The 144,179-nt window shown below is 38.2% G+C and overlaps 1 protein-coding gene and 1 pseudogene across 1 annotated transcript; both read right to left on the bottom strand.

Moving 5' to 3' along the window:
- Positions 1-55,709: 55,709 nt before the first annotated feature.
- Positions 55,710-60,844, bottom strand: LOC124501874 (secreted frizzled-related protein 3-like; annotated as a pseudogene).
- A 1,226-nt stretch (positions 60,845-62,070) lies between these two features.
- Positions 62,071-137,336, bottom strand: BMAL2 (basic helix-loop-helix ARNT like 2). Its single transcript, XM_047066891.1, has 15 exons — positions 137,191-137,336; positions 119,526-119,567; positions 115,492-115,649; positions 109,153-109,232; positions 106,843-106,935; positions 104,540-104,654; positions 103,600-103,743; positions 79,275-79,515; positions 78,730-78,836; positions 78,429-78,579; positions 77,441-77,499; positions 76,575-76,683; positions 65,982-66,069; positions 63,844-63,952; positions 62,071-62,500 (listed from the first exon to the last, which is right to left on the bottom strand). Exons 1-15 carry the CDS (start codon positions 137,334-137,336, stop codon positions 62,364-62,366), a joined length of 1,779 nt encoding a protein of 592 aa, XP_046922847.1. The 3' UTR covers positions 62,071-62,363.
- Between the last annotated feature and the right edge of the window lie 6,843 nt (positions 137,337-144,179).

Below are 144,179 nucleotides of genomic sequence, written 5' to 3'. Positions count from 1 at the left end.
TTCTTCTATGACTTCAGTGCCAAATGTACATTTCCCTTGGTACCTCATCTTCTCCCATCATTCTTGAGGAACTCAGCACCCATTGGAAGGACCTAATGTGCTGACTTCAGGGATCCGAAGCCCCCAACTCTTAAAACTTTCCTCTGCAACCACCAAAATTATTCAGCAGCATGGAGATACAAATTTTTATAGGCATGAACTTTAGAATTAGCTATTTGGTTTGTGGCAGAATTTATTTCTTTGTCTGAAAAAATGTTTTGGATAATACCTGCCTAATTGGTTTGTCAAGAAGATTAAGGCAATCATTTGAGGAGGGAGTTTAGGGTATTGTGGATGGCTGTTAGTCCTCTGGCCAGAATGTAGGCTCCATGAAGATGGGGATGTTTGTGTGCTTTGTGGACAACTGTACCCCAGCACTAGGAGTGGCTGGCCTTAGGCACTCAAAAAATGTTTGTCAAAGCAATGGAGTAAATGTATATATGGTAGCCATGTTTTCTATGTCAATATTTTAGGTCTCGTCATCACCCTGAGTATTTCCTCAGCTAAAAGCTCAAGGTACATGTCCCAACTTTCTCCTAGACTTTCCTATGCTCTCTACCTAATTAGAAACCCAGACTCCAGGAGTGCCTGGATGGTTCAGTCAGGTCAGCATCCAACTTCAGCTCAGGTCATGATCTCATGTTTTATGGGTTCAAGCCCCTTGTCGAGCTCTGTGCTGACAGCTCAGAGTCTGGAACCTGCTTTACATTCTGTGTCTCCCTCTCTCTCTGCCCCTCCCCCGCTCATGCTCTGTCTCTCTCTGTCTCTCAAAAAATGAATAAACATTAAAAAAAATTGTTTTTAAAAAGAAGAAACCCAGACTCCTCCATCTTGTGTCTTCCCTTAGTACCCGCTGGGCCAATCTTCAGCCTTGGGTTCTTGCCCCATTTCATGACTATGTTCATACCTGTGGTTGTTCCAAGTAACCCTATGCTTCTTTAAGAAAGAAATCACAAGAAAAAAAAAAAAGAGGGAGAAAATCACAAGATTCTTATAAGTGGTTCCTTCACAATTTAATAACAACAACAATAACATCTAATACTTAATGAGTGCTTACTAATGTGCCAGGCAACTCTTCTAAGCGTTTTACATAACCTAATTTAATTCTTACCACCTTTCAAAAAGGGAGGGATCTGGGATTCAAACCCAAACCTGGTTAGTCTGACTCCAGAGACCATGCCCTTCAGGACCACTGTATATGACTCTTTTTCACGTTGGGTTCTCACAGTTACTCAGCAAAACTTTATACATTTCTTGTTGCCTCCCCAAAATATGAGGCTAACAGCTGTTTTCTGTCTTGCTCAGTTCCTTTCCCTCTCTGCCCTGTTCCCAAAATGCAGTCAGCTCCCTCTGTGAGCAGTGACCCAGCCTCCGGCACTGTCGCACTTGAAGGAAGCCACCTGATGGGAGTTCTCTTCACTGCCAGACAGCTCCTTTGTGTAGCCTCCTCTCCAGAATATCCGTATGTTTTCTGCATCCTTTTCCACTCCCTTTCTACCTCAGAGGAAGTGCTTTTCTACTCTTCTTCCTCAGGCTGCCTTGACTCCCACCCTTGTTCCTTCTTGGGGATGGTAGCCATTAATGATCAATTCTCTAGCAATTTTTCAAACTCTTTTTGAGTTCCACCTCTGGCATTCCCCTAAGGAGCTCGCAATTTCTCTGAGGAAACAGACATAAATCTGAGGCAGCAAGCTCTGCCTTGTGCACTATTGCTTTGCCTCCGTGTGAAAACCTTGTCATGTTTCCGCTCTTGTAGGAAAAAAGCCTTTCACTCTGTGTGTTTGAACTACCATCTTAACTCTCTTCTTTTAACAAAAATTTCTTAGAATTTCAATTACTATAGTTGCCATTTCTATTGTTCGTAACATATTCAGGTCCTAAGTGTTTTCAATATGGCTTCTTGATTACAAGGGTTTTTCTTATTTATTTTTCATATTTTTAGAGGCTTTAATCATCTAATTTCGTTGGTGGAGTGGGAATAATACACTTTGTTTCTCACGCTTATTTGATCCCAGAGGTTTTTCTATATTCAAAGCACTGTGTTTTATGCGCCACACTTTGGGAAATCCTTTTTAAAGATTTTGGGTAATGTAAGTGAACTTGCAGGCACACATGAAGATCTTGTAAGCATTAGCAACCACAGTCATAGGGCATCCCTACTGTTGCATCGTGGGTATCATGAGTGGGCAGCTTTCTGGAACTACTTCTCATCCAGTGTCATAATCTCTAGATGCTCAGAAAGACTGCTCCTGAGGCCTGAATCTGGGTCTAGCCCCCCAGCATCTGTCCCACCTGGTCCCTGTTTATCCTCCCTGCCCCTCACCAGGCCACCTCCAGCCCAGCAAGTCTTGAGATGTGACACTTACATCAAGAAGGGCATTGGATCCCTGTGAAAAACCTATGTCTTGAATGTATTGGCAAATGGCTTCATTGAGGACCCAGAGGTTTCAGGAATTAAACTTATAAAGGAGTAAATATGTGTTTATTTATGTTCTCAAAGGAATCAGAACCTTTTAATGAGCACCTTTCCATGGAAGGTTTTGCATACTTTATTAATTCACTCTCTAATGTTGTTATGAAGCCAGGAGTTAGGTCAAATAATCTCCTTTGAATGTGCTCCTTTTTAACCTTTGCCGGGACAGAGAGATATCTGTAAGTCACTCAGTGTCTCTGAGCTTCCCTTTTCTCATGAACAAAATAGGGGAATGTCTACCTCGCAGGCTCATTGTGAGTAGGAAGCAGAATAATTGTGTAAAGCATTCAGTACAGCCCCTGGAAAACAGTAGGCACTAAAAAAGAGAAGTGACAGCTTGGGGGAATAAAATATGCCAAACCTCAGGTGGTGAATATCTTGACCACCAAAATAAGGAGAACATTATTCATTCTACATCTGGGAAGCCCCTGGCTTCCAGCCCTTTAATAAAATGATTGTCACTGTTTTCAAGAAAGAAACAGTTGAAAGAAAGAGAGAAAAGGACAGAGAGAGACGGGAAGGAAGATTGTACTCTGTCCCATGATAGGAAGGAAAGGTCTTAGAAGCCAAAACTCTCTTATTAGACCCTAAACAAGGGTGCAGCTAAAGGAAGCGATAGAGAACACATATAATGAGAAAGATTAGGGAAAGTAGTGCCTACAGCTTCCCAGATATTTAGGAATAAAACATCAGTGTCAAGTCCCCTTATGTGGTGGTAACAGTATCCTCATCTCTATTATCAACTATTTATCAGCTGCTTACTGAATCTAGGGCCCTATGCTAAATAAGGCAAGGGATGAAAGGATGTTCAAGACAGTCTTTACCTTCAGCTTAGAAAAAGATAAGTAACAGTAACAGTCAGTCTATGATGCATGGCAGGACTCGAGTGACATTTATAGGATTGCTGCAGCATTGCAGAGCAAAGGGATTATTGGAAGGATGCCTACCTAGGGGCATTTCTAATACTTTTAAAGAGGACTACATAATAAGTGTGACTGAATCAAATGTTGTCCAGATAAATGAAGAAGAGGGAAGAAAATCTGCTGTGGAGTTGGGACCCGTCTTAAATGCCAATGTAAGGAGTTCGAGCTTGGAATTTGATGAGGAGATAGTTTATGCAAACGTCATTTAATTGATGTTTTAACCAATTAAATGGAAGAGAAGGCAATGAGGAAAGACCCATGCATGTCAATACATATTTATAGCCATAATTGGTATTTTATCTTTTCATAGAGAAATAATTTGCAGGATGTTCACCCACAGGTTAAAAGGGGCTATTTTGGAGTGGCAGGAATTTTTGTGATTTTCTGTACAGCGCAGATTTCAGAAAGGAGGAAAGAAAGGAAGGACGGCAGACAAGCCTGCCGGCAATGGGGACTTAGTAAGGATTCCCGTCAAAGGACATGACATGACTCAAGTCATGCTGTAGGAACACAGCAATTTCGGGCAGCTTATTAGAAAGGAATACATGGTTTCTAAGCAGGCTGTTAGAAAATGAATCAGTGGTTTCTAAGCACTGGTGTGGGTTTTCTGAGACAAGCCCTGTGAGACTCATTTCATTTCCTTTTGCATGACAGAAATACAATTAATCTTTTCTGCACACAAAATCTCCTTTCACTTCATTCCATTGACATAGAAGGAGAAAAATGAAATCATTTTCAAAGCCCAAGAAAGTAAGCCCTAAGAAGGAAATTTAATTTTTCTGCCAATGGAAAAAAAAAATACCATAGGATGCAGATTTTCTCATCGTCTCCCTGTACCTGAAACATCAGTCATCTTATCTCCTCCAAGATAACATGATAACAAGATAACATGAAAAGATTACATTTTGATTTTAACCAAGCGTTCTAGTCAAAAAGTTTTCACTTATTATATCGTATGCAGATTTGGGCTTTACCGATAATCATAGGGAATTTCCACAGAAATCAGGAAGGCATTTGGGAAGAAACGTTGTGCATTGAAAGAGTTACAGATGCGTCTGGCACTGGCATGCCTTTGACTGCAAAGACTCGAGCCCATATATTTAAATCTCAGTCATTTGAAGCTCTGACTTCAGGACCTGGATGTGCAGAGTTTCTTAGAACACTCTTAGGAGGCTGACTTCCATGGCTCTACTCCCCAGGTGGCTACTCAGTGTAGTACTACTCAGTGGTTCTGACACTGAAAACTCACAAAACAGTCTTGGAACGTGGAGAGTTTTAATCTATGATTATGACTGGCTACATAATTTATGGGACCCGATATAAAGTGAAAAAATGGGACCCCTTATTAAAAATTAATAAGAATTTCAAAACAGTGACAGCAGGGTATGATATCAAGTGTGGGGGGCTTATATGATGCACAGACCTCAGGCCCTTGAGTCTGGTTTGTAATTAGACCAGCATTGATTTTAGGTATCATACATGTTGGAATTTTACTTAAAGGTTTGGGGAGGAAAGGATTCTTCTGCTAGGAGAAAAAAAGAAAACAAAATACAAAAGTAAAACAACCAAGTTCAATCTCTTTATTTCATATTTTAAAGGATATTGTTAAAAATCATACAATAGGAAAGGTTTATCATTATAAGAATTAAAACATGATAAAAACACACAGACTAAAAAATGAGAAAACATTTTACCCACCTTATAATACTACTTTGTTCCTCAGAAACCCCAATATTTCCATGTGTGTTCTTCCCAGATACTGACATACTCATATACAGTTTCATTATACATATATACGTTTATACATTGTTATATATTCAAATGCTTTTTATATACTATTACTGTGCTCATACTGCATATTATGTCCCACACGTGCTTTTCTTTTTCATTATGTCTCAGGACCTTCTAAGTCAGTCTTGTACATCTTCCTCATTCTTTTTAATCATTGTGTAATATTTCACACCATCAATTTCCATAAAGTATTTTAACCATCCATTCTCCCTATTGTTCAAGGGAACATTAAAAAAAATTATATGCCAACAAATTGGACAAACTAGAAGAAATGGATAAATTCCTAGAAACATAAAACCTTCCAAAATTGAATCGGGAAGAAATAGAACATTTGAACAGACATATTATTAGCAGTGAAATTGAATCGGAATCAGAAAACTCCCAGGAAACAAAAGTCCAAGACCAGATGGCTCCACAGGTGAATTCTACCAAACATTTAATGAAGAGATAATACTAATTTTTCTCAAACTATTCCAAACATAGAAAAGGCAGGAAAACTTCCAAACTCAGTCTATGAGGCCAGCATTATCCTGACAACAAAAACAGATAAAAACATTGCAAAAAGAGAGAGAGAGAGAGAGAGAGAGAGAACTATAGGTCAATTTCTCTGATGAACATAAATGCAAAAGTTCTCAACAAAATGTTAGAGAACTGAATTCAGCAATATGTTTTTTTTTAATTTTTTTCAATGTTTATTTTTGAGAGACAGAAGACAGAGCACGAGAGGGGGAGGGGCAGAGAGAGAGGGAGATACAGAATCTGAAGCAGGCTCCAGGCTCCCAGCTGTCAGCACAGAGCCGGATGCGATGTGGGGCTCCAGTTCACAAAGGGTGAGATCATGACCTGAGCCTAACTCGGACACTTAACCGACTGAGCCACCCAGGTGCCCCAACAATATGTATTTAAAAATCATTCATCATGATCAAGTGGAATTCATTCCAGGAATCCAAATGTAGTTCAACATTTGCAAATCAATCAATGTGCTATATCAACAAGAGAAAGGATTAAAAAAAAATGGGGCACATGCGTGGCTCAGTCATTAAGCTTCCAACTCTTGGTTTTGACTCAGGTCATGATCTCACAATTCCTGAGATTGAGCCCCACATCGGGCTGCATGCTGACAGCACAGAGCTTGCTTGGGATTCTCTCTCTGCCCCTCCCCTGCTCTCTCTCTCTCGCTCAAAATAAATAAATAAACTTAAAAAAAAAACCTGAAAAGCAAAAAAAAACCCATACAATCATTTCAATAGATGCAGAAAAACCATTCAACAAAGTACAACATCCATTCGTGATAAAAACTCTAACAAAGTAGGTTAGAGGGACCATACCTCAACATAATAAAGGCCTTCTATGAAAACTCCACAGCTAACATCATACTCAATGATGAAAAACTGAGAGCTTTTCCCCTAAGATCAGGAACAATAAGAAATGTCCACTCTCACCACTTTTATTCAACATAGCACTGGAATTCTAGCCACAGCAATCAGACAAGAAGAAGGAATAAAAGGCATCCAAATCAGTAAAGAAGAGGTAAAACTTTTACTATTTGTAGATGACGTGATACTATACATAGAAAACTCTAAAGACTCCACCAAAAAACTACTAGAACCGAAAAATAAGTTCAGTAAAGTCACAGGATACAAAATTAATGTACAGAAATCTATTGTATTTCTTTACAGTAATAATGAAGTAGCAGGAAGAGAAATTAAGGAAATAGCCCCATTTGCAATTGCACCAAAAATAATAAAATACTTAGGAATAAATTTGACCTAGGAGGTAAAAGACCTGTATTCTGAAAATTATAAAACATTGATGAATGAAACTGAAGGTGGCAGAAACAAATGGAAAAATATTCCATGATCATGAATTGGGAGAACAAATACGGTTAGGATGTCCATATTACCCAAAGCAATCTACACATCTAATGCAATCTCTATTAAAATAACAACTAGAACAAGTAATACTAAAATTTGTATGAAACCACAAAAGACCTCAAGTACCCAAAGCAATCTTGGGAAAGAACAAAGTTGGGTTGTTGTTCATACTATGAACAACACACTACAATAAATGTCCCTGTATATGCCTCTTTTTGCACATACAAGACTATTTTTCTTGGATGCATATCTAAGAGTGGATATACTGGGTTGAAAGGAACAAAGAGGCAAAACAAAACAAAACAAAACAAAACAAAACAAAAAACCAACCCCACAAGGTTTAATGGTTAAGTTAGATTTTTTTCTTTTTAAAAAACATATTAAGCTTGGTAAAAGTGTAAACTGTGTTAACTTTTGAAAAACAACTTAGGAATATCCTAAAGGGCCTAAGAATGTATCAAATGTTTTGACTCAGTACATGTTCCATCTAGGAGTAATCAGAGATCTGTGCAAAGATATATCTGTGCAAAGATGTTCATAGCTGTTCTATTTGTAATTTTAATTAATATTCTGATATTGAGAAAATTAGCATCTATAAAACAATATAGACTCTTAAAATATTGAAAATCTTTTGCTGGGACTGGTTAAATAGATGCTACTTGAAGTCCTCCCTGCAAGAACTGCCTGCCTTCTAAGTCCTGCTCTAGAACATCCTTCCATTTAAACACTAAACTTGTTTATGCGTGGTACAGTCTGGGGTCTCCAGAACCCAGCTGTGGTCTGATGGGCTGGTCATTCTGATTGGTTGATCCATACCTGCTGGCTTTTACATGTTTTCTATGTGTTTTGAATATAATCCCTTGAGATAATGTGAGCATTCAACAGTAGGACTTGATTAAGAGAATGAGAATACTAGAAGGCCATGCAGCTTGGTGGTCTGGAAGATATGAGGGAGTCTATGCATATGTGGGGCAAAGGGCATTTGATAAATCTCTGCCCCTTCCACTCAAGTTTGCTCTGAACCTAGAAACTGCTCTAAAATACAAAGTTTATTTAAAAATATGATGGTCTGAAGATATGTGATATCATGACAAAATATTTAGAATGTATTGAGGCACTTGGGTGGCTCAGTCAGTTGAGTGTCTGACTTCAGCTCAGGTCATGATCTCATAGTTTGTGAGTTCAAGTCCCACGTCGGGCTCTGTGCTGACAGCTCAGAGCCTGGAGCCTGCTTTGGATTCTGTGTCTCTCTCTGTCTGCCCCTTCCCCACTTGTGTTCTCTCTCTCACTCTCAAAAATGAACATTAAAAAAATATTTAGAATGTATTGCCAAGTGAGGGGAAAGGTAGTTTATAAAACATTATACCCAATATAATCCCTTTGGAAACATATTTATTCATACTGATTCATATAGAAAGGCTAAAAGAAAACAATAAAAGTGTCAATGATGATTAAATTTGGATGGTGGGATCATACTTGATTTTTGTTATTTGTTTTGTTGCTTATCTGCAGTTTTCAATACTTTTTCACAATGGGCCTGACAGCTTCCGTAATTACGAAAAAAACAGTGTTGTTTAAAAAGTAAACTAAAGCTAAAATGACTTAGCTAGGAAAAGGCAATCTTTCTTCTTGATTCATGCAACACTTGCCATGCTTGCTTGGATACAGTTCCCTGGGGAAAGAGCCAAAGAGTAAGCCAAGAAGGCTTGACAGAAGTTCAGCGAAAACATCTGTAGGGAAGGAGGCTGGGGGCGGAAGGAAGGAGAGGCCAAGAAATCAGTCAGCATCCACTCTCCTCTCATTCTTTCTACCTCCTTTTGTTCAGATAGTTTATTCTGGTGAGGCCACAGGCAGTTTTGAAATTCTGCAAGGTGGGGAGCTGCCAGGGGCACCCTTGCCATTCTTTTATGTTTGAGCATACGTGACTGTTTTTCAGGGAATACATGCAAGGGGATGTTTCATTCTCTAGCTGGGCTTTAGTCCAAGATATAGATTTACAGAGCTGTGTACATAGCCACTGAAATAACACTTATATTTCCCAGCATGGGATGGGGTGGCAGCTTTTATCTCAGCAGGCTCTGTTAGAAGTGACTTTTTGCAATGATAAACCTTCAAATAATAAATGGAAGACCCAAACCATGCTGAAGAATCTTGACCACATCTGAAAGCCTGTCATGGAACACTTTCCTGTCCAGCCAGCTCCTGGAAGAGATACCCTCAGGCCAGGGATCTCCTATTGTGTCATAGATGTGCTCAGCTCCAGTCTAGTTGAAAACTTGGGGCCAATATCCTTTAACATTGGGATGGAAGCTTGAAATATTCGTGGAGACTCCAGAAAGAATGGGCGGTAGACTCTCACGTTCTGAGATTGCTGACACCAGGCAGAAATCCAGACTCATAGACTTTATCGGACATGTTTTATAACCATGGGCCTAGGAAAGAAACTTCAGTTCCTAGAGTACGTGATTCCTTATATGATATGGTATCAGAAATGTGCCTTCCCTATCTTCATTTCCTCTAATATCTACTCGGCACTCTGCAACCCTTCTATTAAAGATTCATTCTATATGATCAAGGAACAAATAGATTTTACAAAATGATTGTCATCTCTGGAACAGGTATTATATTAGCTATGACTGCCTAAATGTGACTGCATTTATTGCATCTAACTCGTGCTAGCTGACAAGTGTTCCCTGCAGAGAGTGACAGTTACCAGGTGATTCTCTGTAGAGAGGAAAAAGCTCCAGTTAAGGACTTTGCTTCAGAAAAGCAGGCCCAGTAGTGTTCCAGAAGAGAAGACCAAGAACGAAGATACTTAGGGGAGAGGTGGCCGGGGACCAAGAATATATAGTCTGTCTTCATTATTGACAATTTCTATATTTGTGAATTGACTTACTCACTAAAATTTATTTGTAAACCCCCAAATCAATACTCTTGGTGTTTTTGTGGTCATTAGTGGATTTTCACAGAACAGTGAAAACTTTGAGTCACCTGACATATTCAAAGCTGAGGATGGACAGAGTCGTACCCTGCCTTCTTGTTTTAACTCTCATGCTATAAACGAGTGTTCTTTTTGTGGACTTGAGTAGACTTTATTTTGTCATTTTTTGCATTTTTGTGCTTTTTATTGGTGATCTCATGGTTTAAAATGGCCCTCAAGTGTAGTGCTAAAGTGTGGTCTGGTGTTCCTTTGCACAAGGAGGCTGTGATGTGCTTTACAGAGAAAAAACATGGAAGTTTCACTCAAGCATGCGTTATAGTGCCTTTGGCTGGTGGTTCAATATTAATGAATGAACAAAATACATTAAATATGGTATCTTTAAATAGAAACACATAACACAAAACACATAACACATAAAACAAAGTTATGTATTGAGTGGTTGATGAAAATGTTGTGACCCGAGGCTCACAGGAACCTAACCCTATTATTCCCCTAGGAAAACCGTTCAGTAATTGCTAATTTGCAGTGTTCTCAAAGACTTTATAGAACATAACTACCACAAATAATGGGAATCAAATGTGATCTTAAATACTGGAAGAAGAAGAAAGAGCAGATGGTAAATAGCTATCTTTAGTAATAAATGACATGTATTTGTATCTTCCAATTATTCACATGAGAAGAGATTATTGAGAGCCTCAATTTGGCAATTCATAAAGCTTATAAAAATCTAGAATTCCTTGGAAAATACCAGTGTCTCACAACAGTTCTAAAATTTCTCTTTTAATTCCCCCAAGGAATCATTCAGGACAGCACTTCTTTCTCTGTGAAGATAACCTCCTTCACGGATACACCACTGGGGTACTCACTCTCTAAAGCCAGCATAACAAAAACACCAAGAAACCTCTACCTAGAAAGATTTAGCCCATTTAACCTTAATGTTTGCTTATAATTTTCATTATTTTATTTTATAAAGCAGTCTAATTTGCCTGAAAAGCCGTTTTTAAACAACTACAGAAATCATCCTTCACCAATAAACATTATTTCTGATATCTCCTCAGGAACTAAGGAATTCTCTGTTCCAGTCTTAGATAAAGATTCGGTGCTGTTCTCTCTGTGACGGCTCTGGATAAGAGCTTGAGTATGCTAATTTATAAGCATGGATAAATATGGATTCCCAAGGGGTTGGGGGTGATGTGGGGAGTATAGATTAAGGTGAATTGACAACATATCCATCAGGCAATTTCTGTTGAAGTACTAGTGCTAGACTGTGTAGTGTTAGATTCTAACAAACTTATTTAGGTAAGAAGTATCAGCTAATTGACAACATCCATTTATGACGAGTATACAAGCACTTCAGTGAAAACTGGGCTTCGGAGGAAACAGAAGTCAGGTCCAGTGGTGCTAGTCAGACAAGCCAGCCCAGTCTGCAGGAGCAGGGATGTCGGGTGGAGTGGGTCAGCCCACACTGAAGATATAGAGTACTTCTCATACTCGAGGAAGTGATAAGGCCTGAATCAGGACTAGAGAGAGGTTCATGAGCCTAAGTGACCCTCGGGACAGCACCTGCTGAGGCTGCCAGGGGGAATTGACCTCCACAGACTTCTCTGCTAAAAGGAACAGAACTGAACCTTGGATGAATACTATGTTCCTGCACGAGGTCCACAGAAATCATTCCTCACTGCCTTTGATAAGATTGCCTCAAGAGACTGTTTTAGTTGGTCTATAGGGGCTAGGAGCCAAAACTGGCAGATAAAGGGAAAGACAGAGGTGAGAGAGAGAAGTGGGCAGCAAAGCATGAAGCCAGATGTGCTGGTCTGAAAAATCCTGTAGAAGTGGCTTACCTGGAGATGTGAGATCCAGGTAGTCAGACATGTAAGCCAACTGCATCATTCCTTTCTTTTAGTTTAGGGAAAAGACTGATTTTTAAGAGCCTGTGGTTCTACTATAGGGTAATAAAGGTACTTAGCCAGAGAAATGGAGTTTACAATGTGCACAGAGGAGAGTGAGACAGATTTGTGTTGCTAGTGGATTACTTGATGGATTTATATCAGGGATTTTAATTCCCCTCCTTCCCCTGCCTTTGAGGTACCAGATGAGAACAAAGTCTGCATAAATCCTCTCTAGAGTTATGCTTAACTCGATCAAGGCACAATACATTTTAAATCAAATTTCTTCTATGCAGAAAAAGTTTCCAGAAAGGCAGAGCAGGGAGAGGAGCCTCATTATTCCCTTCTGTCATTCTTTTAATCCAGTCTTGACAAGAAGTTTCCTGTTGTATAAGTCAGGGTTCTTCAGAACAACAGAAGCCATAGGATATATATACCTTATCCTACGTAAACTGAATTACACCATTGGCTTCCTTGGGTCTCCAGCTTGTAGATTGCAGACATGGGTCTTCTCATCCTCCATAATCACATGAGCCAATTCCTCATAATAAATCTTCGGATGTGAAGATCCTAGATCTGCCATCTGCTGGAGACCCAGAAAAGCCTGTCTGAGTGCAAAAACCTGAGCACCAGAAGGAACTAATGGTGTAAATCCAAGTCCATGGGTAGAAGATGAGATGAAATGTCTAGCTCAAACAGTGATGCAGAAAAAAGGGGCAAGTTCCTCCTTCCTCCGTTTTTTGTTCTTTTCAGGTCTTCAATGGATTGGTTCATGCCCACATGCATTGGAGAGGGCAATCTATTGAGTCCATGAATCCAAATCCTAATTTTGTCCAGAAATGCTTCATAGAGACACTCAGAAATGTTTAGCTAAGGGCACCCCATAGCTAGCCAAGATGACACCTAAAACTAACCATTACGCTGTATTATTTACAATTAATTTCAATAATTTACTTTTTGCAGAGAAGCTTTTCCAGTTAAGAAAGCTTGTCAAGTTGTTTCTACCCATTAATTTTTCAAAAGTATGCAGTAGATGATGGATTACTTTGTCCCTCACACACATAAAGATAACTAAAGCATAAAAAATGTTTGTGTATCCAAATGTTGTTTATGCAAAGACCAGAGCAAAATATTTGGTTCGTATATAGTAGTTGAAAGAAACATCCTTCAGACATTTGTGGTACATGTAGTCACTCTAGCTTTTATATTCTGCTCTTGTGGAAGTGGAGGGTGATCTATAACAAAAACCATCCTCAGGTTAGCCAGTCTAGCATAACACTTCAGGAGAATGTGACTTCAGGTCAAGAAATAGTTTTCTGACCCAAATAAAACCCGTAGAATAGCCAAGATCTGGGGTGACTTTACGGCCAACATATTGTCAAATCTCCAGTCAACAGAAAGGTCCCCCTCCTTGCCTTCCCTTTCTCCTCTTTCAAACTCCCTCTGTTCTTTTAACCCTTTGATTCTGGTGTTGATAATTTCACTCCTCTGTCCTTGTTAGTTCAACTATTAGATGAAGCTTGGGAGCCAGAAGCTGAGGGGATTGGAGTCATGTGGTTGGTTGGAGAATGAGGACGGAGGATGTGAGAGTGGCCTCAGGGTGAATCATCAAAAAGGCTATAACACTTGGGGCACCTGGGTGGCTCAGTGGTTAAATGCTTGACTCTTAGTTTCAGCTCAGGTCATGATCTCACGGTTCATGGCTTCTAGCCCTACGTAGGGCTCCATGCTGATGGTGCAGAGCCTGCAGACAGAGCCTCTCTGTCTCTCCCCTGCTTGCTCTCTCTCTCTTAAAATAAATTTTAAAAAAGACTATAAGACTTTTCTCAGTGCAAATTTTAGTTAGTATATCGAAAGCAGATCATTCTGCTAAAGGTCATTTGTTTGCTGCCCCACCTCTAATCACATTATAAAAAGTTTATTTACTTTTCTTTAGGATATTGGGGGATAGAGATGGGGAGACAGGGCTAAACAATTAATCCCAGGGTCCCATAGCCTAGCTGGGATCCCTTGTGTAGGTCCTTAATGACCAGCATGTCTGGTGGCCCAAATTTGAGTTTTGTCTTCCTGACACAAAGCAGAGAAAAACATTGATTCCAGGTCAATTCTCACTTTTATTGATTTGTTTTTGCTTTTTTGCAGTGGGGGAAAAAACAGGAAGAAAAATGGCATTACATTCAAGTACAGCCAGTTTTTCCATGCCAACATTTAGGATTCTACTAAACTCAGTAAAGTCTAGCCACTTGGGAGAACTAAGGGAGAAAAGCACTCCTACATCTTGTGCAATTCTGACGCGGCAGGCATTGTTTCTGGGTTTACATCCACTATATTGTTAATCCTGACAAAACTTTGTGGGACAGTCGGTGCTACTCTCATTTAACCAGGGGCTAACAAGTTCTGAGAGGTGAGTCACTCGTCCAAATTCTATACCTAGTGAGCGGCAAAGCAGGAATTTAAGTCCTAATCTCTTTAAACTCGAAAGCTGATATATTCTCTACTTGTTTACAAAAGCATTTAATCAGCAACTATTTTTGAGCATCTCTTATGTGCCAGGTCTTGTGCTAGCGTAGAGAATACAAAGATAAATAAACATCCAGTCCTGCCCCCACAGAGTTCAAGGGCCAGTGGAAGGTGGTGCACACAGGTGCAGTGTGTTAGGCGCTAGTGGAGGCTACTGTGCAAGCGCAGAGAGAGGCACCTGCCTGAGTCATTGGGGATCAGAAACATCAGTCCAGAGGGGCGCCTGGGTGGCGCAGTCGGTTAAGCGTCCGACTTCAGCCAGGTCACGATCTCACGGTCTGTGAGTTCGAGCCCCGCGTCAGGCTCTGGGCTGATGGCTCAGAGCCTGGAGCCTGTTTCCGATTCTGTGTCTCCCTCTCTCTCTGCCCCTCCCCCGTTCATGCTCTGTCTCTGTCTGTCCCAAAAATAAAAAAAATAAAAAAAAAAAAGAAACATCAGTCCAGAGAAAATATGAGTAGAGGAGCTTAAAAAACAGGGCTTCTCAAATTTTAAGGTAAATATGAATCACTCTGGGATCTTGTTAAAATGTAGGTTCTGATTCAGTAGGTCTGGAGTGAGGCCCGTGGTTCTGCGTTTCTAACAAGTGCCCAGGAGAGGCGGATGCTGCTGGTCCATGGATGACACTTCTTAATTGCAAATCCCTAAAGAGAAAGTAAAGATTAATTAGCCAGGTGCAGAGGTGTGGTGGTGAGAACTTCCCCAGAACATGCAAAGACCCAGGGAGAAAAAGAATAAGATCAACTTAGGGAACTGTTATCAGTCCAGTAAACCTGGATTGTAGAGCATGAAATGGTGAGCTAGCATGACATGGGACTAGAGGCAACAGCAAACAAGCTAGCTGGAAGCACATTGTGCAGGCTCTGTGAGACTTGGTGAGGAGCTATGTCTAATCCTGAGGGCAAGTGAGATGCCATTCAAAGTTTTCAGCTGATGAGTTCCTTTTTCAGATTTGGGCTTTCCAAAAAGCATACTGGCTGTAGTCTGGAAAATGCATTAAACAGTGTTCTCAATCCACCCTGGTGCTTGTTAGAATCACCTGAGAGCTTTGAAAAATACCAATGCTCAGTCCCCACATCAGGTAATTAAAGAGGATCTCTAAGGCAGAGCTTTTCAAAGTGTGGTCCTTGGTATCACCTGGGACCTTGTTAGAAATGCAAATTCCCCAGCTCTGTCCCACATTTACTGAATCAGGAACTATGAGGATGGGCACAGCAGTTTGGGTTTTAACAAGCCCTCCTAGGTGACTCTGATGGATCACCTTTGAGTGGTAATGTTTGAGATCAGTTAGATTAGAGGGAGAAAAGTAGGAAAAGGGATAGAGGCTACCATTAGGAAGCAGAGAGGTGATGGTGTGGTTTTAGCTCCACATCAGATTTTATTAACCTTGTTGAGCAAAGGAGTATACCATCTTAATGGGATCCAAGTAGTGTCTCAAAGCAGGCAGGTGAGCATGCTGGTTAGCCATAGGGTAGTTTCTGGATGAAAGTTGGTAAGTGACATTGGGTCAGGGATAGGCCAATTTATAAACTAGGTAAGCTCTGCCTTGTGAGCTGAATTGGGTCCCCCTAAATTCATACGTTGGAGCCCTAAGCCTCATTGCGATGGTATTTGGAGGGAGGGCCTTTAGGAGGTAATTAGGTTCAGATGAGGTCATGAAGGTGGGGCCTTGTGATGAAATTAGCGCCCTTATAAGAAGAGTCACCAGAGGGCTTGCAAGATTTCTTTTCTCACTACATGTGAGAACTTAGGGAGAAGGCAGACTTCTATAAGTCGGAAGAGAGCTCTCACCAGAAACCAAAAATGCCAGCACCTTCATTCTGGACTTTCCAACCTCTAGGATGGTGAGTAAATAAGTTCCTATTGTTTAAACTACCTGGTCTACGGTATTTTGTTATGGAAGCCTTTGCAAGACACTTTTGGAATAGCAGGCAGTCTTATTGTGACACATGGGTCCCTGCGGAGTTACTGTTAAAATACTTATCTTGGAACTTGTGTGTGTGAACTAGTTTTTTTTTTTTAATATGTGAAATTTATTGTCAAATTGGTTTCCATACAACACCCAGTGCTCATCCCAGTGCCCTCTTCAATGCCCATCACCTACCCTCCCCTCCCTCCCTCCCACCCCCATCAACCCTCAGTTTGTTCTCAGTTTTTAAGAGTCTCTTATGCTTTGGCTCTCTCCTACTCTAACCTCTTTTTTTTTTTTTTTTCCTTCCCCTCCCCCATGGGTTTCTGTTAAGTTTCTCAGGATGCTAAGTGAAATAAGCCATACAGAGAAAGACAGATACCATATGTTTTCACTCTTATGTGGATCCTGAGGAACTAGTTTTAATTACAATAAATTGAGCCTAGATATCTTGTGTCGCAACTTACCAGTTTTGCAATTATGGCTTTTGATTTTTTTTTTTTTTTGGTATCCTAAACCAATGCATAATTGGAATTGAAAACCTATAATGACATTGCCAGATAAAATGTAGGATGCCCAGTTACATTTGAATTTCATATTAACAGGAAATAATTTTTTAGTAACAGTATGTCAAAACTAGTGTATGGATTATAATTACTCTACAAAATTATTCATTGTTTGTCTGAAATTAAAATTTTATTAGATGTCCTGTATTTTTATTTACTAAATAGGAAATTCCAAACTCTAACAAATTAATACACATCAAGGAATATTTATCAAATGAATGATGTGGTTGATTGGATGTATAGAGTAAGGGGAGTGATGAATCAGTGATGTCTGGCTTGGACACTGGGTAAATCTTGATACTCTGCAGGAAAGTAGGGACACTGGAGGGAGAGCTGGTTGGGGAGGAAGGGCAAAATGATGAATCACATTTTGGAAATGTAGAGACTAAGGTCTCTCTGGAATATATAGGTATATTTTGATTATTAGGCTGTTGAACATAAAGTTCTGGATATAAGGTTTTTTTTTTTCAACGTTTATTTATTTATTTTTTGGGGGGGACAGAGAGAGACAGAGCATGAACGGGGGAGGGGCAGAGAGAGAGGGAGACACAGAATCGGAAACATGCTCCAGGCTCTGAGCCATCAGCCCAGAGCCTGACGCGGGGCTCGAACTCACGGACCGCGAGATCGCGACCTGGCTGAAGTCGGACGCTTAACCGACTGCGCCACCCAGGCGCCCCAAGTTCTGGATATAAGGAGAAAGATCAGGATTGGGACGCCTGGGTGGCTCAGTCAGTTAAGCTGCGGACTTCGTCTCAGGTCATGATCTTGCAGTTTGTGAGTTCTAGTTCCGCATCCAGCCCTGTACTGATAGCTCAGAGCCTGGAGCCTGCTACGGATTCTCTCTCTCTCTCTCTCTCTCTCTCTCTCTCTCTCTCTCTCTGTCCCTCCCCAGCTTGCTCTCTCTTTCTCTCTCTCTCTCTCTCAAAAATAAATAAACGTTAAAAAAAAAAGAAAGATCAGGATGGAATCACGGGTTTAAGAATCATTCGCAATTAAGTGGTAGGGAAGCTCTAGGAGTGGATGAGATCCCAGAAAATAGGTAGAAGAGAAGGAGATGTTGAAAATAGGATATAGGCAGAAGTACCTGAGGTGTTGGGAGAACAGATGCAGGACCCAGGAGAAGGACTATGTTCAAGGAGAGGAGTCCCCTTCCGTTCTGACAGGAAGGAGGGTGGAAGGGATGGCTATGCATGCAGGAGAGCTAGTAGGCTTGATGGAAGGAAATGGTGTTGTGGCAAGAGCCCCGCGTGGATTCTCTTGCCTATGGAACACTTTTTCCCCCTTTTGTGACCTGTTCATTCTGGTTGTACTCATTGTATTGAGTAATGTAAAATGATGGAATAAGAGTTTAAAATAAAGTGTTTTTATGAAAACTAAGGTTTGGAAAAAAATCTTAAAATGGTGAATTGCACTTTTTTAAAAAGTTTATTTAGTTTAGAGAGAGACTGAGACAACAGAAGGGGACAGGCAGAGACAGCATCCCAAGCAGGCTCCGAGCCCATTAGCACAGAGCCCGATGCAAGACTCAAACTCATTAAGCCATAAAATCATGACCTGAGCTGAAACCAAGAGTTGGACATGCAACTGACTGAGCCACCCAGGCACCTTGCACTTTTTATTGTTAAAGTAGGTGTGGGTAATACAACTGTAAACATTTGGATTAAAAAAGCCTAGTAGGATTTTGCACTCCTATTGCTTCACCTGCAGAAATTCAAATTGGACAACACAAATGATAAATTGTTGGTGTGATTTCTGCAGAACTCCAATTAATGGACCCCCTCAAAAATGCTGTGGTCCTAACTCTGAGCACTAAGAAGTGGAGGCATACTTTTTAGGTTAAAATAAAATGTAAATTACACATGTTATCATTGCTCAACTGATTCAGTGTTTGGTTTGTTTTTGTTTTTAGTATATTCACATTTATTTTATTTATAGTTTAGTTGGTTGACAAAATTTTGTATATTTAAGGTGTATAGTGTTTTGATATATGTATACATTGTGAAGTGATTATCATAACCAGGCTAAATAATAGATCAATCATCTGCATTGTTACCGTTGTGTGTGTGTGTGTGTGTGTGTGTGTGATGAGAACTTGAGATCTACTATCTCAGCAAATTTCAAGCATACAGTACATTATGAACTATAATTACCAAATTGTACATTGGTTCTCCAGAACTTACTCTTAATGGACAGTTTATACCTTTTGAAGAACATCTCCCTTTTACCCCCACCGCTCAGCCCCTAGTAATGACCATTCTACTCTGTTATTATGGGTTTCACTTTTTAAAAAAATTTAAATCCAAGTTAGTTAACATATAGCATAATAATGATTTCAGGAATAGAATTTAGTGATTCATCATTCACATGTAACACCCAGTGCTCATCCCAATGAGCGCGCTCCTTAATGTCTACCACCCATTTAGCCCATGTCCCCCCCTAACACCCCTCCATCAACCCTCAGTGTGTTCTCTGTATTGAAAAATATTTTCTGGTTTGCCTGCCTCTCTGTTTCTATCATATTATTGCTTCCCATCCCCTATGTTCATCTGGCTTGTTTCTTAAATTTCACATGAGTGAAATCATATGATATTTGTCTTTCTCTGGCTGACTTATTTCACCTAGCATAATACACTCTAGTTCCATCCACGTTATTGCAAGTGGCAAGATTTCATTCTTTTTGATCGCTGAGTAAAATTCCATTGTATCTATATACCACATCTTCTTTATCCATTCACCAGTTGATGAACATTTGGGCTCTTTCCATAATTTGGCTATTGTTGAAAGCACTTCTATAAACATTGGGGTACATATACCCCTTCAAATCAGCATTTTTGTATCCTTTGGGTAAATACCTAGTAGTGCAGTTGCTGGGTCATAGGGTAGTTCTATTTTTAATTTTTTGAGGAAACTCCATACTGTTTTCCAGAGTGACTGCACCAGTTTGCATTCCCACCAGCAGTGCAAAAGGGTTCCCCTTTCTCCGTGTCCTTGATATCATCTATTGTTTCCTGACAGGTGTGAGATGGTATCTCATTGTGGTTTTCTGTTTCCCTAATGATGAGTGATGTTGAGCATCTTTTCATGTGTCTTTTTGCCATCTGGAGGTCTCTTTTGGAAAAGCATCTATTTATGTCTTCTGCCCATTTCTTCACTGGATTACTTGTTTTTTGGGTGTTCAGTTTAATAAGTTCTTTATAGATTTTGGATACTAACCCTTTATCTGATAGGTCATTGCAAATATCTTCTCCCATTTTGTCAGTTGCCCGTCAGTTTTGTTGATTGTTTCCTTCACTGTGCAAAATCTATTAATCTTGATGAAGTCCCAATAGTTCATTTTTGCTTGTTTCCCTTGCCTCCGGAGACCTGTCTAGTAAGATGTTGCTCCAGCCAAGGTCAAAGAGGTTGCTGCCTGTTTTCTCCTGTAGGACTTTGATGGTTTCCTGTCTCACATTGAGGCCTTTCATCCATTTTGAATTTATTTTTATGTATGGTATAAGAAAGTGGTCCAAGTTCGTTCTTCTGTATGTGACCGTCCAGTTTTCCCAACACCAATGTTGAAGAGACTTTCTTCCATTGGATATTTTTCCTGTTTTGTCGAACATTGGTTGGCCATACATTTGTGGGTCCATTTCTGGGTTCTCAATTCTGTTCCATTGATCTATGTGTCTGTTTTTGTGCAGACAATATGTCTTGATGATTACAGCTTTGTAATACAGCTTAAAGTCCAGAATTGTGATGCCTCCAGCTTTGGTTTTCTTTTTCAACATTACTTTGGCTGTTTGGGGTCTTTTATGATTCCAAACAAATTTTAGGTCTGTTCCAGTGCTGTGAAGAACTGATGGTTTTTGTTTGTTTGTTTTTTGTTTTTTGTTTTTTATAGGAATTGCATTGAATGTGTAGAGTGCTTTGGGTAGTATCAACATTTTAACAATACTTGTTTTTCCAATCCATGAGCATGAAATGTTTTTCTATTTCTTTGTGTCCTCTTCAATTTCTTGCATAAGCATTTCATGGTTTTCAGTGCACAGATCTTTTGCCTCTTGGGTTAGGTTTATTCCTACGTATCTTAAGGGTTTTTGTGCAATTGCAGATGGGATAGATTCCTTGATTTCTCCTTCTGCTACTTCATTATTGGTGTATAGAAATGCAACCAATTTCTGTACATTGATTTTATGTCCTACAACTTTGATGAATTCATGTATCAGTTCTAGCAGTTTTTTTGTGGAGTTTTCTTTGGAGGGGTTTTCTACATAGAGTATCATGTGTCTGTGAAGAGTGAAAGTTTGACTTCTTCCTTGCCAATTTGGAGGGCTTTTATTTCTTTTGTTGTCTATTGCTGAGGCAGGACTTCCAGTACTATGTTGAACAACAATGGTAACAGTGGACATCCTGATCCTGTTCCTGACCTTAGGGGGAAAGCTTAGTTTTTCCCCTGTTGAGATGATATTTGTGAGTCATTCATATATGACCTTTATCATGTTAAGGTATTTTCCTTCTAGCCATACTTTCTTGAGGATTTTTATCAAAAAAGGATACTGTATTATGTCAAATGCTCTTTCTGCATCTATTGACAGAATCATGTGGTTCTTATCCTTTTGTTAATGTGGTGTGTCATGTTGATTGATTTGTGGATATTGAACCAGCCCTGAAGTGCAGTAATAAACCCCACTTGACCATGGTGAATATTTCTTTTAATGTATTGTTGGATTTCATTTACTAGTATCTTCTTGAGAATTCTTGCATCCATATTCATCGGGGAAATTGGTCTATAATTCTCCTTTTTAGTGGGGTCTTTATCTGGTTTTGAAATTAGGGTAATGCTGGCTTCATAGAATGAGCTTGGAAATTTTCCTTCAAATTCTATGTTTTGAAATGGTTAGAGAAGAATAGGTATTAACTCTTCCTTAAATGACTGGTAGAATTCCCCTGGCAAGCTATCTGGCACAGGACTCTTGTTTGTTGGGGGATTTTTTTTACTTAATCTCTTTACTGGTTATGGGTCTGCTCAAATTTTGTATTTCTTCCTGTTTCAGTTTTGGTAGTTTATATATTTCTAGGAATTTATCCATTCCTTCCAGATTGCCCAATTTGTTGGCATATAATTGCTCATAATATTCTCTTATAATTGTATTTCTGTGGTGTTGGTTGTGATCACTCCTCTTTCTTTTGTGATTTTATTTATTTGGGTCCTCTCCTTTGTCTTTTTGATAAGTCTGGCTAGAAGTTTATCAATTTTTATAATTCTTTCAAAGAACCAGCTCCATTTTGTTGATCTGTTCTACTTTTTTCAAATTTCAATATCATCGATTTCTGCTCTAATCTTTATTATTTCCTATTTCCCTTCTGTTTTTGTTCTTTATTTGCTGTTATTTTTCCAGCTTTTTTAGGTATAAGGGTAGGTTGTGTATTTAAGATCTTTCTTCCTTCTTTTGGAGGGCCTGGATTGTTATATACTTCCCTCTTATGACTGTCTTTGCTGTTTTTCTTTTTTAAATTTACTTCCAAGTTAGCTAGCATATTGTGCAACAATGATTTCAGGAGTAGATTCCTTAATGCCCATTACCCATTTAGCCCATCTCCTCTCCCACAACCCCTCCAGTAATCCTCTGTTTGTTCTCCATATTGAAGAGTCTTGTTTTTGTCCATCTCCTGTTTTTATATTATTTTTGCTTCCCTTCCCTGTGTTCATCTCTTCTGTGTCTTAAAGTCCTCATATGAGTGAAGTCATATGATATTTCTTTCTCTGACTAATTTCACTTAGCATAATACCCTCTAGTTCCATCCATGTAGTTGCAAATGGCAAGATTTCATTGTTTTTGACTGCCAAGTAATACTCCATTTTGTGTGTGTGTGTGTGTGTGTGTGTGTGTGTGTGTATACACACATACCACATCTCCTTTATCCATTCACTCATCGATGGCCATTTGGGCTCTTTCCATTCTTTGGCTGTTGTCGATAGTGCTGCTATAAACATAGGGGTGCATGTGTCCCTTTGAAGCAACATACCTGTATCCCTTGGATAAATACCTACTAGTGCAATTGCTGGGTCATAGGGTAGTTCTATTTTAAACTTTTTGAGGAACCTCCATACTGTGGAGTGACTGCACCAGTTTCCATTCCCCCCAGCAATGCAAAAGAGATGCTCTTTCTCTGCATCCTTGCCTCCACATCTGTTGTTGCCTGAGTTGTTCATGTTAGCCATTCTGACAGGTGTGAGGTGGTATCTCATTGTGGGTTTGACTTGTATTTTCCTGATGATGAGTGATGTTGAGCATTTTTTCATGTGTCGGTTGGCCATCTGGATGTCTTCTTTGGAGAAGTGTCTATTCATGTCTTTTGCCCATTTCTTCACTGTATTATTTGTTTTTTGGGTGTTGAGTTTGATAAGTTCTTTATAGATTTTGGATACTAACCCTTTATCTGATATGTCGTTTGCAAATATCTTCTCCCATTCCATTGGTTGCCTTTTAGTTTTTCTGATTGTTTCCTTCACTGTGCAGAAGCTTTTTATTTTGATGAGGTCCCAATAGTTCATTTTTGCTTTTGTTTTCCTTGCCTCCAGAGACGTGTTGAGTAAGAAGTTGCTGTGGTCAAGGTCAAAGAGGTTTTTTCCTGCTTTCTCCTCTAGGATTTTGATGGTTTTCTGTCTTACATTGAGGTCTTTCATCCATTTTGAGTTTATTTTTGTGTATGATGTAAGAAAGTGGTCCAGGTTCATTCTTCTGCATGTTGCTGTCCAGTTTTCCCAGCACCACTTGCTGAAGAGACCGTCCCTATTCCATTGGCTATTTTTTCCTGCTTTGTTGAACATTGGTTGGCCATACATTTGTGGGTCCATTTCTGGGTTCTCAATTCTGTTCCATTGATCCATGTGTCTGTTTTTGTGAAGACAATATGTCTTGATGATTACAGCTTTGTAATACAGTTTGAAGGCTGCCATGTATTTTTTAATTTCCTTTTTAATTTCTTGGTTAACCCATTTCATCTTTAATAGGATGTTCTTTAACCTCCATGTACTGCGGTCTTGCCAAACTTTTTCTTTTGGTTGATTTCAAGTTCCATAGCGTTGTGGTCTGAAAATATGCATGGTATCATCTCAATCTTTTTGTATTTGTTGAGAGCTGATTTGTGACCCAGTATGTGATCTACTCTGCAGAATGTTCCCAGTGCACTTGAGAAGAATGTGTATTCTGCTGCTTTATAATGAAATGTTCTGAATATATCTGTTAAGTCCATCTGGTCCAGTATGTCATTCAAAGCTATTGTTTTCTTGTTGATTTTCTGCTTAGAGTATCTGTCCATTGCTGTGAGTGGGGTGTTAAAGTCCCCTACTATTGTATCATTATCAATGAGTTTCTTTATGTTTGTTATTAATTGGTTTATATGTTTGGGTACTCCCAAGTTGGCATAAATATTTATAATTGTTAGATTTTCTTGGTGGACAGACCCATTAATGAAGATATCTTCTTCATCTCTATTTACAGTCTTTGTTTTAAAATCTAGTTTGTTATAAGTATGGCTACTCTGGTTTTCTTTTGACATCCATTAGCATGATAGTTCTCCAAAGGGATTGTTTTCTTAATTTTTTTCTCTACTACTTTATTATTGGCATATAGAAATGCAACAGAATTATGTATATTGATTTTGTATCATGGAATTTTACTAAATTTGTTAATCATTTCTAGAATTGTTTTATTGGAGTCTTTCAGGTTTTCTATACATAGTATCATGTCTTCTACAAACAATGAAAGTTTTACCTCTTCCTTACCAATTTGGGTGCCTCTCTTTCCTTCTCTTCTCTGACTTCTGTGGCCAGTACTATGTCAAATAAAATGGTGAGAGTGGACATCCTTGTCTTGTTTCTGACCTTAGAGAGAAAGTTGAGTTTTTCCACATTAAAGATGATATTAGCTGTGGACTAAAAAGCAACCGACAGAATGGGAGAAGATATTTGCAAATGACCTATCAGATAAAGGGTTAGTATTCAAAATCTACAAAGAACCTATCAAACTCAACACCCAAACAACAAATAATCCAGTGAAGAAATGGGCAGAAGACGTAAATAGATGCTTTTCCAAAAGAGACCTCCAGATGGCAAAGAGACACATGAAAAGATGCTCAACATCACTCATCATTGGGGGAACACAAATCAAAACCACAATGAGATACCACCTCATACCTGTCAGAATGGCTAACATGAACAACTCAGGCAACAATAGATGTGGAGGCAAGGATGCAGAGAAAGAGGATCTCTTTTGTATTGTTGGTAGCAATGCAAGCTGGTGCAGCCACTCTGGAAAACAGTATGGAGTTTCCTCAAAAAATTAAAAATAGAACTACCCTATGACCCAGCAATTGCACTACTAGGTATTTACCCGAAGGATACAAAAATGCTGATTTGAATGGGCACATGTACCCCAACATTTCAGCACTATCAACAAATTATGGAAAGAGCCCAAATGTTCATCAACTGAGGAATGGATAAAGAAGGTGTGCTGTGTGTGTGTGTGTGTATAGAATATCTATATATTATAGATACATATAGATATAGATAGTATAGACATATATGTGTGTATATATATATTCTATACACACAATGAAATATTACTCAGCAATCAAAAAGAGTGAAATCTTGCAATTTGCAGCAATGTGTATGAAACTAAAGTGTATTATGGTAATGAAATGAGTCAGAGAAAGATAAATTTCTGTTTTCTATATCTTTTGTGAGAGTCTCCTTAAGATGCTCCATTTCTTCTCCAGTCCAGTGAATATCTTTATGAACATTACTTTAAATCCTCTATGAGGCATATTACTTACCTACATTTTTGTTTCATTCTCTTGCTGTGATTTTTGCCCTCTTCTTTCATTTGAGACACAATCCTCTGTCTCTTTATTTTGCCTAACTCTGTGTCTGTTTCTGTGTGTTAGGAAAGTCAGCTGTGTCTCCTGTTATTGAAAGTAGAGGCTTTATGAAGAAGAGGTCTGGTAGTGCCGTGCCATGCATCGTGCCCAGTTTACCAAAATCTGGCCCTTCAGGGGTGTCTCCTATGTGTCTTATGTGTGCCCTACTATTGTGGCTGAACCATATTTGCCTTATGGTCAGTTGTCTACAATGGCTCTGTTTGCCTGTTACAGGCAGGGTTTGATCCCTGTGTTGTTAGTGGGCCAGTCTGAGGCCCCCGTGAGCTTGAGTTGAGTCAGACCAAGTGTTTGCTAGAGATGCAGCAGCACCAAACTGCAGGGCATTTTCCCTGTGTTGTCCCTTGAGAATCTTTTATTGATGGGCAGGGCCTGCTGACACTTGATGTTTGCCCCCAGCTCACTGCTGGAGTCACAGTGAGACTGGTGTGTGTGGTTATCTTTCCCTGTCCTTGGGTCAGGAGTCACTTTGGAGTGGTACTGGCTCCTGATGGGGCTGCTTGAATGCTGTTAGGCTTGTGGTACCACTTTGGATGGATTCCTGCCAAGTGTGTATTGGAAGGGGCAGATCTGCGGGAGAACATAGGGGTGAGGCTCACAGTGCCAGCGAGGTCCCTGATGGTCTGATGCAAGAAGGGAATTATAGCCACCTGGGAGAACTCCTGCCCAGGCTAGGATGGATGGGATGAGTCCACAGAAAGGCGTGGAGGCAGGGCATGCTGTCAGCAAGTTAGGTGAAGAGTGTTTGTGATGCACTGGTTCCTGCAGGTATCTGTGTATCTAATCTGGGGAGTGAGGAGGGAATGGTGCTGGCTGGCTTTTGGAGAAGTCTCCTAATACCCCTGGCCCTCCAGCATACTTCTGAGATTAGTAAACAAATCTTTTTCCCATATCCCTCAGGCATTTTTTTTTTTTAATTGCTGTTTTTATGCTGCATCTCAGCAGGGCTCTTTATTGTGCTGGCCCTTTGAGGGTGGGACTCTGTTTCCTATGGCTCCCCTGCTTCCCAGAGCTAGTCCCACTGATTTTTCAAGTTGTCAGTCCCTCTTGTCTTCAAAGCCAAATATTATGTAGATTGGTCTTCCCAGTGTAAGTCCCCATACCTAAGGGTCTGGGGTGGGGTGTCCTCTCTTCTCTTTTCCATGCTTTCTTGATGCCCCTCCCTCTGGGGGACAGTCTCATGTGTTTATTTGGTTTCCTATTGTGTCCCTACAGTCTTAACCATTTTCAATGTGGCCTCTTCTCTACTATTAGCTGTGGAGAGTCTGTTCTGCCAATCTTTGGGTCATTTTCTGAATTCGTGACAGTGATGTGGGTGTTTTCTAGGTGTATCCATGGGAGGAGGTGATCAGCCTACTCTGTTATCTTCTGTGTTTATTTCAAAGTGTACTTTGTCTGATATAACTATTGCTACTCCACCTTTCTGATGTTTTGTTTGTGTCTTTGCTTCCATTGGCATCATCCATTCCAAGGCATTTCCATCCTTTCACTTTGAATCTGTTTGTCTTTAAGTCCGAAGGGAGTCAGTCTCTTTGAGCAGCGTATAGATGGGTTTTGTTTTTTATATATTCAGTCAGCCTATGTCTTTTGATTGGAGCATTTTGTACACTTATTAAAGTGATTATTTAAAGATATTTTTAATGTTTATTATTTTGAGAGAGAGACAGAGACAGACAGACAGACAGACAGAGAGACAGAGAGACAGAGAGACAGAGAGACAGAGAGACAGAGAGAGAGAGAGAGAAGGTGAGTGGGGGAGGGGCAGAGACAGAGGGAGAGAAAGAGAATCCCAAGCAGGTCTGCACTGTCAACACTGAGCCCAATGCAGGGCTTGAACCCATGAACTGTGAGATCATGACCTGAGCCAAAATCAAGAGTTGGACACAAACAACTGAGCCACCCAGGTGTCCCCCACCATGGGGGTTTGAACCCACAAACCGTGAGATCATGACCTGAGCAAAGATCAAGAGTTAGATGCTGAAATGATTGAGCCACCCAGATGCCCCATTTTCCATCTTTTTGTGAAAAAGGTTCATTTTGAGAGACAGAGAATGCATGGGACAGAGAGAATCCCAAGCCGGCTCTGCACAGCCCTGATGCGGGGTTCACGTTCACAAATCATGAGATCATGACCTGAACTGAAGAGTCAGACACTTAACCAACTGAGCCACCCAGATGCCCCATATTTTAATCTTACTATTTTGTGTATCCCTGGACTAATTTTTGTGGATATAGTTGGTTTTTACTACTCTTAAGTTTTACCTCCATACTGGCTTTATAAGTGGTTAATCTTCCACTTTGACTATGTTTGCTTTTACTTGTAAAATGTTTTCCTTTAGTAATTTGTTCTAGTTATGACCTTTTTTCATTTAGAGAATTCTTTAATTTTTCTTGTAAAACTGATTTAGTGGTGATGAACTCCTTTAACTTTTGTCCAAGAAATTTCTTATCTCTCCTTCAATTCTGAATGATAACCTTCCCAGATAGTGTTCTTGGTTGTAGGCTTTTTTTTTTTTTCCTTTAAACACTTTGAATACATCATGCCACTTCCTTCTATTCTGCAAACTTTCTTTTGAGAAATCAGCTGATTTATGGGGTTTCTCTTGTATGTAATTGTTGCCTTTTACCTTGCCTCTTTAAAGACTTTCTCTTAACCACTACTTTTGCCATTTTAATTATGTATCATGGGGTGGACCTCCTTGGGTTCATCTTGTTTGGGGCTCTCTGTGGTTTCTGGACCTGTATGTCTGTTTCCTTCCTCAGATAAAGAAAGTTTTCAGCTATTTCTTCAAATGAGTTTTATCCCCCCCTTTTTTTTTTGCCTCCTTTTGGGATGCCTATAATGCAATGCTATTAGGCTTGATGATGTTGCAGAGTTCCTTTAACCTTTTCTCATTTATAATAAAATTATTATTTATTATTATTACTACTGTTTTGCTTGGTTGCTTTCCATTACCCTGTCTCCCTGATCACTGATCTATTCTTCTGCATCCTCTAATCTGCTGTTGATTCCCTCTAGTGTATTATTCTTTACAGTTATTGAATTCATTAGTTCAGTGTTTTAAATATTTTCTTTGTTTTAGCTCCGAATTCACTCTTAAGTCCAGTGAGTATATTTATAGCCATTACTTTGAACTCTTAATCAGCTCTATTTCCTATTTCCATTTAATTTAGCTCTTTTACTGTGATTTTTGTCTTCTTCCTTCATTTGGGATATATTTCTGTCTCATTTTGTCTAACTCTCTGTTTTCATTTGTATATATTAGGTGGGTCAGTTACATCACCTGGTCTTGAATGTAATGGTTTTGTGTTTAAGACGTCTTGTGGTACCCTATAGAACAATATCCCCTGGTCAGCAGAATCGGGTGCACCAGGGGTCTCCCCCATGTGAGAGTTATGTGCCCTCCTATTGTGGCTGAATTGTGAATGCCTTTAGCCCAGGTGGCCTCAGTGAGTGACCTGACTTACCTGCTGTGAATACACTGGGTAGAGTTTGCTCCCTGTGCTATTGAGAGATCTGGCTGTGGCTGCCATTAGCTCATTGTTGGGTTGTGTGGGCAGTCAACTTATTTGTCTGTGGTTAGCCTCTCTGACACAGCTGCCAGCACACCAAAATGAGAGCAGGCAGACCTCTTAGTTACAGGAATTGGAGGCATGCTGCTGTGGGGGGTTATCTCCCACCCCACCCCCTCACCCAGGGCAGCAGTCACTTTGGAGTGGCATTTGTCCAGGCCATGACTGCCTTCCAGATGTGGTGGGACAGGAGCCACTTTGAAGGGATGTTTGCAGAGGTGGGCAGTTCTGCACGGGAATATCAGGGTGTTGCATGTGGTGCTAGCACAGTAGATGGAGAGTGTTAGCACTGGTTCCCCAAAACATCCAGCCTCTAGTCTAGAGGAGGGGAAAGAAATGGTGCCCTCCATCACTTTTGTTCCTGGAGAAATCTGCAGATCCCTGTCCCTTCAGCACACATACTAAGATCAGCCAATAAATCTGCTTCACATATACCTCAGATGCTATTCAAACTGCTGCTTTATGCTATCTCCTGGGCTGAGTTATTTAGTATGTTGGCTCTTTAAGGGCACGAACTGGGTTTCTTATTGTCCTCTGGCTCTCCTAGAGTTGAGCCTCTAATTTTCAAAGCCCTCCGAATTAAGCCTCATTGATTTTCAAGGCCAGGTATTATGGGGACTCATCTTCCCTGAGTGTATCCTCAGTGCCAAGGGTACCGATGTGGGTTCTGATCCTTTTTTCTCTGCTGGTGATGTCCATTCTGTTTGTGGTTGGTTGTGCTGAAGGATTGGTTCCCAACTGTGACTCTACCCGTCCTCTCCTTTTCCGTCTGGCCTTCTCTCTACAAGTAGCTGTGAAAGATCTGTCTGCCAGGGTTCATATCCATCTTTTGATTAGTTGTATAGATGCAGTTATCAGTCTCGTTGTGTCTGTGGAAGAAAGTGAGCTCAGGATCCTCTTACTCTGCCATCTTCCTGACATCTATTATGGTTTAAATTTTTCGATAGAGAGTGAACTCACAAAACCCTAGGGAGCTTATCCTTGACATCATCACCATTTTTTTTTCTTGTCTACCCATCTCCTCTCCTGAAAAATCTATCCTCAATGTGCCCCTCATGGTCAGGGCTGGGAAAGGAGCTCATCACAGCAGGGTAAACATAGATCTGCTCGGTCACTCCTTACAGTTCTCCATAAAAACTCCCCCTCCACTCACACATTTTCCCATTCTTCAAAGTGCAGTATTAATAAAAGAAACCCTGAATCAAATCAAATAAAAACTTTTTGTTAACATTGAACCCCTTTCCAAATGTGTATTAAGAGTCCCTACTCAAAGTGGGGATGGAAAAGTTTGAAGTACGTGAAGAGAAACAAGAACCTTGTGTTGCCTCACTGAGGCTCATTGGTGGAAGACTATGAATTTATACAGACCTACAGTTTTCTCAAGCAATATTTGGTAGCCCTGGTGTAGGACTAGTGTGGTAGAGTGCCTCCGTAAGAAATGTGGTGGAGACCTCCTCAGAACAAAAGAAGGCAACATGACCCAATCGACTCTGACACACGTATGTGTAACTCTGACACGACTCTATAACTTGAACTGTGTCCAGTCAGACTATGTGTCACCATATGTGGGAGACAAAGAAGTAGAAGTTGCATAAAAGGCTACACCCCACTGTGCTTGGGGCTCAGTTTTTTGGGAATGAACCCACTGAGCCTGTGCTGGCACGATGAATAAAATTGATTCTTAGACAGAAAAGCCTTGGTGTCCCATCTCTCTGTGCGAGAATCCTCTTACCCTAGGGTTGTCAGAGAGCTGAACTAATCCAGAACTGGGATTTTCTGAAATTAAGTGAGATCAAAAGGCAGTAGGGCCAGGGAGTTGAGAACATTGGCAAAGTGTAAGTGAAGGGTAGCCTTAAGAGACCAGACTATGTATGGAAGGGGGTAAAGATTCTGTGTGTGGGAAGGCAAGAGTAAAGGAAGCATTAGGAGAGGGGATAAATAGGGAAAAACTGGGTGGGGGAGATCAGAGGAGTGGTCATCTTAATGAAGATTAAAGAATAGAATAAAGGTGCTTGGGTGGCTCAGTCGGTTAAGCATCCAACTTCGGCTCAGGTCATGATCTCCTGGTTTGTGGGTTTGAGCCTCACACTGGACTCTGTGTTGACAGCTCAGAGCCTGGAGCCTGCTCCAGATTCTGTCTCACTCTCTCTCTCTGCTCCCACTCTCTCTCTCTCTCTCACACACAAACACACACACACTCTCTCTCTACTCTCTCAAAAATAAACATTAAATGTTTTTTAAATTTAATTTAAAAAGGGAGGGTTTTTTTCCCTACCCCCTTTAGCAAAAAGAATATAGCTTTCAGCAGAAGCGGTTCTCAACTTGGGATGTGGAAGAGATTATGCATCCTCCCCCTCAGGACATTTGGCAATGTCTGGAGACATTTTTGCCAAAATAGAATCGTTACTGACAGCTAGTGGGTATGGGCCAGGGATTCTGCTAAACATCCCACAGTGTATGTGATAGACTCCCACATAAAAAAATTACCCGGCACAAAATGTCAATACTGACAAGGTAGAGAAACCCTGCTCTAGAGAATGTCATTGTAATCTGGGAACTGTGAAATGTCCCTCAAAGTGGAAACATTTCCAAGCATTTTAAAGACCTGACTGGCTAGGGAACCCACTTTTTTTAGCACAGTCATACTGCTATGAAGGTGAATGTGAAGGTCTATAAAACGGTGGGTAGATTTCAGGAACCACTTGGAATGTGGTGGTTGTGACTACAGACTTCAAGCCACCAGATCCCCGGCACCAGGTGACACTACCACATAGCAGACAGCCTCCTACAGAAGCTCAGCCACTGAGTCTTGCCCGTGGTGTGGGATGTCCCTCTAATCCCCAGAGCAAAGATGCCCTTTTATTTACCAGGGAGGCAGCCCCACTGCCTAAAATGTCCTCTTTCTATTTATATGAGTTGGGATTGTTTTCATAGCTTGGGAATGGCTCCATTATTTTCTCAAAGTGCCACAGATATTAGTCAACTTCATAGTTACACTGTTATCCTGTTATTTTTTAATTTGTTATTTATAGACCAATCATCTAGATCTAGTGACAAAGAATAATGAATCTTTTGTACTTGGTTTGTTTTCCTGAAAATGCTAGCAAATTCTTTTGGGGTTCTAAAAATACATAGACAACTTCTGTACTCTATTTTGCTACAGAGGGAGGGTCATTTCTGATTGCTCATTAGAGGTTATATTTGGAAAATGGTCTCTGTGTTCTCCTCAAATGTGGGGAAATTCCATTATTACCAAGATCACACAGAATGAGAAGCCTCAATGAGTCTAGGTAAGAGACCAAACTCCTAGCAGACAAAAATGAGAGCAACAGGGGCACCTGGGTGGCTCAGTTGGTTAAGCAGCCGACTTCAGCTCAGGTCATGATCTCACGGTTCGTGAGTTCGAGCCCCGTGTCGGGCTCTGTGCTGACAGCTCAGAGCCTGGAGCCTGTTTCCGATTCTGTGTCTCCCTCTCTCTCTGCCCCTCCCCTGTTCATGCTGTGTCTCTCTCTGTCTCAAAAATAAAATAAAAAATGTTTAAAAAAAATGAGAGCAACAGTTCTCAAACCTGTGTGTATCAGAATCACCTGGAGGATTTGTTAAGACACAGCTTACAGGGATCCATTCCCAGAGTTTCTGAATCAGACCTAGGGTGAGGTCCAAAATTTGCATTTCTTTTTTTAATGTTTGTTTACTTACTTATTTTGAGAGAGAGAGAGAGCAGAAGGGGGGTAGAGAGAGGGAGACAGAGAATCCCAAGCAGGCTCCACACTGTCAGTGCTGAGTTCGACAGCAGGGCTAGAACTCACAAACCATGAGATCATGAAGTGAGCCAAAATCAGGAGTGGGATACTTAACCGACTGAACCAGCCAGCTGCCCCCAAGAATTTGCATTTCTGACAAGCTTCCAGGTGATGCTGCTCTTACTTATCTGGGACCACATTTGGAGAACCACCGTGGATGTATACATTAATTTGCATAAATTCTTCTGTCTCAAAGTTACGTCATATTTAAGAAACAATCTCTTAGGTTTCAGTCCCATGTAGTATGTTACTGTTTGAAAAAAGCTACACTAAATTACTTTGTCAGGTAGTCCTGTGAACACACATATCTGAGAATGAAAAACATTAAGCCTTAAGATGTTTTTCAAACTTGCATGTTCACAGCAACCGTAGCTATGATTTTTAATGACTTATTTCCTATAATCTTTTGAAAAGGGCCAATTTAATAAAGGCTCACCAAAGCTGTATCTATGTAAACACCTAAGTATCTAAGCTAAACACCTAAGCTTCTAAGCTAAAATGAGAGCTAGGTTCCAGGTAGTAGGCCTGAGTGGCCATGTTCCTCATTTGTATAAAATTCTAGGTAGATATCCTATTAATAATGGCATTTGTTTAATTATTCCAGTTCTCTCATCTTTTGGTTTAAAATAATCACTCAAAATTGAATAGTGTCTTAGAATTTATTTTCTCATGCTATGGAAAATTTCACTCTGAGTTTGAAGATAAGGTAGTATTCTTGTATTTTTTTAAAAAAAAATGTTTTTAACCTTTAAAAACTAAACCTTTCTCTGGGAACCAAATTCCACAAGATAAGAGGCAAGATAAGCTAAAGTTAACATTTTTCAGAGAACTGACAGCAATATTATAAATGGTCATTGTATGGGAAATATCGGAGACCTGTTTCAATATTTCAAATAGCCATTTCATAAAAATGTCATGGTATTATAGTAGGAATAATAGGAGGAAAAGGCCTGTGGTCATATCAGTTTAGGAAATGCTAGATTAATCAGATAAGTAACTTCTTTCTGGGGGGATTTCTCCATGAGTTTAAGATGCTTGTAATCATTACGAATCAGCAGCTATGACTTTCTCAGTGTGGCATATCTGAGGAATTTTGCTTTACCTGATGTGTTTTTGTAAATATTTTCAAGGACAGGATAACAAATAGATGTCATCTAATATGTTGTCAGTTGTAAGTGGTTGCTTGGAGCTCTGTGTTGAGAAGGGCTGTTAAGACCCAGTTGGGTTCAGCAAAAAAAAGGTGGGATATTTCTTTCTTTCTTTTTTTAAAAATTTTTTAACGTTTATTTATTTTTGAGAAAGAGAGAGACAGAGCATGAACGGGGGAGGGTCAGAGAGAGGGAGACACAGAATCCGAAACAGGCTCCAGGCTCTGAGCTGTCAGCACAGAGCCCGATGCACGGCTCGAACTCACGGACCGCGAGATCATGACCTGAGCCGAAGTCGGCCGCTTAACCGACTGAGCCACCCAGGGGCCCCATAAGGTAGGATATTTCTTAAGCCATGTCTGGCAGGCATGTAAAGAAAGTGGTGGCACAAATGCTATGTACTTGTTACATTTCCTCTAGATATTTAGAGGGATGGTTTTTCTTACAATTCTTATGTAATGGTATAAATTCAGTAAAGTAATGATTTGTAAATTAAATTTCCTTACTTGTTTCAAGAAATTCTCTAAGGTTTACAGAAGTCATTTCAATAAGAGTCCTAGAAACAGCAATCAGATAAGAAAAAAAAAATAAAAGCAGCCAAATTTGTAAGAAAGAGGTGAAACTGTCACAATTAAAAAAAGTCGCTATTTGCAGATGACATGATACTACACATAGAAATCCCTAAGTACTGCACCCCCCCAAAAAAACTATTGGAAGTAATAAATACAGTAAACTTGCAAGGTAAAAAATCAATACACAGAAATCCATTGTGTTTCTACACACTACTATCAAAGTTACCAGAAAGAGAAACCAAGAAAGCAATCCCATTTATAACTGTACCAAGAAGAATGAAATACCTAGGAATAAATTTAACCAAAGGGTAAAAGACCTTTACTTAAGAAGACTATAAAACAGTGGTAATAGAAATTAAAGTTGACCCAAACAATGGAATGGTATTCCATGCTTATGGACTGGAATAATTACTATTATTAAAATATGCATACTACCAAAGTGGTCTATAGATTAAATGCAATCCCTATCAAAATACAAACAACACTTTTCACAGATTTTTGAACAAATAATCCTAAAATGTGTATGGAACAACAAAAGACACTGAAGAGTCAAAGCGATCTTGAGAAAGAAGAACAAAACTGTGGAGGCATCACAAACCCCAGATTGAAAGATCTATTACAAAGCTGCAGTAATCAAAACAGCACGGTACTTGTACAAAAATAGACACATAGATCAATAGAATAGAACTAGAGAGCCCAGAAATAAACCCATGATTATATGGTCATTAATCTACAATAAAGGAAGCAAGAATATGTGATGGGAAAAAATCTCTTCAACAAATGGTGTTGGGAAAATTAGGTATCTACGTGCAAAAGAATGAAATTGGACCACTTTCTTACAACGTACACCCCCCAAAACCTCAGATTGGATTAAATACCTCAGTGTTAGACCTGAAACAATAAAAATTCTAGAAGAATGCATAGTCATTTCTATGACCTTGGCTGTAGCAACGTTTTTCTACATGTGTCTCCTGAGGCAAAGGAAACAAAAGCAAAAACAAACTATTGAGTCTACATCAAAATAAAAAGTTTGCTCAGTGAAGGAAGCAATCAACAAAACTGAAAGACTGCCTACTGAGTGGGAGAAGATACTTGTAAATGATATATCCAATAAAGTTAATATCCAAAATATATAAAGAACATATGTAACTCAACACCAAAACAATCCAATCAAAAAATGGGCAGAAGACGTGCCCACTTTTCCAAAGAAGACATACAGATGGCCAACAGACACATGAAAAGATGTTCAACATCATTCATGAGAGAAATGCAAATTAAAAGCACAATGAGATATCACCTCACATTTGTCAGAGTGGCTAGAATCAAAAACAAAAGAAACAACTAGTATGGTGAGGATGTGAAGAAAAAAGGAATTCTTGTGCACTGTAGGGAAAGCAAATGAGGGCAGCGACTATGGAAAACAATATGGAGTTTCCTAAAAAAAAAAATTAAAAATAGAATTATTATATGATCCAGTAATTTCACTACTGGGTATTTACCCAGAGAATGTGAAAACACTAATTTGAAAAAAAAATATGTGCACTCCTATGTTTATTGCAGCATTATTTACAATAGTCAAATTATTGAAGCAACCTGAGTGTCTATCCACAGACAAATAGATAAGTAAGATAGGGTGTATATATACAGTGGAATATTACTCAGCCATAAAAAGAATGAAATCTTGCCATTTACAACACAGAAGGGCCTAGAGAGTATAATGCTAAATGAAATAAGTCAGAGAAAGACAAACACCCTATGATTTCACTCCTGTGGAATTTAAGAAATAAAACAAATGAACAAAAAAAAAGACAAGCTAAAAACAGACAAACACAGAGAACAAACTGGTGGTTATCAGAGGGGAAGTGGCAGGGTGGGGGGGATGGGTGAAATAGGTGATGAGGATTAAGAGTACACTTATCATGATGAGCACTGAGTAATAATAGAGTTGTTGAATCACTATATTGTACACCTGAAACTAACACTGTATATTAATTATACTGGAATGCATAAATGGCAACAAACTTGAATAGACGTTTCTCCAAAAAAGATACACAGGTGGCGAACAAGCATATGAAAATATGTTTAACATCACTAATCAGAAATACAAATCAAAACCACAAGATGCCACCTCACACCCATTAGGATGTCCACTATTAAAAACAACAACAACAAAACCCAGGAAATAACAAGTGTTGATAAGAAGGTGGAGAAATCAGAATCTTTCTGTATTGTTGATAGCAGTGTAAAACGGTGCAACCACTATGGAAAATAGTATGATGTTTTTCTAAGATTTAAAAACAGAGGGGCACCTGAGTAGCCCAGTTGGTTGAGTGTTTGTCTCTTGATTCTGGCTCAGGTCATGATCCAAGGGTCGTGGAATTGAGCCCTGTGTTGGGCCTGCACAAGATTCTCTTTCTCTCTCTCCTTCTGCCCCTCCTCCTTGCTGTGTCTCTCTCTCTCTCTCAAAAAAAAAAAAAAAAAAAAAAAAAAAAAAATTTAAAAATAGAATTACCATATGATGCAATAGTCTTACTTCTGGGTATATATCAAAAAGAATTGAAAGCAGGATCTTAAGTTAGAGATGGAGGGAAGCAAACCATAAGAAACTCTTAAAAACTGAGAATAAACTGAGGGTTGGTGGGGGTAGGAGGGAGGGGAAAGTGGGCGATGGGCATTGAGGAGGCCCCTGTTGGGAAAAGCATTGGGTGTTGTATGGAAACCAACTTGACAATAAATTTCATATTTTAAAAAACGAAAGAAAGAAAGCAAGCAGGATCTTGATGGCATATTTGCATACCCATGTTCATAGCAGCATTATTTTCAATAGCCAAGAATGAATAAAGATGAGGTATATACATTAAACAGAATATTATTTAGCTTTAAATGGAAGGAAATCCTGTCGTATGGTACAACATGGATGAAACTTGAGGACATTTTGCTAAGTGAAATAAGCCACTCACAAAAAAAGTGTATGATTCCACTTAGATGAGATATCATCTAAAACAGTCAAACTTACAGAAATAAAGTAGACTTTTGGTTGCCAGGGGCTAGGAAGAAAGGAAACAGGGAATTGTGGTTCAGTGGGTACAGAGTTTCAATTTTGCAAAATCAAAAAGTTCTAGAGATCTGTTACCCAACAATGAGAATGCAGTTAACATGACTATTACATTAGTATAACATTATATAACATAGATACTATAACATGTAACCTATATACATGTATATAACAATACTAATGTATTACATGTGGTATAACATTACTACATACCTAACAAAAAATGGTTAAGACAGTGATTTTGTTTTAACAATTAAAAAATACTGGGGCGCCTGGGTGGCTCAGTCGGTTGGGCGGCCGACTTCGGCTCAGGTCATGATCTCACGGTCCGTGAGTTCGAGCCCCGTGTCGGGCTCTGTGCTGATGGCTCAGAGCCTGGAGCCTGCTTCTGATTCTGTGTCTCCCTCTCTCTCTGCCCCTCCCCTGCTCATGCTCTGTCTCTCTCTGTCCCAAAAATAAAAAAAACGTTAAAAAAAAATTAAAAAAAAAATACTTAAACAGGGGTGCCTGGGTGGCTCAGTCAGTTGAGAGTCTGACTCTTGTTTTCAGCTCGGGTCATGATCTCTTGAGTTCATGAATTCAAACCCTACATCCAGCTCTGTGCTAACAGTGTGGAGCCTGCTTGGGATTGTCTCTCTCTCTCTCTCTCTCTCTCTCTCTCTCCCACTTGCCCACTTGTTCTCTCTCTCTTTCTTCCTCTCTCTTAAAAATAAATTTTAAAAAGAGAGAAATACTTAGAGATTTTTGTACATTGAATTAAGGAGGGTGGGGGAAAAGCAGACCCTGAAAATGCCACAATAAATCAAAGAGTTTATCATAACACAGGATTAAGAGCACCAGGCTGGGCTGTAGTGGGTCTGGATTCTGACTCCACCATGCATAAACTGGGTAACGTTGTCAAATTACGTAACTCTCCGAGACTCAGTTTCCTCATGTGTAAAATGGGATAATACCAACATTATCTTCACAGTTGTTAGGCAGCTTAAATTAATACACATCAATACAGGTTTAGGAACTTGTCTGCCATAGTAAGTATGTAATAAAGGTTAGATGTTATTCTTAGAACACCAACAGCTCAAGAGAATACAGACTGTAGTATTAGATAGGCCGTTCCAAGAATAAATGTATTCTATATATAATGAAAGTATAGAAGAATGCTAAATCCATCAACATCATTTCTGAAATGTAACTCATTGACTTTCAGTGATCCAAATGCAGCCTGATGAATTAAAAATTTAGAGGAAATGTTAAAGTGAGAAGAAACCACTATTTTCAGTATAAGTATATAGATATTTTCTATTTCAAAAGTTTTCAGGAAAAAAAAGTGTAGGGAAGGTAAAACTACCTTTTACCCTTGTAAGTTCTGTGACTGGGCCTAAGAATTGAATGGACATAAGACAGATTAGCAGGAGAAAGGCATACAAATGTAATATTTTAATGTGCACATGGGAATCTTCAGAAGGAAAATGAAGACCCAAGGAAGGCTTTAGGCCCCAAACTTACATACCTTTTTACACAAAGAACAATACATTGTGGGGGTGTGACTAGATACGATAAATTGAGCTCGGGGCAATATATTTTGGGATGGGGTGCCTGGATGGTTCAGTTGCTTAAGCATCCGACTGGTTCAGGTCATGACCTCACGGTTCTGAGTTCGAGCCAGGCGTGGGGCTCTGTGCTGGCAGCTTCGAACCCGGAGCCTGCATCAGATTCTGTGTCTTCCTCTCTCTCTGCTCTGCCCCTCCCCCACTAGCACTCTGCCTCTCTCTGTCTCTCAAAAATAAATGAATGTTAAAAATAAATGTTGGGACAGTGACTAGTAAATATATGGGGAAACTAATGGAAAATTAGGGTTATTTTAGTAGGGTTTTTGTTGTTGTTGTTTGTTTTGTTTTGTGCAAGTCCATTTCACCAGCAACTCCCAGTCTCTGCTAAGAATGTTGTTTTCTTTCTTACGCAGGGAGGGCACCTTTCTCATGGGAAAACCTTGTGTCCCACTTTCAGGTAGAAAGCGGGAGGGCAGAGACCTTTCCACATGTGCTGTTTCTCAAGTGCTTTCAGCTCAAAAGAATCCATGTGCCAAAGTGGCAAATGTTTGGAGTGGCATGGTCTGAAACCCTTCAGAAGAAACAGTGATACACTTGCAAATAACAGAAAGATCATTATCGAGCTCTGTTATTTAATTAATTTAAGCAGTTTGTTACAGATGAAAGGATAGCCAGATTAATAGAAGCTCCTCCTCACCCAAACAGCATCCCTACCACTTCCGTCTCCTTTCCAAACAGGAACTAGAATATGCAAGAACTTAACGGTCTGTAAAAGTAACAATTCCAATCAGTAGGGAAAGGAAGGACAAGTCACTGAACGTTTCTGGGGCAAGAGGCTCATATTTGAGAATGAAAAACTAGACTTCTGTATCTCCTTACAGACTAAAACTTCAGCTAGATCAAAGACTTTAGTGTAGAAGTATGAAACCACAGGACACTTAGAAGGAAATGTAGGTATGTTTTCATCTGATTTGGGGGTGAAGTTTTTCTTTCTGAGTATAAAAGCAGAATTATAGACTGACCTATTTAACCACATAAAAGTAACTCTGGAAAGAACACTAGATACAAAATTTCTGTATTGTAGTTGGACAATTTGGATCTGTAGTTACACTTCAAGAAATCCATCCTAATAAAATAGCAAACATTTGTGTCAAAGGATGTTAACTGACATGTTACCCATAATAGTAAAACTTTCCAAATACCCTAAATATTCTATCATTTGGGGAATATTTAAATTGTGGACTCCCTGTTCTACACCCATTCTGGGCAAATCAAGAAGCGGTAATCAAAGCATATTTAGAAATATAACTATCAGTATTAAAATAGGTTAAAAGAAAGTCATAAATGGTTGCTCTAGACAAGAATTACAAGTTAGATAACAAGAATTAATGTAAATTAGAGACTTTTTTATAATATGCTTTTAAATACTAAATGACTTTTAACCAATATACATGTGTTAATTTCATACAAAAATATAGGAATAATAGAATCCTATTATTTATAAAATTTTAATTTAAAAAATAATCAGAATTTATAGATTACCAAAGTGTTCATTGTGGTTTTTCACTGGTGAAAATTATGGTGAAATTATAAGTGATTTTATTTTATTCTTAGCACTTTCCTGTATCCCTGAATTTTCAACAGAGAATAAAAAATTCTTTTGTCATCTGAAAAAAATAATTAAAATAAGCTAATATTACTACAAAGAAATAGAACAGTGTTTTACTGTGAATAATATGAATTTGATTATTTTACATGTAACCTGGTATGTTTCCATTTCCCCTTATCCAAGAATAACTATTTCAGGCACTATAACTTTTTTCTTGACTTTTGTTTACTCAAATAGAATATGGTGGGCTTCCAAATAATGTTAACAATCAGCTAATTATGTGCTATTAGTCTAGATGTCCATTCTGGTAGATGGAAAACCTTTTGGGTTATTGCTCTCTCAACCAAGTATAAAATAATTTTTTTTCATTGAGACAATGGACTTAACATTACGTTAGTTTCAGGTGTAAAATATGATTTGCTGTATTCATATATTGTGAAATGATCACATCAGTCTATTCAACATTCATTACAATGCACAGTTAAAATTTTTTTTCTTATGAGAACCTTCAAAGTCTACCCTTAGCAACTTTCAAATATACAATACAGTAATATTAACTATAATCACCATGCTGCACATTACATCCCTCAGGACATTTTTATTCCATAGCTGGAAGTTTGTACCTTTTAACCACCTTTACCATTTTACCTACTCCCCAACCCTGCCTCTGGCAAACACCAATCTCTTCTCTGAGCTTGATTTTGTTGCGTTTTGTTTGATTTCACATATTGGTGAGATCATACGGTATTTGTCTTTCTCTGATTTATTTCACTTAGCATAATGCCCTCAAGATACATCTAAGTTGTCACAAATGGCAAGATTTTCCTCTTTTGTGACTGAATAATCATTGGTGTGTATGTATACAAATATAACACATTTTCTCTATCCGTTTATCCATTGATGAACCCTTGGGTTATTTCCATGTCTTGGCTATTGTAAATAATGCTGCAGTGAGCATGGGGGTGCAGATACCTTATCCAGTTAGTATTTTCATTTTCTTATGCTAATACTTGGAAGTGGAATTGTTGAATCATATGTTCTATATTTAATTTTAAATTTTATTGAAATATACTTGACATACAATATTAGTGTCAGGTGTACAAAATAGTGATTTGACAGTTGTACACATTATGCAATGCTCAGCATGATAAGTGTAGTTGTGATTTGTCATCATACAAAGTTACCACACTATTATTGATATTTCTCATGCTGTACTTTTTATCCTTGTGACGTATTTTTTCTTCTTGTGACTTTTCTTTTATTTAAATTTTAGTTAGTTACTATATAGTGCAATATTTTTTCAGGAGTGAAATTCAGTGATTCATCCCTTACATACAACACCCAGTGCTCATCAGAACAAGTGCTCTCCTTGGGGCACCTGGGTGGCTCAGTCAGTTAAGCATCTAGTTCTTGATACCAGCTCAGGTTGTGATCTCTCAGTCGTGAGATCGAGCCCCACATTGGGTTCTGTGTTGAGCATGAAGCCTGCTTAGGATTTTCTCTCTCTCTGTCTCTCTCTCTTTCTCTCTCTGCCCCTCCCCCACTTGTGCTTTCTCTCAAAATAACTATTAAAGAAAAAAAGAACAAGTGCCCTCCTTAGTACCTATCACCCATCTAGCCCATCTCCCACCCACCTCCCTCCATCAACCCTCAGTTTGTTCACTATCCTTAAGAGTCTTTTGTGGTTTCTTTCCCTCTGTTCTTTTTCCTCCCCTATCCATATGCTTATCTGTTTTGTTTATTAAATTCCACATATGAGGGGCATCTGGGTAGCTTAGTTGGTTAAGTGTCCAACTTCATTTAGCTCAGCTCATGATCTCTCAGTTCATGAGTTCGAGCCCCTTGTGGAGTTCTGCATGGACAGTGTGGAGCCTGCTTGAGATTCTCTGCTCCTCCCCCACCTGCACGCTCTCTCAAAATAAATAAACTTTAAAAAAATCCACATATGAGTGAAATCATATGGTATTTGTCTTTCTATGATTGACTTATTTTGCTTAGCAGAATACATTCTAGCTTCATCCATATCATGGTAAATGCAAGATTTCATGTTTTCAATGGATGAGGAATATTCCATTGTGTATGTATACCACATCTTCTTTATCCATTCATCATTTGATGAGCATTTGGGCTCTCCATATTTTGGCTATTGTTGATAATGCTGCTATAAACATTGGGATACGTGTACTCCTTTGAATCTGTATTTTTGCATCCTTTGGAAAAATACCTTATAGTGCAATTGCTGGATGGTAAGGTAATTCTATTTTTAGGTACTTGAGGAACCTCTATACTGTTCTCCAGAGTGGCTGCACCCAGTTTTCATTCCCACCAACAGTGCAAGAGGGTTTCTCTTTCTCCACATCCTTACCAACACCTGCTGTTTCTTGTGTTGTTAATTTTAGCTGTTTTGACAGGTGTGAGGTGGTGTCTCATTGTGGTTTTGATGATGAGTGATATTGAGCATCTTTTCATGTGTCTGTTAGCCAACTGAATTTCTTCTTTGGACAATTTTCTATTTATGTCTTCTGCCCATTTCTTCACTGGGTTATTTGTTTTTTGGGTGTTGAGTTTGATAAATTCTTCCTAGATTTTGGATACTACCCCCTTATCGAATATGTTGTTAGCAAACATCTCCCATTCCATAGGCTGACTTTTAATTTTGTTGATTGTTTCCTTCACTGTGCAGGAGCTTTTTATCTTGATGAAATTTCAATAGGTCATGTTTGCTTTTGTTTCCATTCCCTTCAGCAACATATCTGGTAAGAAGTTGCTCCGGCTAAGGTCAAAGAGGTTGCTGCCTGTGTTCTCCTCTAGGATTTTGGTGGTTTCCTGTCTCACATTTAGGTGAGAAGTCTTTCATCCATTTTGAATTTATTTTTGTGTATGAAAGTGGTCCAGTTTCATTCTTCTGCCTGTTGCTGTCCAGTTCTCTCAACACCATTTGTTGAGGAGACTGTCTTTTTTTTCCATTGGATATTCTTTCTTGCTTTGTTGAAGATTAGCTGGCCATATAGTTGTGGGTCCATTTCTTGGTTCTCTATTCTGTTCCATTGATCTATGTGTCTGTTTTTGTGCCAGTAGCATACTGTCTTGATTATAGCTTTGTAATACAGCTTGAAGTCCAGAATTGTGATGCTTCCAGTTTTGTTTTTCTTTTTCAGGATAGTTTTGGCTATTTGGGGTCTTTTGTGCTTCCATAAAAATTTTAGGTTTGTTTGTTCTAGCTCTGTAAAAATTGCTGGCAGTATTTTATTAGGGATTGCATTAAACGTGTAGATTGCTTTGAGTAGAATAGACACTTTAACAATGTTTGCTCTTCCAATCTGTGAACATGGAATGCTTTTCTATTTCTTTGTGTCCTCTTCAATTTCTTGCATAAGCATTTCATAGTTTTCAGAGTACAGATCTTTTACCTCTTTGGTTATGTTTATTCCTAGGTAACTTACTGTTTTTGATGCAATGGCAAATGGGATTGATTCCTTGATTTCTTTTTCTCCTGCTTTGTTATTGGTGTATAGAAATGCAACAGATTTCTGCATGTTAATTTTATATCTTACAACTTTACTGAATTCATGTATTAGTTCTAGCAGTTTGTGGAGACTTTTGGGTTTTCTATAGAGTATCATGTGTCTGTGAAGAGTGAAAATTTGACTTCTTCCTTGCCAATTTGGAGGCCTTTTATTTCTTTTGTTGTCTATTGCTGAGGCTAGGACTTCCAGTATTCTGTTGAAAAACAGTGGTAAGAGTGGACATCCTGGTCCTGTTCCTGACCTTAGGGAGGAAGCTCTCAGTTTTTCCCCGTTGAGGATGATATTAGTTGTGGGTCATTAATATATGGCCTTTATGGTGTTAAGGTATTTTCCTTCTACACATATTTTCTTGAGGGTTCTTTTTTTTTTTTTTTTATCAAAAAAGAATGTTGTATTTTGTCAAATGTTTTTTCTGCATCTATTGGCAGGATCATGTGCCCTTTTATTAATGTGGTGTGTCATGTTGATTGATTTGTGGATATTGAACCAGCCCTGCAGCCCAGGAATAAACTCCACTTGATCATGGTGAATAATTCTTTCAACATAATGTTGGATTTCATTTACTAGTATCTTGTTGAGAATTTCGCATGCACGTTCATCAGGGAATTTGTTCTGCAATTCTCCTTTTTAGTGTGGGGTCTTTGTCTGGTTTCAGAATCAAGGTAATCCAGGCCTCAGAATGAGCTTGGAAGTTTTCCTTCCATTTCTAGTTTTTGGAACAGTTTGTGAAGAATAGGTATTAACTCTTCCTTAAATGTCTGGTAGAATTCCCCTAGGAAGCCATCTGGCCCAGGTCTCTTGTTTGTTGGAAGATTTTTGATTACTGATTTAATTTCTCTGCTGGCTATACATCTGTTGAGATTTTCTATTTCTTCCTATTTCAGTTTTTTTGTTTGTCCATTTCTTCCAAATTGCCCTGTTGCTTGGCATATAATTTTTCATAGTATTCTCTTGTAATTGTTTGTATTTCTGCAGTGTTAGTTGTGATCTCTCCTCTTTAACTCATGATTTTATCAGTTTTGGTCCTTTCTCTTTTCTTTTTGATAAGTCTGGCTAGGGGGCTATCAATTTTGTTAATTCATGCAAATAATCAGCTCTTTGTTTTATCGATTTATCCTACTGGATTTTTTGTTTTGTTTTTATGTCATCTATTTCTGCTTTAATCTTATTTCTCTTTTTCTGCTGGCTTTGGGTTTTATTTCCTGTTCCTTTTCTAGCTCCATTTGGTGTAAGGTTAGGTTGTGTATTGGGAAACTTTCTTGCATCTTTAAATAGGCCTGAATTGCATTATACTTCCCTCTTAAGACTGCCTTTGCTGCAAATGGTTTGGATTGTCATGTTTTCATTTTCATTGACTTCCATGTATTTTTTAATTTCTTCTTTAATTTACTGGGTAACCTTTCATTCTTTAGTAGGATGATCTTTAATTTCCATGCATTTGAGGGCTTTCCAAATTTTTTCTTGCAGTTGATTTCAAGTTTCATAGCATTGTGATCTGAAAATATGCATGATATGATCTTGATCTTTTTATACTTGTTGAGGGCTGACTTGTAACCCAGTATGTATGTGATCTATTCTGGAGAATGTTCCATGTGTACTTGAGAAGAATGTGTATTCTGTTGCTTTAGGCTTTAGGATGAAAATTTCTGAAGATAGCTGTTAGGTCCATCTGGTCCAGTGTGTCATTCAAAGCCATTGTTTTCTTGTTGGTTTTCTGCTTAGAGGATCTGTCCATTGTTGTAAGTGGGGTGCTAAAGTTCCCAACTACTATTGCATTTTTATCATTCAATTTCTTTATATTTGCTATTAATTGATTTATATATTTTGGTGTTCAAGTTGGGGGTATAAATATTTACAATTGTTGGATCTTGATGGATACACCCCTTAATTATGATATAATGCCCTTCTTTATCTCTTGTTATGGTCTTTGTTTTAAAATCGACTTGTCTGGTTTATGTATGGCTACTCTGGCTTTCATTTGACATCTATTAACATGATAGAGGGTTTTCCATCCCCTCATTTTCAATCTGCAGGTGTCTTTAGGTCTAAAATGTAGGTAGCATATAGATGGATCTTGTTTTGTGGGTTTTTAAAAATACATTCTGATACCCTATGTCTTTTGATTGGTGTATTTTGTCCATTTACATGCATAGTGATTATCGAAACGATATGAATTTAGTGCCATTGTGTTACCTGTAGAGTTGGTGTTTCTGATGATGTTCTTTGGTCCTCTCAAGTCTTTTCTTGCTTTGTTGCTTTGGTCTTTTTTTCCCCCTCCACTCAGAATCCCCCTTAAAATTTCTTGCAGGGCTGGTTTAGTCGTCATGAACTCCTTTTTGTTTGTCTGGAAAACTTTTTATCTTTCATTCTATTAGAATGATAGCCTTGATGGCTAAGGAATTCTTGGCTGCATATTTTTCCCATTCAGCACGTTGAATATGTCCTGCCACTCCCTTCTGGCCTGCCAAGTTTCCGTGGACACGTCTGCTGCTAACCTTATATGTCTACCTTTGTAGGTTAAGCATATTTTGTCCCTAGCTGCTTTCAGAATTCTCTCTTTATCTTTGTATTTTGCAAGTTTCACTTTGATATGTCACAGTGTTGACCTGTTTTTGCTGATTTTTGAGGGGAGTTTTCTGTGCCTCTTGGACTTGAATGCCTGTTCCCTACCCATATTATAGTAGTTCTCAGCTATAATTAGTTCAAATAAACCTTCTGCCCCCTTTTCCTGCTCTTCTTCTGAGACTCCTATGATACCAATATTGCTTCACTTTACAGAATCACTAATTTCCCTTGCTCTACCCTTGTAATCTAATAGTTTTCTTTCCCTCTTCTTTTCAACTTTATTACTTTCCATAATTGTATCCTCTATATCACCTCTTTTTTCCTCTGCTTCTTTAGTCCTTGTTTTGACTATATCCACTCAGTTTTGCATCTCAGTTATAGGCTAACTAGTTTTTATTTCAGCCTGACTAGTTTTGGGGCCTTTTATCTCTGCAGCAAGTGTGTCTCTTATGTCTGCTATGCTTTTTTCAAGCCCAGCTAGTAGCCTTAGGACCATTATTCTAAATTCTTGTTTGGATATATTGCGTATATCTGTTTTGAGCATATCCTTAGCTGTGATTTCTTCTTGACCTTTCTTATGGGAAGAATTCCTCCATCCTGTCATTTTGGCTAAGTTTCTGTCTTTTGCATGTTTTGAAATCTTGTTGTGTTTCCTGCAACTGAGAGTACTACTATATTAAAAAGGGATCATACACTGCCAAGGGCCCGGCACTTCAGGAAGTGTCTCTGGTGTGTGCTGCGTGCACTCTGCTGTTCAGTTTTGGCTGCTCTTTCTCACTGGTCAGTCCTCTGCAGAGCTCCTCCTTGCTTGCAGTGGGAGTTTTTGGAACTTTAACTAGGTATGCTTTGATTTGTTTGTTGAAAGAAGCCTAGAAAAAAAAAAGGAAAAAAACCTGATCAAAAAAAAAAAAAAGAAAACAACAACAACAAAACAAGAAGGCAATCAAAAAACTCTAAGTCTGATTCCAAGGAAAAAGAAGAAAAAGGAAAGAAAAAGAAGCCTGATTCCCCCTTTCCACCCCCCAGTCCAAAAGAGAGAGAAAGAGAGAGAGAGAGAGAGAGAAGAAAATGAAAAAAACAAGCAAAAGCTATAGGCCTGGTTTCCAAAGGAAAAGGAAGAAGAAACTAAGTCTGTTCCTATTTCCACCAGAACTGCAGGTGACACTTTGAAGCACTCTATGATCAGTACGTTTTGTCCATGTGGGGTGCTGTGCTCATCTTCTGGAGGAGGGGCCCACTGGGCTGGCTCAGAGTCAGTTCTGCCTCAGTAAATGAGCAGTTGCCAGGCACAGGGTGGAAGAGTTTGGTGTAAGTGCGTCCCACCTCCTCTGGGGGCCACTGTGTTGCTCTCTCAAGTCCCACCGTGTTGATGTTAAGGGAGAAATAGTGCCACCTCACTGTCTCATCCCTGGACAGGGAATCTCACAACCCTGCTGTTCAGTAAGCTCTCACAGAATGATGGGGACAGTCAGCATGCCCTGCAGCACAGCTCTCCTGCATTTTATCTTTAGTGCGTGGCTGGGTTTCAAAACTCGAAATCTTAAAGCACCCAGCACCACAGACCTACCCCCTCCTCCAAAGTAGAGCCTCTCCATGCTGTGTCTGGTGTCCTTTGTCCCAGAAAAACAGTCCTACACCTGTGCGGCACATGGAATCTATAATGTGGTACCACAAAAAGTAGCAGCCAGGTTATCTGCCCTCTGTGCACCATGATGAAAGGTATTTTGCTGGTGCCTGCAGGGTCTTTTGTCCTTGGAGAGGACAAATGTACTGCAGGAAGGGGAATATTCTCTCTCAGTGTGACCCTGAGATTCCTACACCATGCTATGCACTCTGTGGCCAGTGCCCTCCTTCTCTCCAAGAGTGTGTACCATAGCTTCTCTCCAGAGAAAGTCACACACTTCCAAAACCTCAGAGTTTGAGCTCCACACACTGTTTGCAAAAAACCTGTGGCACTCAATACCTCTTGCTTCCCAGTTTGTGGTCCAGAGAGGTTTTTCTCTCATGTGAACTTGGTGCCACACTCTCTCAACCCCACTCTCTTTCTCTCCCTTTTGTCTCTCTATTGAAAGGGTTCCTTCCTCCCTCCATGGCACCACCTTTTTTTTCTTTCCCCCAATTCACTTCCATGCAACTCATCACACTGTCTTCCTCCAACAGTGGAGATCCTTCTGTCAGTCTTCAGACCAATTTCCTGGGTGTTCCAAGTGATCCGACCTCAATACCAGCTGTGTTTGAGGGACAAGGGAAGCCCAGGGTCCCCTTACTTCTGCACCATCTTAACTCCTGCCCCCAATTTCTGACTTCTTTAAAACTGGAAATTTGTGCCTCCTTATCCCTTTCACCTATTTCACCCATCCTTAGTCCCTGTCCCCTTTGACAGCCACCAATTTGTTCTCTGTATATGTGAGTCTATTTCTGTTTGTTTGGTTCTGTTTTTTTTTTTTTAATTCCACATATAAGTTAAATCATATGGTATATGTCTTTCTCTGACTTATTTCACTTAGCATCTTGCCCTCTAGGTCCATCCATGTTGCATGAATGGCAAGACTTCATTCTTTCTCATAGCTGAATAATATTCTATCATGTTTATATAACACACCATCTTTATCCATTCTTCTATGGATGAACACCATGGTTGCTTCCACATCTTGTCTATTGTAAATAATGCTGCAATAAACATAGAGGTGCCTATATATTTTTGAATTAGTGTTTTCATTTCTGTTGGGTTAATACCTAGCAGTGGAATTACTGTATCTTTTTTGTTAATAAATGGACTCATATCACATTTATTATTCTTGCTTTTTATTTTTATTTTTAAAAAATGTTTTATTTATTTTTAAGAGAGAGAGAGCAGAAGCAGGGGAGGGGCGGAGAGATAAGGTTGAAGAGAGAGAAGGCAGAGAGAGACATCTGAAGCAGGCTCCAGACTCTGAGCTGTCAGCACAGAGCCCGACGTGGGGCTTAAACCCATGAACCTTGAGATCATGACCTGAGCCAAAGTCAGGTGCTTAACTGACTGAGCCACTCATGTGCCCCTACTGTATCTATTTTTAAGGAACCTCCATGCTGTTTTCCATAGAGGCTGTATCAATTTACATTCTGACCAACAGTTACACAAGGGTTCCCTTTTCTCCACACCCTTGCTATTTGTCATTCTGACTAGTGTGAGGTGGTATCTTATTGTGGTTTTGATTTATATTTCCTGATTATTAGTGATGTTGAGTACCTTTTCATGTAGGTGTTTGCCACCTGTATGTCTTTGGAAAAATGTCTATTCAGATACTCTGCCCATTTTTTTTTTATTGGATTGTTTGTGATTTTGTTGTTTGCTATTGTCTGTGTTCTTCATATACTTTGGATATTAATCCCTTATCAGATATGTAATTTGCAAATATTTTCTCCCATTTAATAGTTTTTGTTGGTGGTTTCCTTGCTGTGCACAAGCTTTTCAGAGTGAGGTTGATTAGATTCAAATTTGTAATCTATTTTAAATTGAGTTTTGTGAGTAGTGTAAGATGGGCTCCAATGTCATTCTTTTGCATGTGGCTGTCCAGTTTTTCTAATACCATATATTGAAGAGACTGCCCTTTCCTCATTGTATATTTTTGGCTCCTTTGTTGTGATTTAATTGACCATATATCCATGGATTTATGGCTGGGTTTTCTGTTCTCTTGATCTATGTGTCTCTTGTTATGCCAATACCTTAATATTTGATTATGTAGTTTTATAATACAATTTGAAATTGGGAAGCATGATGCCCCTAGCTTTGCTCTTCTTACTCAAGATTGCTCTGGCTATTAATTTCTTTTGTAGTTCCATATAAATTTTAGTATTGCTTCCTTTATTTCTGTGAAAAATTCCATTGGAATTCTGTTAAGGATTGCATTTTTTTTAAGGTTTTTAAATGTTTATTTATTTTCAGAAAGAGAGAGAAGGCATGAGAGGGGGTTGGGCAGAGAGAGAGGGAGAGAGAATCTCAAGCAGGCCCCATGCTGTCAGCGTAGAGCCTAATGTGGGTCTCAAATTCACAAACCATGAGATCATGACCTGAGCTGAAATCAAGTCGGATGCTCAACTGACTGAGCCAGCCAGGCACCCCCAAAGATTGCATTAAATATACACATTACTTGTGGTAGTATGAACATTTTTAAAATATTTGTTCTCCCAACCTATGAGCATGGAATATCTTTCTGTTTGTTTGTGTCATCTTTAACTTCATTCATCAGTGTTTTATAGTTTTCAGAGTACAGGTGTTTCTCCTCCTTGGTTAGGTTTCTTCCTGGGTATTCTATTTTTGGTGCAATTGTAATTGAGATTGTTTCCTTAATTTCTCTTTCTGCTACTTTATTATTAGTGTACAGAAATGCAACAGATTTCTGTATGTTGATTTTGTGTCCTGTGACTTGACTGAATTCATTTATCTGTTCTACTAGTTTCTTAATGGAATCTTTAGGATTTTTTCTATACAGTATCATATTATCTGCAAATAGTGACAGTTGTACTTTTTCCTTATCAATTTGGATGACTTTTATTCCTTTATCTTGTGTGATTGCTATGACTAGGACTTCCAGTACTATGTTGAATAAAAATGGTGAGAAGTGGACATCCTTGTCTTGTTCTCATTCTTAAGGGAAAAAGTTCTCAGTTTTTCACTATTATGATGTTAGCTATAGGTTTTTCACATATGGCTTTCATCATGTTGAGATATGTTCCCTCTAAACCTTTGTCTGAGGGTTTTATCATAAATGGATGTTGCACTTTGTCAAATGCTTTTTTTGCATCTATTAAAATGATATGGTTTTTATTCTTTCTCTTATTGATGTGATGTATCACATTGATTGATTTGCGAATCAATCATTTCTTGATTTTCATTCCAGGAATAAATCCTACCTTATCATGGTAAATGATTTTTTAATATGTATTATTGGATTTGTTTTGCTAACATTTTGTTGAAGATTTTTTTTAAGTTTTTTATTTATTTTGAGAGAGAGTGAGAGAGAGCGAGAGAAAGCAGACGTGTGAGCATGACTGGGGGAAGAGAGAATTCCAAGCAGGCTCTATGTGCTGAAAGCCTGATGTGCAACTCACACCCACGAACTGTGAGATCATGACCCTAGCCAAAATCAAGAATCAGTCACTTAACCAGCTGAGCCACCCAGGCACCGCTTTGTTGAAGATTTTTACATTTATCAGAGACATTGGCCTGGAGTCCGCACTTGCTTGCTTGCTTGCTTTCTTCCTTTATTGTAGTGTCTTTATCTGGCTTTTAATGCTGGCCTCATAGAATGAATTTGGAGACTTTCCTTCCTCTTCTATGTTTTGGAATAGTTGGAGAAGAATAGGTATTAACTCTTCTTTAAATGTTTGGTAGAATTCACTTGTGAAGCCATCTGGTTCTGAACTTTTGTTTAATGGGAGTTTTTTGATTACTGGTTAAATTTCTTTGCTGGTAATTGGTCTGTTCAAATTTTCTGTTTCTTCTTGATTTGGTTTCTTGAGCTATGTTTCTAGGAATTTACCTATTTCTTAGGTTATCCATTTTTTTGGCATGCAATTTTTATAATATTCTCTTATAATCCTTTGTATTTCTGTGGTATATTTTTTTCATTTCTGATTTTGTTTATTAGAGTCTCTCTCTCTCTGTCTCTTTCTCTCTCTCTCTTTGATGAATCTGGCTAATTTTGTTGATCTTTTCAACAAAAGATCTGTTGTTTTGTTTCTGTTCTATTTGTTTCTATTTTATTTCTGCTCTACCCTTTATTTCCTTTCTTCTACTGGTTTGGGGTTTTGTTTGGTCTTTTTCTAGCTCCATTAGGTATAAGGTTAGGTTAAGATTTTTCTTGCATCTTGAGGCAGGCCTGTATTGCTATAAAATCTTCTCTTAGAACAACTGTTGTTGCATTCCAAAGATTGTGGATCATTATGTTTTCATTTGCAGTTGTCTCCATGTATTTTTTTATTTCCACTTTGATTTCTTGGTTGACCCACTTATTGTTTAGTAACAAGTTATTTAACTGCATACATTTGGGTTCTTTCCAGATATTTTCTGTGGTTAATTTCTAGTTTCACAGCATTGTGGCTGCTATGAAAAAATGCATAGTATGATTTCTATCTTTTTGAATTTGTTGTGACTTGTTTTGTGGCCTACTATGTGATCTCCCAGGAGAAATTTCCATGTTCGCTTGAAAAGAATGTGTATTTTGGATGTTCTGGATATATTTGTTAGATGCATCTGGCCTGATATGTCATTCAAAGCCACTGTTTCCTTGTTGATTTTGTTTGGTTGATTTATCCATTGATGTAAATGGGGTGCCCAAGTCCTCTACTATTATTGTATTAGTATCAGTTACTTCCCTTAGGCTTATGTATTTATGTATGTAAATACATAATGTATATATTTGTGTATGTATATATTGCTTTATATATTTTGGTACTTTCATGTTGGGTGCATAAAAACTTACAATTATTATATCTTCTTGTTGGACTGTTTCCTTTATTGTTAGGTAGTGTCCTTCTTTGTCACTAGTCTTTGCTTTAAAGTCTATTTTGTTCAGTATAAATATTGCTACCCCACCTTTGTTTTCACTTCTATATGCATGATAAATGTGTCCTTATTCCTCTCCTTTATTCTGTATGTGTCTTTAGGTCTGAAATGAGTCTCTTGGAGGCATCAGATAGATGGGTTTTGCTCTTTTTTTTTTTAACCATTCTGTAATCCACTGTTTTTTGATTAGTGTATTCAGTCCATTTACATTCAAAGTAATTATTATAGGTATGTACTTCTTGCCATTTGGTACTTGTTTTATGGTTATTTTTGTAGTTCTTTATTCTTCTCTTGCTCTCTGTTGTGGTTTGTTGGCTTTCTTTAGTGATTTGCTTGGGTTCCCTTCTCATTATTTTTTGCATATCTATTACCTGCTTTAGATTTGTGGTTGCCATTGGGTTTATATATAATATCTTATGCATATAACAGTCTATATTAAGTTGATGGCTGTTTAAGTTTGAACCCATTCTAAAAGCATTCTAAATTTTTACCACCTCCCGCCATGTTTTATGTACATGATGCCATACTTTACATCATTCTATTTTGGGAACCTTGTGACTAATTTTTATTTATTGTTTATTTAAAAAACTTTTCCTTTTATTTAAATTTAAATTTTGGTTAGTTAACATACAGTGCAATATTGGTTTTGGGAGTAGAATTCAGTGATTCATCATTTACCTACAACACCCAGTGCTCATCATAACAAGTGCTCTCCTTAGTACCCATCACCCATCTAGCCCATCTCCCACCCACCTCCCTCCATCAACCCTCAGTTTGTGCTCTATTGTTAAGAGTCTCTTGTGGTTTGTTTCCCTCTCTTCTCATCCTACTCCCTTCCCATATGCTCATCTGTTTTATTTCTTAAATTCCACATATGAGTGAAATCATATGGTCTTTGTGTTTCTATGATTGACTTTTTTTGCTTAGCATAATACATTCTAGCTCCAACCATGCCATGGCAATGCAAGATTTCATTCTTTTTGATGGCTGAGTAATATTCCATTCTATGTATATATCATATTTTCTTTATTCATCAGTCAATGGATATTTGGGCTCTCCATAGTTTGGCTATTGTTGATAATGCTGCTATAAACATTGGGGCACATGTACCCCTTTGAATCTGTATTTTTGTATCCTTTGGGTAAATACCTAATAGTGTGATTGCTGGATAGTAGAGTAGTTCTATTTTTAGTTTCTTGAGGAACCTCTATACTGTTCTCCAGAGTGGCTGCACCAGTTTGCATTCCCACCAACAGTGCAAGAGTTTTCTCCACATCCTTGCCAACCTGTTGTTTCTTATGTTGTTAATTTTAGCTGTTTTGACAGGTGTGAGGTGGTGTCTCATTGTGGTTTCAATTTGTATTTCCCTGATGATGAGTGATGTTCAGTATCTTTTCATCCTTGACTGACTTTTATAGCTGGATTTAATTTTACTGCTTTGATCCTTCCTACAGTTCTTCCTCTTGCTGGTGGTCTTTCCTTTCCACTCAAAGAGTCCCCTTGAACATTTCTTCTAAGCCTGGCTTAGTGTGATGAATTCCTTCAACTTTTGTTTGGGACACTATTGATCTCTCCTCTATTCTGAATGGTACACTTCCTGGATAGAGTATTCTTGATTGGCAGAATTATTTTTCCTTCAGCATTTTGAATACATTGTGCTGTTCCCTTCTGGCCTGCAAAGTTTCTGCTGAAAAATCTGGTGACAGTCTTATGTCTTATTGGGGTTTCCTCGTATGTAACAAGTTGTTTTTCTTACTGCTTTTAAGATTCTCCCGTTTAACTTTTCACATTTGCATTATAATTCTGTTTATTGTTGTTGTTAAGTAGAACACAAATAATGCATTTAAGGATCTGTACTCAGACCACAAAAAAGGGAAAGAGAAAAAAGAGCAGAAAACAGAAAATAGAGGTAATAACCATTATCATGTGATTTGTGTGGTAAATAACAGATTATCATGTTCAACCATGCAATTTTCCTTTGTTAGTCCAGCAATGCAAGTCTTACCATGAAGCTCACCGATGCCCTTGCATTCCAGGATGTAGTTGCATGCTTGCAGGGAGTTAGAGTTCCTGCCAGATGTCTGACTCTGAGAGGAGTTACTATGGCTAGAATCACTTTTACTCTAAGATGACAGAACTTCATATCCCAGTGCTTAACTTTTTTTTTTTTTTTGCCAAGATGATCTTTCCATTTCTCAGCAATATAACTTTTCACCAAGACTAATCTTGGAGCATCACTCACCATAATAAGCCATAATGATTTACTGCCTATTAATAGCAATGAGGACATAGGCAGCCAGAAATTGGTGTGAAGGTCAATGGTGTGCTTGGAATGATTACTAGAGAAGTCTTTAAAATCTCCTTCACCTCAACTACTGTAGTCACACCACGGCGTTTGGTCTTTATCTCTTAACTTTAGCCTGCATGACATAGTTATAATTGTTTTGAAACTAGATGTTCTGTGTAGCCTAATAGGTTTACATTTTCAGCATCCACTGCTTGCCCCTCTACAGTTTCCATTACTAGGATCCATAGGAAAATTCACTCCGTCCACAGCGATGATGGCCTTATGAAAGATGCACACACCCTGGTCATAAACGGCAGCTCCTTGTAGGCTTGGCTCTCAGACCACAGGTGGCAGTACTTGCTGAAGATGGGCTTGCAGCCCTCTGGACCTACCTGCACGTAAACTTGCAGAACGTAATGTGCTCTTGTTGGAAGTAATGGTGCAGATAGATGCATACGTGGCACAGGAAGAGAAGATCAGGGCTCTGGGGAGTGCCTAGCAGATCTTCAAACTGCTCACTGGCCAGGATGGCATTAGTCTGGTACTGTGATGCAAGTAGTTGGACATCTTAGTCACGCTCTAGGGCAGGGGCTTGCACAGAGGGATGGAGACAGGCTCATAGGCTGCAGGCCGGCCTCAGGGATCCACAGCAGGCAGAGCACAGTTGGGGCCAGCAGCCCAGCTGAGCCCACAGTAGCATCCATCCTGGGCCAAGGCAGACTATGATTGTGGCAGGATGGGGCAGGATGCAATAGTGTCAAGGACTCTGAGAGGCCTGCTTCACTGTCTCCTCTCCTGCACTGTAGGTTTGGTCTGTCCGTGAGAGGAGGTGAATTCAGGATCTTCTTATATTTTGAGCTGGAGTAAATGAGATGTTTTAAGAGTTCTATTATGTCTCCATAATCTAGGTTTCTCATTTTAGCATTGTCTTTTGAACAAAACCAAAAACCAAAAGCAAAAAACACCATAATGTATTTACTCCCAAGGTAAATGGGACTGATCTCCTCCCGGACAGGAATAAATATGGAAAACGCTACCTAAATGTGAGCTTAAGAACCAGCACTGCCTAAGAAAATACATCCTAAGCCAGAGATACACAGCTGGACAAGAACTTAAGACAACTCTTTATGGATCCCTAACCACACACTTGAGCGACAGGGTCTTCCAAAGCAACTAATGGCTGGGTATTAAACAAAAAAGGTGACCAATGTTAAAAACACATCACACAACTTGCTACTCCTCACTACCCTCTCATTCCCCCAAAAAACAATAAAAAATAAGACTCCACACTCAAGATAGCTAAACCTACAATTCTCAGAAATCATCAACTATTATAAATTACAAGTTTTCCATTGCCGTTACTGCATATGTCTCTGTTCTTTCCATTGGCCCTAGACCATTAGGCAGCTGGCTGTTTTTGACATCATTTCCCTTTCAAGGGTGCCTTTAAATCCAAGTTTGGTCATGTAACTAAAACCTGGCCAATCTGTATACTCCAGCCTGGTGGCCACAGGAAAATCTATGTGAACCAAGTTGATCCAAAGGCCCAAGCAATGGACATTTTTGTGTGAATTACTAGGAAATAGAGAAGCTCTCTTTCCATTGAAATTGCAAGGTAGAAGAACAATATGTGCTGGGAACTTCTGAGTGTCTTATGGGGAAGAAGGTGGTTACAGCAGTTAGGATATCTTCATAAACATGCACAAATATATACAGAGAGTAATGTAGTTCAATCTATCTCTCTGCTCAGTGGTTTGAGAAGAGTGGATTTTCTTGTCTGTATTTCCATTTTATTTATTTTTTAATTTGAAAGAGAGAGAGAGAGAAAACACAAGCAGGGGAGAGGGGCAAAGGGAGAGCTAGAGGAGAATCCCAAGAAGGCTCCATGCTCAGCGCAGAGCCTGACATGGGGCTCGATCCCGCAACTATGGAATCATGACCTGAGCCAAAATCAAGAGACAGATGCTCAACTAACTGAGCCACCCAAGACACCCCTATGTTTCCACTTTAGAAAGTAGTTAAGGATATACCTTTTTTGGAAGAGGTCTAAATATTAAGTTTAAAAAACTTCAAACTAGTAATTATTACAAAATATATTTAATTTCACTCTTTTCATTACCACAAAATTTTTAAAATACTAATATACAGACAAGAGCAAGTGAAGTGGAAAAGAGGTAAAAATTGTATAAAAGACGAAGCTAAGCATAGGAATGTAGGAGCAGTGACACATATACACACTCAAATGAATTCAGAAAGCATATTCCATCCATGTTAAAGTCTAAAGTCAACTTTTACTGGAGCCACATCTGGAAAGCTCCTTAAACCAAAGTTCTTACATGGGAAGCATCTTCCCAGACTTCTCTTAAAAAGCATTTCTCATAAAACAGCCCACACCAGAGACACAGTCCTAATCTAAACACAAGTCATAAATGCCTCCCCTAGGCCCCATAGAACTTGGAAAAATTAATGAAAACTATGCACTATAGAAATGGAAAAGTGACACCTAGTGGCCACATGGCAGTTTTCCATTATGGCTTTCCTGCCTTGCTGGTAACTGCTTGGCAAATCTGAATTTCCAATTCCTGAGCCAAACAATGACCTACCTGAGTGGTAGATATCTCTTTAGAGCAGGATCTGAAACGACACTACTAAACATGGTCCAATAACTAGGTAGTGGTTATTTCATTTACTGTGCCCAGACTCTACAGAAATTCCTCAAAAAATATGACTAATATAGACTTTCCCATTAAGAAACTGTAATGACATACCTTAATCCCACTTACTTACCAAAAGCCTCTATGCTCTATTTTTCTTTCAATTTTTCAACAGATTTCCAAATTTAGTGGCTACAATAGAGTGTCAACATACACCCGAAGTTTGATTTCAGGCTATCATCATCTAATAAAATATCTGATAGCATCTTCAGATTCACTAGTTTCAAAAAAGTTTTAAATTTGACACATAGAGGTTCAGTTATTTGACTGTACTAAATCAAGGATCAATAAACAATTGTTCCTTAAGCCATAGCAGTTAGAGGTAAATATCATAGTTATGGTATAACCTTTGGTCTACTTCAATAATATCCATCTAATAAAATGTTTTAGAGCAGCACTGTCCAATAGAAATATAATGTATTCCATACGTGTAATTTAAAATTTTCTAGTAGCTACATTAAAAAAGTAAAAAGTAACATGTTGCTGTTTTCTATAATTCAGTATATCCAAAATACTTGTCTAAGTGATCAGTATAAAACTGGTTTTTAAAATGTATTTTTTACATTTTATTTTTTTTGGGGGGGAGCCCATGCAGGGGAGGGGTAGAGAGGGGAAAAAGAGGATCCCAAGCAGGCTCCATGCTGTCAGTGTAGAGCCCTACATGGGGCTCGAACTCACGAACTATAAGGTGATGACCTGAGCAAAAATTAAGAGTCAGATGCTTAACTGACTGAGTCACCCAGGCGCCCCTTTATATATTATTTTTAAATTTTATTTTTAGGAAGCTCTACGCCCAACATGGGGCTTGAACCCAACCCCAAGATCAAGAGTCACATGCTCCACTGGCTGAGCCAGCCAGGCATTACATTATAAAATTGTTAACGTGATATTTTGCATTCCCTTTTTTATACTAAGTGTATGAAATCTGGTGCTATCTCAATTTGCATTAGTGACATTTCCAGTGCTCAACAGCCACACATGGCCTGTGTCTATCATACTGGACTGCACAGTTCTAGAGTCTGACCCTAATACTCAAGTCCTGTAGATTAGAATCACAGAATCAGAACTGGAAGTAAACCTAGAGGTCAAGCCTCTTGTACAGACAAGGAGCCTGAGGTACAGAGTATTTAAATGGCTTATGTGAGGTCACACAGCTTAATTTAGGCTGAGTAGGCTCTTCAGCTTTTACGCTCTTGTCCCACTCCACTCCATTATTGTAGGTAATTCTTAGACTTAGAAAAAAAATTACTCTTTTTATGATTTCATTCAATGTACAGATGTTTGAAATTGCAGGAAATGCAGGAAATTAATGAATAGGAGAAAAATTAGTTACATGGCAAACCATAAAAATATCACTCCTAACAACAATTCAACATAAATGCAACACACTTTGGAGAAAACACTAATCTCGGGAGAGCTACAGCTATCATACGCTGCATGGACTGGATTCTGGATCCAGGACAAGATCTACAGAAAAATACTAGAGTGGATTATTAAAGGATCAAAGCATTCAATTGGCTATCTGTCCACTGTTCTGTGGAATAACCCTTCCTCTTGCAAAGAGGAAAAACTGATACTATGCCAGGCAGCAATGGCCTGCTTCTAGAAATTCTGCCTCCCAGATCCTTGCATCATAAAGCCCCTCCACTTTCAAGGCCATCCAGCACAGTGACCCATCTTGCTACCACTGGCTGAGTTCAACTCCAGAGGCCATGCCCAACCTGCAATGGTTTAGCCCCACAAAAATGTTATGTTGGTAAGGCCTCTGACTTAAAGAACAGCAACTCATTCCTGCTTCTTCAGATGGAACAGTCATGCTTAGGCTGTTGCAAACCAAGGTCCTTCATCTCATAGGGTTTCTTTGGCTTATTCTAAACCTGAGTGTGTCTCAAGTTCCAGAACCAGGAGTGGGGCTGACCTTCTAACATTGCTGGAACACTGTAAGTGCTGCAGGACACGGTGATACACTGTTGCCCACATGGCCACTGCAGCTGTCCCGCTTGAAGGGAACATGTGCTTTTGGCCTATTGCCTGTTGGTATGTTTGCCATTAACATGTCTGACAAAAGTTCTAACTTATTACGTTCAGCCTAAAGAAATATGCAGAGTCAAAATAATGCTTTGTTTTAGTGAGAGGCTCTGAGGGAGATCTGTTGGGAGGTAGAGCACCACCTAGAGGAAGAAAACGGCATTGGGTCCCCTACTGAGCCTCAGGCTTCTCCATTAGTTTCCTAGCCTATCTTACTTTCCATTCGTGGGGCACCAAAAAAAAAAAAAAAAAAAAAAAAAAAAAATATATATATATATATATATATATATGGAAACACACTGGGTAAACTAGAAAGCAATTAAAACATAAGGTATAATGAAATTATGATCTTCAAAAAGGTAGATATACATGTATTATCTTAAATATTCTTCTTGTACTCAGTTTAAGCCACCTCTCAGTTACAAATTTGGAGATCATTTTTTAACTAGTAATTATAGCTAGAAAATTGGTTTTTACATTCTTTCTCATTGCCTCATAGTTTCAAAATTATACTTAGCCTTTACATAACTACCTTTGGCTACAGGCAACAGTAACCATAGTTGCCTAATCTAGAAGGCCACAGCTATTTCCTGGGTCAGTCAATTCATCATTTAACCAGCGAAACCAGTGCTTCCCCAAATGTGTATAAAGAAACTGGTTTATACACATTAAACATTTCAAAAATACGAATTTAATTGTGACTTTACACAAGACATTTATCCTGCCTGGGCTTGTTTTTTTCCTCCATGGCTAATCCTTGACTAAGCACCTTTACTGCATCAAAAACTGGTTTTAGATATAATGAAAATCTTGATTGGTTATGTTAACAGTAATTCTTACATGCAAAGGTTAATTACCAAGAACTAGGACTAAGGTCTTCAGTAAGCAAAGTTGAAACTCTCCCAGCTTTTCTTTTTTTTTTCCTGAGTTTTAAATAAATCATCTCACTTAAAGTCTATCTCAAGTGCTTCACTAAGCATAAATACCCTGTATCCAAGTCTACAACGACTGAATACTGTATTCATTACAATTATGAGCACCGATTATATCATTTCTTACATGTTCAAGTACTCGGTTTTCTTAAAATATTTAAGCCCTATTCTCAACTAAGGAAATACACAGGAAATGGTGATGTTCCAATTTACATAAATCTGCTATTATAAATCAATTATAAATGAATCTTAGACACAATATATTAAATTCCCCAAACTTAAAAATTGCATCAGAAAATAAAAACAAAACCAAAACAAGGTGTATGTGATATTCTTGGTTAGAAATATTTTAGCAAAAATACAGCAACTAGTGGGTTTTAAGCCATTTCACTGAGCCAAGGGGTCTGTAGGAAACGCTGAGCCATTCTTTGTGAAGGGAAACCTCACATTTCCCCCATACTGCTGTGAAAGGTGCAAATCTATAAAAATTGGTAGACCATTAATAGGAATAAAAGATAAGAACAGTATCAATACAGAGCAGAAGATTGTACAGTTTTTTTTTGTAAATGAAATGCTTTATCACATTCCTAATTTTTAGAGTTAGAAAATCAAATGCTAGAGTGTCCAGTGGATATCACTGATGTCCCCAGGGTCTCCCAGGCCCCCTTCTGCTTCAAAGTAATTCATGAAGGCAGCCATGGCTGTGTCGTCATTGTCACACAGGGCATCAAAATCCAGCTGCGCACCTTGGCCTATCAAATTAAAATACAGACTCATGTGAGTACATTTGGAGGTTAAAAGAGGAGTATCATTAAAAATGGCAAAGCAAGCAAAAAGAGATATAAATCAAGAAACAGAGTCTTAATTATAGAGAACAAATTAATGGTTACCTGAGGGGAAGTAGGCAAGGGGACTGGTGAAATAGGTGATGGGGATTAAGGAGGGCACTTGCCATCATGAGCACAGGGTGATGTATGGAAGTGCTGAATCACTATATTGTACACCTGAAACTAATGTAACACTGTATGTTAACTAACTTGAATTAAAAACTTGAAGAAAACTAAAAAGAAAGGCAAGAACACTATACAATGTAATTTTGAAGGTAAAACCTCTGTCTTAAATTGCAGAAGGCTGATATATTTTTAAATGGGTCACCTGTTTTTATAACAAGGTGCTGTCACAGAAATTGCATATAACTCACTTGATACACATAAGTGAGCTAGTCTATGAATTTTCTAATGGAAAATGACAGTGGTAAAAGACAGTTGGAAGCTAGGGGCCAGAGTTCATGGATGTGTATGTATAGAGCCTGGAAGGATAGATTTAACTTTAATCTGATGCCTTGTGAAAATGCCAAGGAAAAAATGCCTTGTATTTGTTTAATCTGAATGAGAAGATGGATACAAAAGCATCCTCTTCCAAAAATCTGAAAATGTTATAAAAGGGGAAATGCCCAGATTTTTATTGAAAAAGGAAATAAGAAACCATAGAAATGAGTTATAAGTTAGATCCAAGGAAAAGGTTCTAGAGATTATAGGTTAACACACAGCTACAGATTAGCCAAAGTTTTCTAGAAATTTTTCAAAGTACAATGCAATCTGAGATGATGAATATGTGGCTCTGCATGAAGCTGATCTTCGTTTTCTTTCAACTTCTTTGATTCTCTTTAACATACGTTTCTAGTAGATCAATGTTAGTTATGTATGGTATAAAACTGTATACTTGATTTGAGTCTGCATAAACATAGTTAAAATGAATAATTACATCGTAAACACTTTGTGATTGGTATCATTCAAAAGTTCTTATTCTTGGGAATGGACATTTTTTCCCTAGATATAAGTACCTTAGTTTTACCTAAATGGCATGTATTAACGATACCCATAACTGATTTAGTTAATAACTGAACTTACAATGACAGGTGCATTAAGTAGCATACACCTTAAAGTCAAGAGTGTGATTTATTGCATTTAGGATTTTGAAAGAAATCTTAGTTTTAACTATTTGCTTCTCTAGAAGTCTCCTAAGTCTGAAAATATAATGATTAAGAAAGTGTTAGGTAAACTAAGACGGTGGGTGGTTGCCAAAGAAAACCTACCAAGGAGTGGCTCGTGACTATGGGAAGGAACAGCACTGTGGTTTTGCCTTGGAGCCTCTGGCTCCCCTATTTCAGAAGGATTTCGTGGAATCGGCTCCTTATTTGACATCTGAAAAGACAGGATAATAAATAGTAAGGCTCCTACTTGAGTGAAATAATGACCTCTTAGCAATGGTCGGATGTGGGCCTGATGGCAGTGCCACCACTGCCATCATCAGTATGACAGCCTGCATCTGCCCAGTACTATGTGCCAGGACCCCACAAGCAGCCTCTCCTTTCGTGTCTCAAACGTTGTGAGGTCAGAAATCTGAGGGCTAAAGCTTGCCCAGAGTGTTGGGGCCATTATTCTAACCCATCCACCTGACGCCAGGGTCCACATTCTTTATAACAATAACTGAATGTACATGCTATAAGGACAAGTTTTGGATTAAGGAGGAAAAGCTATTTTTTTTTTAAGAAAATGATCATAAAACTATCACACATGAAACTACAATGGGAAATAGTGCTTTGGAGTGGGAAATGGATTAAACTAGAGGCTTTTACCAACAAGTTTTCATATTGTTGCAGAGTTACAAGCCAAACAATTGAATGTAGTTAAAATTTTTTTTAATGTTTGTTTATTTTTGAGAGAGAGAGAGAGAGAGAGAGCAAGCAGGGGAGGGGCAGAGAGAGAGGGAGACACAGAATCTGAAGCAGGCTCCAGGTTCTGAGCTATCAGCAAAGAGCCCAACACAGGGTTCGAACTCAGGAACCATGAGATCATGACCTGACCTGAGCCAAAGTCAGAGGCTTAAACTGACTAAGCCACCCAGGCGCCACACAATTCAATATTTAATGTAGCTTATCAATATACATCATTTACCAATATAATATTACTGACACTTTATTAGCCTGGCAATTGCCCTCCGATCACATCTCCTTTTCTCTTCTGCTGAAGTCACCACAGTCTTGAGTTTTATGTTGATTTTCTTGTTACTTTTATAATTTTAGCACCTATATAAATACCCTTAAGCAATGTATGGTTTCTTAAACCTTATTTTGAACACTCAATAAATGCAGTAATGCTCGGTGAAAAAAAAATACTTCATTTACCTACACTTTCTTATTGAGTTGGTGAATTTGATCTATGAAATGTCTATATAATGCACACTACTTGGAGATTATGTTGGAATGCCGTAACTCCCTGCTTCTAGCTTATTGTCTGGCAAAAAAGGGGTACTTAATAAACATTTGCTAAATGCAGGAGTAAAACTTAAATACTAGACCGAAAGACTTAGGACATGTGTATAAAAACATTTTTTCAATTTCCGGTCCGATTTCTCTTATATTTTTATACCACTTAGTTTATAGTCCCACTTGAGATCTTTTTGTTGTCTGGGATACATTAGAATTATATTGTAGATGGCTCCTCCAGATATTTAGGACTACATTTAATCAATTTTGTAAACGTAACCATGCATTTCAAATAGCTAGTATATATTAAATTGAATTAAATAGTAGCTTATAGTAATTTTTCCCCACACCATAAGGAGTACATTTAATCCACTGAATTAGAACCCATTAAAATAACATTAATAGCTACCATTTATTGGTCACAGGTTGTGTACCAGTCACTGTTAAGTTTTTGTTTGTTTTTGCATAAAATCACTTCATTTGCACACCACTCCAAGAGTTCGGTGCTATTATTATCCCTACTTAACAGATGAGGAAATTGAGGCACAGAGTTTAAATAGCAAGCCTGTGGTTGCCCAGCAATAAATGTCTGAGTCACAACTCGGATCCAGATAGTATGCTGTCAGCCACTATTCTATGTTGCCTCTTAAAATCCATGGAAAGTGGGGCGCCTGGGTGGCGCAGTCGGTTAAGCGTCTGACTTCAGCCAGGTCACGATCTCGCGGTCCGTGAGTTCGAGCCCCGCGTCAGGCTCTGGGCTGATGGCTCAGAGCCTGGAGCCTGTTTCCGATTCTGTGTCTCCCTCTCTCTCTGCCCCTCCCCTGTTCACGCTCTGTCTCTCTGTCCCAAAAATAAATAAACGTTTAAAAAAAAAAATTAAAAAAAAAATCCATGGAAAGAGTTTATTTTTACAGGACGGCATCTTTTCTCAAAAGAAATAATATTTCATGAATATTAACACTTACCGTACTTACTTTCCTGCAGTTTATAGTGTGAGAATCTTTCATTAAATCTGCTGGCCTTGAGCCCTCAAGGGAGGAAGAAGCCTGTAACCTTTAAAAAGTGACACATAAAATTTTTCTGTATGTATAAGGTAATTTTCTCCTCCAAATGCATAATCTACTGATAAAAATACAGTGAAAAACAGGAGACTGAATGTCATGACAGTTTTCACAATTAGACTAATTTGTTCAGTGCCATACTTACTTTTTACTATGGGCCGCTGAAAAGTAGCCTGTGGTAAATAGAAACCTAAAACTCTGAGGGTAAGAGCTCTTAGGTAAGTCATGTTGCCTGTCTTAATATAGCATGTGGCAAAGTTTGAATAGTAATACAGTTCAAAATAGGCATTCACATAAAGAATCTGTTCCTTATCAGTTCCTTATAGACAACAGAGCTGAGAGTAAAGAAAGATTTCCTAACATCCCACAACCTTTATTTTAAGTGAAAAATGGTCACATTTTTACTACCATAGGTCATCCCCAGGTGCAAAATCAATGAAACATAAAACAACACAAACAAAATCATATGCTTTAGTCATAAATCTCTTCAAGACAATATGACAATATTAGTCTCTTCAAAACTTGGACAGTATGGTATAAAGTTAAGTGCTCGATTATGTGAAATTCATAATGGCATTAGCATAACTTTGTCTTTATTGTCAAAAAAATAGTTGACAAGAAATTATAGAGGAAGAAATTAAAATGCAGGAATGAAATGAATTAGGTATAAAACACAAGTGAAAAAAAATCAGTGACCTGTCTTGGGGATTTTTCATAGGACAGCCCATGTAAATAGCTTCGCTGGTTTCTCATTCTATAGTTCATTATTTAAAACTACCACCTGTTCAATTAGCCTTAGGTTAAAGATGCAACCCCGTCCCTGGACTTCATTTCCACATTAATCTAAAATACAGCTTCATATTAGTCACCTGGGCAGAAACCTGCTATTTAAGTCCCTTCACCATGTGACCTCTCCTTGGTTAAAACTCGGCACTGCTCAGCAACCCAACTTCTCTCACAAACTCCTTGTTATGCTGAAACCATCATGCTTTCTCCTACCTATCTCTATACTTTGGCTGTGGTGCCTCCATGGATAAACACCCTCCCCACTGCTTCCTAGACATTCTAATGGTATTCAGTTGTCAATGTGTGGTTCAAGTTCCACTTTTCTTCAAGTGCCCTTCCAGCATCTATGGTCAAATGATTTTCAGCAGGGCTCTAAAGACCATTCAATGGAGGAAAGGATAATCTTCAACTGATGACATGGGAAAACTGGATAGCTACATGAAGAAGAAAGTTGGACCCTACCCTGTACCGTACACAAAATTAACTCAAAATGGACCAACACCTAAACATAAGACCTAAAATTATAAAACTCTTAGCAGAAAACAGGGGAAAAGCCTTATGACATTGAATTTGGTGATCATTTTTTAGATGGTGTCAAAACACCAAAACAAAACTGGGTCACATCAAAATTAAAAAATTTTGTATATCAAAGGAAACTATGAACAGAGTGAAAAGGCAACCCACGGAGAGGGGAAAAAATATTTACCAACCCTATATCTGATAAGGGGTTAATATCCGGGATACGTAAAGAACTCCTACAACTCAACAACCAACAGCCCGGTGAAAAACTGGGCAAAGGACCTGAATAAATAATTCTCCAAAGAAGGACTACAAGTGGCCAATAAGCACATGAAAAGATGTTCAAAATCACTAATCATTAGGGAAATACAAATCAAAACAAACGAGCTACCACCTCGCACCCATCAAGAGAACTATCAATGTACAGAAAATAACAAGTGTTGGCAAGGATGTGGAGAAACTAGAAAACTTGTGCACTGCTGGTAAGAACGTACAATGGTACAACTGCTATGGAAAACAGAATGGTGGTTCTTCAAAAAATTTAAAATACAATCACCATATGATTCAGCAGTTCTACTTCTGGGTGCATATGCAAAAGAATTGAAAGCAGGGAGTAGAACAGATACTTGTATACCCACATTCATAATAGCCACAAGGTGGAAGCAACACAGGGATCCACAGATTAATGCATAAAGAAAATGTGGCATATATATATACAGTGAAATATTATTCAGCCTTACAAGGAAGTTCTGACACATGCTGCAACCTGCTTAAACCTTGAAGGCATTATGCTAAGTGAAAGAAATCATTCACAAAAGTACAAATAATTATGATTCATTCAGAAGAGCTACTTAGAGCAGTCAAATTCATGGAGACAGAAAGTAGAATGGTGGTTGCCAGGGGCTCAGGGAAGAGGGAAATGGGAAGTTGTTGTTTAATGGGAGTTTCAGTTTTGCAAGGTAAAAGGTTCTAGAGATGGATAGTGGTGGTGATTGCATGACGATGCAAATGTACTTAATGTTACTCAACTATAAACTTAGGAATGTTAACCTTTTTATGTTTTGCCACAATTAAAAAAGAAAATGCTTTTTGCTGATACAATTGTTTTCAGTACTTAAGCCATTTAGTTGTAAAATCTTACATCTAGAAGGAAACCTGGATCCTATAGTGAAACTCCGTAGAGGATTAAATGCCAAGAATGTACAAATTACACACTCAAGCATTTAATAATATACTATATAGTACTTTCAGTTTTACATATTAAGTGTTAAGAGATTTATGATCAAAGTGTATGATGGGTCATATGCATATTCTTGTGCATATGTTTCATAATACTTTCAATTCTTAAAAGTATATAGCACATTGTAAGTATTCAATATTCAATAAAATTGGGCAGACAGTAGTCACATGACAAATGTCTGAGTTTTTTTCAATGTAAACTTTTTAATATGAAAATTTAAACTGTATAAACAGGTAGAAAATAAAAAGCAAAAATTTCTTCTCCCTTGTATGTCTCCTACCCCCGCCCCCCCAATGCCTAGTTGCAAATAGGAGAAGTAACTAGTCTGAACAAATTTCCATATTGTTCTATATTGTGAGGTTTTAGGACCCTTCTCTACAATTCCAAAATCAAAAAGGCTTTGAACACTGAAAGATTTCCCATAATTTATTTGGCAGCAAAATTAGAACTGATCTGAACTTGGCCAAGTCTGACCTGATATGAAGCTAATATTTTATCCTACTCTGCCCTCCTAATATTTGTAACAATTCACTCCAGAAATAGATCTTTGAACTTTCATTATGGAAAACTTCCAAAAGATATAAAAGTAGATAATACAATGAAAGATCAATTCTTTTCCAAATCTTATTTAATGTATACACCCCAACCTCCTCTCCTCTCCTCCCAGACGTTTTACCATTTAATCTGTAAATACTTCTCAAAGCATAAATACTAATGTAATTGATTATGGGGTGCTGCCCATGATGTAACTAATTGTTCTAAACAAATTAAATTTCAAAACACTATATTTAAATGTTTGGTAGAATTCATCTGGGAACCCATCTGGTCCTGGGCTTTTGTTTGTTGGGATTTTGTTGATCACTGATTCCATTTTATTACTGGTAATGGCTCTGTTCAGATTTTCTGTTTCTCCCTGATTCAGTTTGTAAGACTGTATATTTCTAGGCATTTATCTATTCCAGATTATTCAATTTGTTGGCAATTTTTCATGGTAGTTTCTTATATTCCTTTGTAGTGTAGGTTGCAACTTCTCTTTCATTTCTGATTTTGAGTCCTCTCTTTTTTCTTGATGAATCTGGGTAAGGTTTATCAATTTTGTTTATCTTTCTAAAGAACCAACTTTTAGCTTTGCTGATCGTCTTGTGTTTTTTGTTTTTTGTTTTTTTTTTAGTCTCTATTTCATTTATTTCCACTCTAGTCTTTATTATTTCCTTCCTTCTACCAACTTTGGATTTTGCCTTCTTTTTCTAGTTCCTTTACAGATAAAGTCACATTGTTGGAGATTTTTCTTGGTTCTTGAGGTAGGCCTGTATCACTATAAACTTCCTTCTTAAAACTGCTTTTGTTGTATCCCAAAGATTTTGAACTATTGTGTTTCCATTTTCTATTGTTTCTAGTTATTTTTTAATTTCCTCTTTCATTTCTTCGTTGATCCACTTGTTGAGCACGTTGTTTAGCCTCCATGAGTTTGTGTTTTCTCCAGGGTTTTGTTATTGTAATTGATTTCTACTTTCATATTGCAGTAGTTAGAAATGATGCTTGATATAATTTTAGTTTCTTTAAATTTATTGAGAATTCTTTTGTGCACCAGCATGTAATCTATACTGGAGAAGGCTCCATGTGCATCTAATGTGTATTCTGGGGTACCTAGCTGGCTCAGTAGGTTAAACCTCCAACTTTGGCTCAGGTAATGATTTCATGGTTTTTGAGTTTGAGCCCAGTGTCGGGCTCTGTGCTGACAGCTCAGAGCCTGGAGCCTGCTTCAGATTCTGTGTCTCCCTCTCTCTCTCTCTTCCCCTCCCTTCTGTCTGCTCACATGTCTGTCTGTCTGTGTCTCCCTCCCAAAAATAAATAAACATTAAAAAATAAATAAAGAAGGGGTGCCTGGGTGGCTCAGTCAGTTGAGCGTCAGACTTTGGCTCAGGTCATGATCTCACAGCTAGTGAGTTCAAGCCCTGCATCAGGCACTGTGCTGATAGCTCGGAGCCTGGAGCCTGCTTTAGCTTCTGTATCTCCCTTTCTCTTTGCCCCTAACCCACTTGCAGTCTGTCTTTTTCTCTCTCAAAAATAAATAAACATTAAAAAAATTTTTCTAAATAAATAAAAGAAATGTGTATTCTGCTATTTGGGGATGAGACATTCTGTATATATTTTTTTATGTCCATCTGGTCTAATGTGTCATTTAGAGTCACTGTTTTCTCATTCACAGATGTCAGTGAAGTGTTAATGTTCCCTACTATTATTGTATTACTGTCAATTTCCCCCTTTATGCCTGCTAATATTTTCTTTATATATTTAGGTGCTTCCATGTGGGGTTTAATAGATATTTACAATCATTATATCCTCTTATTGGATTGATTCCTTTATTATTATGTAACACCCTTCTTTGTTGTTGCTATGGTCTTTGTTTTAAAGTCTATTTTGTCTAATAGAAGTATTACTACCCCAGCGCCTTTTTTTTCCTGCCTCCATTTGAATGGAATCTCTTTCTCCATCCCTTCACTTTCAGTTTGTATGTTTTTAGCTCTGAAGTGAGTATCTTGTATGCAGCATATAGTTCTAATTTTTTATCTATTGAATCACCTTATGTCTTTTGATTGGAACATCTACATTTAAAGAAATTATTATTTTTTTAATGATTATTTTTGAGAGAAAGAGAGTGAGCAGGGGAGGGGTAGAGAAAGGGGTCAGTGGATCCAAAGCGGGCTCCATCCTGACAGCAGAGAGTCTGATGCAGGGCTCAAACTCATGAACTATGAGATCATGCCCTGAGCCAAAGTCAGATGCTTAACCCACCCAGGTGCCCCTACATTTAAAGTAATTATTGATAAGTATGTACTTATTGCCATTTTGTATCTTCCTTTCTGGTTGTTGTAGTTTTTTGTTTTTTCTTCTTGCTCTTTTCCTGGTGATTTGATGACTTTCTTTAGTGTTATGCTGGGATTCCTTTCTCTTAATTTTTTTGCATATCTTTTATACATTTTTGGCTGCGGTTACTATGAGTTTCACATATAACATCCAATGTATACTATATGAAGTTGATGGTGTCTTAAGTTTGACATTCTAATTTTTTTTAATATTTATTTTTGAGAGAGAGAGGGAGAGCAAGTAGGGGAGGGGTACAGAGAATGGGAGACAGAGAATCCGAAGTAGGCTCTGCACTGTTAGCACAGAGCCTAACATGAGGCTTGAACTCATAAACCACGAGATCATGACCTGAGTCCAAGTTGGACACCTAAATAACTGAGCCACCCAGGCACCCCTTAAGCTTGACATCCTAAAAGCACTACATTTTTACTCCCACCTTTCATATTTTATGTGTAGGATATCATATTTTATACCTTTTAATTTTTGTATCCCTTAACCAATTTGTTGATATTATTAATTTTATTAATTTTGTTCTTTAACCATCATAGTAGCTTTATATGTAATTGACCTACTACCTTTACTGTGTGTATTTTTTAACCAGTGAAATTTTTTCCTTTCACGATTTTCTTCTATTTACGGCCTTTTCTGATTAAAAATTTCTCTTCAACATTGCACATAAGGCCAGTTTAGTGGTGGTGAAATCCTTTAATTATGTTTGGGAAACTCTTTATGTCTCCTCAATTCTTTTTTTTTTTTTTAATTTTTTGTTTGTTTTATTTTTGAGAGAGACAGATCATGAGTGGAGGAGGGGCAGAGAGAGAGGGAGACACAGAATCTGAAACAGACTTCAGGCTCTGAGTGTCAGCATAGAGCCCAACACGGGGCCTGAACTCGTGAATCATGATATCGACCTGAGCCCAAAGTTGTACGTGCAACTGACTGAGCCACCCAGGTATCCCTCTCCTCAATTCTTAATGATAATCTTGCTGAAAGAATATCCCTTCCCCCCCCCCTTAAATGTTTCTTTATTTGTTTTGAGAGAGAAAGAGAGACTAGGGGTAGGGCAGAGAGAGAGAATCCCAAGCAGACTGTACGGTCAGTGCAGGGCCTGATGAGGAGCTTGAATCACGAATCATGAGATCATGACCTGAGCCAAAATCAAGAGTCAGACGGTTAACCAGCTGAGCCACTCAAGCACCCCTGGGTAGAATATTCTTAGTTGTAGTTTTTTCCTTTCAGCACTTTGAATATATCATACCACTCCCTCTTGACCTGCAAATTTTCTGCTGAAAAATCAGCTGATAACCTTATGGAGTTTTCTTTATATGTTTCTAGTTGCTTCTCCCTTGCTGCTTTTAAAATCCTCTCTTAACAATTTAAGATGTCAAAAACTAAAGATAAGTGTCATGGTGTGGATTTCTTGGGTTTATCTTATTTGGGGATTTCTTTGCCTTCTTAACCTAGATGTCTGTTTCCTTCCCCAGGTTAGGGAAGTTTTCAGTTACTATTTCTTCAAATAAGTTTTCTGCCCATTTCTCTCTCTTGTTCTTCTTCTGGGATCCTTATGATGCAAATGTTTGTTCACTTGATATTGTCCAAGAGATCCCTTAACCTGTCCTCATTCTATTTTTATTTTTGTTGTTTAGCTTGGATGCTCTCCACTACCTTGTCCTCAAAATTAGTGATCCATTCTTCTGCATCTGCTAATTTACTGCTGATTACCTCTATTATACTTTTCATTTAAGTCATTGTATCCTTTAATTCTGATTATTTTAATATTTTCTGTCAACTTGTTGAAGTTCTCACTAAGTTCATCCACTCTTCTCTCTTGTCCAGTGAGCATCTTGGTGCCCATTACTTTGAACTCTTTATCAGGTAGACTGGTTATCTCCATTTAGTTTTTTGCCTAGGGTTTTGTCTTGTTGTTTTGTTTGGTACACATTTCTGTCTTCTCATTTTTAACTTTTTGTTTTTTTCTTCTATGAATTAGGTGGAACAGTTACTTTCCCCAACCTTGAAGGAATGGGCTTGTGTATGGTTGTCCTCTGTGTAGACTATGTGCCTGGTGACTTTCGCTGACTGCCTAGAGCTGTGGCTAGCATGGGTGCAGATTCCAGGACACTCTGAGCTAGGGCTGCCCTGGTGAGATAGCTGGAGCTGATGTGGGCATGGGCCAGTGTAGTCTCAGGGCTCTCTGCACAGAGGGTGCCCTGGCAGGACAGCAGAGAAGAGGCAGTGTAAGCTGGGGGTGCCTGGGGCTCTCCACAGAGAGGGCAGCCTGGCAGAGTAGCTAAGCATAAGGCAGGGCTGAGTCTGAGGGTCCTGGGGCACACTGTGAAGACGGCATTCTGATAGGGTGTCTGAAGCTAATGCAGGCATGATCCAAGTGGCCCCAGAGTGCTATGGACCAGAGCTGCCCTAGTAAGTCATATGGAACTGAAGTGGTTCAGGTCTAGAGTATTCTGGGCTGCTTTGTACCCATGTCAGCTTTGCAAGACAGCTGCAGCTGTAGTGAGCACTGACCAGGTGTGTTCTGGCATGTGTTACACTGGGACAACCTTGGTGGTACAGCAGGGCTGGTGTGGGCTCGGGGCATGGGGCTCACTGAAGCATTAGGCCACCTAGAATGCCGAACCCTGCTTTCATCCACACTCTCAAGGTGGAGGGGAAATATAAACCGTGGCCACCATCCCCTCTGACCTGGACAAAGTTCCAGCAGTTCCCCTGCTATTTGACAGAGTTCTCGGCTGGTTCCTGTATATTCTAGTTGACCTTTTAATCCATGACTTTTTTTATGTGCCCCACAGCAGATGATGTGCTCACAGTATCCCTTCTCACTGCTGTTTGCAGTGTCAAGGGTGAGGATTCCCTTTGTTACTGAGTCTCTATTTCTCTCGCTATTCTTTATGTGGTCTCTGTATCTTTAATTGTGCAGAAGCTGTTTAGTCAGCCCTCTGCTCTTCTTCAGGAGAAACTTCTCTATAAATAGGTGTAGATTTGGTGTGTCTGTGGAGGAGGTGAGTTCAGGGTCTTCTAACATCACCCCCGTGGAACAAAATCTCTTCTTTATGATTTTTCTGAATATTTTCTTTTCTCTAGCATATGTTATTGTAAGAATACAGTATACAATACATCTAACATACAAAATATGTGTTAATTGACCATTTATGTTATTGGTAAGGCTTCTAGTGAACAGTAGGCTATTAGCAGTTAGGCTTTGGAGGAGTCAGAAGTTATACATGGATGTTTGACTGTGAGGGGTGATATCCCCAACTGCCATACTGTTCAAGGGCCAGCTGTATATATTTTTAACTGTGTGGGGAGGGGTGAGCAATTGTTGAAGGTTCTTGGCCATTTATAATTTTTCTAGTCTACTCTCCAACTTCTTTACTACTTATTTTATTCCCCAAGCTCTTTTTAAAAATTGGTTTTGGCTAGTATCCAAAATCTATAAAGAGCTCACCAAACTCCACACCCGTAAAACAAATAATCCAGTGAAGAAATGGGCAGAAAACATGAATAGACACTTCTCTAAAGAAGACATCCAGATGGCCAACAGGCACATGAAAAGATGCTCAACGTCGCTCCTCATCAGGGAAATACAAATCAAAACCACACTCAGATATCACCTCACACCAGTCAGAGTGGCTAAAATGAACATATCAGGAGACTATAGATGCTGGAGAGGATGTGGAGAAACGGGAACCCTCCTGCACTGTTGGTGGGAATGCAAATTGGTGCAGCCGCTCTGGAAAACAGTGTGGAGGTTCCTCAAAAAATTAAAAATAGACCTACCCTATGGCCCAGCAGTAGCACTGCTAGGAATTTACCCAAGGGATACAGGAGTTCTGATGCATAGGGGCACTTGTACCCCAATGTTTATAGCAGCACTCTCAACAATTGCCAAATTATGGAAAGAGCCTAAATGTCCATCAACTGATGAATGGATAAAGAAATTGTGGTTTATATACACAATGGAGTACTACGTGGCAATGAGAAAGAATGAAATATGGCCTTTGTAGCAATGTGGATGGAACTGGAGAGTGTGATGCTAAGTGAAATAAGCCATACAGAGAAAGACAGATACCATATGTTTTTGTTTTCACTCTTATGTGGATCCTGAGAAACTTGGCAGAAGTCCATGGGGGAGGGGAAGGAAAAAAAAAAAGAGGTTAGAGTGGGAGAGAGCCAAAGCATAAGAGATTCTTAAAAACTGAGAACAAACTGAGGGTTGATAGGGGGTGAGAGGGAGGGGAGGGTGGGTGATGGGTACTGAGGAGGGCACCTTTTGGGATGAGCACTGGGTGTTGTATGGAAGCCAATTTGACAATAAATTTCATATATTGAAAACAAAATTATACTTCAGTTAAAAAAATAAATAAAATTTAAAAAATTCTTTAATAACTTTATTATTTATACCCTATATAAACTTTAATATAAAAAAAGGTTAATAAAGTTATAAAGTTTATTTATAAAGTTTAAATGAAGTTAATAATGTTATACTATCAAACTTCTATAGTAAGATATATTCATTTTATCACCTGAAACACACATTTTCTGCAACTTATTATTTACCTTTTTCAGAATGGTTATTATGGTTAAGTTTTGAGTTTTTATATAATTAACTTTTTTCTTTATGAATTATAGATTTTTTGTGATGTTTAGAAAGGAGTTTCTAAACTAAGATTATAAAAATCCATACCTGTGTTCTTGATACACTTCTTATAGTTTTCATTTTTTTAAGTTTATTTCTTTATTTTGAGGGGGGGAAGGGGCAGAGAGAGAGGAGGGAGAGAGAGAATCCCAAGCAGGCTCTGACAGCAGAGCTCTGACATGGGGCTGGAACCCATGAACCATGAGATCATGACCTGAGCTGAAATTGGCCTGCTTAACCGACTGAGCCACCCAGGTGCCCCATATAATACTTAACCTTTTTTTGTTGCTACTATGAAAATGATCTTCTCTTCCATTATGTTATTGAACTGGTTATTGTTTGAATATAGGAAACTTACTGATTTTTGACTACTGGTTTTATAAGTATAATAATTTCACTTGTGAAGATATCTGCAGCAATAAAACATTACCTTTGTAAGTCCAGGACTTCATTTACAAGATCTGTTCCAATACTACCAGGGCCAAGTACTATTCCAGTAGACATTCCAGGTACATTAATATAAGATGGTTTTGAGGATTCTAAATAATAACAAAAGGGAAAATCCAATTGAAGACTTCTAAAAAGTTATGTATAACTTTTGTTAATATTTTTATCTCAATTCAAATACATTTCCCATTTTCCTTTTTAAAAGAAACAGACTAGCTACATCCTAAAATATTAGAAATATTTATGCTTGCATTACAAACATAACTCATGATGGCTTAAGACGTGTATGAAGAATGACAGGAGTCAAATATGTAGAACATCATTGAGGGTATAATCATGACCTGTAACCCTTGAGCACAGACAGTTCCTTCCCATTTTAATCTCCACACTGAAGCCAGGGTAATACTGCTTTATTTTTAATATTCCTTCATATTTCTGTTTTTATTTATACAAGTAATAGAATAAAATATTCCTGTGGTGAAAAACCAAGATAAGCAAAAACTCCCCATTAATACTTTTCATTAATTTGCTCAACAGATATGTATTGAGTGCCACAAACTACAAGGAACTATGCTAGCCACTAGATAGATAATGGATAAAATACCATTCCTACTCTCGAAGAACTCGATCTAGGGGTCAGACCAGATGAACAAACAACTAATTGCAATACAGTGTAAGAGTATAATGGAAGGGTAATCAAAGAATTGTAGAAATTCTAAAGAGGATAACTTTAGCCCTACAAATCTTTGCAATATTACCTTGAAATCTTTCCCTCTCCAAGACAGAAAAAGATGGTAACAATAACAACACTCCTAGTAATAAATCCCCATCATTGAAAACCAAGCTTACCTTCTGCTAATTGAGAGCTGCAAGGAAGTAACGATGCTTCTCTAACCTCACTATGTCCCCTAGAATGAAGAAACACCATAGGTGATTTTTTTTTTAGGTGAAGGAAATTGTTAAATAAGCAGAGCTTTAATGTAGTGGCTTTATCAGTCCTTGACCTTTTTGTTTTATATATACTTATTGTTAATGTCACCACTAGAGATCAAAGTATTTATGTGCTAAGTCCCAGGACATTTGCTAAATGTCTTATTACCCTATAAGGTACATTTTCTTAGTCACAAACTCTCGGTTTGTATACTAATGATAAGAAGGCAAGGATTATTGGAATGATAAACAGGGGATAGTGCTGGAATGCCAAGCTTTGGGGGCCTTTTAAAAACTTAAATATAGTAGATCAGGAAACAGAATTGGGTTAATGTTACAGCAATTACAATGAAAAACTTAGAGAAAAATAATCATACTTAAAATGGGCTATGCTATCCTATTAAGCAAAGCAGGGAAAGTTGTTCTTCCTTTAAGTTATCTGACACAGACATAGCCAGGGTTTGGCAAGCGGTGCTTAGGCTGGATTTGTGCTTATCCCTCGGCCAAATATTCCTACACAATCACATGTAGTACCTCAGGCTTAGAAGATGTCTATAAAAATGATCCGTGGGACAAAACAATTTCTTACGATGATATATAGTTTAAAGCTACAACCACATCATTTATTGGAAGGTCATGACAAGGCCATGAAAGGTAGGAAGAAAGTACTTAAATGCATTTATTATCACATTTTATACCAAGCAAAAAGAAATGTATTCCAAAAGGGAAAACTTTCAGCCTAATTCTGAGAAGTAACGCCAGTCAACAGTGAATGAATTACAAAAAGTATGTACTGAAGTTATAAAGCCAGATGATCATGCAACTTTAATGGTTTAGCAAGACAAGAAAAGACATGACACTTATTTGAAATCAACATAAAGGTCTTAACAACATAAAAGTTACTTACAAAACTAAATTGTTGACAGACACAATATATTCCAGTTCTTTGGTCCAAGGATTTGTGAAACTAAACCACTGGCTTTTTAAAGTTACAAAAGAGCCATCTTTCTTTCTGAACTTGTATGAATCTGTAAAGATTTTCTCTTTACTCTGTAGAACTTAACAAGAAAGGATAATAATCAGCGTAACGGTCTACTACATAAATCAATCCCTTGAGGGTTAATTCAAGTTTCAGATTTCACAGGAATGAAAAATGAGTTGAAGCTGTAATTAAAAAGTACCAAAAAATTACCCTACTCAATGCCTACCTGCTTTGTGCTTGTCAGTCAAATTACTATGGTCATCCTGATGAAAATATTCATAACAAGAAGTTCCCAAAAGTTCCTGAGGCAAGTATCCTAAAATTGCTGTTGCCCTGGTTTTAAAATCAAAAATAAACTTCAGATTGGTAAATTCATTCCCTTCCAGAGTACTGTAGGTCCACATACAGTCACAATAGTGGGAAAGTGACAGGGGATGAGTAAGCCATATGCATCACCGGGCCCCCCCTTTGGCTGCCCTAGACCCAGGCTAGAATGGACATCCCCCCCAGCCCAGGGTAGACTCTTTTTACCATTCACCAATAAAATTGTGGCCACAGACCATGCTCAGTTTCTGCACCACTGGCTCAGAAATATTCCAAGTTTATTTTTTGACTTGAACAAAATTATGCACATATCCACATTCTTTTTTCATTTAAACTTATTTCCTGTTCTGAAGCCTTAACAATCTAGTAGTACTATCAAGGTACATCTTTAATAGCCTTAAGTATCCCATTGAATGCTAAGCATTATGGCAATAAATAAATGTTCACCTTTGGTCCACATAGACAAATTTCCCATTCTTTGCAAACCGGGTTATAAATTCAGTTGGTTTCACTTTAATCTCTCCACTGTTCTGTGGTACAATATATGGATGTAATCTTCCAATGGCAACAAGGCAGGTAAAATTACTACTGTCTTTCTTACTGTCCTTTTCTTCTTCCATTCCAACAATATTTGGAGGCCAGCTTCTCAAGTAACCAGTGCAATGGATAGTACAGAATTTTCTATGATCTAATTCAAAAATTAAAAAAAAAAAAGAACATTTGTGTTATCATGAATAAACTCTTAAATTTCTTTGACATTTATAATAGTTATAATTGTGCTACAAAGTATTCTTGATGCTAAAATATGAAAGGGGAAAGGTATTACATTGAAAAGAAATCATCAATTACATTTAATAACCTTATTCTTAATGGGTTATTTTTCTCATCAACTAAATTATACATACTACAATAAAAAGTTAAAAGATTAATTTAGGTCTAAATAGGCCTGTAGCTAAGTATATTTCCAAGCCAGTTTTTAAAAAAATTTTTTTTAATGTTTATTTCTGAGACAGAGAGCATGAGTGGGGGAGGGGCAGAGAGAGAGGGAGACACAGAATCTGAAGCAGGCTCCAGGCTCTGAGAGGTCAGCACAGAGCCCAACGTCGGGCTTGAACTCACAAACCGTAAGATCATGACCTGAGCTGAAGTCGGTCACTCAACTGACTGAGCCACCCAGGCGCCCCTCCAAGTCAGTTTTTTAAATAACAGCAATTCACATCTGTTAGAAAAACTTAAACTTCAAGCTCCCTTGCTCTTAACCACAAAGGTACTATTTTTAGCTTACTAACTTTTTGGTATAATTCATATTCAAAAATTTATACAAGACAGCATACATTCTTAAATTTCTTATGTTAGCACTTATACTGATTAATAGATATCTAGGGTTATAATAGATTATAAAAAATAGAGAACATTTGGAGAAATTCATAAAAGGTATAAAAATAAAATTTGATTTGATTTCACTTTTCAGAAAATTCTCAATTAACTCATAGGAAAAGACTTAACAGGCCCAATCAAAATAACAAAGAACTGGAGCTGTCAGCACAGAGCCCGTCATTGGGCTCGAACCCATGAACCACGAGATCATGACCTGAGCCCAAAGTTGGACACCTAACCAACTGAGCCAGCCAGGTGACCCTTAAATATTTATTTTTGAGAGACAGAGAGTGAGCACGTGCATTTGTGCAGGGGAGGGGCAGAGAAAGAGAGGATGACAGATTCTGAAGCAGCCTCTGAGCTGTCAGCACAGAGCCTGACGCAGGGCTCAAACTCATGGAACCATGAGATCATGAACTGAGCTGAAGTCGGAGGCTTAACCAACTGAGCTACCCAGGGGCCCTTCAAATATCAGGAAATTCTTAAAACAATGAGATACAACACAGGCATAAAAGATAAGCAGTATACATATTATGGCAACTCACACACAAAAAACCAATTTACAGGTTAAAAGAGATGGGAGGGGAAAGCCTGGTAAAAATTATTTAAAACAGTTGTTTGTGATAAGAGTTAGAAAAGACCAGAACACTCATTGTTTTAAATCAGCACTATTTGGTAAGACTGTTATTACAACAAATCTTAAAAAAGAATTTTTTTTTTTAACAGATGATGATGTGGGCTCTCTTGTAAGACAGCACCTAACAGTAAGAGCAAAGACTTGGAGAACACTTCTTGTGCCATGCTGTTTTAAGTGCTTTGGATGTATAATTAATTTTATTTATTTATTTTTTTTTTTATATCAGTGAATTTTTATTTTTATTTTATTTTTATTTTTTATTTTTTTCAATATATGAAATTTATTGTCAAATTGGTTTCCATACAACACCCAATGCTCATCCCAACAGGTGCTCTCCTCAATGCCCATCACCCACTTTCCCCTCCCTCCTACCCCCACCAACCCTTAGTTTATTCTCAGTTTTTAAGAGTCTCTTATGGTTTGGCTCTCTCCCTAACTTTTTTTTTCCTTCCCCTCCCCCAAGGTCTTCTGTTAAGTTTCTCAGGATCCACATAAGAGTGAAACCATATGGTATCTGTCTTTCTCTGCATGGCTTATTTCATTGGAACCCTCCAGTTCCATCCACATTGCTACAAAAGGCCATATTTCATTCTTTCTCATTGCCACGTAGTACTCCATTGTGTATATAAACCACAACTTCTTTACCCATTCATCAGTTGGTGGACGTTTAGGCTCTTTCCATGATTTGGCTATTGTTGAGAGTGCTGCTATAAATATTGGGGTACAAGTGCCCCTATGCATCAGCACTCCTGTATCCCTTGGGTAAATTCCTAGTAGTGCTATTGTTGGGCCATAGGGCAGGACTATTTTTAATTTTTTGAGGAACCTCCACACTGTTTGCCAGAGCAGCTGCACCAGTTTGCATTCCCACCAACAGTGCAGGAGGGTTCCCATTTCTCCACATCCTCTCCAGCATCTATAGTCTCCTGATCTGTTCATTTTAGCCACTCTGACTGGCATGAGGTGATATCTGAGAGTGATTTTGATTTGTATTTCCCTGACGAGGAGCGACAGTGAGCATCTTTTCATGTGCCTGTTGGCCATCCGGATATCTTCTTTAGAGAAGTATCTATTCATGTTTTCTGCCCATTTGTTTATTTGTTTATTTGGATTATTTGTTTTTCAGGTGTGGAGTTTGGTGAGCTCTTTATAGATTTTGGATACTAGCCCTTTGTCCAATATGTCATTTGCAAATATCTTTTCCCATTCCGTTGGTTGCCTTTTAGTTTTGTTGGTTGTTTCCTTTGCTGTGCAGAAGCTTTTTATCTTTGTGAGGTCCCAATAGTTCATTTTTGCTTTTAATTCCCTTGCCTTTGGGGATGTGTCAAGTAAGAAATTGCTGCAGCTGAGGTCGGAGAGGTTTTTCCCTGCTTTCTCCTCCAGGGTTTTGATGGTTTCCTGTCTCACATTCAGGTCCTTTATCCATTTTGAGTTTGTTTTTGTGAATGGTGTAAGAAAGTAGTCTAGTTTCATCCTTCTGCATGTCTAGTTCTCCCAGCACCATTTGTTAAAGAGACTTTTTCCCATTGGATATTCTTTCCTGCTTTGTCAAAGATTAGTTGGCCATACTTGGTCTCTATTCTATTCCATTGGTCTGTGTCTATTTTTGTGCCAATACCATGCTGTCTTGATGATTACAGCTTTGTAGTAGAGGCTAAAGTCCGGGATTGTGATACCTCCTGCTTTGGTCTTCTTCAATATTACTTTGGCTATTCGAGGTCTTTTGTGGTTCCATACAAATTTTAGGATTGCTTGTTCTAGCTTCGCGAAGAATGCTGGTGCCATTTTGACTGGGATTGCATTGATGGTGTAGATTGCTTTGGGTAGTATTGATATTTTAACAATATTTATTCTTCCAATCCATGAGCATGGAATGTTTTTCCATTTCTTTGCATCTTCTTCTATTTCCTTCATAAGCTTTGTATAGTTTTCAGCATACAGCTCTTGTACATCTTTGGTTAGATTTATTCCTAGGTATTTTATGATTCAGGTGAAATTGTGAATGGGATCAGTTTCTTTGTCTTTCTGTTGCTTCATTATTAGTGTGTAAGAATGCAACTGATTTCTGTACATTAATTTTGTATCCTGCGACTTTGCTGAATTCATGTATCAGTTCTAGCAGACTTCTGTCCCTCCTTTTCAATTTCACTGTAAACCTAAAACTGCTCTAAAAATAGTCTTAATAATTTAAAAGCTTAAATGTAAGTGATGTGTCATGGTAAACACGAAGAAAAACACCTTTAGTATGAGTTTTCCTCATTAATAGGAAGTGATCTTAAAACATAATCCCATGGGCTAATTATTACTGGAAAGAACATTTAGAAGCAACTATAAAATATAAAAATATATTTTTTAATATTTTTATAAAATAAAATTGTATTTTTATTCGATTTTGTGTGTTTGTAAAATATAATCATTTCATTTGATACTCTCCTTGGCTAAGGTAGAATACAAAATAATCTCATGTGTGGGAACCCACCCACACATGTGGCCAATCAAGGTTCAATTTTGCAGTAACCTTATCCTGACCCAGTTATCTGTCTACATGTCTGTCTACATTCAGTTGTCCTCAAACCAGGCACTGCAAGGAAAGGCCATACAATTGTTAACACATGGCCTTACTATTCCTTAGGCCAAATTAGCCGTATGCCTTTGGCACAGAGTTCTGGAATATTAAGTGAATATTTGGTTCAAGTGCTTGAGCAGATTAAAAAGTCTCTTTTGAAAAGATATTTGATTCTGACTGCAGGCATCCGTGTGTGGGCAGGAATACATTCCCACAACAAAAGCCAACCCCTTGCTGTGCGTCTGCTGCACACATCTAGAATGCATCTCTTTCATTAGTAACCTTTCGTCATCTAGGAAGCTGCTTTCGTAGGTAGCATGGCATGGTGGGAAGAATACAGATTTTAAAGCCATGTTCATGATTCTGCCACTTTCTATGTGACTTTAGACAAATTACATAGCCTTTGAAGGCTTCAGTTTCCTCGTGTGCAAGATGAAGACGGTTTGCACAGGATTATTATTCAGATTAAATTAGGCATTTACTCAAAGTGGCATAGAGTTTTTTTTTTAATTAAAAAAAATTTTTAACGTTTTATTTATTTTTGAGACAGGGAGGGACAGAGCATGAACAGGGGAGGGTCAGAGAGAGGGAGACACAGAATCTGAAACAGGCTCCAGGCTCTGAGCTGTCAGCACAGAGCCTGACTCAGGGCTCGAACTCACGGACTGAGAGATAATGACCTGAGCTGAAGTTGGCCGCTTAACCGACTGAGCCACCCAGGCGCCCCATCAAAGTGGCATAGAGATTTTAAATAATTACTGATTTTCTTGCTGAAGAGGAGAATTTTGTTTTGTCCTCCTTCTTTCAGAGCCACAAATAATGGCTTCCATTTATCAAGCATCTACTAGGAGCCAAGTGCAGCATCAGCCACATGTAATCCTAACTCCTGTGAGGTGGTATTATTCTTATGCCCACTGGATCAGTCTGAGAGGCCTGCGATAACAAAATACATAGACTGGGTAGCTTAAACAACAGAAATTTATTTTCTCACAGTTCTGGAGGCTAGAAGTCCAATACAAAAGTATTGGCAGGTTTGGCTCCCTGAGGCCTCTCTCTCTGGCTTGTAGATGGCTCACTTTTCTCACTGTCTCCATAGGGCCCCTTCTCTGTGTGTGTGCATCCCTGGTGTCTCTGCCCCTTCTTATGTGGAAACTGGCCAAACTGGATTAGGGGTCTACTCCATAACCTCATTTGACCTTAATTACCTCTTTAAAATCTCTCTCTCTAAATATATTCTTCAAATATTGAGGAATTTGCTTCCAGTTGCACAGGTGTTAAACAGCCCCTACTGAATTCAGACTTCAGGCCCCTTCTGCTCTGTCCGAAAGCCTGTCTACCAACATGGTTGTTGCCAGGCAGAGCCACTTCCTTTGACTCATCACAAAATTCAAATGTGAATTAGTTCTAATTTAGCAATTGAAATACATACAGTTTTCCAGGAAGATTATCCAAATTTATTTAAAAAGAAAAAAAAAAACTTCCCTGTCTTTTCTATACGTTTCTAACTTATAATAAAATAATTCCATTTAGAAATCATGTAGGAAGATTAAAGTTTGATTATGACATTCTTTAAAAATGCTGCTTGGATTTTTTTTTTAACCTATGGCTATATGTAGGTCTTTTTGCTTAAGATTTAGTATTTTCCTTTTTTTTTCAATATATGAAATTTATTGTCAGATTGGTATCCATACAACACCAAGTGCTCATCCCAAAAGGTGCCCTCCTCAATTCCCATCACCCACCCTCCCCTCCCTCCCACCCCCCATCAACCCTCAGTTTGCTCTCAGTTTTTAAGAGTCTCTTATGCTTTGGCTCTCTTCCAACCTCTTTTTTTTTTTTTTTCCTTCTCCTCCCTCATGGGTTTCTGTAAAATTTCTCAGGATCCACCTAAGAGTGAAAACATATGGTATCTGCCTTTCTCTGTATGGCTTATTTCACTTAGCATCACACTCTCCACTTCCATCCACGTTGCTACAAAGGCCATATTTCATTCTTTCTCATTGCCATGTAGTACTCCATTGTGTATATAAACCACAATTTCTTTATCCATTCATCAGTTGATGGACATTTAGGCTCTTTCCATAATTTGGCAATTGTTGAGAGTGCTGCTATAAACATTGGGGTACAAGTGCCCCTATGCATCAGAACTCCTGTATCCCTTGGGTAAATTCCTAGCAGTGCTATTGCTGGGTCATAGGGTAGGTCTATTTTTAATTTTCTGAGGAACCTCCACACTGTTTTCCAGAGCGGCTGCACCAATTTGCATTCCCACCAGCAGTGCAAGAGGGTTCCCGTTTCTCCACATCCTCTCCAGCATCTATAGTCTCCTGATTTGTTCATTTTGGCCACTCTGACTGGCGTGAGGTGATATCTGAGTGTGGTTTTGATTTGTATTTCCCTGATGAGGAGCGACATTGAGCATCTTTTCATGTGCCTGTTGGCCATCCGGATGTCTTCTTTAGAGAAGTGTCTATTCATGTTTTCTGCCCATTTCTTCACTGGGTTATTTGTTTTTCGGGTGTGGAGTTTGGTGAGCTCTTTATAGGTTTTGGATACTAGCCCTTTGTCCGATATGTCATTTGCAAACATCTTTTCCCATTCGGTTGGTTGCCTTTTAGTTTTGTTGGTTGTTTCCTTTGCTGTGCAGAAGCTTTTTATCTTCATAAGGTCCAAGTAATTCATTTTTGTTTTTAATTCCCTTGCCTTTGGGGATGTGTTGAGTAAGAAATTGCTACGGCTGAGGTCAGAGAGGTCTTTTCCTGCTTTCTCCTCTAGGGTTTTGATGGTTTCCTGTTTCACATTCAGGTCCTTTATCCATTTTGAGTTTATTTTTGTGAATGGTGTGAGAAAGTGGTCTAGTTTCAGCCTTCTGCATGTTGCTGTCCAGTTCTCCCAGCACCATTTGTTAAAGAGACTTCTTTCCATTGGATGTTCTTTCCTGCTTTGTCAAAGATGAGTTGGCCATACGTTTGTGGGTCTAGTTCTGGGGTTTCTATTCTATTTCATTGGTCTATGTGTCTGTTTTTGTGCCAATACCATGCTGTCTTGATGATTAAAGCTTTGTAGTAGAGGCTAAAGTCTGGGATTGTGATGCCTCCTGCTTTGGTCTTCTTCTTCAAAATTACTTTGGCTATTCAGGGCCTTTTGTGGTTCCATATGAATTTTAGGATTGCTTGTTGTAGTTTCGAGAAGAATGCTGGTGCAATTTCGATTGGGATTGCACTGAATGTGTAGATAGCTTTGGGTAGTATTGACATTTTGACAATATTTATTCTTCTAATCCATGAGCAGGGAATGTCTTTCCATTTCTTTATATCTTCTTCAATTACCTTCATAAGCTTTCTATAGTTTTCAGCATACAGATCTTTTACATCTTTGGTTAGATTTATTCCTAGGTATTTTACGCTTCTTGGTGCAATTGTGAATGGGATCAGTTTCTTTGTCTTTCTGTTGCTTCATTGTTAGTGTATAAGAATGCAACTGATTTCTGTACATTGATTTTGTATCCTGCCACTTTGCTGAATTCATATATCAGTTCTAGCAGACTTTTGGTGGAGTCTATCGGATTTTCCATGTACAGTATCATGTCATCTGCAAAAAGTGAAAGCTTGACTTCATCTTTGCCAATTTTGATGCCTTTGATTTCCTTTTGTTGTCTGATTGCTGATGCTAGAACTTCCAACACTATGTTAAACAAGAGTGGTGAGAGTGGGCATCCCTGTCGTGTTCCTGATCTCAGGGAGAAAGCTCTCAGTTTTTCCCCATTGAGGATGATGTTAGCTGTGGGCTTTTCAGAAATGGCTTTTATGATGTTTAAGTATGTTCCTTCTATCCCGACTTTCTCAAGGGTTTTTATTAAGAAAGGGTGCTGAATTTTGTCAAAGGCCTTTTCTGCATCGATTGACAGGATCATATGGTTCTTATCTTTTCTTTTATTAATGTGATGTATCGCACGGATTGATTTGCGAATGTTGAACCAGCCCTGCATCCCAGGAATGAATCCCACTTGATCATGGTGAATAATTCTTTTTATATGCTGTTGAATTCGATTTGCTAGTATCTTATTGAGAATTTTTGCATCCATATTCATCAGGGAAGATTTAGTATTTTCAAATACTGTAATGGAACCATGCTTCACAATACTGTAACATACTATGCAGTCCATGGAGAGCATCTTATTTCCTTTTTGTGTGTTTGCAAAGGGTTAAGAGACTAGACACAGAAAGTGCCCTTTCTCTTGGCACTTACTTGGGTGCCCTTATCTAAGAAAAATCCTTCAAGAATGTATATATCCAGTTCTAGAATTCCACAAAGGCTAAAACAAAAAATCTAAGGTGGCATAGAATTTAGACAAGGTAGAGTCCTACCACCAACTTACGACTTGTAGTTCCATATTTCCAGCCAAATTTTAAAATGCCTATTCAATAAACACAGATTTTTTCAACAAGACCCAGATTCCTTTGGTTCCCACTGCAGAGCCTTTCCAGATTGACTTCTCATGAGAATTATGTTCAAATTCAAGTTGTTTCCTATCTTACTTAGCCAGAGCTCCCATGACACAGCATCACAGACTAGGTGGCTTGAACAACAGATTTACTTCCTCACAACTCTGGAGGCTGGAATTTTGAGATCAGGATGACTGAATAGCTGAGTTCTGGTGAGGGTTCTTGTTCTGGCTTGTAGACTCCTACCACCTCACTATGTGAGACAGTAAACTCTCAGCTGTCTCTTCTTATATGGGCACTAATTACATCATGGTGGCCCCACTCTCATGACTGAAACTTCTTGGGGTCAAATCTTTTAAAATGTTTAGATTGCTTTTTGGGTGAAACAAAAACATTATAATGTAGATTAATTCACTGGATTCTTCATTGTTCTTGTGGATCTGAGAGCAATTATGTGGTCAATCAGGGAAAACAAAACAAAACAAAACCCAAGAAGATGGTCATTTAAGCTTTCAGTAGATGAGTGTCTACAATGTGTCAGATGTCATAGAAACATATGAAACTCTCATTCTAGTGTGAGATGCAAATACAAAAAATTATTGTGATACAGTGCAGCAAAGAGCTTAGGATTATTAATGGGTTACCTATCAAAAGTAGATACCTGGGACTTAACCCAACCAGAAAGGGAAGATTTCCTGGAAAGAAGTGTTGCCTGTGTTTTAATGGTTCTGGATCTACCACTAGGCTTGCATTCTCCATTCCTTCCAGTAGGGTGGCCTCATGTTGCTGCTGGTATTCTGTTTCAGAGATGGAAGGCTGGTAAACCTTCAGGGCCATTTGGGTAGGTGCCTGAGTTATAGGCTTGATAGGCTCAATCTTCTCTTCCATACTGGCACCTTCTCAATTCAGGAATAAACTTTTGCTATGGTGAAGCATCTTATCAAACTGCCCTCTTAAATCTTTCATGTTGCCACTGATCATGCTGTGGGGTCTGCCTTGTTAGGGGACGGATCCTTTGAAATGTTTCTTAAGGCTCTCCCAGCTGGTCTACATGTCTTGGCTTTCGTGTGGTGTTCACAAGAGATCCTAAGGCGGAGAGTATACTCAGGGTGTCTAATTTGGTACTTCATAATCTATTGCATAATGGCCACTTAGCTCCCACTGGACCTAATACAACACGGAAATGTTCTTCCTTACTAGCAGGTTAGGGGCCTATTAAAAATGCAGAGATGTTCCTAGGGGCACCCCCAAGGCTTGTCTGTTACTTATCTAATTGCTAAAGCAGTGGCCTTCAAACACTTTTTATTGTGCATGCTATGAAAAAAATTTTAAGCCCTTTCATGTGCATACACTTTATATATCTACTCTTATACCAATATATTATGTGTATTATAAAACACAAAAACTAAAATTAAAAATATGAGAGAAAAAGATGAAAAACATTGTTTTAAGAACATTTTATTCATGGTAAAACTTTTGTTCTTGAAAAATTAGAATACATCTTAATGAAGCTACATAATTATGGCTTATTATTTTTTAAGACAATGTTTTAACACATTGTGAAAGAGTGATGTGAAGGTCTCGTTCTAAATCTAACTTCTTATTCTATTTCCTTTTTCTTCATAACACTTATTACCATCAAAAAAGTTTTTGTTTTGTTCATTACTTTGGCCCCAGCAAATGGAATAGTGTTTGGCCCATACTGTATACTTAGTAAGTATTTCTTGAAAAACAATTCTTTTTTTAACACAATACCATATAATGGCGTGTTACTTTGCATCCCTTCCTGGTCCCACATTCAGTGGCCTCATGTGGGTAAAAGAGTGACTACTTACAAGCAGATATTGGCACAGCTACAGATCAGGGCTTTAGTTGTTTTCCCCTGATTGTCTAGACCTATGAAAATGGTGGAGAAATTAATAATGAAGATTAAACGTTAAAGCATGTTGTGCCTTTAGTTGTTATGTAGTAAATAGCACAAAAATTGAGTAAATAATCCTCTAATATTAAAAAACTATCATTTCAGCAAAGTCACTAATAATTTAAAAAATGAGTGATGTCCTGACAACATTTCTTTATGATTTCACTTTCACCTTATTACTGTAAAGTATGTCAACCAACATTCATATCAGAACTGTGTGCAGAGAGCTGGTTGTTGAACAATGACCAGCACACCTGGTCCCTAGCCCATATGGGTCTCCAAAGTTGGCCTCAACTGCCTCCCTTCCTATCACTATCTCCTGCATCTAGGGCGTAGTCACACTGTTCTTTGCCAAGTGCCCCCAAATGCCAAGTGTCTCCTTTCTGTTAGGAATTTCTTCCCAGAGATTTTTGCATAGCTGGCTCCTTCTCATTATCCAGGTCTCAGATATCAAATGTCACCTAAGGAGACATTCTCTGAGTATTCTGAAGTAACTACCTCTTTCTAGTCCCTGTCCTCATTATTCCATATTATTGATCTCATTGTACTTTCCCCTACCTAAAATATTCGTTAATTTGCAGTTGACTGGCTGCCTCCTGTGTCTATAATACAATGTTCACTAGAGCAATGACTTGTCTGTTTTTAGTGTATCCTTTGCATTTGGTATGGTGCCTGGCACATAGTAGGTACTCAGTAATTATCGACTGACCAAAATCTATTTAATTAGATACTACTATGTTTGGCAATGGTATCACACTTCTACTTTTTTTTTTTTTTTAGAGTGAGCATCAGTGGGGGTGAGGAATGTGGGGAGGGGAGAGAGACAGAGACAGAGACAGAGAATCTTAAGCAGGCTCCATGCTCAGCACAGAGCCTGATATGTGGCTCCATCCCACAACACTGGGATCATGGCCTGAGCTGAAATCAAGAGTTGGATGTTCAACTGAACGAGCTACCCAGAAGCCTCTCTACCACTTTTACTTAAGCATAGCAAATTTGCAGGGTTTTGTTTTTTTTTTAAGTAAGATTATGACAGAAGCTATGAGAAAATGCAAGTGAGGAAGAATCTCCACCAACAAAATTTCAGCACCAATCTTGGACACTGCTGCCCAGGGCATCTGTTTTCCTCTACTTTCCTTGCTCTCTCCTCCTCTTCTGCTCCTAGATAATCTCTTACTTGAGAGAGGGGTCTAAAACAGTGGTTATCAGAAAGAATAGAGAAGTTGAGAATCAAACCTGTGAGGCTGCAAAGTTTAGAAGCACTGAGGGTGAAATCAAGTTTTACAGAAGTAAAAGTATGGTTACATTGGGCACTAGCCATGCACCAATGCAAAGACATGACTAAAATACAAGTACTACATTAGACCATTTGGAAATTCTTCTATTCCCAGAAGACAAATTTTTCTGAAAAAAAATTTTTTTTTAATTGAAAATTGACACATAATGTTACATTAGTTTTAGGTGTACAACATAGGGATTTGACAAGTCTATACGTTATGCTCTCCTCAAGTGCAATTAGCATACAGCACTATAACAATATTATTGACTGTATTCCCTATGCTGTACCTTGTATTCCCATGACTTACTCATTCCTTAGCTGGAAGCCTGTTTCTCCCACTTCACTTCTCTTCGTCCATCCCTCCCCAACATCCATCTCTCCTCTGGCAACTATCAGCTTGTTCTTTGTATTTATGGGTCTGTTCTGGTTTTTGATTCCACATATAAGTGAATTCCTATGGTATTTGCCTTTAATCTGACTTATTTTACTTAGCATAAAACCCTCTATATCCATGCATATTGTTGCAATCGCAAGATCTCATCCTTTATGGCTGAATTAATATTCCATATTGTGTGTATGGGTGTGTGTACACTATTTCTTCTTTATCCCTTCATCTATTGATGGACACTTAGGTTGCTTCCATATCTTGGCTATTGTAAATAATGCTGCAATAAACATAGGGGTCATATATTTTTTCAAATTGGCGTTTTCATTTCCTGGGAGGGGGTGTTAAATATTCAGAAGTAGAATTACTGGATCACGGCATTTCTATTCTTAATTTTTTGAGAAACCTCCATAGTGTTTTCCAAGTAATTTACATTCCCACCAAAAGTACACAAGTGTTCCTTTCTCTCACATCCTCACCAACAGTTGTCTTTTTGACTGCAGCCATTCTGACAGGTATAAGGTTATATCTCATTGTGTTTTTGATTTGCATTTCCCTGATGATTAGAAATGTTTATTTTGGGGGGAGACAGAGCATGAACGGGGGAGGGGCAGAGGGAGAGAGGGAGACACAGAGCCCAAAACAGGCTCCAGGCTCCAAGCTGTCAGCACAGAACCTGACGTGGGGCTTGAATCCACCAACTGTGAGATCATGACCTGAGCTGAAGTTGGATGCTTAACCGACTGAGCTACCCAGGTGCCCCTGTTGAGCATCTTTGAATATACTTATTGGCCATCTGTATGGCTTTGGGAAAATGTCTATTCATTTGCCCATTTTAAATTGATTATTTCTTTGATGTTGAGTTGTATAAGTTATTTGTATGATTTAATATTAATTCCTTATTGGATATATCATTTGCAAGTACCTTCTCTCATTCAGTAGGCTGCCTTTTCATTCTGTTGATGATTTCTCTCAAACTTATTTTGCTGTAGTCCCAATAGTTCATTTTTGTCTTTGTTTCCCTTGCCTGAGGAAACATATCTGGCCAGACAAATGTTGCTAAGGCCAATGCCCAAAGCATTACTGCCTATGTTTTCCTCTAGGACTTTTATGGTTTCAGGTCTCACATTTAGGTCTTTAATCGATTTTATTTTTGTATATGGTGTAAGAAAGTGGTCCAGGTTTGTTCTTTTACATGTAGCTGTCCAGATTTCTCAGCACCATAAATTCAATAGATTGTCTTTTCCCCATAGTGTATTATTATTTTTGTTGTTGTAGATTAATTCACCATATAAGTGGTGGGTTTATTTCTGGGCTCTGTGTACTGTTCCAGTGATCTACATCTATTTTTGTGCCAGAACCATACTGTTTGTATAACTATAGCTTTGTAGTATATCTTGAAATTTGGGATTGTAATATCTCCAGCTTTTTTTTTTCCCTCAAGATAGCTTTGGCTATTGTGGTCTTTTATGGTTCCATATAAATTTTAGAATTATTCTAGTTCTGTGAAAATGCTGTTGGTATTTTCATAGGGATTGCACTAAATCTGTAGATTGCTTTGTGTAGTATGGACATTTTAACAATATTAATTCTTCAAATCCATGAGCATGGTATGTTTTTCCACTTGTTTGTGTCATCTTCAATTTTTCACCAATATTTTGTAGTTTTCAAAGAATAGGTCTCTCTTCTTGATTAAGTTTATTCCTAGGTATTTTAGTGTTTTGCATGCAATTATAAATGGAATTGTTTGCTTAATTCTTCTCTCTGCTACTTATTAGGGTATAGAAACACAACAAATTTCTGTATACAAATTTCATATCCTGCAACTTTACTGAATTCATTTATCAGTTCTAGTAGTTTTTTTGAGTGTCTTTAGAGTTTTCTTAGTATCATGTCATCTGCAAAGGTGACCATTTTACTTCTTCCTGACCAATTCAGATACCTTTTATTTCTTATCTGATAGCTGTAGTTAAAACTCTCAGTACTATATTGAATAAACGTGGCAAAAGTAGAACATCCTTGTTCCTGATCTTAGAGGAAAAGCTCTGTTTTTCATGATTGAGTATGATATCAGCTCTGGGTTTGCCATATATGGCCTTTATTGAGATATGTACCCTTAAAACTCATTTTGATGAGAGTTTTTCCCATGAATGTGTGTTGAATTTTGTCAAATGCTTTTTCTGTATCGATTGAGATGATCATGATTTTTATCTTGATTAATGTGATGTATCAAGTTCATTGATTTGCAAATATTGAGTCAACTCTGCATCCCTGGAATAAATCCCACTTGATCATGCTGACTGATCCTTTTAATGTATTGTTGAATCTGGATGGCTAATATTTTCCTGAGGACTTTTGCATCTATGTTCATCAGAGATATTGGCCTGTAATTTTCCTTTTTTTTGTAGAGTCTTTGTCTTGTTTTGGTATGAGAGTAATACTGGCCTTATCAACTAAACTTGCAGGCATTCCTTTCTCTTCTATTTTTTTGGAATAGTTTGAGAGGAATAGGTAATCTTTCTTTTCTTTTCTTTTTTTTTTACATTTATTTATTTTTGAAAGACAGAACACAAGTGGGGAAGGGACAGAGAGAGAGACACACACACACAGAATCTGAAGCAGGCTCCAGGCTTTGAGCTGTCAGCACAGTGCCAGTAATCGTTCTTCTTTAAGTGTTACATAGAATTCACCTGTTAACCCATCCTGGACTTTTATTTGTTTGGAGTTTTTAAATTACCAATTCCATTTCATTACTAGTAACTGTTCTGTTCAGATTTTCTATTTCTTCCTGATTCAGTTGTGGAAGATTGTGTGTTTCTAGGAATTTATCCATTTCTTCTAGGTTATCCAATTTGTTGGCATATAATTCTTCATACATACAAATAAAATAATCCTTTGTATTTCTGTGCTGTTAGCAATTACCTCTCATTTCTTTTTTTTTTTTTTTTATGGCTGGAATGCATACTCAGCATTTTATTCTTTTTATAAAAACTTGATGTCTTGCCCAGGAAATAAAATATGGCAGGTTTTTTTTTTAATATGAAATTTATTGTCAAACTGGTTTCCATACAACACCCAGTGCTCATCCCAAAAGGTGCCCGCCTCAATACCCATCACCCAGCCACCCTCCCTTCCACCCCCATCAACCCTCAGTTTATTCTCAGTTTTCAAGAGTCTCCTATGCTTTGGCTCTCTCCCTCTCCAACCTCTTTTTTTTTTCTTCCCCTCCCCCATGGACTTCTGCCAAGTTTCTCAGGATCCACATAAGAGTGAAAACATATGGTATCTGTCTTTCTCTGTATGGCTTATTTCACATAGCATGCATAACACTCTCCAGTTCCATCCACGTTGCTACAAAAGGCCATATTTCATTCTTTCTCATTGCCACGTAGTATTCCACTGTGTATATAAACCACAATTTCTTTATCCATTCATCAGTTGGTGGACATTTAGGCTCTTTCCATAATTTGGCTATTGTTGAAAGTGCTGCTATAAACATTGGGGTACAAGTGCCCCTACGCATCAGCACTCCTGTATCCCTTGGGTAAATTCCTAGCAGGGCTATTGCTGGGCCATAGGGTAGATCTGTTTTTAATTTTTTGAGGAACCTCCACACTGTTTTCCAGAGCAGCTGCACCAATTTGCATTCCCACCAGCAGTGCAGGAGGGTTCCCATTTCTCCACATCCTCTCCAGCATCTATAGTCTCCTGATCTGTTCATTTTAGCCACTCTGACGGGCGTGAGGTGATATCTGAATGTGGTTTTGATTTGTATTTCCCTGATGAGGAGCGACATTGAGCATCTTTTCATGTGCCTGTTGGCCATCCGGATGTCTTCTTTAGAGAAGTGTCTATTCATGTTTTCTGCCCATTTCTTCACTGGATTATGTTTTATGGGTGTGGAGTTTGGTGAGCTCTTTATAGGTTTTGGATACTAGCCCTTTGTCCGATATGTCATTTGCAAATATCTTTTCCCATTCCGTTGGTTGCCTTTTAGTTTTGTTGGTTGTTTCCTTTGCTGTACAGAAGCTTTTTATCTTTGTGAAGTCCCAATAATTCATTTTTGTTTTTAATTCCCTTGCCTTTGGGGATGTGTCAAGTAAGAAACTGCTGCGGCTGATGTCAGAGAGGTTTTTCCCTGCTTTCTCCTCTAGGGTTTTGATGGTTTCCTGTCTCACATTCAGGTCCTTTATCCATTTTGAGTTTGTTTTTGTGAGTGGTGTAAGAAAGTAGTCTAGTTTCATCCTTCTGCATGTTGCTGTCTAGTTCTCCCAGCACCATTTGTTAAAGAGACTGTCTTTTTTCCATTGGATATTCTTTCCTGCTTTCTCAAAGATTAGTTGGCCATACTTTTGTGGGTCTACTTCTAGGGCTTTATTCTATTCCATTGGTCTATGTGTCTTTTTGCGCCAATACCATGCTGTCTTGATGATTACAGCTTTGTAGTAGGGGCTAAACTCTGGGATTGTGATACCTCCTGCTTTGGCCGCCTTCTTCAAAATTACTTTGGCTATTCAGGGTCTTTTGTGGTTCCATACAAATTTTTGGGATTGCATTGAATGCTTAGATAGCTTTGGGTAGTATTGACATTTTAACAATATTTATTCTTCCAACCCATGAACATGGAATGTTTTTCCATTTCTTTATATCTTCTTCAATTACCTTCATAAGCTTTCTATAGTTTTCAGCATACAGATCTTTTACATCTTTTGGTTAGGTGTATTTCTAGGTAATTTATACTTCTTAGTGCAATTGTGAATGGGATCAGTTTCTTTATTTGTCTTTCTGTTGCTTCATTATTAGTGTATAAGAATGCAACTGATTTCTGTACATTGATTTTGTATCCTGCAACTTTGCTAAATTCATGTATCAGTTCTAGCAGACTTCTGGTGGAGTCTGTCGGAGTTTCCATGTATAATATCATGTCATCTGCAAAAAGTGAAAGCTTGACTTCATCTTTGCCAATTTTGATGCCTTTGATTTCCTTTTGTTGTCTGATTGCTGATGCTAGAACTTCCAACACTATGTTAAACAACAGCGGTGAGAGTGGGCATCCCTGTCGTGTTCCTGATCTCAGGGAGAAAGCTCTCAGTTTTTCCCCATTGAGGATGATATTAGCTGTGGGATTTTCATAAATGGCTTTTATGATGTTTAAGTATGTTCCTTCTATCCCGACTTTCTCGAGGGTTTTTATTAAGAAAGGATGCTGAATTTTGTCAAATGCTGTTTCTGCGATTGACAGGATCATATGGTTCTTATCTTTTATTAATGTGATGTATCGCACGGATTGATTTGCGAATGTTGAACCAGGCCTGCAGCCCAGGAATGAATCCCACTTGATCATGGTGAATAATTCTTTTTATATGCTGTTGAATTCAATTTGCTAGTATCTTATTGAGAATTTTTGCATCCATATTCATCAGGGATATTGGCCTATAGTTCTTTTTTGCTGGGTCTCTGTCTGGTTTAGGAATCAAAGTAATCCTGGCTTCATAGAATGAGTCTGAAAGTTTTCCTTCCCTTTGTATGTTTTAGACTAGTTTGAGAAGGATGGGTATTATCTCTGCTTTAAATGTCTGGTAGAATTCCTCTGGGAAGCCATCTGGTCCTGGACTCTTATTTGTTGGGAGATTTTTGATAACTGATTCATTTTCTTCGCTCATTATGGATCTGTTCAAGCTTTCTATTTCTTCCTGTTTGAGTTTTGGAAATGTGTGGGTGTTTAGGAATTTGTCCATTGCTTCCAGGTTGTCCATTTTGTTGGCATATAATTTTTCATAGTATTCCCTGATAATTGCTTGTATTTCTGAGGGATTGGTTGTAATAATTCCATTTTCATTCATGATTTTATCAATTTGGGTCATCTCCCTTTTCTTTTTGAGAAGCCTGGCTAGAGGTTTATCAATTTTATTTTTTCAAAAAACCAACTCTTGGTTTCAATGATCTGCTCTACTGTTCTTTTAGATTCTATATTGTTTATTTCTGCTCTGATCTTTATTATTTCTCTTCTTCTGCTGGGTTTGGGGTATCTTTACTGTTCTGCTTCTATTTCCTTTAGGTGTGCTGTTAGATTTTGTATTTGGGATTTTTCTTGTTTCTTGAGATAGGCCTGGATTGCAATGTATTTTCCTCTCAGGATTGCCTTCGCTGCATCCCAAAGCGTTTGGATTGTTATATTTTCATTTTCATTTGTTTCCATATATTTTTAAATTTCTTCTCTAATTGCCTGGTTGACACTTCTCATTTCTGTTTTGGGATCTCTTTTTGAGGAGTTTGACTAACAGCTTATCAATTTTATCTTTTAAAGAAGTAGCTCTTGGTTTCTTTGATCTTTTCTGGATTTTCTTTCACTTATTTCTGTACTGCTCTTCATTATTTCCTTCTACTCATCTTGGGCTTTATTCTTTTTCTCATTGTTTTAGGTGTAAGGTTAGACTATTTGAGATTTTTTTTTTTTTTTTGAGGAAGGCTTGTATTGCTATGAACTTACCTCAGAAGTACTTTCACTCCAAAATTTTGGACCATTGTGTTTACATTTTTATTTGTCTCCATGTATTTTTTTAAATTTCCTCTCTGATTTCTTTGTTGACCCATTGACTGTTAAGTGGCATATTGTTTAGTCTTCATGTGTTTGTTTTTAAGAGTTTTTTGTTGTGATTGATTTCTAGTGTCATATTGTTGTGGTTGGAAAAGATGTGTGTATAATTTCTATTCTCTTAAATTTGTGGAGACTTGTTTTGTGGTCTACATGTGATTTATCTTAGAGAATGCCCCATGTGTACTTGAAAAGAATGTGTATTCTGTTTTTGGATGAAATGTTCTGTATGTATCTGTTAAGTTCATCTAGTCTAATGTGTCAAAGACACTGTTTCCTTATTGATTTCTACATGGATAATCTATCCATTGATGTAAGTGGGGTGTTAAAGTCCTCTACTATTTTTGTATTACTGTGTATATATTGTATACTATTATTTTATTGTCCATTTCTCCCTCTATATCTGTTAATATTTGCTTTATGTATTGAGGTATTCCTATGTTGGATGCATGAATACTTACAATTGTTCTATCCTCTTGGATTAATCCCTTTATCATTATGTATTGCCCCTTTTGTCACTTGTTACAGTCTCCATGTTAAAGTCTATTTTGTTTGATACAAGTACTGCTAACCCAAGGTTTTTTTGTTTGTTTTTGTTTTGCTTCTATTTGCATAGAATATCTTTTTTCATCCCTTCACTTGAAGTCTGTATTGGTCTTTAGGTCTGAAGTGAGCCTTTTGTAGGCAGCATATAGAAGGGTGTTGTTTTTTTAATCCATGGAATCACTCTATGTCCTTGATTGGAACATTCAGACCATTAACATTTAAAGTAATTATTGATAGGTATGTACTTATTGCCATTTTGTTTATTGTTTTCTGGTAGTTTTTGTAGTTCTTCTCTGTTCTTCTCTTGCTCTCTTCCCTTATGATTGATGACTTTTAGTGTTTTGCTTGGCTTTCTTTCTATGTTATATGTACCTATTACAGTTGTTTGGTTTGTGGTTACCATGGGGTTCATATATAATATCCTAAGTATATAGCAGCCCATATTAAGTTGATGGTCACTTAAGTTTGAACATATTCTAAAATATTTATTTTTACTCCTTTCCCCATTTTATTTATATGTTGTCATATTTTGTATCTTGATATTCATAATTTTCTTCTAAGTATGGCCTTTTCTTTTCCACTTCAAGAAGTCCCTTTAACTTTTCTTGTAATGCTAGTTTAGTGGTGATGATGTCCTTTACCTTTTATTTGTCTGGGAACTCTATTTCTCTTTCAATTCCTAATGATAACCTTGCTAGGTAGAGTATTCCTGGTTGTAGATTTTTTTTCTTTTCAGCACTTTGAATATATCATGCCACTCCCTTCTGGCCTGCAAAATTTCAACTCCATAATCAGCCAATAGCCTTATGGGGTTTCCCTTGTGTGGCACATTACTTCTCTCTCACTACTTTTAATTTTTTTAATGTTTATTTATTTTTGACAGAGAGAGAGACAGAGCATGAGCGGGGGAGGGTAACAGAGTGAGGGAGACACAGAATCCGAAGCAGGCTCCAGGCTCTGAGCTGTCAGCACAGAGCCTGACGTGGGGCTGGAACTCACAGACTGCAAGATCATGACCTGAGCTAAGGTCGGATGCTCAACCGACTGAGCCACCCAGGCACCCCTCTCTCTCACTACTTTTAAAATTCTCTATCTTTAATTGTTAACATTTTAGTTATGATGTGTCTGGTGCAGACCTCCTTGGGTTCATCTTCTTTGGGACTCTTGTGCCTCTTGAATCTGGACAGCTGTTTCCTTCCCTGAAATAGAGATTTCTTCAAATAAGTGTTCTGCTTCTTTCTTTCTTTCTTTCTTTTTCTTTTCTTTTCTCTGTCTCTCCCTCCCTTCCCTCTCTTCTCCTCCTGGGACTCCTATAATGTGAATGTTTGTTTGCTTGATGTTGTTGAAGAGATCCCTTACCTATCCTCTCTTTTTAAAGTTCTTTTTTTCTTCTTGCTCTTCAGCTTGGGTGCATTCCATTACCCTATCTTCCAGACTGCTGATCCGTTTTTCTGCATCTATTAATCTGTTGATTCCCTCTAGTGTATTTTTCATTTCAGAAATTGTATTCTTCAACTCTGATAGTTTTCTTTTATATATTCTGTCTTTGTTGAAGTTCTCACTGAGCTCTTCCACTCTTTTCTCCAATCTGGTGAACATCTTTATGATCGTCACTCTAAACCCTTTATCAGGCATATTACTTAACTCCATTTCATTTAGTTCTTTTTCTGAGGTTCTTTCATTTGGAGCACATTCCTCTATCTCCCTATTTTGCCTTTCTGTGTTTGTTTCTATGAATTAGGTAGAACAGCTATTTTTCCTAAACTTGAAGGAATGGTCTTGTGTATGGTCATTCCCTGTGTGGACTCTGTATCTGGCGACTTTGGCTGGTTGGAACTGTAGCTGGTGTCAATGGGGGTCCTAGGGCACTCCATGCTGGGACTGCCCTGGTGGGATGCCAGAGCTAAACTGGGCATAAATTGAGGTGGACTTAGGACCATCTGCACAGAAAGTGCACCAGTGGGACAGCTCAAGTGGACATAGGCTAGGGAGGTCCCTGGATTCTCCACAAAGAAGGTATTCTGGTAGAACAACTGAAAGAGAAGTGTATACCAGCTAGTGGGTCCTGGAGCTCTGTGCACAGAGGGAATCCTGGCAGGATAGCTGAAACTGAAGTGTAGACATGGGCTGGGGTGATCTCAGGGCTCTCTGCACAGAGGATGCTCAGGCAGGATAGCTGAAGCTGAAGTGGGTGCAAGCCACAGTATGGGAGGGTTCAGCATACAAGTTGCTCTAGCAGAGCAAATGATGTGGAGATGGGTATGGACCAGGTGTTCCCAGAGCGCTAGGATGCCCTAGCAAACCGTTTGGAACTGAAGTGATGTGGGCCTGGAGTATTCCAGTGTGGTTTGTACTTGTGTCACCTTGGCAAAGCAGCCGGAGCTGTAGTGAGGTGACCATGGGTGTCCTGTTCTGCACTGTTGTGGAGCTGCCTTAGTGGGACAACCGGGCTGGTGTAGACTAGGGGTCTGGGGCTCAATGAGGCAGAAGGCCAGCTAGGTCACCCAGACCCTGCTCTCATCCATACTATCAAGTTGGAGGAGGAATGTGAACCATAGTGTTCATCAGCCTCTCTGACTTGGAGAGAGTTCCAGTAGCTCCCTGCCATTTGACAAGGTTGTAGGGCTGGTTCCTGTATATTCTAGTTGCATTTTTAAAGTGTGGCTTTTTTGTGTGTCCCAGGGCAGACAAATCTCCTCAGAGTCCCTCAGTACTATTCCTCCCCACTACAGTTCACAGTGTCGGCTAGGGTTTCCCTTTGTTACTGTGCCATTCTGTATGTGGTCTTGTATTGTGCACAAGCTGTTCAGTCAGCCCTCAGATCTTCTTTAGGAGGAAGTACTCTATAAATAAGCATAGATTTGGTGTGTCTGTGGAGGAGGTGAGTTCAGGGTCTCCCTATGTCGCCATCTTGGACCAGAACCATTAATCTCTAAAACACTTACAAAACCTGATAATTTTAGACTTTACTCAACTTACAACTTGTGTAAAACACCACCGAGATCTCGGTCATTGGCTGCCATGTTTTTCTCTCACATGGATTGCTGTATAGATTAAGGGATTCACTTATGGTTGGATCTACCCAATATGATATTGGTTTACTTCCAGTTAAATCCTAAGGGTAAAATGTACTACAGTCCAGGGTCTACATGGAGCATGACTCCTTGGACCATCCATGCAGAAGGAATATTCTTGCCCTTGGAGACTAGTTCTACATTATATGGCAATGTCAAATATAAGATGAATTGGCTGACTTGGGAAGGAAGGCAGAGAAAACAGGCACCCTGAGGTAATGACAACATCATCTGCTTGCACGGTCCTAAGAGTTTACATGCATTACTTCTAGTAATACTCATAACAGCTCCTAACATTTATCTAGTGTTACTATGCTAGGAACCATGGTAAGCACATCACATGTATTAACTCATTTAATCCTAAAAACTACCCTAGGAGGTTCTGTAATTTTCTTTTTATAGTTGAAAAGAGTAAGACCCAGAAGGATTTAGTAATTTATCTTAAGTCACAAAGTTAATCACAAGTTAGGATTTAAACCTCAACAGTTTGGTTCCAGAATCAATGCACTTACCTACTCCACAAAACATACAATCCTGTGAATAATCTTGTTTTATAGATAAGGAAACTTGGCTCAGAGGGATTAAGAAACTTGTTCACTACTACAGAGCTAGCAAGTGATAAAGCAAAATTTGATCACAGTCAGCTGGATTCCACAGCCTCTTCATTACCAGGTCAGTTGTGACTTCACCCCCAGGGGGCAACTCTTGCACTCAGAGCCAAGGGCAAGAGGGCAGCAATTGATGGATTAAAACAGTTCCTCTCTTATGACTGCTGATTCATTCCACTTATGTTTCTTTAGAGTGTAACAGACGAGCAGGGGATTTAGGTTTGAGTGTGAGTTTTGCCTAGTTCCCTTTCTGCAAGTTATTGAATCTCTTCAAGTCTCTCTTCTTTGATTCTAAATCAGGGGTAAGAATAGTGTTTTCATGGGAATTAAAACACTTAGCACAGTATCTGATCTGGCACAGAAATATACTTAATAAGTATTTAGTGATTATCATCTTGGGTGGTCACCAAAAAAGACTTGACCAAAACTTGTAAATAAATAGAATCTTCCAGCTCTATAGAAATATCCTGAGATTTTTATAAATATCTCTGAGATATTATATATTCTGAGAGGGAGAGAGCTAGAGAGCAGGAGCACAAGTTGGGGAAGGGCAGAGGGAGAGAAAGGGAATCCCAAGCAGGCTCCACAATGTCAGTGCGGGGCCCGATGTGGGGCTTGAACTTACGAATTGTGAGATCATGACCTGAGCCCAAATCAAGAGTCTGACACTTAACCAACTAAGCTACCCAGGCGCCCCTATATAAATATCCTTTTAAAGGATATGAAAGCAAATCTCACATTAAAATTTGCATAGGAAATCCTATACATAATAGGTTAATATATTCTTAGGCAAAAAAGTGTGAGACATCTTGTAGTCCCTGGAGTTTCTCGGTTAAGTAAAATAGATGAGTGTTAACTCAGTTCAAAATGTAAATAGGACAAACCTATAAAAGAATCAGAAGAAAACAGAACTAGAAATATTTACCAAAGAACTAAAAGAATTGAAACATCTTAAGAAACTTTCACCAATTAATCAAATCGGGCTCTTGTACTATTACAGTTTTTCTTTAAGGACTTACCTTTTATATTTTAAAAGTAACAATGGTATTTCATAACAAAAGTTTTATTTCAATCTCTTCCCATTTGATTGCCATTTGATTCCAACAGCACCATTAAAAACTTGGGCAATAAATAAAATATGTAATTACCTGATAAATTTGAAAGATATGATGAGCCAGTCTTAGTAATTCTGGTTAAAAAACAATCTTATTTCCTTTGATGCTTTTGGCCTCAATTATTTGCCTTGACCATACACTTTATTATTTCTGTATAGAAAGTTTTTAGGACGCTAACTTTATATGCATGCCTTAAATCATTTGACATCTTAAGATGATGATACCTTTTTTCTTTGAGGTGGATAAGCATTCATGCTCTTCTTTGACAGAGATTTTACAACGCCTTATCCGACAAAAAAAGGATCGTCTCAAGCCAGAATACACGTGACTCCTTCCACTGTGGAAATTACTATGAACTTGCAAATCAGCTTTCATAGCAGGAGGGGGCAGGAGAACAGGTGGAAAAGAAATTTTTCATATAGATAAGAAATGTCAAGGGACACATTTCAAATGTGTTGAAAATTGAAAAAGAAAAATGGTTAAAGCAATGGCATCATTGTACAGTAAACCACAAAGTGAAATATACCAAAAAGAGCATTTGTCAAGGAATCATATTTTTATACCTTCTAAACACTTGTAATTTGTCTTCCTTTTTTTGCCCTGGGTGTAGAAATAAAAGAAATCTAAAAGAAATGAAATTTTAAAAAATTTTAATGAAAAAACCCCCTTAACTCTAGTAGTAATCAATGGCATAAAGCATCAGTACAGTATAAATAATTGTTTGGCACTAAACATTTTCAGGGAGGTCTTTTCAGAGAAGATAAACAATATTTACACTTCCAAAGTACAGTTAACAAGGTCTTTCAAACTGAGTAAACCTAACCCATATAAGAAAGAGAATTGTTTATCAGCATGTAGCTGAATAATAGAAACTCCAGCAATTTTTTTAATCCCAAATGATGCTTTCTTATAAAGATTGTATTAGCATATGAAAAATAGTGAATATGAAATAATCACATATTCCCCAAAGCATCTTCATACGAATATGAAGGAATTCTCTAGTTATACTGTTTTTTTGAGCTCTGAGGTTAATGATTGTAAAGTTTACTAAATCTCCTCTTTATAAAACCATAATTGCCTAATTTTCAAAATATTATATAGTTGTGCTTTTAAGTAAGTATCATATTTACATAAAATCACAGGCATACTGAGATGAGCACTTACTTTTGGCATCGATCAGCTTCTCCCTTGGTGAAATATCAGAAGAAAGTTGCTCCTTTACTTTGGCAACATCTTTTGGATGTAAGAAGTCAAATAAGCTTTGTCCAGTCAAGCTAGCCTATTTATAAGGTAGATGTTTGTTTAAAATTAGTACCACAATTTTTCTACATTTCTTCATATAAATGTATGGTAAAAACTGTTAAAGCGGCTTTTTCTTAAGCTCAAAAATACATCTACTGCACTGTGTGACATTAACTTAGTGTTAAAAGCAGGGTGATACTTGTAGATAGAAACACATGCACACAAAACCGTATCTGGAAACACACAAATCACAGACACGTAATTGCTAATGTTCAGTGGACTCTTGTGAACGTCCCCCAATTCGCTTGTTACTTCTAAATCTTATTATGATTTAAACTTTTTTTTACGTGGTAAAAGTAAAGAGATTGTCATTATAATATAATATGGAAGTCACAGAGAATCTGTAATTTTATGGTGTGACTCAGATTTTTTAAAAAATCACTATACTATTGAAAAACAGAATTTGGGGTGCCTGGGTGGCTCAGTCAGTTAAGTGTCCGACACTTTGTTTCAGTTCAGGTCATGATCCGGCAGTTCATGAGATCCAGCCCCTCCTTGGGCTCTGCACTGACAGTGTGCAGTCTACTTGGGATTCTTGCTCTCTCCCCCTCTCTCTGATAAATAAACATTAAAAAAAAAAAATCAAACCTGGAACACCTTCCACTTCCCATTCCCATTCTCCCAATATGTAGAGCATTCCTACTCTATGCTTTTACTTGTATGGTCTCATTATCTAGAATTCATTACTCCTTTCTCTACAAACTCAAAATTCCCTAGCCACTCTAGTCAATTGCCTTTTACTCCCCAGACTCCCTCCTCAACTTGAAATGTCTTCCTTCCCTTGTCTGCTCATCTTAAAGCCTAAGCAGACATTCTACTTTGTATGTGAAGCCTTCCCTGACCCACAGTGATTACCCTTCTTGTGAAATCCTTTATTAGCTAGGTAGATATTATAGAAGGCAGAACAAATGGACCAGCTGATACAATTAGCCTGGTGGCAGTTAGATATCTCATATTTTTAAAACTAGCATTTTATAAATCAATCGACTGTGTCATTGGTTAATAGAAGTTTATACCCATAACTCTTTGCCTCAAAGAAAACCTGGTTTATGAGTCTAAAAAGCTGAGGACCAGACCCCGTATGATGGTGGGGATTTCAAAGTCCTCCTGAGTAGTCAGTGCCCATGTCACTAATTTGGAACTTATGTGCTATCCTGAATTGTTATCTTCACATGTGTGTGTGCATGGTGTTCTCTATCTTCTGTTGGAAAATAACCACGTCTTGCCCTGCTTTTGTGTCCCTTAGGCAGCTAAAACCAGCTGTATGATTCATTGGGTTCTTACTCCTTCCATAAGTAAGTTCGCAGCACCTCTTCTTTTTATCTATGAATCTTGTATCTCTCCAAATTTTCATGTTTGGGGATAAAATAGGTGAAATTAATGGGAGTTATTTAAGATTAAACCCGTGGTCAATTTGATTTCTATTTTAAAGGAGACCACAGCATGATCTCACGGTGCATGAGATCGAGCCCCACGTCAGGCTCTGCACTGACAGCAAGGAGCCTTCTTGGGATTCTCTCTCTGTCTCTCTCTCTCTCTCACTCTTTCCCTCTCAAAATAAATAAATAAACTTAAAATGAATAAAGGAGACCACAGGTGCTAGTTTATTCACTCTGGTGGATTATTGTTAGTGCTATAGCTTTTGAGTAACTTTTTTATTACTGGCAAGTATTAATTTATTAATTTAAATTAAATGGTGTTCAGGAATGAGGAGGTAAAGAGATTACAAAGCTAGATAAATAAAAGATGTATTTTAGAGTTTGTTGCCAGAGATTAGAGCAAAAGCTAACACGCAATGCATATAACCTAATAATATATAATAATGCTGTCTTTTGGAGGAAACAGAAGGGCAACTAACATTTTTCAGTCTCAAATATGACAGCTATGTCTTTACATCCTAAGAGACCCATGTAACCACCATTTCCCCTTTTTACTTATGAGAAAGTTCAGGCTCAGGAAAATTAACTTGCTGGAGGTCAAGAAGTGAACACTCTTGTCAGTAATAAACACCCATACTCTTTCCATCTCTCTTGGAGTTCTTCTAATCAAGCAAACCTCAGCCCCCAGCACAGTGGGAAGACAGGGTTCAGGAGGAGAACCCAGAAGTAAGTATTTGTTCAAAAAAAATTAAACATCAGGCGGAAAATATCCTCAGTTTTGGATACCTGATCATAATTAAGTGTTTTGGAGACTGATTTTGAAACGAAGAGAATTTTTCCTCTTTCACATCCAACCACAAATAGGAAGCCTTCTGCAGTCTAGGATTTAAAAATATAAAAGTAAATATTTTTAAATATCTTCTTTCTTACACACATTCAGAGACTGTGAAATTGCTGTAGCGATAAAACTAAGAGTGGTTGGGGCAGCTGGGTGGCTCAGTTGGTTGAGCATCAGACTCTTGAATTGGTTCAGGTCGTGATCTCACAGTTCACGAGTTTAAGCCCCACATCAGGCTCTGTGCTGACATAACAGATCCTGCTTGAGATTCTCCCTCTCTCTTTGCCCCTACCCCGCTCACAATCTCTCTGTGTCTCTCAAACTTAACAAAACAAAACAAAAAAAACTAAGAGTGTTCATAGAGCTAGTAAAATTAGGAAATTTTCTTAAGATGTAAAAGGATTTGTGAAGAACATCAAATTGAATGAACTCCAATCTAAACTCGTTTTTGACATGGAAAGTTTAGCCATGGAATATATGGTTGAGAGATTTTCTAATACAAAAAACACCTATACCAAATTCTATACCGCATACAGAAACTATAAAGATATCAAAACACATCCATAACACTTTCCCAAAGATGTTATGAGATGAAGGGACTGTGTAGATTAGGGACAAGGAAAAGAGAAGACATCCTATGATAGATATACTTTTTGAATTATGATAAGGTGCCGCTCATTTAAAACTAAATTAAAAAAATTCTAACATCAGCTACTCCCACTGAAATCTGCCCAGGACATCCTTTGGGAAGCAACCTATATGGAAATGGATAGGTATGGACACAGGATGAGTCTGGCACTCCATTTCCATTGGACATTTCCTTGATTAATTTCTACTAACTGGAAACAAACATGAAGTGACTTAGGCAGACATATTCTATACGGGCAGAACCAGTATATATTATGAATGAAAGAAACACCTAAAGATTGGTGAGAAAGTTTCCAAAGCATATTATACATTTTTCTAACTTTAAAAATCTTCATCTTCGGGGCACCTGGGTGGCTCAGTGGGTTAAGCGTCTGACTTCAGTTCAGGTCATGATCTTGCGGTTTGTGGGTTCAAGCCCCATGTCAGGCTCTGTGCTGACAGCTCAGAGCCTGAAGCCTACTTGGGATTCTGTGTCCCCTTCTCGCTCTGCCCCTCCCCTGCTCATGCTCTGTCTCTCTCAAAAATAAATAAACATTGGGGCGCCTGGGTGGCTCAGTTGGTTGAGTGTCCGACTTTGGCTCAGGTCATGATCTCGCGGTCTGTGAGTTCGAGCCCCGCGTCGGGCTCTGTGCTGACAGCTCAGAGCCTGGAGCCTGTTTCGGATTCTGTGTCTCCTCCTCTCTCTGCCCCTCCCCTGCTCATACTCTGTCTCTCTCTCTCTGTCTCTCAATAATAAACATTAAAAAAATTTTTTTTTTAATTAGAAGAAAAAAGAAGGTTAGAGAGGGAGGGAGCCAAAACATAAGAGACTCTTAAAAACTGAGAACAAACTGAGGGTTGCTGGGGGGTGGGAGGGTGGGTAATGGGTATTGAGGAGGGCACCTGTTGGGATGAGCACTGGGTGTTGTATGGAAACCAATTTGACAATACATTTCATATTTAAAAAAAATTAGAAGAAAAAGGGACAAGTATGTATATATATATATACATACATACATATATATATATATATATGTATATATATATATATATAAAGAATCTTTCTGTTTAATCATTCTGCGGCTTAAAGGCCAGGAGTCATAGCACAAGATCAAGACACTTATCACCTCCTGGGGGCAGGATAAGCCAATGACATGGCCATATTTTCCATGTCAAATAAACCTGTAGACCAGTGAATCTGAAAACCCATGCATGTGTAATGATGAGAACAGAAATGTCAAAGCATCAACTGATAGCTCATAATAGTAACTGGCTAATGTTCAGAGAACAGTATCCTGAAGGAATAGGATATGAGGTAGATGACTTTGAAGGTGGTGGTGACAGGGGAACAGATCCCATGGCATAGGAGGTGAGTGCAGTAGGTGGTGTAAGTTTAGCATTAAAGACAAGCTTTGCTCTGTACATTGGAAAGTACCTACCCCGTCTCTACTTGCAGCATCCCACGCTAAGACACAGTTACTTGTGCAACTTATTTTTGTATTAAGGGAAATGTGGTGTAATAGAGAGTCCCGTGTGTTTACAACTGGAAGCAAACTGAAGAAAGTCTGTGTCCTACTCAAGCAAAGTACAAAGGACAAATGCAGCTTAGACAAATAGATCTCTTTACTTACCTTAAGGATTAAGTGTCTGAGCTCATTATCCTGAATAAATGAAGGTCTATAATTATCTCCTGCATAAGTGTTAGTCATACCTAAAAATAAATCCAAAAGTTATGGAAAATAGTGTAGAGTTGGAAACGTAGTAAGTGCTCAGTGAACATTAGCACTGTTGCTCCTGCCAATATTGAAAATGGTATTTTCTCTTTTAGCACTTTCTAAGACCTCATTGTGATCATTCTTTCATTATTACTAAATTAAAATGTCCTGCTTTTATGCTGTAAATTCTTAGAACTACTTATTCCCTTATACTTAGATGTGTAGACAGTAGGAGCTGTATTTAAAAAGAGTGATATCTCTAACACTACAACATGCAACAATATTCAAGAATCTAGTTATTTCTATAATTTCTTAGCTTATTAAAACTGATCATGTGAATTACCCCAAAGAGGAAAACTGTGGAATTTTAAACCATTTCTATGGATTCATAAAATTTTCCATATAGCTCTTTAAAAATCATAGGGAGAATTCTGATAATATACAAATATGTATAAAATATAAACGAAATAATTCAAGCCCTAAGCACAGAGTATATTGTATTAAAGTAACTGAACAGCTGGCAAAATAAGGAATCAGCAGGTCAAAACCTAGGTCAAAGTTGAATGAGAGAAGTAAGGGAAGCACCAAATCACATTTGCCCTGAAGGCATCTACCCACCTTGACAGGAGAAAGCCCTTTGTGGCCACAAGGGGGCGCAGGGGACAGTCCACCAAGCCTAGGTGCCCAGTCTCCAGATAACCTCCAGGCAAGGGTGATTCACAGGTAAATCAACTTTCCCTCCCTTTTACTTCTCAACATCCCTAACCCCAAGCCTTCTTCCTGAGGATCGCAAGAAAAGTTGGTTTTGCAAGAGAAAGATGGGTTAATGCCCTGAGAGGGTCCTCCCCTCTACCTTGAGATATTTTAACTACATAGTGGTCCTTGGATGGATTTGCAGCTCAAACTCACAAAATACCTAAGTGATGGGGGGCGGGGGGAGGGAATCACACCTCATGGTATGATTTGATAACGTTTTCTCAGATTGGTAGCACCATTATGAGCCTTGCATAAGTAAACGAAAACCTGTCAGGGGTACCTGGGTAGCTCAGTCAGTTGAATGACCGACTCTTAATTTTGGGTCAGGTCATGATCCCGGGTGATGGGATCAAGCCCCATGTGGGGCTCTGTGCTGAGCATGGAGCCTGATTAAGATTTTCTCTCTCTCTTTGTCTCTCCCCAGATTTCATGCTCTCTCTCTTAAAAAAAAAAAAAATCTATTTTTCAGAATCTATCTTCTAGGTAGGCCACCAAGAATTCCCTCAAACGATTTCTTGTTATAATTACTACACAGCAACCTGGTGGGAGGAAGTTGAGAAAGAGCTGAAAGATACAGACTGCGTTCCAGGCCAGGGTACAGCAATACATCAATTTGAGCAAAGCAGTGATAAATGCTTGTCTGGCTTGAAGCAAGGTTGGCAGAGGGATGCTGGGGAAACCCTGTCAGGGTAAATTGGCCAGAATAGGCGAGCCCTGACAGTGAGTGAGGACGTGCTCTTGAGAAAATGAGGGGAGCAAGGGCAGAGCTAAAGCTAGGGTGAGGTGTGTTAATAAAATGCATGCCGTGACATTCTGTACATGTGCCAATGAGGGATAATGAATTTGGATTCTCAGATTTCTGCGGGCAAAAACCAATGAGGAAACATGATTGCTCACCTTTATGACAGTGTTCATTAGGTTAAAATGATCGAAATCACAGTAACTATTCCTCCCCCTCCTCCTCTTACCAACTCCAACATGAGTAAACACTGTGCTTGTCCTTTATATATATTATTCTTTACTCTTGACAATGACCCTATCAGGTAAGTGCATCATCCCTGTTACAGATACAGAAGCTGAGGATTAGAATGTTAAATAATGGGAGTAAGTCACACAGCTCTTAAGTCAAAGAGCCAAGATTTGAACCCAGGAGGTTTGCTTCTGGGACTATATGCATGTACCATTGTACCCTACTGGGCCCCAGTGTTATGACTGCACACATATAATGCCCACAGTTTCTCTGAAGGCACATGATGAAAAGAAGGGCTACTCTAAGTGTGGTCTGCGGACCAATGTCAGCAGCAAACTGTGGCAGGTGAGTACAGAAACTAAGAACAAGCATTTAGACCCTTATGGAATTGACACTGTTGTGGATCCCAGCCCCGATCCTTTTTCCAGTAATTAAGTGTATTTCACAATGGATGGGAGTGGATAACACTTGTCTTCCACCCAGCTAATTTGAGAAGCACTGCTCAGAGTATAGTACAAAAAATTATTTGCCATCCTTCTGTCTTTAAAGTAATTACGTAGGGACCCAAATAACACGATCCACCTGCAGCCCTCTGATGATTCCGCGTCTAGGCTTTTGTGGTGCGAGCTGGGGGTATATGCTGGTAAATGCCCTGGAATGCAGACAGACCCAGTGGCCTTAAGTCCTCTCACTTGTGGGCAGCACTGACTAAAGGGTATGCTCAGGATGTGCGAGGAGTACTTGATCACCGCACTTCAGCTTAGAAGGGCCCAGGGCAAAAACCTGTGCTCCATGCCACAGAATCTGCTCTGGATTTAGACAGTGTCTCATCCCCACGGAGCTTCTATTGCTGCTCCTGTCACTCATACTTCCACTGTAGCATTTATCACACTAGGTTTTAATGATCTCTGCCGGGGTCTGTTGCTCTTGCTTACCGTGAACCCCTAGAGCATAGAGATCTTGCTTCCTTTTCAAGTTCCCAGCATAGACAGGAAGCTACTTGCTGCCCAGTGCATGATTGTTGAATTAATCGATAGATCTGTGGCTTTTCCCTTAGGTCCTCCTCCCTCAGGGCCTTACAAATGTGAAAATTGTTGGGTAATTTTAGGGTTGCAATCAAACGACCTCAGTTGAGCCTGCAAATGTTCACTGCCAAAAGACTTAAAGGAAATATTGCATACAACTTATGCAAGATCCAGCTGTGGGTAAAAGAGAATCTTATTTCACAACAGTTATGAAGATGAGACCTCCAGTCACACTCCCAAAAGGAAGCCTGCCAAGCAGTATCCCCACGCTTGTGCCATTCTGCATGGCATTGAAGGGATCAAGGCTATATGTTCTTTTCCCCACCGCCTGCTCTTCGGATCTGCACACAGTCAGCTGGTTAGAGTGGAGAAGCCACTGTTCTACCACATGTGGAAATCTAAGGGAGGTGATTGAAAGTACTATTTTTTGTTAAAGGGACTTCTTAGGCAGAAAAGAAGGGGCTATAACTAGAACACTATGAAAGAAAAATATTTCACTGGTAAAAACAACTATGTAGTAAAGGTAGTGGATCCACCCCTTATAAAACTAGAATGACAGTTATAATTTTACTACCTTTGTCTTAGATCTATAAAAATCAAAGGATACACGAAATAAAAAAGATGTAAACTGTGACATCATATATATAAAATGTGGAGAGGGGGAGTACAAATGTAGTGCTTTTAGAATGTGTTCAAAGTTAACTGACCGTCACCTTAATATAGGCTGCTCTATACTAGGATTTTATATATGAAACTCACGGTCACTACAACCAAAAACCTATAATACATACACAGAAAATAAAGAGAAATAAATCTAAGCATCACACTAAAGAAAGTCATCAAATCACAAGGGAAGGAACCAGAAGAAGAAGAAAGGAATGGAGAAGAACTACAAAAACAACCTGAAAACAATTTTTAAAATGCCAATATGTACCTATCAATAATTACTTTAAATGTAAATAAACCTAATGCTCCCATTGAAAAACATAGAGTGACTCAATGGGTAACAAAACAAGACCCAACTATATGCTGCCTACAAGAGACTCACTTCAGAGCTAAAGACACAGACTGAAAATGAAGGAATGGAAAAAGATATTCCATGCAGATGAAAGCAAAAGAAAAGATGGGGTAGCAATACTTATATCAACAAAATAGACTTCAAAACAAATAACAAGAAACTAAGAAGGCTATTACATAATAATAAAGGGAATGCTCCAACAAGAGGATATAAAAATTGTAAATACCTATGCATCCAACATAGGAGCACCTAAATACACAAGGAAAATACGAACATACATAAAGGGAGAAGTTAACAGTAATACAATAATAGTAGAGGACTTTAACACCCTACTTGTATCAACAGATAAATCACCTAGACAGAAAATAACAAAACAGTGGCTTTGAATGACAGAGTACAACAGATGGGCTTAACAGATATACATACACAAAACATCCCATCCAAAATAACAATACAGATTCTTTTCAAGTGCGCGTGAAACATTCTCCAGGATAGATCACGTTAGGCCACAAAACAAGTCTCAATAAATTTAAGAAGACTGAAAAAAAAAAAAAAAGAACCTGAAATCCTATCAAACATCTTTTTCTACTACAACAGTATGAAACTAGAAATCAATTAAAAAAAGAAACCTGGAAAAACACAAATGTGTAGAGGCTAAAAAAAACACGCTACTAAACAACCAATGGGTCAACAACTCACAGAGGAAAGGAAAAAATACATGGAGATAAATGAAAATGTAAACAATGGTTCAAAATCCCTGAGATGTATCAAAAGTAATTCTAAGAGGGAAGTTTATAGTGATACAGACCCACCTCAAGGAAGAAGAAAAATCTCAATCTAACTTTATACCTAAAGGAGCTAGGAAAAAACCAAACAAAACCCAAAGTTAGTAAAAGGAAGAAAATGATAAAGATCAGAGTGGAAATAAATGAAACACAGACCAAAAAAACAAACAACCAGAAAAGATCAATGAAACTAGGAGTTCATTCTTTAAAAAGATAAAATTGTTAAAACTTTAGCCAGATTTATCAAGAAAAAGAATCAAACAAAATCAGAAATGCAAGAGGAGAAGTTACAACCAACACTGCAAAATTGCAAAGCATTAAAAAAGACTAGAACAAAAAATTCTATGCAAACAAATTAGACAAACTAGAAGAAATGGATACATTTCTAGAAACGTACAATCTTCCAGAAATGAATCAGGAAAAAAGAATCTGAACAATTACCAGCAATGAAATTGAGTCAGTAGTCAAAAAATTCTCAATAAACAAAAGTCCAGGGCCAGATGGCTACATCACTGAATTCTACCAATCATTTAAAGAAGAATTAATATCTACCTTTCTCAAATCATTCCAAAATATAGAAGAGAAAGGGAAACTTCCAAATTCATTCTATGAGGTCAGCATTACCCTGATTGCAAAACCAGATAAAGACACTACAAAACAAGAAAATTACAGACCAATAGCCCTGAAGAACACAAAAATCCTCAGCAACATACTACCAAACCAAATTTAACAATACATTAAAAGGATCATTCACCATGATCAAGTGGGATTTGTTCCAGAGATGCAAGGATGGTTTGGTATCTGCAAATCAATCAGAATACACCATGTTATAAAATGAAAGATAAAAATCATATGATCACCTCAACAGATGCAGGAAAAAGCATTTGGCAAACACAATATTTAGATAAACTCAGCAAAGTGGGTACAGAGGGAACATAACATAATAAATGCTATAAATGACAAACCCAGAGCTAACTTCATCCTTAGTGGTAAAAAGCTGAATGCTTTTCCTCTAAGATCAGGAAGAAGATGAGGATGCTCATTCTTACTGCTTTTATTCACCATAGTACTGGAAGTCTTAGCCACAGCAATCAGATAAGAAAAAGAAAGAAGAGGCATCCAAACTGGTGAGGAAGGAGTAGAACTGTCACTATAAGCAGATGACAAAATACTATACAGAGACAATCCTACAGATTCCACCAAAAAACTATTAGAACTAATAAATGAATTCAGTGAAGTTGCAGGATACAAAATCAATATACAAAAATCCATTGCCCTTCTATACACTAATAACTAGCAGAAGGAGAAATTAATAGAACAATTACATTTAGCATTGCATCAAAAATAATAAAATACCTAGGAATAATTCTGACCAAGGAAGTGGAAGAACTATACTCCGAAAACTGTAAGACATTGATAAAAGACTTGGAAGATGACACAAATGGAAAAATGTACTGTGTGCACTTAAGATAAAGCTTTTAGTGAAACCAAGATTTTCGATATCTAGAGTCGTGTTCTCTCCACATACAGAATATCAGCAAGTATCAAGATTGATGCCTATAAAAAACTGATGCCTATAAAGCTGAAAGACACATCTGCACAGAATCTCAGTAGCCAATAACAACAGAACGAATGAATCAAGTACCTTGATTACAGGGAGGACTTCACAAATCCAAGTGTGGAAGCCACTTCCAAACTCACCTTTTAAAGATCTCACGTGTTGGACAGCCATTCTTAAAACCGTAAGTTTGTCCAGTCTACGTGCCACGGGATTGCACTGAGGGATCATTGCAGACAGTTCTTCAATCAGGTTATTCATTTTATCTCTCCTCCGCTTTTCAGTTTGACTATGAGCTTCTCTAAGAAGGAAAAGAACCTCCTTTATTTTAACAATGAGCAGACCCACGGTTCCCCCAGAGGCACCAGCTGGAGCCAGAGGAGGCCCCCAAGCACACGCGGTCCTAGCTCCCAACTCTGGCCCTGCACTGGCAGTTCAGGGAAGAGGAGGGCGCTGCTGAGCACAGGGACGGTGCTCATTCACGGAGCTTTCACCCCACCAACTACCCCTGCTCCTTCCTCCCTATCTGATTTCTGCAAGCCTTCAAGAATTAAGATGTGTCGGGGGCGCCTGGGTGGCGCAGTCGGTTAAGCGTCCGACTTCAGCCAGGTCACGATCTCACGGTCCGTGAGTTCGAGCCCCGCGTCGGGCTCTGGGCTGATGGCTCGGAGCCTGGAGCCTGCTTCCGATTCTGTGTCTCCCTCTCTCTCTGCCCCTCCCCCGTTCATGCTCTGTCTCTCTCTGTCCCAAAAATAAATAAACGTTGAAAAAAAGAAAAATTTTAATTTTAAAAATTTAAAAAAAAAAAAAAAAGAATTAAGATGTGTCTGAGAACCACGCGGGTAGTTTTCCTGTCTTCAGAGGAAGAGTTGAGTAGCCTTCCATTGCAGCTCACTCCTCCCGGGTATTATCATCAGCAGTTATCAGCATCTTTTTTTTTTTTTTTTTTTTTTTAATGTTTAGTTTTGAGACAGACAGAGACAGAGAAGGGAGGGGTGGAAAGAGGGAGACGCAGAATTCCAAGCAGGCTCCAGGCTCTGAACTGTCAGCACAGAACCCAACACGGGGCTCGAACTCTTAAGCTGCGTGATCATGACCTGAGCCGAAGTCGGAAGTTTACCGACCGAGCCACCCAGGAGCCCCGGCAGTTATCAGCATCTTAAGGTCACTCTCTTCCACAGCTCCTTCCCATGGGGCTACAAGTGTGTGCAAATCTCTCCTTCCGGGGGGCCGGGGGAAACAACCTTTTCCCAATTCTAGGGATTTTTTTCCTTGCCATCTTCCCTTCTCAGCCAGCTTGCTGGGAAGAACACCATCTCCACTATGTCTTTCACTTCACAGGCTTTCCATCTATTAAAATCAACCTCCCACAGACACTGACCCACTGAAACTATTTCTAGTGTCCTTATTTTATGCAGTTCCTTGCTGATCCCTGACTTGAATTTGACAGTACTGACATTTCTTATTCTTTTTCCGGCTTCTGGGACCGTTCCTGCTCCTGCATTCCTCCTGCTCAGCTCAGTCCCCTTAGTCTCTTTATCAGCTCTTCGATCCTTAAACAGTGGTGTCCCCAAGATTCCCTGTTTGGCTATACTCTTTCCTCACCTTACAGCTTCACCCTGAGATACCTCCTTTCTGCAAAGACTTTACAATTGTACGTAAGCTGCTTACTACGAAATCCCTACCTCATTCATACCTCACCCAGGCCCCGACCTTCAGAACTTGAATTACACACCTATGTGATTCACAAGCGCCTTAAGCCTCAAGTAATCCCACACTGAATACATTCTTTGCAATTTGCCCCATTTTATTTCTCCTTCCTCCATTACCCCTGATTTACTCCTTCTATAGAGTTTATCTTGGTTGCTGACATCACTAGGGTCATTCTAAACCCTTCCTTCTTTACTCTGAGGAACCACATAATCACAAATTCCTATAGGTTCTAGTTCTTAAATATGTCTTCTCTTCCTCTCCATCCATTGGTCGCCACCTTAATTCATTAGGCGATAGCTCACTGCACTATCCCCAAAAGCCTTTTAACCTGCTATACTTTCTAGTGTCTTCCTCTTCCAGTCTATACAAACCGCCGCTTCCAAAATTATTCTAAAACAAATGAAGTCATCAAATTCCACCGCATAAAGCTGCTAAATACATTTCCACTGCCTAAGAGGAAGAGCCAAACTCCCTAATGACATCTCAAGGTTCACCATGCCCTGGCGTGTGCCCTCAGTCAGTTCCATCTCTCCATGCTTTCCCTACCTCTCCAAGTGTTATTTAGTAGCAGCGCCAAATGACTTGCTAGTCCTCAAACATGCCAAGTCCTCTCACATCTCCACTGACTTGCTCTTTACTAGGCTTAGAATATCCTTCCCTTCTATATTCATAGAAAAATCCTACTTCTTCAAAACCCAGCTCGGTTATTCTCCCGAAAACTTTCTATGACTACTGCATGATTAATCACTTCCCTCTCTCCACTACCTCAGTACCTTTTATACTGTTACCATATGTCACCAAACCTAAGCCACCATCTGTTGGAAATTCAGTGTTAATACATCAGAAGGCAAGAAAAACATTGCCAATTAGCAGGAAGATGCCATTGATAAGACATTTTTCACAGCTGGGAAAATGTAGGGGGAAAATGTGGATCTTACATTTCAAGAATTAGGCTATTTTACTCTTCACGCTTAACTGTAAGCATTTGTCTGTTTCTCTTAGAATACTCAGATCATGGCAACTCCAGAATTTCCACGTAAGAAGAGTTTTCAAAGGACAATCTGATGGGTAAGAAGTAGGAGACTTGCTTGGAGCTATTTCTATAACAACTTTATTTTCTAAAAATTTTTTCATGTTTATTTTTGGGAGCAAGAGGCAGACAGAGCGTGAGTGGGGGAGGGGCAGAAAGAGAGAGGGAGACAAAATCTGAAGCAGGCTCCAGGCTCTGAACTGTCAGCACAGAGCCTGATGCAGGGTTCAAACCCATGACCCACGAGATTATGACCTGAGCTGAAGTCGGACATTTAACAGACTGAGCCACCCAAGCGCCCCTACGGCAACTTTAAATTAGATGAAAGAAAATGTAATTTTTCTACATAAAAGAGTGGGGGAGGGGAGAACACTGAAGGAGACTGATGGAGATAATACTTCCCTCTCCCCCAACCATTCACACTTGGGTAATGCCATTCCTGGAACAAACTATGTCCTTTTGAGTGAACGGGATGGAATTAAAATTATATGTGTATTCACATAAAATTTACTTATGCACTCATACTTTGGTCTATTCACGAGTAATTTTTAGATTAAAACTTAATGGTTAGAAGAATGTTATAGTTATCCTCGTGTTAGAATGATCACCTCTTGTTTCTACCAGTATTACCCACCAGCACGGACAACAGCAATGGACAGAGATGCCCGATGCCACGGCTGTACAGCAGACAGGGTGCTCTCAAAGCTGTGGGTTAGAGACAGGTGAGGACAGGTGGGACCAAGGCCACTGTGGAGAACAATGAATGATGACGGTAGGAACCAGGGAACCCAGAGGAAGGCACAATAGCTAGCATTTGAATAAAGTTCTTTTCTTCAAGGAGATGCACTTGACAAGACATCTGGACGATCCTATGAAGGAAAGGCATGCTTCCCAGAGGCTGGTGCTCACTTCATAATGGAGCAGCAGGGCTCTGGCTCTTAATTCGGTGTACTGTTATTGCCACTCTGACCCATGCCAGAGTTTTGTAAATCACATCAAAAGCCAGAATAAATGAAGAAAAAGCAACACTGAGATGCGGCCAGGTGGCCAGATCTAGAAAAATTTTTGTTGATGTTGAGACTACGTTGAAACAACTGACAGAGAATTTTACGATGATGAATTCCTAACCATCAGAAGCTCCTCATCAGTAATCGTTTGTTTATATTTTGTTTATGTTTGGTTATATATTTGTTTATATAAGGAACCCACTCTTCTCTAGTGCTTAAGGGAAATATTTTAATAAACAGCTCTTGTAAGAAAAATTTAGAGGCATCTTAAGACAAAATGTTATTCAAGTAGATAGAAAAGAAAGTAGATAGAAAAACCTCATATTCGTGAACCAATTCTGTCTTGATGTTGCCTTTCACTTTGGCTAAAGGTTTGCATGTGCAGCCTTTTCCACCCACCACGTGCCAATCTCACAATTTAATGTACCTGAAGGACTTCATTTGTACGTGTTGTTCACCATCTTCCTTTCTACAAAAAAGCAGGATAAAATGTCAAACTACATGAAACAGATTTTATTTAATTCTTGAAAGAGAAATAAATGTGAGATTAAGTACCATCATCCTAATTCCTGTTCAGTGTTTAGTTACGAATGCTACCCTGAGATCCTAATGACCAGAAATGATTATCACTGTCGACACAAACGGTGGTTCTCCTCCCGAGGCTACAGGCACATGATCCCCAACAGGGCAACAGGAACCATGGTAGCTGACAATGAACAATAATTGGTACTTTACTTAAAAATGATCTCATGCCAATCCTGAGAAATAGAATTTTAATATGAATAATGTTAAATAGAATAATTTTTAAACAATTGATGGCTTTACCAAAAATTTTACGGCAGCTGTATGAAAATAGCCTAAAAATGAATTAAGAATTTCAGACCTTTAAACAAAAGGAATTTATTTTGTTAAAATTCATCTGGATGATGAAAAATATCACTGAAGACTAGAAAGTCTGATCACTTGCCAATAACATTAATATTCACAGTAGCATATTCCCTAGCAGACTATGCCAAATGCATATATGTGTGTGGGAATATATACATACATGTATGTTTGTGTATGTATGTGTATGTGTTATTCATTAAGAAATGGAGTCACCAGACCACTACTAAAATAAAATATACTGATGGTGACAGAATACTTTCCACATTAAAAAATCATGCAGGCTGAGTAGTTTTTAAAATATATATATTTCAAAGAGCCTAAATGTCCATCAACTGACGAATGGATAAAGAAGATGTGGTTTATATATACAATGGAATACTACTTGGCAATGAGAAAGAATGAAATCTGGCCATTTGTAGCAACATGGATGTAGCAACTGGAGAATGTTATGCTAAGTGAAATAAGTCAGGCAGAGAAAGACAGATACCATATGTTTTCACTCATATGTGGATCCTGAGAAACTCAACAGAAGATCAGGGGAGAGGAGAAGGGGGAGGGAAAAAAAAAACTTACAGAGGGAATAAGGCAAACCATAAGAGACTCTTAAATACTGAGAATAAACTGAGGGTTGATGCGGGTTGGGGGGGGAGGGGAAAGTGGGTGATGGGCATTGAGGAGGGTACCTGTTGGGATGAGCACTGGGTGTTGTATGGAAACCAATTTGACAATAAATTTGATATTAAAAAAATAAAACAATAATAAAATGGAAAAAAATAAAAAATATATATTTTAAGAAATATATTTCCAAATGTATCAATACAAACAGACAAAAAAAAAAAAAAAAAAAAACCTCTTAAATACAGAGAACAAACTGGTGGTTGCCAGAGGGGAAGTGGATGAGAAGATTGGCAAAATAGGTGAAGAGAATTAAGAGGTACAAAATTCCAGTTATAAAATATAAATAAGCCACAGAGATGAAAAGTACAGCATGGGGAACATCATCAATAATATTATAATAATGTTATGTGGTGACAGATAACTACATTTATCATAGTGAGCACTGAATGTGTGAATTGCCAAATCACTATGTTGTACACCCAAATCTAATATAACATTGTATGTCAACTGAACTTCAATAAGGAAAAAAAACTTAAATGAGATTTAAAATATATTCAATAGAAAGTGATACACACAGAAGTGTAAAAAACAAAAAACAAAAATAAGCCCAATATAAATATGACTGAGATTGCAAAGAATGCCAAACAATAGAACAAAATAAACATTAAAACTATAATTCCAGAACATTTTTCTAAAATTTGGAAAAAATCCCGGAATTATATATTAAAAGGATACCATAACCATGTTAGCATGGCCAACAAGGAATCATAATTAAAACTACTTTATTTTTCTTTAAAGTTTATTTATTTATTTTGAGAGAGAGAGAGCAAGCACGTGCAAGCGAGGGAGGGGCAGAGAGAGAAGAGAGAGAGAATCCCAAGCAGGCTTGGTGCTGAGAGTGCAGAGCCCAATGTGGGGCTCGAACTCACAAACTGTGAAATCAAGAGTGGGACACTTAACTGAGCCACCCAGGTGCCCCATAGTTAAAACTACTTTAAAGAAAAAAAAAAATCACTGGACAACCAGGCAAAAAGGCTAAGTCACTAATAAGGAAAAGAAAACAAGATTGTTAGTAGATTTTTCAACAATTCTTAGTGCCCAAATTTAAGATACTCAAGGAAGGGAAATATGAGTCCAGGATTTTATATCTACCCAAATTGACCTCCAAGTACAAAGCTGCAAACAAACTATTATAAACTTGCCAACTTTCAGGCTACAATGATCCCATGAGCCCTTCCTAAAGAATCTATTAGAAATGGACATTCAGACAACCAAAAGAGTGAAAGACAGTAATATAAGGATCCATGCTGATCATTAGATACAAATACACCTGTAGAACAAAGCTAATCCATGGTTACAAAGGAGAGAGAGAAAAAGAGGCAAGTTGTTTTCTAAAAATACATATTTAAAAAATATATTTCCAAATGCATCATTTTTCAGGGGGGACTTGAAAAACTCAGAAGAAAGTACCCATAATATCACCTGGAAATTAACATAGTTAATATTTTACTGTCTCCTTCCAGTCTTTTTCTTAAACATGTATCTAGATACATACAGAAAACAGCTTTGACTATTTAGATATGGTGTGTATGTGTGTATAGTCTATTTATGGAGATGTGTGTTCCATATATAAACAGAATATATACTATGTATGGAATGTATAATATATAGAATATTACATACAATGAATAAAGTTCAGATAATAGTGTATAATTTTTTATAGCTTGTCTTATTCACTTAACATTGTAACACAAATATTTCCCACACCATCAGATATTCTTGGGGAAAAGGACTGAAAATGATTAAATAGCCCATTGGTTAGCTAAACCATAATCTAATCATTTTCTATTACTGGATATTTCAATATTATAAATAATATAGCTAATACTATTGTGGTGCATGCATATTTGATTATTTTTCCCATGATAACCCTTCAGAAATACAATGTTGTGGATAACTATTTTAAGGTTTCTGATTCATCTTGCCAAATTTCCCTCTTGACTCAACAATTATCATTTTCCAAGTTTAGCTTACCTTTGAACTATTATATTTATCTGACATATTTTGAGTTTTTAATATTTTCTTGCTTAAAAATTCATTCTATAGAAAAATTAATAAACTTCATAAAGAGATGCTTATAAATATGCCAGATAAAAAGAGCCACTAAGATAAAAACTTAAGGGATGCTTTTCCTTCTCACTGTCTAAATAAAAAATAGCTTTCATAGTTGTGGTACTGTGTCAAAAATATTTTAAAATACCTAGGAATAAACCTAACCAAAGATGTAAAAGATCTGTATGCTGAAAACTATACAGAGCTTATGAAGGAAATCAAAGAAGATACAAAGAAATGGAAAAACATTCCATGCTCATGGATTGGAAGAACAAATACTGTTAAAATGTCAATACTACCCAAAGCAACCTACACATTCAATGCAATCCAAATCAAAATTGCACTGGCATTCCTCCCAAAGCTGAAACAAACAATCCTAAAATTTATATGGAACCACAAAAGACCCTGAATAGTCAAAGTAATGTTGAAAAAGAAAACCAAAGTGGGAGGCATCACAATCCCAGACTTTAGCCTGTACTACAAAGCTGTAATTACCAAGACAGTATGGTATTGGCACAAAAACAGACACATTGACCAATGGAATAGAATAGAGAACCTGGAATCGGATCCCCAAATGTATGCCCAACTAATCTTTGACAAAGCAGAAAAGAGTATCCAATGGAAAAAAGACAGTCTCTTTTGCAAATGGTCCTGGGAGAACTGGACAGCAGCATGCAGAAGAATGAAACTGGACCACTTTCTTACACCATACACAAAAACAAACTCAAAATGGTTGAAAGACCTAAATGTGAGACAAGAAACCATCAAAACCCTAGAGGAGAAAACAGGCAACAATCTCTCTGACCTCAGCCACAGCAACTTCTTACTTGACACATCTGCGAAGGCAAGGGAAATAAAAGCAAAAATAAACTATTGGGACCTCATCAAGATTAAAAGCTTCTGCACTGCAAAGGAAACAATCAATAAAACTAAAAGGCAACCTAAAGAATGGGAAAAGATATTTGCAAATGACATATTGGATAAAGGGTTAGTATCCAAAATCTAGAAAGAACTTACCAAACTCAGCACCAAAAAAACTCAGTGAAGAAATGGGCAGAAGAATAAATAGACACTTTTCCAAAGAAGACATCCAGATGGCCAAGAGACACATTAAAATATGCTCAACATCACTCATCATCAGGAAAATAACAAATCAAAGCCACACTGAGATACCCCTTCACACTGGTAAGAGTGGCTAAAATGAACAAACCAGGAAACTATAGATGCTGGCGAGGATGTGAAGAAACAGCAACCCTCTTGCACTGTTGGTGGGAATGCAAACTGGTGCAGCTGCTCTAGAAAGCATTGTGAGGTTCCTCAAAAAATTAAAAATAGAACTACCCTATGACCCAGCAATAGCACTACTAGGAATTTATCCAAAGGATACAGGAGTGCTGATTCATAGGGGCACATGTACCCCAAAGTTTATAGCAGCACTTTCAACAATAGCCAAATTATCCAAAGAGCCCAAATGTCCATCAATTGATGAATGAATAAAGAAGATGTGGTTTATATATACAATGGAATACTACTTGGCAATGAGAAAGAATGAAATCCTGTCATTTGCAGCAACGTGGATGGAACTGGAGGGTATTATGCTAAGTGAAATAAGTCAGTCAGAGAAAGATAGATATCATATGTTTTCACATGGGTGGAACTTGAGAAACTTAACAGAAGACCATGGGGGAAGGGAAAGGGAAAAAAATAGTTTCAAACAGAAAGGGAGGCAAACCCATACAAGACTCTTAAATACAAAGAACAAACTGAGGGTTGATGGGGAGGTTGGGGGAGCGGGGAAAATGAGTGATGGGCATTGAGAAGGGCACTTGTTGAGATGAGCCCTGGGTGTCATATGTAAGAAGTGAATCACGGGAATCTACCCCAAAACCAAGAGCACACTGTATACACTATATGTTAGCTAACTTGACAGTAAATTACATTAAAAAAAAAAAAAAAAACAAGGAATTCGTAACCAAAGATTATATATATGTATATATTTTTTCACATATGTTATCTGATTCTCACATTTGAGAATCATGTAGTTGTCACCATCCCCATTTTACAGAGGATGGAATTGAGGCTACTAAGGTTAATGACTGCTCAAGGTCATATACCTAACAGGAGGCTGGTATGTCTTCCATTAAGCCTCTCCTGTTGCTGTCATCATTTCCAGTCTGCTCTGTGATTGGTCTCTGAAGCAAAAAACTAGGTTAGATTAAGTCAGCTTCTTTTCTCTTTTCCCCTTTTAGTCTAACATCATACTTAGGGAATAAAACAGAAAATAATTTTACAGGTGAATGATTTTCTTCCTATTAGTCTGGAACTGTATATACATACACATTACTTCAATTTTTGGTGCAGCCGCTCTGGAAAGCAGTGTGGAGGTTCCTCAGAAAATTAAAAATAGACCTACCCTATGACCCAGCAATAGCACTGCTAGGAATTTACCCAAGGGATACAGGAGTACTGATGCATAGGGGCACTTGTACCCCAATGTTCATAGCAGCACTCTCAACAATAGCCAAATTATGGAAAGAGCCTAAATGTCCATCAACTGATGAATGGATAAAGAAATTGTGGTTTATATACACAATGGAATACTACGTGGCAATGAGAAAAAATGAAATATGGCCTTTTGTAGCAACGTGGATGGAACTGGAGAGTGTGATGCTAAGTGAAATAAGCCATACAGAGAAAGACAGATACCATATGGTTTCACTCTTATGTGGACCCTGAGAAACTTAACAGGAACCCATGGGGGAGGGGAAGGAAAAAAAAAAAAAAAAAAAGGACGTTAGAGTGGGAGAGAGCCAAAGCATAAGAGACTGTTAAAAACTGAGAACAAACTGAGGGTTGATGGGGGGTGGGAGGGAGGGGCGGGTGGGTGATGGGTATTGAGGAGGGCACCTTTTGGGATGAGCACTGGGTGTTGTATGGAAACCAATTTGTCAATAAATTTCATATATTAAAAAAAAAATAAACATCAAAAGACAAACTTTAGCTGTTATGAATCATGCTTTTTTTTTGATTATAGATGTTTTGGCAAATGAACTCACTCACTGAATTCACCTCTTTGGTGAAATCCCAACCTACTGTACTTACAAAAGCCAAATATACCACTATTTCATGGTCCCTGGTAGAACAGGAAAAAGGCATGATTGTGTTAGCCAAACAATTCACTTCTTGTTTGCAGCACAAACCTAGGTAATTAGTAAATTTGCTATCTATATTTTTTTCTCCATACTGGCATTTGGTCTATAGTCATATTTTTACATATGGATTTAACAAGCTTTCTGATATCAATAATGTTCGCATTATTTAGATGCACTTTCTTAGTGTAGCATCTTATATGACAGAGACATAATTTTTTTCAAAATACAGTGCAAGTTTTCCTTAAAAACTACTTTCACTGCATTTTGAATGAAATGTAGGCCTTCTCCCTACATCAAACAAAGACAAGTGAAATTGGGAGCAAATACAATCCAAACATCTCCCCGATTTGCTTCGCTCCATGCCTTCCTCTTTTGAAATCCGTCTTCCTTTGGTTTCTGACATACTCCTACTTCAGAGCCATGTCTTCTCACATTTGTGGTAGGATTCCCTCCTTCCTTTACTGTGTCTAGGCCCAAGTACCCCCAGAATATATTCTCAGCCCCCAAGTCTTCCCACTCCACACACCTCCCCCAGTGACTGCATCCATGCCAATCCCTGCACTTGTGTCTGTACATTAATGATGTGTGAATCTCTTTCTCCAGACTAGGACTCAACCCCGAGTTCCAGACCCTCACATCCAACTGCCTACTTGAAGATCCCAGAAATAATACATTCTCATTGTGTCCAAAACTGAATTCATCATCTATCCCTCAATCTCAACATATAATACCATCCTCCGTGTAGGTAACCAAGTCAGAAAACTTGTTGGACACTTCTTGCATGCCTGCTCTCCCTAAACAACAGTCATTAATTCTCTTTTAAATGTGTCATAATAGGTCTCTCCTTTTTCATGTCCTGCTGCCCAGAGCTACTCTCTTAGACCAATGTTCAGAAAACAACCCCTAGCAAGAACTTCTCAGCTATTTTCTCTGCCTGCTGGATTTTCCCCTTTCAACCCATCCTTCATGCTGTTTTCCATAATGATTCTCTGAAGATATAACTCTGCTCCACTTTGCACCTGGTAGGATAGCTATATTCTTTTTAAAAATGGAAAATAACAAGTGTCAGCAAGGATATGGAGAAACTGGATCCCTCGCACTTTGCTGGTGGGAATATATAATGGTACAGCCACTGTGGAAAACAGTTGTGGTTCCTCACAAACTAAGCAGAATTACCATATGACCCAGCAATTCCACTCCTAGGTATATACCCGAAGGAACTTAAAGCAAGGACTCAAACAGATATGTGTACACCAATGTTCATAACAGCATTATTCACAATAGGCAAAAGATAAGAACAACCTAAATGCGCAACAGATGAATAAACAAAATGTGATATATGGCAACCCCTGGGCAGAGCACCCCAGGACCCCTCCCTGCCCAGGTACATCACCTCTCCAAGTCACTCTCTGTACAGACAGTCCTGGAACATACTTGTTTGCACCCACTTCAGCTATCCTACCAGGACACTCACTGTGTATAGAGCTGAGGGGTCTCCGGGTCCACATACTGCCTTAACTTTAGTCATCCCACCAGGGCACCCCCTGCATGCAGTGCCCCCAGAAACCCCAGCCTGCACTCACTTCAGCTGTCCTGCCAGAGTGCCCTCAGTGTACACAATCTGAAACACTGGCCTGCATCTTCAGCTTTAGCTGTCAGGACAGGGTGCCCAGTGCATGGAGAGCCCTGGGATCCCATGACATATAACCACTTCAGCTTCAGCTGTCCTACTAGGGTGCCCTCTTTGTGGAGAGCCCCAGGACGCCCCGAATAAAACCCACTTCAGATTCAACTATCCTGCCAAGGTTCCTTCTGGGTGTAGAGCCTTAGGAAACTCCTGCATGAACCCACTATCCTGCCAGAGCACCTGCTGCATGAAGAGCGCAGGGACTGCACTGACCTGTACCCACTTCAGCTATCCTGCCAGGGTACCCACTGTGTGGAGAGTCCTGGGACACCCAGCTCATGCTAGACACATCTCCAGCCAGTGAAAGCCACCAAGTACACAAGGTCTACATAGGGAATAACACAAGACAATTACTTCAAGTTCAGAAGTAGTTATCTGCCTAATTCATAGAAACAAATATAAGAAGTCAAGTGAAATGGGGAGATAGAGAAATATACTCTGAAGGAAAGAACAAGACAAAAACTCAGAGAAAGGACCTAAATGAAATGGAGGTAAGCAATATGCCTAATAAAGAATTTAAGGTAATTATCATACAGATGCTCACTGGACTCCAGAGAAGAGTAGATTAACTCATTGGGACCTCAATAAAGAGAGAGAAAATGTAAAAAAGAACCAGAGTTGGAGAATATGATAACTGAAATAAAAAAAAAATATATTAGAGAGAATCAACAGATTAGAGGATACAGAAGAACATATCAGTGATCTGGAAGACAGAGTAATGAAATGCGCATAAGCTAAAGGATAAAAAGAGAAAATAGTAATAAATAAATGAAGGTAGATTAAGGGATCTTTTGGACAGCATCAAGTGAAAAAAACATTCTCATTATAGGGGACCTAGAAGAAGCAAGAGAGAGGGAAAAATCCTATTTGAAAAAATAGCTGAAAACTTCCCTGACATAGAGAAGGAAATAGGCATCCAGGTTCAAGAAGCACAGAGTTCTAAACAAGATGAACCCAAGGAGGTCCAAATCAAGACACATAATAATTAAAATGTCAAAAGTTAAAGATTAAGAGTGACTTGGGGTGCCTGGCTAGCTCAGTCAGTAGAGCACACTACTCTTGATCTCAGGGTCGTGACATTCAAGTCCCACACTGGGCATAGAACCTACTTAAAAAAGAGAGTTTTTTTTTTTTTAAGTTTATTTATTTATTGTGTGTGTGTGTGTGTGTGTGTGTGAGAGAGAGAGAGAGAGAGAGAGAGAGAGACAGAATGTGGGATGTGGGTGGGGGAGGAACAGAGAGAGAGGAAGGGAGAGGGACTGAGAGAGAGAGAGAGAGAGAGAAAGAGAACCCCAAGCAGGCTCTGTGCTGCCAGCCCAGAGCCTGACATAGGGCTTGATCTCACAAACCATGAGATCGTGACCTGAGCCAAAAATCAAGAGTTGGATGCCTAACTGACTTAGCCACCCAGGCACTCCCAAAGACAGATTTTCAAAAGCACAAGAGAGAAACAAAAATTTACCTACAACATAAACCCTAAAAGGCTATCAGCTCAGTTTTCAGCAGAAACTTTGTAAGCCACAAGGGAGTGACATGATATATACAAAGTAAGATGGAAAAAACTTACAACCAAGAATACTCTACCTGGCAAGGTTATCATTCAGAGTTGGAGGAGAGATAAAGAATTCCCCCTCCCTCTACCACCACCAAAATGATTTTATTAGCACAGAGCTAACCTTACAAGAAATGCTAAAGGAAATTCTTCAAGTGGAAAAGAAATGGCCATTAGATGTTAGAAAATTATGAATAAAGATATAAGATATGACAGCATATACATAAAACATGGAGGAAAGAGCGAAACAAATTTTTTTTAAGAATGTGTTTGAACTCAAATGACCATCAACTTAAAAAGAGTGCTATTACTTAGGATGTTATATATGAACCCCATGGTACCACAAACCCCAAAACTATAATAGACATGAAAAAAGAAAAAGAAAGCCAAACATGATGCTACAGAAACTCATCAATCACAAAGAAAGACAGCAAGAGAAAGAATTACAGAGAAGAACTACAAAAACAACCAGAGAAAAAAATGGCAATAAGTATATACCTACCAATAATCAGTTTAAAAAAATTTTTTTTAACATTTATTTACTTTTGAGACAGAGAGAGACAGAGGATGAACGGGGGAGGGTCAGAGAGAAAGAGGGAGACACAGAATCTGAAACAGGCTCCAGGCTCTGAGCTGTCAGCACAGAGCCCGACGCGGGGCTCGAACTCACGAGCCGTGAGATCATGACCTGAGCCGAAGTCTGACACTTAACCGACTGAGCCACCCAGGCGCCCCTACCAATAATCAGTTTAAATGTAAATAGCCTAAATACTGTAATCAAAAGACATAGGGTGGCAGAATGGATAAAAAAACAGATGGTGTCTACAAGAGACTCACCTCAGACCCCAAAACACATATAGACTGAAAGTAAAAGGATAGAAAAAATATTCCACGCAAATGGAAGTGGGGGGAAAAAGTCCAGGGTAGCAATACTTCTATCAGACAAAACAGACTTTAAAATGAAGACTGTAACAAGAGTTAAAGAAGGCCATTACATACTGATAAAGGGCTTAATCCAATAAGAGGATATGTTGTAAATATCCACACAACCAACATAGGAGCGCCTAAATAAAGCAAATACCAATGGGTAGATCATCCAGGCAGAAAACCAACAAGGAAACACTGGCTTTGAACAACACATTAGACCAGATGGACTTAACAGATATACACAGAACATTCCATCTAAAAATAACAATATACACATTCTTTTTAAGTGTGCATGAAACATTCTGCAGAGCAGATCACATGTTAGGCCACAAAAACAAAAGTCTCCATAAATTTCAGAAGATTGAAATCCATACCATGCATGTTTTTCAACCACAACAGTATGCAACTAGAAATCAATCATTAAAACACAAACACACAAACACATGGAGGCTAAAGAACACACTGCTAAACAACCAATGGGTCAACAAAGAAATCAAAGAGAAAATTTTTAAATACACAGAGAAAAATGAAAATACAATAGTCCAAAACCTTTGGGACACAGCAAAAACAGTTCTAGGAGGAAAATATAGAGCAATACAAGCCGATCTCAAAAAACAAAAACAAAACAAAAAGAGAAAAAAGGAGAAAGAAAGCAAGCTCAAAAAAATCTAACCTTATGCTTAAAAGAACTAGAAAAAGAGAAACAAAGCTCAAGGTGAGTAGAAGGAAGGAAGAATAAAGACCAGAGCAAAAACAAATGATACAGAGACTAAGAAAAAAATAGAAAAAAAAATCAATAAAACTAAGAGCTGGTTCTTTGAAAAGATAAACAAAATTGATAAACCCTGAGGCAGACTCATCAAGAAAAAAAAAGAGAAAGGACCCAAATAAAATCAGAAGCAAAAGAGGAAAAATAAGACCACAGAAATACAGAAGGATTATAAGAAAACACTACAAAAAATTATATAGCAAAAATTATTGGACAAGCTAAAAGAAATGGATAAATTCCTAGAAACGTACAATCTCCTAAAACCAAATCAGGAAGAAAGAACATGTGAACATACCAACTACTAGTAATGAAATTGAATTGGTAATCAAAAATGACCAAAAAATAAAAGTTCAAGACCTGATGGATTCACAGGTGAATTCTACTAAACATTTAAAGAAGAGTTAATACCTATTCTCAATCTATTCTAAACAGAAAAAGGGAAGCTTCCAAATATATTCTGCTAGGCCAGCATTACCCTGATACCAAAACCAGACACACACACGCACACACACCCACACACAAACCCCTACAAGCCAATATCTCAATATCTCTGATGAATATAGATCCAAAAATTCTCAACAAAGTATTAGCAAACTACATTCCACAATACATTAAAAGGGACCACTCACCACGATCTAGTGGGATTTATTCCAAGAATGCAAGGATGATTCATTATTTATAAATCAATCAACATGATAAACCATATCAACAAAACTAAGGATAAAAATCATATGATCTCAATAGATGCAGTAAAGGCATCTGACAAAATTCAACATCCATTCATGATGAAAACTCTCAACAAAGTGGGTTTAGAGGGAACACACCTCAACATAATACAGGCCATATATGAAAACCCACAGCCATCATCATACTCAGTGGTAAAGAACTGAGAGATTTTCCTCTACAATCAGGAACAAAACAAAGATGTCCACTCACCATTGTTATTCAACTAGAAGTCCTAACCATAGCAATCAGACTAGAAAGAGAAATAAGAGGCAATCATATCGATAAGGAAGAAATGAAACTGTCACTATTTACAGATGACTTGACATAACATATAGAAAACCATAAAGGCTCCATCAAAAAACTATTAAAACTAATAAATTTAGGGGCGCCTGTGTGGCTCAGTTGGTTGGACAACCAACTTTGGCTCAGGTCATGATCTTGCACTTTGTGAGTTCGAGCCCTGTGTCAGGCTCTGTGCTGACAGCTCAGAGCCTGGAGCCTGCTTCAGATTCTGTGTCTCCCCCTCTCTCTACCTCCCCTGCTCACACTCTGTGTCTCTCTGTCTCTCAATAATAAATGTTAAAAAAAACACTAATAAATTCAGTAAATTTGCAGTATACAAAATATACCAAAATCTGCTACAGTTTTATACACTAATAACAAACTAGCAGAAAGAGATTTTAAGTGAACAATCCCATTTAAAATTGCACCAAAAAGACTAAAATATCTAGGAATACACTTAACCAAGGAGGTGAAAGACCTGTACTCTGAAAACTATAAGGCACTGATGAAAGAAATTACAGATGACAGAAATAAATGGAAAGATATTCCATGTTCATGGAATGGAAGAATTTATATTGTTAAAATGTCCATGCTACCCAAAGCAATCTAAAGATTCAGTACAATCCGTCTCAAAGTACCAAAAGCATTTTTCACAGAACTTGCACAATCCTAAAATTTGTATGAAACAACAAAAGACCCTGAGTAGCCAAAGCGACCTTGAAAAAGAACAAAAGTGGAGGTATCACGGTTCCAAATGTCAAGATATACTACAAAGCTATAATAATTAAAACAGCATGGTACTGGCACAAAAACAGACACATAGATCAATGGGACCAAATAGAGAGCCTGGAAATAAACCCACCATTATATGGTCAATTAATCTATGACAAATTAGGCAAGATTAGGCAATAGGGAAAAGAGAGTATCTTCAACAAATGGTTCTGAGAAAACTGGACCTCTCTAACACCATTCAGAAAAATAAACTCAAAATGGATTAAAGACCTATATGTGAAACTTGAAACCATAAAAATTCTATAAGAGAACATAGGCAGTGATTTCTCTGACATTGGCTGTAACAATATTGTTCTAGACATATCTTCTAAGACAAAGGAAACAAAAACAAGAATAAACTATTGGGCTACATCAAAATAAAAAGCTGTAGTGCAGCAAAGGAAACCAACAATATAACAAGGCAACTTACTACACGGGAGGAGATATTTGCAAATGGCTATCTAATAAGGGGTTAATATCCAAAATATATAAGATATTTATACAACTCAACACCCAAAAAGCAAACAATCTGATTTAAAAATGGGCAGAATATCTGAATAGGCAGCTTTCCAAAGACATACAGATGGCCAACAGACACATAAAAAAAGCTAATCACTAATCATCAGGAAAATGCAAATCAAAACCACAATAAGATACCACTTTCCATCTGTCAGAATGACTAAAATTAAAAAGGTAAGAAATAACAAAAGTGTTGGCAAAGTTGTAGAGAAAATGTCATGCACTATGGTGGGAATGTAAATTGGTATAGCCACTGTGGAAAGCAGTGTAGAAGTTCCTCAAAAAATTTATAACAGAAATAACATATAATCCAATAACTCCACTACTAGGTATTTACCCAATAAAACCAAAACACTAATTCAAAAAGATACATGCATCCTTATGTTCACTGCAACATTATTTACAATAGCCAAGATATGGAAGCAACCTAAGTGTCCATCAATAGAGAAGTGGATAAAGAAGTGGCACACACACACACATTAGAATATTACACCACCAAATAAAAGATGAGGTCATTTGCAACAACATGGATGAAGCTAGAGGGTATTTTGCTAAGTGAACTAAGTCAGACCAAGAGAAAGACAAATATCATATGATTTCACTCATGGGGCACCTAAAAAACAAAACAAATGAATAAACAAAAAGTAGAATCAGACTTATAAATACAGAGAATTAATGGTTGCCAGAGGGAAGGATGGACAAAATGGGTGAAGGGGTGTAGGAGATATGGACTTACACTTATAAAATGAGTAATTCATAGGAATAAATGGCACAGCATAGGGAATATTGTCAATGGTATTGTAATAGGGATGTATGGTGACAGACTGTAGCTATGTGATAAGCACACCATAATGCATAGAGAAGCTGACTATGTTGTGCATCTGATACTAATGTAACATTGTGTGTCAATTATACTTAAATTAAAAAAATGGTACAAAGATGTGGTATATACATACAATGGAATATTATTCAGCCATAAAAAGAAATGAATGAAATTCTGATATATGCTGTAACACACATAAAATTTGAAAATTTAATGCCCATAAGAAACTCTTAAAAACTGAGAACAAACTGAGGGTTGATGGGGGGTGGGAGGGAGAGGGGGGTGGGTGATGGGTATTGAGGAGGGCACCTTTTGGGATGAGCACTGGGTGTTGTATGGAAACCAATTTGACAATAAATTTCATATATTGAAAAAAAAAAAAGAAAATGTAATGCCCAGTGAAATAAGCCAGATACAAAAGGACAAACATTGCACGACTCTACTTATATAAGATATCTAGAATAGGCAGTATCATAGAACTAGAAAATAGGCTAGAGGTTACCAGGGACTGAGGGAAACGAGGTATGGAGTATCATTATTTAATGAGCACAGAGTTTGATTGGGGTAATAACAAAGTTTTGGAAATAGGCAGTAGTAATAATGTAAAAATGTAAAACACTGTGAACATAATTAATGCCACTGAATTGTATAGTTAAAAATGGTTGAAATGGCAATTTTTGTTATATATGTTTTACCAAATACAAAACGTACCAAGGCCAACAATTTTTTTAAATGTAATTTGATCAAGTCCTCTCATCCTTAAAATCCTTCTGTTTCCCTGACTGCATGCAAGATAATTTCTATACTCTTTGGTTCAACAGATCTCTTTACCCAGTCCACGTGCATCCCTCAAGTCTCATAGCTCACCCACCTCTGTGTACGCCCTCTGCTTTATTGTGCCAACCACATCTCCTGATTAAAAGAGTGTTATTTCATATTTCGTGCCCTGTGCTTCTGAACAGTTCTTCCTTCTACGTAAAATACCTCCTTTACTCCTGCATAGAATGGCTCACTTCCATTCTTCATTTACAACTTAGCTTAAGTCAACCTCTGCAGGAAGCTGTCCTTCCCTACTGATCCCAATCTCATTTAAATGCCCAATTGTCTTTGTTGCCAAAGAACCCATGGTGTATGTTATGACAGTTATCATGTGTAATAGTTATCTGTACCTTTCTAATTTGTACACGTTTCTTTTGTCTAATCTGTATTTCTTCCTCCCAGTCTACTGGGTGTCACATAGTAGGTACTCAAGAAATTGTAATGACTACATTCCAGGGAGTCTTCATCCATGACCATTTTAGAGAACCAGCTCTCCATTCAAAACCAAGAGTGCTGCAAAAATGGTAAACATTCTCATACATTCTTTGTTTAAAAATACCCAATATTCTGAGGCTCCACCAACGAAATCAACTTCATATCTACTGAATGGCTTTCACACCCTGAGTCTCTGGGAAAAATGCTACACAATTAGTATTTTGTAAAACCTATAAAGTACTTTGACATCCATCATTTCATCAGAGGAATGGAATATGGTGGAATGAAAGAAGGATTGGGGCAGAATGGAGAAGCTCTAAGGTAGATAATGAGCAAATCAGTGGGGTGTATACTCTCTTTCGACTCTCTTCCTCTTCACCTTCTTCAAGTAGGAATTATGTCAGGTCAAATTCCAGGACTTACCTGCTGCCACTGGTTGCTGATATTTATTTCTTTGTTGAAAGAAGATAGGTAAAAGGGTACTGAGAAAGCTTTTCCACCTCTTTTTTTTGTCATGATTCCTGACATGGAAGAAAGGAGGTCTTGGGTCACCTACCCATACATGTTGGGAAATGGACAGCATAATTATCCTCATGTGCTAGAAGTAAGCTACCCTATCCAGTTGCAGACAGACAGGAAACAGTGTAATGAAGAAACTACCACACTAACAATCAGGAATTCTAACTAGTTGTGTAATGTTAGGCAAGTCACTTGATATCTTTGACTCCTGACTTCTTCAGTTTCTAAAATGTGGGCAATTGGCTAATCTTTAGTGTTGTCTTCTGCCAAAAGATCACTATCTGTCAGTATTTTGCATGTTTCTGTTATTTCGCCTACCAATGACCCCATTTCCTCATTCATTCCCCAAACCACTGTAAGGTCTCATCCATGCCCCATATGTGACATAAAACTGTGTTACCTCTAGTGCTCACTGCTCTACTTCAACAGCCACAATCTTATTTGGATCCTAAGAAAGAACAATGGTGCTTATGATTCTGAAGAAAAAGAAAGAACATAAAACTTATAATCAATCACTTCTAGCTTGAGCTGAGTGGGGACTACAAACTGATCAGCAAACGATGCCAGACAGTTACTTGGTCAATTGCAGTTATTTTTTATGACTATTCACATTACTGGGAGAGTATAAGAGAATACAGACAACCTGTAGAATACTTTCAAGTCAATTAAAGGGGGGCTGGGAAGTGCACTGGTACTTACATTTGAATAACACTGATTCTGCTGTCTTGGGAATTTTAGCTAAATTATAAAGTATATTGGGAAGAACAGGCTTAAAAAGAAGTAGAATGTTTCATTATGTTCTCATCTTGTCACCCTACTCAAAATTTTTCCCTTCTTTCATGAAAAACTGTCATCAACTATCATATTTATGTAAAGTACCAGCCTAAAATGGAGTACTCTAGATTGCAATATTTACCTTGCCTTATCAATTTCACCATACAAACCCTAGCTTTGGGGAGTTCATTAAAGAATATTTGGGGGCTGTGAGCTGTATTAATGCAACAAAAGAAACAAGGAGATAGCAAGTATCCCCAACATTGGCTTTATTATCTATTTGGCTTAATAAACATGGAAAACAAGAGTTTTACATGATTTAACTGACCACAGATAGCCAAGGGCTGGTTATTATATAAATGATGAGTAAGGCAAGAAGCAATGTGGTAATTATTATTTTAAGTGCATGCAGGAAGATGTTCTCTTCACAGTTAAACAATTCAAATAGGAAGGTAAGTATCTTGATATGACCATAAGTGTTAAACAAATTAACCTTATGTTCCTATATCTTTCAAATTCCAGCTGACTCCCCCTAGATATCTACTACGTTTCAGAATTCAACAGAAAAGTTCCAGATCAGACAGTGATAGAGGAAGCAATTGGGTGGAGAAATAATTGTCCCCATCCGTATGTCACCATGTAACTGAAAATCATCAGTGATTTGCAAAGTAATCGTTTTCTTTTTTCCTTAGAATCAAAGATTTCATAAATTCACTTACTGGGATGGGTCTGAATCACTTCCTTTTCGTTTTCTTGGGAGCTCTGTCACATGTGGGCTGAGGGATCCGATAGCTGTTGGTTTTGTCCATGGGCTCACATGACTGGAAACCATGGGAGCAATGCACTCGTTCTTTTCTATCAGCATTCTATCTATGACAGATAAAGCACAATAGGACATCTATCTTTAACATTAACTTCCACTTTATACATATCCCTATCACATTTTAAATGGCTTTACTATCTTGTTATTTTAAAGATATCACCTAAATAACAACATAACATAGAATTAAACACAAATTACATACACTCAAATATTAGAAATGTATTTGTTAGTCCATATTTTAAAGCTTATTTTCCCCATTTAATTGTAAAAGAATTGTAGAAAGTATAGAAAACATAGAAAAGTAGAAAGGAAGGGGGAAAATCAAATGTCACCATTCTGCTATTGTTAGAATCTATGTTTGTTTTCACTGTCACAAATATATATTATGGTACCAAAAACTTTTTATCTACTGGTTATTTTATTTGCATAGTATCCCAGAAATGAGTTAACAAGGTCAAGGGACATGAATATCTTTAACCCTAACTTGCTAAATATGACAATAAAATCCTTTTTGTATAAAACGTGGCTTATCAGATATTTAATAAAATATAAAAATCAAAATCACAGAAATAAAAATAACCTATAGTCCGAAAGTGGGCCTCCCTGAATAACTGTAATTCCCTTACTAAAATATAACAAGTTTATATTTATATCTATAAGTTACAACATAGACTAAAAATGTGTAAGTAGTATTAACAAGGAGAATGCAATAACTCCACAATAGTGGCAGATTTTTAATACATCTCTAGCAGTAACCGATAGATCAAGCATTCAAAAACAATGATATTGAAAATTTAATCCACACAATAGGCAAGTTTGGTGTAATAGACATATATAGACCACTATCCCTAGGAGCTTCAAACCCATTGTTTGTTTTGGGTACACATGGAGCATTTACCAAAATTAACAATATACTGGACAAAAAGCAAGTAAGTCTCAACAATTTCAAAAGACTATCATACATCAAACATTTAGTGACTTGGTGTAATTATGCTAGACACCAGTAACAAAAAGATAACTAGACAATCCCTGTATCTTTAAAAATTAAGAAATATACCAATAACACCTTCAGATAAGGAAGAATTCAAATATAAAATTATAAAATGTAACTAAATAATAATAATAAAATATTATACATCAAAATACGTGGAGATAGTGAAAGCATTACTTAGAAGGACATTTTAACCTTTATTTTAAGAAATTAGAAAATGATATGTAAAATCCAAAGAACTAAAAGAAATACAATGCAAACAATTGCACATCAAAAAGCTACACATGGATTCTTCTAAAAGACTGTAACTCTAATAACTCTATGGCAAGATTTTTCAAGAAAGAAAGAGGACGTAAGTAAATATAAGTGAACATGGGTCATAATTTTAGATGGTCTGGAGATTTAAAAGACAGTAAAAATCTCATGAACATTCTTTTCTTTGAAGTTTATTTTGACAAAGAGAAAGGGCATGCACACACACATAGGGGAGGAGCACAGATACGGGGAGAGCAAGAGAATCCCAAACAGGCCCTGCACTGTCAGCGTGCAACCCAACACAGGACTCAATCCCACAAACTATGAGAACGTGACCTGCGCCGAAATCAAAAGTCAGTCACGTAACCAACTGAGCCACCCAGATGCCCCTCATGAACAACATTCTAAATATTTGGAATTTTAGATAGAATGAAAAAATTCCTAGAGAATTTTAACAAACAAAAACTGAAGCTAAAAAAAAACAAAGACCTGAATATCACTATATCTTTCTTACACAACTATTCCAATATACAGAAAAAGAAGGAATATATTGGCCCCCAACTCTTTTTTAGTAAGGATTTCATAATTTTAAAATTAAGGGCGCCGGGTGGCACAGTCGGTTAAGCGTCCGACTTCAGCCAGGTCACGATCTCGCGGTCCATGAGTTCGAGCCCCGCGTCGGGCTCTGGGCTGATGGCTCAGAGCCTGGAGCCTGTTTCCGATTCTGTGTCTCCCTCTCTCTCTGCCCCTCGCCCGTTCATGCTCTGTCTCTCTCTGTCCCAAAAATAAATAAACGTTGGAAAAAAAAAATTAAAAAAAAAAAATTAAAAACCTGACAATGTGAGTACAATAAGAGAAAATTACAGGGTATCTCATTTATGAACAAATATAAAAAATCTTAATAAAATGTTAGCAAGATTCAGATATGTATAAAAAGAATCACCCAGGATGACCAAGATAGTTTTATTCCAGGAATACAAAACTGGTTTAATATTAATAAATCAATGAATATGATTAACCAGAACAACAGATTAATGGGAAAATGTGATTATCTCAATAGATATAGAAATATTAATGAAGAAATACTGAAAGCGTGTTCTTTAGAATCAGAAACAAGAACACCTTTTACTACTACTCCTTTTCAACACAATAGTAGAAGACTTGCCAGTGGAGTAGGGAAAGAAAAAGAAATATGAGATTTAACAACTGGGAAGGAAGACAAATGTTTTTTGCTATTACTGATAAATAATATGACTGAGTATATAGAAAACAGAAAATAATCAACAGATAAATAATTAAAATTAGAAAGTGTAGGGGTGTCTGGGTGGCTCAGTCTGCTGAGCATCTGACTTTGGCTCAGGTCATGATCTCCCCATTCGTGAGTTCAAGTGCCGCGTCGGGCTCTGTGAAGACAGCTCAGAGCCTGGAGCCTGCTTCTAATTCTGTCTCCTGGTCTCTCTGCCCCTCCCTTGCTCCTGCTCTCTCGCTCTCTCTCTCTCTCAAATAAACATAAAATAAAAAAAAGAAAGTGTAACAAGTTGGCTATATATAAGATCAATATATAAAAATCAACTGCCTTTCTATTCACCAGTAATAAAAATATTATTTACAATAAGATACTTAAAAAGACACAATTTACAATAACCTCAAAAAATATACAGCACCTAAAGAAGAAATCTAATAAAAGTGTGTAAGATCTTTGGGGTGACTGGGTGGCTCAGTCAGTTCAAAATAAACAAACATTTTTAAAAAGTGTCTAAGATCTGTATAAGGAAAATATAAAAATTTATTTAAAACAGTAAAAAACAGGGGCGCCTGGGTGGCGCAGTCGGTTAAGCCTCCAACTTCAGCCAGGTCATGATCTCGCGGTCCGTGAGTTCGAGCCCCGCGTCGGGCTCTGGGCTGATGTCTCAGAGCCTGGAGCCTGTTTCCGATTCTGTGTCTCCCTCTCTCTCTGCCCCTCCCCCGTTCATGCTCTGTCTCTCTCTGTCCCCAAAAAAATAAATAAACGTTGAAAAAAAAATTAAAAAAAAATAAATAAAAAAATAAAAAATAAAACAGTAAAAAACATCCATGTAAATGGGAAGATATGCCATTGGATTGGAGTCCTCAATACCACAAAGCTGTCAATTTTCCTAAAATAGATGTGTAATTGAATTCCTCTCAAAAGACTTTTCTGGTAGAATTTCACAAACAATATAAAATGTATATGGAAGTGCAATGGGTCATGAATAGACAGGGGAAGGTGGAAGGACTTGCTGTATCAAATATCAGGACATTAATAAAGCTATAGTAATTAAAGTATAGACAAACCAAAGGAAAAGTAGAGAGGGCCCAGACACGTATAAATGGACACCTGCTAAATGTCTGAGGTGGCATTTCAGGTCAATGTGGGGAAAACAGCTTTTTAGTAATTGGTCCTAGGCCAAGTGGTTTTCTCTATGGAAAAGAATAAAACTGGACCCCCTACCTTATACCAAATATAAAACCCAATTCCAGCTGGAGTAAAGACCTAAATATAAAAGGTAAAAATGTAACAGAAAAGACTCTAAAGGAGAGACAGTATTTTATTGGTGGGGAAAGAACTTTCCAAAACATAAAAAGAAACACCAATAAAGACTGATCAATTCAATCTTCTTAAAATTAAGTTAATGTTGATCAAAAGATAACTATAAAGAAAATGAAACCACAAGCCACAAACTGAGAGAAGATATGTTACACATATAAACAACAAAGGGTTAATATCTAGACTGTATAAAGAATGCCTTTGCATCAACAAGAAAAAGCAACAACACAGTAGAAAACTGGATAAAAGACTAACGAGCACTTCATAAAAGAATTCCAATTGTCAATACACAAATGAAAGATAACTCAATCTCATTAGCAATTAGGAAGAGCCAGAGTAAACAATGGTGATCTACCCATCCCATGGCTACAATAGAAAAGTTTGAGGACACCAGATGTAGGTGACGATGTGGAGCAATGAAAGGTTGATGCTTTGCCCACTGGGGATGTAAATCGCTACAACCACTTTGGAAGCCACTTTTGTTATTACCTAATAAATTGAATATTGCATATAACATATGATTCAGCATTCCAGATCTAGGTACATAGTGAAACTCCATGCATATGAGGAGACACGTACAAGCACTGCTTGTAGCTGAATAACAAAAATAAAAACCTGAGAGGGGCGCCTGGGTGGCGCAGTCGGTTAAGCGTCCGGCTTCAGCCAGGTCACGATCTCGCGGTCCGTGAGTTCGAGCCCCGCGTCGGGCTCTGGGCTGATGGCTCAGAGCCTGGAGCCTGTTTCCGATTCTGTGTCTCCCTCTCTCTCTGCCCCTCCCCCGTTCATGCTCTGTCTCTCTCTGTCCCAAAAATAAATAAACGTTGAAAAAAAAAATTAAAAAAAAAAAAACCTGAGAAAACTGGAAGCTAAATTTCCATTGACAGAAATATAAACTGTTTAGCTACTAAATGAAATATTAACAGCAGTAACAATGAATGAAGTACTGATATCAACATGGATGAATCTCAAACTAGTAATGCTGGGCCAAAAAAAGTGACAGACAAAAAACCTATAGCATGTTTTTTTAAAAAAAAATTATACAAAGTTTAAAAATAGGTAAAACTAATTTTTTTTTTTTTTTTTTTTTTTTTTTTTTTTTTTTTTTTTTTTTAGCAATACCTACAGAGGTTGCCACACTATATAGAAAAGCAAAGGAACACTTAACGCAAAAGTCAGAATTCTCTTTGGGAGAAGAGAAGGTGCATCTGGATTCAATTACTGAAGGACACACAGGGGCATCTAAGGAATTTGTGTTCTATTTCTTAACCTGGGTATGAGTTCACAGATTTTTTTTTTTAATTTTTTTTCAACGTTTTTTTAATTTATTTATTTATTTTGGGGACAGAGAGAGACAGAGCATGAACGGGGGAGAGGCAGAGAGAGAGGGAGACACAGAATCGGAAACAGGCTCCAGGCTCCGAGCCATCAGCCCAGAGCCCGACGCGGGGCTCGAACTCACGGACCGCGAGATCGTGACCTGGCTGATGTCGGACGCTTAACCGACTGCGCCACCCAGGCGCCCCACAGATTTTTTTTTTTAATTTATTAAACTACATATATAATTTTTACAAACCTCTATAGGTTATAGTATATCTCACAATAAAGAAGTGGGGAGAAGGGCAACCTGGGTGGCTCAGTCGGTTGAGTGTCTGACTTCAGCTCAGGTCATGATCTCACGGTCATGTGAATTCGAGCCCCACATCAGGCTTGCTGCTGTCGGCCTGTCAGCACAGAGCCCACTTGGAACCTTCTGTCCCCCTCTCTCTGCCCCTTCCCCCACTTGCGCTCTCTCAAAAATAAATAAACATTAAAAACAAAAAACAAACAAAAAAAGAAGTGGGGAGAATAATTTTATCAATGATTGTTGGCCACTTGGGAATTAAGTTTCTGATTTTTGGTCTTGCAAGACTTCTAGGCTTGGACTCTCTTAATGGGAACGATTCAGGAGCACCAGATACACACGAGATTAATTATGATTTCAGCTCCCAGACTTCAATCTGATGGACTTTGAATGGCAGAACACCATCTGTCTCCACAGATAATGTGGTGAGTTTCTTACAATAAGTGACAAATCAAGGGGAAAAATTCACCAACTATGAACCATGGTTTATACCAGACCCTTCCACCCACCTCCAGCCTCCAACACACTCAAGCAAGCACACAGTTTCCCTAAGTTCAAAACAAAAATAAAGATATTTTTGCCTCTCATTCTAGGAAACATGATCTTCATATTTCAATACTACTGCCTTACTAACTTTTAAAATAAGAAATGGACCATCATTAGACTGGCAGAATATTCTTCTTTTCACAAAATCAAAATCTAAAGCACTGGTCTTTAGTTGTATGTTCCCTAACGAGTGGGGGAGTACTGCCCCCTAATTAGCTATGTCCCATCAAATTTGGCTATGTCAGTAGAAGTGAATTCAAAACAGAGGAAACAAAAGGAAAATATGGGTTAGTGGGACTAATTAGTTCTGGATGAAAAGATCACATAGATTTTTGTTAAAAGGTGACTCACAATTTAAAGAGTAAAGATTTCATTTTTAACCTCCCAGTTTACTTTCAGCCTCTCATTTAGAAGATGAGACCATGCGTTGAGGAATTGAAAGTTAATTCTGCTTTTGTTGAACCCATTTTGAAGGCGCAACCTTCAATATTTTGATATTGTCTTTCCTCACCAAATTGTCACCTCTCAATGGCGAAGATAATATGTTTTTTTTCAAGAAAAATAACATTTATGCATTTCTATACTATTTTCCTATTAAAAAATTTTTTTTGCATATAGTTGACAATGTGACATTAGTTATAGGTGCACAACATAATAATTTAAAATCTCTATATGTCATGCTATGCTCACCACAAGTGTCACTACCATCTGTCACCATACAATGCTATTACAATACCATTGACTATATCCCCTATGTTGTACTTTTTATTTCTGTGACTTATTCATTCCATAACTGGAAGCCTGTACTCCCTACTCCTCTTCACCCATTTTGCCCATCCCCCCAACTGCCTCCTTTCTGGCACAGCCATCAGTTTGTTCACTGTATTTATAGGTTTATTTTTGTTT

Source organism: Lynx rufus, unplaced genomic scaffold (assembly GCF_022079265.1).
Source record: "Lynx rufus isolate CCGP_SWC_20201006 ecotype Redwood Valley unplaced genomic scaffold, mLynRuf1.p SCAF_7, whole genome shotgun sequence".
Lineage (NCBI taxonomy): Eukaryota > Metazoa > Chordata > Mammalia > Carnivora > Felidae > Lynx > Lynx rufus.
The sequence above is the reverse complement of the archived record's forward strand: the minus strand, read 5'-3'. Positions and strand labels throughout refer to the sequence as shown.

Excerpts from the sequence above, each read along its gene's own strand:
- BMAL2 (XM_047066891.1), bottom strand. The coding sequence starts at position 137,336 with ATGCTGATAGAAAAGAACGAGTGCATTGCTCCCATGGTTTCCAGTCAT. Across the intron at positions 106,936-109,152 it reads TCAGACACTTAATCCTTAAG|ACTGCAGAAGGCTTCCTATT; the intron begins GTAAGTAAAGAG and ends TTTAAATCCTAG. Across the intron at positions 79,516-103,599 it reads ATCCACCTCAAAGAAAAAAG|ATCATAGAAAATTCTGTACT; the intron begins GTATCATCATCT and ends TTTTTGAATTAG.